Source organism: Cupressus sempervirens, chromosome 3, assembly GCF_028749045.1.
Source record: "Cupressus sempervirens isolate cs-2001-9-10 chromosome 3, ASM2874904v1, whole genome shotgun sequence".
Classification (NCBI taxonomy): Eukaryota; Viridiplantae; Streptophyta; class Pinopsida; order Cupressales; family Cupressaceae; genus Cupressus; species Cupressus sempervirens.
The window spans coordinates 1,049,745,431-1,049,887,959 of NC_143120.1; the positions used below are offsets into that span (position 1 = coordinate 1,049,745,431).

Consider the following 142,529-nt stretch of genomic DNA (forward strand, 5'->3'; position numbering starts at 1 on the left):
TAAAATGGTACTTCAGTGTATGAGCCTTCCATTGAGTGAGTTGAGTCTACATAGTGTATGAGCCTCCCGTTGAGGGAGTTGAGTCTACACAGATCCAAGCTTGGGCCTTTCGATGCCAAGTGACTCTCCATGATGTCAACCCCTACTTAGTAGCCTATTGAGTGTCTGACCAGGACCTGTACCCCTTGCATTGTCTTAGGTTCTTAGTTATAGCCATCATACTGTTTGGCATGAGTGTTAGCCATGGATGTTTTTTTGTATGTTTGTGGTTGGATCATTATCTCCATCAGCACAGTGGGTGTGGACCTAGGGGTGCTACGTGGTTGGGAGGTGTAGCTACCTCTACCACTGCTATGGAATAGTGTATAGAGACAGTCTTATATCCTAGTGCGACCATGGCTAGAGGTGCTGACTTGGTACTTCGGTTTACAAAGTATGCTTCTTTTGATTTATGCTTTCATTGGGATGTTGTTTATCATGTTTAGATGATCTTAATTTTGACGCATTCCTTATTATGATGATTAGCATGTGATAGGTGTTGTTATCTACTTGTAGGTTTATCTTCTATTGTACTACTAGCATGTTAGATTTCCTTATTCTTTTGGTTATTAGCATGTTTAGTAGTGACATCGCTATTACAATAGTATCGACAATTTGATCGATGGCTTGGGATGTTACGTGCGAGGGATGGCTAGGGCCCATGATGGTCTTATGATGCCATTGATGATTGGGAGGAACCGTGTACTTAGTTTGGTTGTTCAGTTATTATGATGTTATTTATGTACATTGCGATGATGTTTATGTTCACTGCAATGTTGCTTTCAGTATGTTCTCTTATTTCTATGATTTAGATAGATAGATGTTCCTTTTTCTTGTTCCTTGGTGTATAGTTGATTATGCACTCGAGTGTTCACTCCTTGATCTATTTGGATCCAATACTCCCCGATGTGGAGGTTCTAAACTCTATTTTTCTCTATTTTTCCCCTTTTATGTTTTCCTTAAGTGTTTTTGTGTTTCTTTGGGTGATATTTTATCAGCATGGTGTGACACAGAAATGTATCGCATGCCCATTGAAACTCTATCGTGCATCCCCTAATTCTATCGCACGCCTCTTGGAGAAATATCACACAACACTGGAAAGTATCACACCTCCTTGTGAGAAATGTTGTACAACACCCTTAAAGTGTTGCACACCTTTGGGAGAAGTATCACCCAGTCCTTGAAAGTGTCGCCCTCCTTTAGAGATGTCGCGCGATACTTTTCTATGCTGTATTAAAGTATCGCCTAGTTTCTGTAAAAACCTGTGGGAGCGGGCAACAGGCACTTTTCGGTCTGGTTTGAACTTTTTGAGAGTTGATTTGGATAACCCTTCAACCCTTTGGTGTCGCTTTTTTATTTTTGTTGTGTGTTTCAGTAGTCAATCTCTTGGGGTTTAAATATATCATTTAAGTATAAGTTGGTGTTTATTTAATTTCTTATACTTAAGATATATTTTAATATATGCAACGAATTTTTGAGTTAGGTTTCACACCTCTCGAAGATAAGATAAAGATTCTAGGAAATTTTAGGGCTTCATAAATCTAGACTTAGCCAATTTTCAAGGCTTTAGATTTCAGACTTAGCCAAATTTCATAATTCTGCATTCTACTGCAGCTTCTTGTTTTGTTGATGTGTGGTTGTTTATTTGAGCCCTCATCTTGTGCATGGTTTTTGTTGGCTTTTGTTTGCTTGTGTCAGTTTGGTAGTGGCGTTCGAAGATCTGTTGGTTGCAAGGATTGTGGTGAAGTCTTTCATTTTGATCTTTGTGATCCCTGTATGATGTTGTCCTGTGCATTCATACTTGTAAAAAATATAACTTGGCTTGTATTGATCCTTGTTCCAAGGATCTCTGGGCGGGGCATTACATTGGGTGTTATATTTTCTGCCATGAATGATGATGAAGATGGCATTTCAACCTCGCAATAGACAAATGCCAATATCCTTTTTCCAAGAGATCAAAATATTCTTAACAACTAGGTCAAAAATATGGAAAAATTGATGGAACAAGCAAAACTAGAAAGAGTAGTATTTTAGCACACTAGCACACCGGGGGCACCTGTGCAAGTGTGCCCTGTGTGTTGGAATTTACAAATGGGAAATATAAACTTTTGGGGGGGGTGAATCAGAAGTTTTAAACTTTAACCAATAAAACTTTTAACATTAATCAATACATGCATTAACATAATGGAATAACTTGTAAAGTAAATGCATTCACATAAACACTTGACACCAGATATGATTACCCAAAAACCTTCCAGATGAGAAGGTAAAATTGGGGTGGGGATGACACCCACAACTTTTTACTACTGTAGCAATAAATGTAACTTGTTAAGGTTACAAGGTTTGTGTAGAAGTTGATGAAAGCCAACTTCATAGCTCACCAAGATCACCTGCATGAAAATAACTTGTCAAAGGGAAATCAAAGAAGGAAGAGGTGGAGCTTGGAAAAACTAACAGACTGAGAGAGAAGATATTGCAAACAAAGAAAATGTATTGCTATACAATATGCCTTGAAAATGAGATGAGAAATACAATGAGAGAGCTCAGATATAAAGGCCTCAAGGAAGCTTGTAGAACAATTTGGAAGATGCTAGAAGATAAGGTTGACAACTAAGCATACATTTACAAAAGGTGGAATATCCTCAATCAAGGTGAGGAGATAAGTATGACTTAGATAGGAACAAACTCTCATGTTGTCAACAACTCATCAACTACAACTATCAAATAAATGCATTAACCCAAGTAAACTTAAGTAATAGCGTAAATAATTATTATTTACTCTAACACCCCCCCCCCCCCCCCACTTAAGTGCAACTTAGGGGAATACACTTAAGCTTACAAAAGCTAAGATGAAATGCAGAATGGGTCCTGGCAACTAGGCCATGTTAGGTACCCATGTACAATGCAAAGAAATGGAACCTCTAAAAATGGGGAAAGAGAGAAAACCACATGGGAAAAACCCTCCCCCAAAAAGAGGTAAGAAGACATAGTGAAGGACTGAAGAAGCCTCCAACTAATGGAATGTCCCAAAAAATAGGAGCAAAAAGAAGACATAAAGAGCATCACTAAAGCATGAAGAAGCCACAAACTCTGTTAGAAAGAAACTATTGATCTGAAGAACCTCCACAGAAGAAGGCATGAACTAAGAGTGTCTCTATGGTAGATGATTCATCTCACTGAAATGCATAGGTAGCTAGCCACTGCAATCACCTAGTATATAGGGTCAAATACTAAATACATACCTCACACTATCAAACCATTGAACCAAGGAAGCACTAGAACAATAGAATAACCCCCCCTTAATGCACACAGGGTGAGATGATAGGAAACAGAAAAGGTGGGCCAAAATCCTCTATAGAAAGTACCAAGAATGATGAGAGAGTTGAAAAGATACAAACACCTATAAAGGCACGGTCATTGACTTTGCATGGGGCCAATGTCATGGAAGGGACACTCACTTGACAAAGGAAGAGGGCACAAAAATGGCAACAACTAACCCCCCCATGGTGCTTTATAAAATAGTGCGAGTACAACTATCTCAAAACAACATTCATGAATCTGAAATGCAAGAGTGGCACTTTATCTTAGTGTGTTTGCATAAAGATGCTTACAAATGATATCTTCAATGATCAAAAAAGGAAAAAAGATGATACAAAAGATAGTACAGCCCCAAAAAAAGATCCCATGCCAAGAAAAAGATCCTCAGCCCTGGAACACCCAAGATATCCACCATAGAGTAAAAATGCCAAAAATATGATAGAAAGAGCATGGGGTAGAATTTGAAGGAAATGACAATATTTTTGAAAAGATAACAAAACCAACTTTCCAAAAATATAACATTTTCAAAAAAAATGGAGATGGGATGCAAAAGAAAAGCTTGATAGAGTCAAAAATAGAACATCAGACTTTGAATACAAAAATTAGCCAAAAAACTACATCAAAACCTAAAAATACCTGCACTAATGTCTCCGTCTCAAAACTAGCTTTTTGACACTTCTTTCAGATTGGACAAATACCTCTACATGCTCAAGTTATGGCCAAAAAATAGCAAGTAGGTCAAAAAGGACCTTGGAGAGCCTACAGGTGTGATGATGCAATGATGACATCATGTTGATGTTAGAAAATCATGACAAAAAAATTGACACCCTTTGAGCCATCGCAACAAAAAAAGTACCACGTGGTAGAGATATGAGTTGGCGGGGGTGACATATCAGGGGCTACGTGGTAGATCCAAACATGGCACCCGTGTCATGAGGCACCCAGAGATCATGCCAAGTGTGTTGGAATCCATGTGGGCTATAAGTGGCAGCAGGGTTGGAGGTGGGCGACAACAGCTAGCGATGGTGGCTGCAGCGGTGGTAGAGACAGTGTCGTTGCAATGGAGGTGGTGGGATGTTGGTGCCAAGGTGGTTGTGGAGCGGCAGTGTTGCAACGATAGCACATGGGCTGCATGCTGGCAAGGCCACAGTGGTGCGGTGGTGGCCACCAGGCAATGCCATGTTGGTGTGGATCTGTGTCTGAATTTTTTTTAAAATCACAATAAATGCATTTTTTGGGGTCCAAAAAATTTTGCCTCCGAAATCAACTGTGTCCAAAATGGAAAATTTCTATATGGATCTTGACTATAACAGGCCTTCTGAACTCAATGGCAATGTCCATTTAGGCCCAAAGTGCTCCAAAAAAATGCTCTTCCCCCAGATTAAAGAAAAAAATCAAAAGCAAACTAGGGTTTGTGTCTTCGAATCACGGCTTCAAAAATCTTTCAGCCAAGAAGTAGTAGGGAGGCTTTGATACCATGTAGAAGTTAATGAAAGCCAACTTCATAGCTTGCCAAGGTCACTTGCATGCAAAAAACCTGTCAGAGGAAAACCAAAGAAGGAAGAGGTGGAGCTCGGAAAAACTAAACAGACTAAGAGAGAAGATATTGCAAACAAAGAAAATGTATTGCTATACAATATGCCTTGAAAATGAGATGAGAAATACAATGAGAGAGCTTGAATATAAAGGCCTCAAGGAAGCTTTTAGAACAAGCTAGAAGATGCTAGGAGATAAGGTTGACAACTAAGCATACGTCCACAAAAGGTGGGATATCCTCGATCAAGGTGAGGAGATAAGTATGACTTAGATAGGAACAAACTCCCATGTTGTCAACAACTCATCAACCACAACTATTAAATAAATGCACTAACCTAAGCAAACTTAAGTAATAACATAAATAATAATTATTTACTCTAACAATTTGACCATTTTCATGATCTTCCTTATTAAAGGCTTACAAAGGACTGTTAAATCCTACCTTGTTAATGAATTTCACACCCTACTAGAAGTGTACCTATTTAAAAGATTTTGAACATCCACTTGGAATGTCACCCTATTAAAGGATTTCTCAATAACTGTTAAGTTAACCTTAGTCCAAAGGATTTGATTTTGTTGATTCAGTTGTTAGAAAGTACAATAGAATGTTTGATCTAACAACTTACAATCTTCTATTGCTAAATTCAGATCTCTATTCTATTCATTCTAATCCTTACTAATCTGATATGAAGATGTTGTATCATTGATCCTTTGTTCTGCTAACTAATTCTACAATTTTGTCCTTTTTCTAATCACCTTGAATGCCTTCAATTCAATTTACCCCTTTTTCCTTCTATACTTTGCTCACAATACTCTCTGTATTCTCTCACTGAATTATGGGGCTTCATCTTCTTTATAAGGATTTTTGTGACTTAGGGATAGGCATGAATCTACGGCTAAGATTTATCCTTTTTGTCACTAAATCATTCCAATTTTCTAATTGGTTTCATGTTGATTGCATGGGAAGACCAAATAGATTTGATTTTATCTTCTAAGCTTCAAGATCTATCCATGAGTTGGCATACAAACGGTTTACATAGTTGTTTGTGCCATCACAAACAACTAGGTCCATTTTGTGTTACTTGACACTTGATAATATTGATGCTCAACACTTACTGTAATTTTCTCTAGCTCGGCACCTAAACTTTCTTGGCATCTATTGTTCACTCGGCACTATCTATTTGCTTGGCACTTGAGTGACTCGGCACATGAGTGGCTTCGCACTCATTGCAACTTGACATCAATACATATTATACTTGGCATGTATTACTAGCTCAGCATGAACTTAGTAAATATCTTAAGTGTGTTGACACTCAATTTTCAATACTAATCTGCGATCAACAAAGTGAGCTTCCTTGGTAGTTTGCATGGATGTTTTATGCAATTGCACTCCCCCACATATGCAAATAGTGTACAATATGCATAGGTTGCAATTTGTTTTTACCTTGGCCAAAAAGGTGGGTTGGATGCATATGCACATATAACACACCTAGCACATCCAATAGGATGCACAAGGTGTGATGAAGGTTTTACTTTGGTGCTTTAGCAAATGCAGTACAACTTCCATTATGCGAACATGTGACAAAATAGAGATCAAAAGTGCAAATGAGTGGACTTTTGGGTTGGGGGGTCATCTATTTATAGGCACATAGGTAGGGAGCACACACCTAACACACCTTGAGAGGGTGCAAAGGTGCACCTAGTGTGCCTATGTGCCAAAGAGGGGAATGCCTTAACCAACACACGTAGCGCACCTTATCAGGGTGCACATGTATGCTTATTTCAACCCTTGGCAACTTTTTATAATTTTTGAGCTTCTTGATCTTGAATGATGTTGACAAAGTAGACTTCTAACCTAGAATTACAATAGGCATGTTCTCCAAGGTACCTAGAAAGATGCCTTGTCCTAGGTAGTGCGTTCCTTTATCCTAAAAACCAAAGAGCGAGGTCCCCAATTTCAAGTCAAAAATAGTTTGTATGTTGTGAGGCCACATCAGTAATCAAGGGCATAGTGAGCCCCTAATTAATAATATCCATAATGTACCCATGATGGGTTAATCAAGGCCATAATGTGCCCCTAATTGGGACTTATTTTGGGTCCTTTGCTTGGATCCCATTTTCGATTAGTTTTAAGGTGCAAAATTTTAGGTAGGTCGGCCTACGAGAGTGATCTAGTGGATAATTTTAGTGAAAATTGAAGTTTCTTCAAATCTCTAGATTTTTGCACCATCAAAAAGATCTCAGCATCTTGATTCCAATGCAACTTGAACGAAGCAAAAAGGAGTCCATTCGTGCAAGGTACGCTCGGTCAAAGTTTTGGTCAATAGGTAGACCAGAGGGCTAGATAAGGGGCAAAATCAAACCATCTCGAAAGTGGTCAACAATGGATTTCAAAATGAAGATCTCATCACAAGCTTTCCAACGACGTTCGTTTTGTCAAAAACGGACTTCATATGTGAAAATTATGCTTGTTTGAAGTTGGAGGCAAAAGTTTTAAATGGTGACAACATGATGATGTCATCATTTGACATGTGGCATTTACATGTCATCGGCAAGTGGATTGAAGACTTGGGTCGGTGGGGGTCGAACCCCCAACCACTCCTTTACCAAAATAAGGCACTGTCGTTGGGCCATGCAAAGTATTCATTATGTAATTGTCAAAGTTTCTATTTAAATTGTTCTTGCCACCAAGTTTAGTTTAAACAACCCGCGGATTTGAACCCCTAACCTTGTGGCGGGTGTAAAATCTATGTGGCCATTGCACCACGCATTTTTTTTAGTTATACATGGGGCATAGTTTTATTTGAGTTTGAAACAATCAAACCGCCTACTCTTTAAATAGGGCTTATTTGTTATTTTATTAATAACTAAACCCCAAAATTGTATAAATGCCAAAATGTAAAAATTTTAAAGGGGGTTATTCGAAGGGGGTGTTTTGTTTTATACCCTTAATTGGTTTTGAGCCAATTTAAGCCAATTATTTTGTATAAAAAAGGGGGTAGGATGTCATTTGGAGGCAATAGAAATTAAGGGAGACTTGGAGAGAAATTGCTCTTGGTGAAGTTTTGAAGGATTAGGGAGATTTTTCTAAGAGATTATGAGATCCATTTTCGTACTTCAAAGTATTGCTATGCTATCGAAGTACTAAAAGAAATGGTCTTCTCGGTGCATAATTGTAATTGATTTCTGGAGATTAATCGGATCGATCATACTCTATTGGAGCTGACCCGGAGACGTAGTCACGTTTGTGGCGAACTTTGAAATCAAACTTTGTTTGCACTTTCTATCTTCTTCTCTCTCTCAATTCTATTTATTTCACCTCAAGCTTTTGAGTTTGTGATGCTTAATTTCATTTATGTTAAATGCATTAAGACTTCCGCTAATTTGATTTTATTTAAGCATTCAATACTGCAAATAGTCTAGATCCGTCCATCAGATCAGAGAGTTAGTCAATTTGGAGCCCTTTATAAACCCTTCCATTTTCTCCATTTCTCATATCTCATATTCAAGTGTTCAAGCATCCACAAAGAACTCAAGCTCTCAAGTTCTCAAGCAATGAAGACATTCAAGAAGTCTCTCCATTGAAGATCAAGGATTCACATATTCAAGCTAGTGAAGGATTTTTATGCTAGACCTTCTATTTCATTCTAACATTCAAGATCTCCCTTCATACATTCAAGATCCTTTGTTACATCTTCTACATCCATCCTCATGAGATTTACATACATTTCTATAGAAAATTTAAAGTATGTACATACATAAAGGTTTTTATTTCACTTTGATGTCTTTTCTAGGGTTTTAAAGTTGACTCAAAGGCTATTACATCTACATACTTGATTGCATTCCAAACTCAAGAGCTTATTTATAAATTTACATTTCTTTTATGTTAGATCTATTACTATTACTCACTAGCATTTTATTTCAATTCAAGGTTAATTCCTAAACTGGGGTTTGATTGAGGAACACCCCCCCCACCCACACACACAAACAAAAAGAAACAAAGAAATCCTTTATTTTTCAGGTTTTGAATATCACATCAGCAAATAGGTTGTAGATTCAAATACCCTTCTGGTCATGTATCATAAATGTGAAACCAGAATCAACTTTGAACACTACAATCAATAGCATACTTTACCCCTAAAGATCTAATCACCGTTGATATCTCAACAAATAATTTTTGGGTCTTTTTTGTAGCACAATTTCCAATCTAGATAAGAGGAATGAACCATTTTGGAGGTTGTGGGAAAATGCCTCAACTGGGAGGTTGAATTAAATATCTTTGTCAATGCTAAAGATGTTAAATTAATGTTAGCTTCTCATAACCAAAAAGCATTATGGACATTCGTAAATGTTCTTATGAAAATGTTAGGGAGCTTTGAATTTAAAGAATCAGTTGCGAGAACTAGTCAAACACAATAGAGGGATATTTATTGTAATTATTGAATATAAATGGTTAATTACATATTGTCTTTGATGCTACACAAAATGACATATGTCGAGCTCACTCAGGTGATGAAGATAGTTTCATGTGTTTGTTGAGCATTCTAGAGTTTTCCAAGTTTAGAAGACAATGTCTGCCAAGTTCAGTCAGGCAACAAAGAAAAGTTCATAGAAGATTGAGGGTTAACTAAGCTCACTCAGTTAATAAAAGAAAATTCAGATGGAACCAATGTTAATCAAGCTCAATTAATTACCTAAAGAACTTCGTGAAGATGCAGTGTAAACTGAGTTCACTTGGTTAACGTTGGAAAATCATTTCTAAGTTAGTGTCTACTGAGCATGGTCGGCTTGTTGGCGTTTGAAACTACTAAGCAACAAAATACTCAATACCAGAATGATAATGCTCAAATAATCTAAAGACTAGCCAATTCCTATAATCAATTACACAAGTAGATCATCTAGACCCAACTTCAACAAAACCAAGGATGGTTTCCTACTCTTTAGGCTCTGCTAAGTGAAGGTGGGTATACCTAGCAATGATTCTAATGCAAACTGAGGTATTACAACTATCTTAGTTTCATTTTGATTGTCATCTTTTATCCTAATGCACATATAGTTTACCAATTTCTTTAATGCTTTTAAGTCCATATGCATCTCCTATAAGCAGATCTAGTCCTAATTCTCTTAGAGTTTACAAGTGTTTATGAGAATAGTAGCTACCTCTAACTCGAAAAACCAAATGTAAATGAGTGATGACTAGCATTACAACCTTGAACAAAATAGTATATGAATGATTTTGAATTTATAATAGTTTTAACATGTAGAGGAAGAATTTATTCTCAATCATCTCTTATTTATAAGACTAGTACCTTATCCATTGGGCACTAAGAATCACTTATTGGCAAGAGACCTTGTTCAATTAACTTGTAATTGAATTTATCAACTATAATCACCTATTTCCATTCTTACATGATATCCTCTTCATAAACTCATGAATTCTACTAGTTTATTGAAGCATTTGCATAATCCATTGAATTAGAAGCAACAATATAACCAATATACACCCCATCCAGAATGCATTCAATCAAATGAACATTATTCAAACGATCTCAAAACTAATACACTCATGAAAAGGAGACAAAAAATGGTGACACGGATTTGGTGTAAATACCCCTTTGTATTATCCTTTTTGCTAACTAATACAATAACCAATAGAAACTCAGTAAAGAACCCAGACAATCATATTGATTCTGCATTTCTATTTTGTCATAAAAAAGTACATGATTGAAAATAAACTCAAAACAACTACATATGACTAGACTAAATGTACTTTCTTGAAAACTGAAAACATACAAAAATTTTGGACCATCACAATGCCTTGAAAACTCACTTATATAACATGAGTTGCAACAAGCAAAGGGCAGTTATGATTGACAAGTGTCCTTTTACAACAATGAGTATAACAACTTTTTCCAAAATATCTAGACACCTTTTTACAAAAAGAAACAAAGAAAAACAATTACAAATGACAACTGGAGCATAAAATCTTCAACTTTATCCTTTTCTCTAACTGCTTCCTGTTGGTAAGGCTTTGATTTCTATGATTGCTTCCTAGACAATAACTTCTCTTTTGGTGGGCCACTCACAAGTCTTGGTTGTTGCTAACTCACCAACATATTTTTCCCATCTAGCATCAGTAATCACCTTTCCCTCTGTAGTAAACCTATTCATTTCAGTTTCAATCTTGAATAGGGTGTCAATAAGTTCATTGAAAATACACTCATCAATATTATCTTGGAAAATGGATGCCACCTATGGCAAGTCTACAATATGGTCAAAAGAACTAGACCATTCATTGAAATCCTTTACTTTTCTATTAGAATCAAGAACAGAAAGAATTAAAGAATGAAAACCACTTGTTAATACTTTCATTTTATTTTGTATGGCTGCCAATTTCCTTGTGAAAAATTGCAATAGGTCTTTCACCTTGTCCATACCCTCCTTTATAGCAATAACTTTATCTGGGAGATCTGACTTTTTGGCTAACAAGGGTATCAATCTGTCAAAGAATTACATATATGGTCCCCATTGTTGAAAAATTGGCTCAAGCCATCCAATTGCATCCTTGCATACCAGCTCTGCAGATTGTAGATTTATGAATGCATTATAAGCATCTTGAGATATTCTTTTCAAAGTGCTTATTATATGCCTTAACACATTCATCGTAACACTTTTCTTAGTTACATTGTCAGATTTAGGAGCCTCTGTTTCCACATTTACTACAGCTATTGGCACTATTACCCGTATAGGTATCTCCTATGTTTGGGCCTCTACCTTTGTAGTGTGTCTTTCTTCTTCCACCTGCCTGGGTGCATGTACTACCTCAGCTACTACCTTGAGTTTCTCCTTGAGGGATATTATTTCTGCTTCCAGACTTTGAATTTTCCCCTCCAATTCTTATATTCTATGTTTTTGTACATGACTCATTTTGAGCTCTTCTTCATACAATTTTCTAATGTCAAGACACTCATTGTACACTACAGCTAGCTTATCCTCAATTTCATCCACTTTTACCTCATTCATGAGAGCAAAGTGTTTGACCAAGCTAGAGATTTCTTTCCCAATAGTGTTCTCCAATGTCCACACAATCATGTTGCCCTATGCAGTTTCCTATATATCCATCATTTTGGGCTTTTTGGTGTCAGGGGCCACACTCCATACTACTAGGGTTTTTGTGTCTATGTTAAATCCTAACCCTCTCTTTAATCCTTTGCTGCTAGTGGCTTCATAACTAATGGCTTTGTCTTGTCTTCTCATTTGATCTAGAACAAAAGCCCTCTTAATATCCTAATATGGTATTAGAATCATACCACTCCTATGTACCAACTCCCTGGCTTCTATAGGGGTCATTGTCTCACTCTTAGGATCATAGGTTAATAATTTCTCAACTAATTCTTTGTTCTTTTCTAGATCCTCTCCTGGCATGAGACTCAATGTGAGCTCATTTTGTTTTATTTTATAGAGAAAACTTTTTAACTCTAATGATTTAATGAAATCATCATCTTCCATGAAATTTTTAGATTGAATGAGCCTGTCATCCAATCTTGATGCTATAATCTAGAGATTAATAGTGGCTTTTCTTGCCTTTGTAGCCCTTTGATGTAAATAATTTTGCCTAATATAAGCAAAATACTCACTATTTCCTAGCATCACTTGTAAAGCTCTGATTACCACCCTTTTTGGGATGTGCATTATCTTTTACCTTTTGTTTCCTTTTGGCACCCAAGCTGAAGTTGATGGCTACTCCTCTTCCAACTCAATCTTCAACTGCACATCTGGCTCAAGGGATTCTCTATTTATAGTGGCTTCCTCTCCCGCTAGCTCATGTGGCATTTGTGACATGATATAATCAAAATTATCCACCATTTTTCTCAGGTTACTAGGATATGGAACCTCTGTATAAAAACCCTTAAAATCAAGGTTGGTCCTCTTCAAAGCCTCCTCTACTTTCCTTATCTCTTCATATTTCCTTAGTAGCTCATCAGCCTCTCTTATTGCTACTATGTTGGCAATTAAATCCTCTATAGGGATTGGCTTGCTTGGAAGTAGGATGTATCCCCTAATGGCCTTGACCTCATTGGTAATGCAATTTTCAGGGTCATACATCCTATAGGGCCCAATATAAAATTTGTATAGGCCTAGGTACTCACTCAACTCCTCATATGCATTTTTTCCTATCTTCAAATCTCCCACTTTAAAGGTTCTACAAACAAAAGTATGCTTGTGCAAAGGACGGATCATTTCTTTATTCATCAATAAAAACTGCCAAAAGAACTCAATAATGGCCAATCTAGGGGGTAAATATTTAGGTAGAAGGTGAGGAGGCTGTGGGCATGCATAGACTCTCATCAATGTGTATTCTTTGAATAAAAAGATGCTTCCCCAGTTATGATCTAATTTGGTTTTCTCATCTAAAAATGAGGGCCTAAGAAAAGTCTTCAAAACATTTGGTGCCCTAAAGAAAGTATGGTCTAATTGCCTCATGATAACAAAACTGAATAAATTAAAAAACACAAGTGCATTTGAATAATGAAAGCTTTTATCCCAAATTCGAGTCCATAATTGCACAAGTAACTCACCAAATTCATCAGAGGTTTGATCAATGAAGCCCAGGCTGATGTAACCAATGTTGTGATACAAGATAAGGTGCATCAACAATGAGTAATGGTGGAACTTGAAATTCTTCATTTCTCCGTTCTTTGCACTGACAAGCTTATTGTGCATGTTGTCCATGATAAAGGCTACATAGTCATACTCCTTATGGTGGAAGGAGTCCTGTATATCACATGCCATCAAGAATAGGGAACCATAGACACAATCCTCTACACCATCACTTCCTAGAACTTTGTGTAACCCATATACTATGTTCTTGAAGTAATTCTTGAATCTGCTTAAGGGAAAAAAATCCCCCACTTTCCTTGGAATCATCCCTATCTTTTTCACATTATAAGGGATGTGGGGTAGCATGACATTGTTCACAAAATAGGTCTTGTTGCTCCCAAATTTCCTCTGCAAATCTTCAAGATCACTAGGTACATCGATCTATCCTTCCAATCCAAAAGCATCTATAAAAGAAGTTTTATCCAGTGTGCACAAAAAGCTCCCATTATGTCTTTGAAATGTTCTAGTGACTAGATTGTAGGAATTTATCAATGTTTTCAACAGGTCCACATCAACAAATACTTCTAGAAATATCAGCTTTTCCATATTTTTGTTCCATGGGTTATAGATTGGCACATTTTCTATTCTATTCTGGTAAAAATATAAAAACAAGTTGAAACCATCAATTCTAGGGCACTGTGCATCCCTAACTAGGAAATAAGGGTCTCTAAAGATGTGGTCATTTTCTAAGAAAGTGTTCAAAAACCCTAGAACAAGTTTCAACCAATCTTCAACATGCTTGTTGGGCTTCCTAACCCTCAATTTCTTCTCAATTTTGGCAATACTCTTCTTTCTTTTGCCTTCTGTTGTGACTTCTACCACATGATCCCCTTCATCTTCAACCTCAACCTCTTCTTTAGGAACCTCTTTGACCTCCTTGTTAGCCATCTTTTCTACAAATTATACTTTGGATCCTTGCACAACAACCTAGAAATCACGAGACTATGGATGCTTGAATAAAAGTTTCAGAGCAAGAACACTATTTCTTCAGAGTGGCAATATTCTGGACATTCAATCAAATATTTATGCTTTAATCATTCAGTCCACCAACTTTTTAATTAATTCTACATGCATGAGTGTTTAATACCACCTTCGTAGGCTGACAGCAAGGGATATCAACCATGAAATTTGATCCTGGTGTCCTTTTCATTGTTTTATTTTACTTGGCTATGCTAAATTTGTCCTTTTCTGAGCTGGCATGACACTTTAGCAGCTTTCTTTTCAAACTCTGGTCTTCCGCTCTTATGTTGAGTCAAGTCTTTCAATCTTTGTAACCCAAGAAACACCTTTGGCAAGCCTTTACACTCCTCTGGTGGCGCTTTAGAACATCCCAAGCGTAGAAGTTTTAGAGCTTTTTTAAACACTGCATTGAAATTTATTTTATGCCTTTATGCGACCTTTTACATCGTAGAATCTCAAGCCTTTGCAACTGACATTTTTTCTCTTACGCATCAAACATTCCTCATATGAGCGTAAAACCCTTGCCGCAACCTTCTCTTTACTTTTTATGCTCACACACACACATGTATTAGTGAAAACCTTGAAAATTTCCTTTACATTGCTTGGCTCACTTCATTACCTAGGACAATGTAACTCTTTATATTCCCATCTTCCAATCATACGCTTAAGGCTTTACTCATGGCACCGTAATGCCTCTTATATTTTCGTTATTCCTCCTTTAAGTTTGCATAAGTTACCTCATCCTCGTAACACCAGAAAGCTTTTACAGATGGCATCCTGCTCTTACATTTTTCCTTTCTCATATAAGCGTAAAGCCTTATATTCATTCCTTCACTTTTCCTTTTATGCTTATACGTTTAAAACTAACTCGTAACCATGGAGAAACGATGAAATAGCTCCTTGTTCATACACTTACCTTGCAAGCGTAGAGGCCTAATGATAAAACTTCCCTTTTTACTTATCAATGACCCAAATTTAATCTTAGAAAAACAAAAAATAACATCACCGTTGATTTTTAGCATATGCAAAATTAAGAACTTAAGTTGCCTACCACGTAGGTTGGGTCCATCTAATGTTCATGATGTGTCACCACTTGATTTGCTTGCACCAAGGCCCATCTGACAACTCAACAGGTCCCACTTTAAATGATCACTGTTATAATTTAGCTTTACAATTTTCTACAAGCTCAAAGAATGTATGCATGTAAACACAACTGAATCTCACCTTTGCTCTTACAAATTCACTTTACCTATAGAATCATAAAACATTTTGTGCATTCTTACAAACCATTCCTTTATGCCATGCTGGGGTATTATGCTCTTACACCAATCATTATAATGTAGATGCATAGATCTCAACTCAACAACTTTCCATCCCTTCACTCAACTGCTTACTCATATTCCTGTAAAGAGGCACAACACATATCCTTCAAAACCTTTTACGATCACACGCTCAACACTATATCGTATGACCAGGGATACCTCTTCAAGCTTCTTTCACTCCCCCGCTCAACTATTCACCTTAAAGCCATAAAACCACTTTCATAGCATAAAAAGCTTTTACGTTTCTTCACTCAAAGACCAAACATATGATCAAAGAGACTCTAAATGAATTGTTCTGCTATTATGAAAGACAAAAGTGTATGCCTAGAAAACAAAACTTCTTTACGCTCTTACGCTGCATTATAAAACACGACCACGAAAGCATGAGGAGGAAGGTATTTCACTCTTATGTGAAACCCTACACCATAAGAACATAAAGGGAAAGTTTTAAGTGCTTTACAAATCTTTTCAAAATTTTGAAAGGAGATCTGGGGTTTTTCACACTTAGGGTATTTTAATGGCAGTGTTGAGAGACAACAAATCAGGGCATGACTAGGGTAACCTAAAATTATGAAAATTATGAGGAATGAAACCCTAATATACAAAATACAATGACCTAACTGATTTTTCACCAAAATTTTAGACCTTTTTCTATACTGTGAAAAATCAAACCAACACAGCAAACAAGCATTTTCTTTTTTTGTCATAATGAGTGTAATATATTTGTTCGTTGGTTCTAGTTGAATGAGGAAATGGATATTAATTATTCAAAGGTGCATTCAATCTAACTTGATAATGCATAAATTATAAATATAAGGTTAAGCTGAGGATTGAATGTGTGTAAGTGAATAGAAGATTGAAAAGATGCTTAGAGGAAGTGAACTTGAAGGATAAGTAGAATATCCTTGTGGAGCTGAAAAGATACATTCGATTAGAAAGGATCAAGTATACAAGCCAGAATTGAGATATTTAATTAGTAATTCATTTGTATCATAAATTAGGGTTAGCTCCTAATAGGGTTCACTTTAGAAGAGTGAAAATCAGTAACTAGTTGCAATTGGTGGTTTTTCTCAATTTGGGTTTCCACATTAGATATTGGTGTCACTTATGTTCATGTTATTTCTTTCATGAGTATGCAACTAAGTTAAGTAAGGTTAATCACAAAATATGTCATAAAATTTGCATGTTAAGCATTTGTCGAGTTACAACATTTACTAGTGTAAACTGAGTGCCTGTGTATTTACCAAGCATCAGTATTTTTAGTGAAGTTTGTGTTTTGTGTTGACATCTAAGGGATCTAGGATTGATTTTGTAGGTAACTAATTCACCCTCCCCTCTCAGTTCTCCTCTTATATTTCCAATAGTAATATCTCCAATTGTAAATCTTCTTCTTCTTAATAGTCGAAAGGCTACAAAGAGGGCATAATACTTTTTTTAAGTCTAGATTGCAATGTGGATTAACAATTTGAGGGTTGGGCTTCCCCCTTTAGCTAAGACCCTCAAGTGTCATGTCTCAGTTTTCATTATTTTGAATTGTTCATTCAGGGAGTTTATTTTTAGAATTGTGTGTTGGGAATAGATGAATAAATAGGGATGAAAGGATTGATTATTGGCATTAAAATGAGTTTCTTTGAGACCAATATTTCATGAAATATTCTTAGTAATTTTATCTTTCCATTCTTTCATTTATTTGTACTTTCATCATAAATCTTTAATTTGTGTGTTTAATTTCTGCATTTTTCCTTTATAGTCATGGAGTTACAGTTGCAGGCTCTTTACATTAAATTGAGTTGTGTTTGTTTTTTCATGATTGTGGAATGTTGGGCACATCTTACTCTTTTCACAATTGTGGGTACCTCATGGTGATGAGAATCCATTAGTCATCCCTTTCCTATTCTTTGGTTAAGAGCATACCCATTACTTAAATATTTAAAAACATTATTCATTACACATCCACAATAAGAGAGTTGTACCTCTATAATTTAGAGAATAATTGATAATCCAATAATGATTTCTCTAGTTGCTAGTTAAATTGGGCTCTTAGAATTGAGTTAAAATTAGTCAAATTGATGAGTAATTTGAACTAACCAATATGTTCACTAACAAGTCAAATGTTGTCTTTTAATCCATTATCTTCAAAAAAGTTGTAAATCTGATTCCATGTAAATTCTCCTCATCTATCTAATCTCAAACATCTTATCTTCAATCTTGATTCATTCTCTACTCTGCTCTTGAATAGCTTGAATTTCTCAAAATTTTCATTTTCCCTCGCTAAGAATTCTACCCACATCATTTGTGTAAAATCATCAATAAAAATAATGAAGTTCCTTTCACCATAAAATGCTCTTATTCTTGTAGGACCACATAAATATGTATGCACATGCTGTAAGTTTCCTGGTGTAGTAAATATCTTTCTTAGAAAAGAGTTTTTTTTTTCTCTATTTAGCCATCACATATAACTTGCAAATCATGTTAGAGGGTTTCATAATCTTAGGTAGATCTCTTACTATATTTGTAGTATTAATTTTCACAATGTTATCAAAAATTATATGACAAAATCTCTTATGTTCTATCATCCACTTTATCAACCAAGAATGTCATCTTAGTAGGATTGAATTGAAAAACATTATCTTCAATCCATGTACACATTCTAATTAGTTTACCATACCTATCTTAAATTGGACACACTCAAATTTAATGAAGGTTTGGCACCTATTTAATGCAAGCTCCTTGTATCTTTCCTAGATTATTCCTTTTTTGTCCTTCTTCCTAGGTGGAATTGGGGTAAAACCTAATAGATCATCTCTAATCTCCTATTTTCATAGTGTTAAGCTTAAGGTAGGATATATCCTCCTAGGTCCTCCCTTCTCTCCATCTATACACTTGGAATCTACTCCTTGCATTGTAATGACTATATCTCAAAACTATGCACCAGATTCCAGGGATTTGGGACCTATTTTGGGATCCTAAAGGAATCCTAGAGGTTTTGGGACCTAGATGTCAAGGGTAAAATGTTCCCCTAATTGGGTCCTATTTTGGGTCTCCTCTCCAGGTCTTGTGTCTGGATGCATTCAAGGTGTTAATTCTTATGTAGGTCGGACTGCGAGAGTTAGTCAATTTTGAGTTTTATATAATCCCTTCCATTTTCTCCATTTCTCCTCCATGATTAAAATCCATGAGCATCCATCAATCTACATGCTCAAGAACTCAAGCATTCAAATTTTCAAGCCTTCACGTCTTTGAGCATTCATTCAAGCATTCCTCCATTGATGATCAAGAATTCAAGCAATTGAAGGAGTTTATATTCAAGATATCCTTCAATTAGTTTATGATCCTTTTTTGCATCTTCTACATCCATTCATCTTCATCTTCTTGATCCAAAGCAATCAGTGAAGTAAGCACATTGCATTCGATTCAAATCTAGCTATTGTAAGGTCAATTCATGCATTTACTTTGCATTCATGTTATTTTAATTATTTCAATTCAAGATTGATTACTAAATTGAGGTTTGACTGAGGCAAACCCCCATCAACAAAAAAGCCCCTTTTTATTGTACGTTGTGGTTATCAAATATACGAATAGGTTGCAAATATGAGTACCCTTTTCAGCTTTCTTCAAAATTGAAAAATTAGAATCAACATCGCACATAGTCAATTAGGGACAAATTGCACCCTAATGATACATTTCACCCCTGAAGATCCAGTTCACCCCTGATAGATCATTGAAAGATTTATGGATTTTTTTTGTTGTACAGTTTGAGGCCTAGATCCAATAATTTACATTCATTCTGATCAAAACAACAAACATATTCCAGAGGTGTTCCTTGCCTTCTTTATCCTTTTGACATTTCTACTTACATCTAGCTCTATATTCTTTCATTCATCTAAGGTTTTCAAGGACTTGGATACCCTATTCTCTATTCTTCCTAGACCTCATTTGCATGAGTGCTCCTTACTTAGTTAGCACTAATCTCTCTAGATCTAGTTCTCTAGAATTAGGATTGAAAGGACGCTTTTCCTTTACATATATATAATCCAATTTGACCTTTTATTTTCTACATGTGATAGCGATGCCTTTTCTTCTCTTTGAGGACTTTCTGCTTTAATAGCAATGAATTCAATTTCAGCATCACTTTCCAAGTAATTTATTGCTTTCAAATCAAGTTCATCATCTTCATCAACAAAGAAGCAATATTTTGTAATCTTAGACTCATAAGACATCTTGGATTTCACCTTCCTTTCTCTTTGAGGTCATTGATATGAAAATGACCAAATTCTTCACAAGTCCAATAAGAAAAAGACTTCTCACCTCTACATTCTTTTTTCATGAGAAATGCAAGACCTTCATCAATATTTCTTCCTTTCTCTTATTTAGTAGCCCAATCTCTAGCCCAATCTCCATATGTGCTTACACTTTTGGTTGAGGTTCTTTTGTCCAAATGTGCATTTGTTCTAAAGGAAATCTCTATTTTGGTCTAATTCTTATTTTGCTTTAATCTTTGCTCAAATGCTTGTAACTTCCTAAATAATGTTTCTCTTTAATAGAAAAAAATCCAATTCCATCATCACTTTATAAGTAATTTATTGCTTTGAAATCAAATTCATCATCTTCATCTACAAAGAATTAATATTTTGTAATCTTAGACTAGTAAGACTTCTTGGATTTCATCTTCCTTTCTCTATTAGGATATTGAAATGAAAATGATGGAAGGAGGGATTGAAGAGCTAGGGCTAGAGGCACACCTAACTATCCAATCACCTTGTTGAGTAACACAATGGAAGAAAGGAACATAGAGAACAACACCAAGGAGAGAAGGAACTTTGAAATGCTTTATTAATTCATTAAATTATTGCATACATGTCCAACTCTAAGGCCTTCTAGGTTACAACCAACAAAATACAACTTCAAAATCTATGATCCAACTTCAAATTCACTATTCCAGAAACATCTACTCTCCACTCTCTAAGTTATGCCTAACCTAAAGCTAAACATAAATACCCTTATTTATAATTGTCAAAATGCTTACAGAAGATTCTAGATCATTACATAATAGAAAGGCCAACCTTTAAAATGGTTTGCACACATTCCAATATAAGATCTGAACATTAAATTTGTGATCTAAATTAATTACATAAGTATGCTCAAACTAAGAACCAGACACAAGCAATCTTAGTCAAAGAAGGAATCAAGCATTAGTAAATATCAAGCTCACTCAGTACATGAAGGAATACTCAACCAACACTGAATAGCTTGGCCAATACTAGATAGCTATAGTAACTTGACCAACACTAGCTATAGTAACTTGACCATCACTAGCTATAGTAACTCGACCAACATTGAACAACTTGACAACAACAACTACTTGGAAATCACTAGCACTCGGCTTCATAAAGTATAATGAACAAAGATTAGCAGGATAGAAAGACAACCCAAGATGCTCTTAAATTAGACAATTGAGGTTAAAAGAAATGATTTTCCTAAATCACTGAGCTGTCACAACCTAAGTTGAATTTGACTCAAATTAAGAAATCCATGATGCATCTTCAATAGGCTTGCTTTTTCATTTTACCAAATATTTATGGTAATCCTTTCCTCATGTCCTTTTACAATTGTTTGATCCAATATCTGTTCAACCTCTTCAATCTTCTTCTCAAGATAATCATCAGGTACAATAACTTCATTGTCTGACTCATGATACTTATACAAATCAACAACATTGAATATAGGAGATATATACATGTCATCAGATAACTCAACTTCATAAACATTACCATTATCAAACTTCCTCATGGTCTTACAAGGTCCAAAGCTCTTCATTTTTAGCTTACTATATGTTCCAACAGAAAATATGCCTCTCTTCAAATGAACCATCACCTCATCACTAACTTCAAAAACATGATGTCTCCTAGACTTATCAACATTCTCCTTGTACTTTTGATTACTTTGTTTCAACTTCAACTTCACTTTCTCATGCAAAGACTTCATAAAACCAACAAATTCTTCCTCTTCAACACTTTTCTTCTCTTCACCAACATTATCCTTCAAATCTGATAGTCCTCTAGGCTACATTCTAGTAACAATCTCAAAAGGAGTTTTTCTTTTACTCCTATTCACAGGTTTATTATATGCAAATTTAGCTTGTGCCAATACCATATCCTAATTACTCGATTTAGCTCCAACTAAACATCTCAACAAATTACCTAAGCTTCTATTCAAAAACTCTTTATGTCCATCTATCTATGGATGGAATGTAGAACTAAATCTCAACTCAATACCCATCTTCTTCCACAGAGTCCTCCAAAAGTAACCAACAAACTTATTGTCTCTATCAAAAATAATACTTTTTGGTAATCCATGCAATATAAAAATCTCTTTGAAGAAAATCTTAGCAATACACACACCATCTAATGTTTTCTTGCATGTTATTAAATGTGTTATCTTTGAAAATCTATCCACAACAATAAATATGGAATCATACCCCCTTGTTGTCTTAGGTAATCCAATAACAAAATCCATACTGATGTCACTCCAAGGTTTCTCAGGAACAGAAATAGGTGTATACAATCCAATATTATAACTTACTCCTTTCACAACTTGACAAATTCTACAACTCCTTAGAAAATTCTAAACATACTTATACTTCTATAGCCAATAATACTTATCCTTAAGAAAACTCAGTGTCTTATCAATTCCAAAATGTCCAACCAAACCACCACAATGTTTTTCCTTAATCAAATTAACTCCCAAAGAACTTCTTGGTATACACAATTGAATTCCTTTGAACAACATACATTCTTGAAAGAAATACTGATCAAACTTACTCATTTGATCTTATAGATTTGGTGCTCTACACTCTCTCCACACCTTAGAAAAATTAGGGTTAGTATCATACAATTCCTTTATTTCATCAAAACCAAGAACTTCAACCTTCATCTCAGTCAACAAAGAACATCGTCTTCTTAAAGCATCACTAACTCAGTTACTAACTGCACTTTTATGCTCAATCACAAATGTGAAACTCTATAAGTACTAAACCCACTTCATATGTATCTGATTCAACTCATGTTGACTGTCCAAATACTATAAAGCTTTATGATTAGTATACAACACAAATTCCTTATAAATCAGATAATGTCTACACTTCTTCAAGACTTGAACAATAACATAAAACTCTTGACAATACACAAAATACTTCTGTTTAGCATCATTCGACTTCACACTAAAGAAAACAACAGGTTTACCTTCTTAACTCAACACAACTCCTATTTCACTGCCACTTGCCTCACATTCCACTTGAAATACCTTATTGAAATCAGGTAAAGCCAATACAGGTAACTTAGTAACCTTTTGTTTCAAAGTATCAAAACTCTTATCAGCCTCACGTGTCGACTTAAAAATATTTTTTATCTCTTCTCATTATCTCAGTCATAACATTATAAACAAAACTAAAATTCTTTATAAACTTTCTATAGAAACTAGCCAAACCATGAAATAATCTTACCTCACTCACATTCTTAGGTGTAGATCATTCCAAAATTTCTTTAACCTTCTCAGTATCCATTCTCAAACCATTAGCTTAAATCACAAATCCCAAATATGCAATTTCTTCTTGCATAAAGGAACACTTCTTCAAACTAATCAGTAGCTTCTACATTTTCAATCTTTGCAATACTTATCTAACATGCTCAAGAATGTTCTTCCTTAGTCTAACTAAATATCACAATATCATCCAAATAATCAATCAAAAAATAACCCAAAAATCTCTTGAGAACTTCATTCATCAACATCATGAAAGTACTAGGTGCATTAGTCAAACCAAAAGGCATAACCAACCATTCACACAAACCATTTTTTGTCTTGAAAGTAGTCTTCCATTCATCACCTTTTCTAATTTTGATATAATGATTGTTGGTGTAAATAAGTATTCACTATTTACACTTTATTTAAGTTTACTTAGGTTAATGCATTATTTTATTATTTATTAATTTGACACCTAGGAGTATGCATACTCATACGAGTTTTCTTATTAACAACATAGGAGTTAGCAACTCTTTTATGCACATGGCATCTACAACATAGGAGTTAGCATCTAATTTAAGCACATGGTGTCTACAAAATCTCTATATGAGATACACCTTGTCATACTTATCCTCTCACCTACAATAGAGGATAATCCACTTTTGGTGGACATGTGCTTAGTTGTCATGCTTATCTCCTAGCTCATTTTAGAGACATTCTAGATGCATCTTAGAGGCCTTTATATAAAGGCACTCCTAGTGTGTATGTACATGATAGAGATGTTCATTCTCATATTTTTATTATGATCATATTCTTTTGGTCTATTTTGTGCTTGTTCTTGAGTTTCTTGATCTTGGGTGATTTTGCCCTAAGGAAAATTCTTACATGGTATTAGAGTTGAGGGAATTTCTCTTCACACAGTGGTTGGAGACTATTTTCTTGCTTCGCCTCTTGGAGGACCTCGACTTAGATCTAGAATATCGTAGTCATTGGTAGTGCCTAGAGCTAAAGCAGACCTTGCCATTGCGTCTAGAACATTGATTCAATAAAATTTGACTATAAATTCACCTACCCTAGGCCATAGTTGAATTTGAGGCCTTTTTTTTTTTGCAAACTGACACCTAAACACCCGATTTACAAATTCGGTATGATCATTTCTTAGATCTAGAAATTTATTTTTTCAGATCGGTATTTTATTTTCTCTACATTTTTCTGCAAATTTTTGGAATATTTGTTCGGCTTACTAGGCTTGCTGAGATTTTTTTTTTTGTATGAACCAGGTGGTGAAACCCCGGCCCCCGCAGGGAATATTCGCTATAATTTTGGAATATTCCATGGCTGAATCCACACAATTGACTTTCAATTTTCTGGCAAGTGGCAATCACCCCACATTTCTGATCAAGCATAACCAAGGGCAATCTGTGCTTTGATACATGTTAGTGGATTGTTGTTTTTAAACATTATAAAACAAGTTCCCATAGTGAAAGTGGGATATTTATCCAACAACCCACCGACTACATAGATTTATGTTGAACACCTTTTCTGGCATCATGATGTAAACCTTCGTCAGTGATGCCTTTATCTGGCACCGACTGCACCGATAGACTTTTATAGTAGCCCATAATGTTCCTTGACAGCAGCAACGCAGTCAACAATCACTCATCATTACAAAATCCTTCACTAAGGAGGGAATTTCATCAAAGGATTCTCTATTGTATATATATGATGTATGTTGTCATGGGAGGTCTTGATTACTCCATGCATCTTATTTTTTCATCTCTCTTTTTGGGGGAGGGTTTTTCCCATGAGGTTTTCCCTTTTTCACTGTTTTTCAAAGAGATTTCATTGCATTTGTACATGGGAACCTAACATGGCCTCGTAGCTGGGACCCATCATGCATTTTCACCCTAGCTTTTGTGAGCTTAAGTACATTCCCCTAAGTTGCACTTGGGGGGGGGGGGGTGTTGGTGTAATAAGTATTCACTATTTACACTTTACTTAAGTTTACTTAGGTTAATGCATTATTTTATTATTTATTAGTTTGACACCTAGGAGTATGCATACTTACATGAGTTGTCTTGTTGACAACACAGGAGTTAACAACTCTTTTATGCACATGGTATCTACAATATAGGAGTTAGCATCTAATTTAAGCACATGGTGTCTATAACATCTCTATACAAGATACATCTTTTCATACTTATCCTCTCATCTACAATGGAGGATAATCCACTTCTGGTGGACGTGTGCTTAGTTGTCATGCTTATCTTCTAGCTCATTCTAGAGACATTCTAGATGCATCTTAGAGGCCTTTATATATAGGCACTCCTAGTGTGTATGTACATGATAGAGATATTCATTCTCATATTGTTATTCTAATCATACTCTTTTGGTCTATTTTGTGCTTGTGCTTGAGTTCCTTGATCTTGGGTGATTTTGCCCTAAGGCAAATTCTTACAATGATAACCACTCTTCAAATCAATCTTGGTAAAATAGTTTGCTCCACTCAAATAATCCATTATATTCTCCATCCTTAAAATAGGAAACCTATATTTCACTATGATCTTGTTAATAGCTCTAGAATCAATACACATCCTCTTTAACGCCCCACTAGGGAACCCAAAAGAGATGTAACTGCTAATGTATTGCTTTGTATATTTGTGATTTATTGCTTCCACTCTATTATCTCTTATTGTTTTAACCTCTGTAACACCCCACCAAGGAACCCAAAAGAGATTTAACTACTAATGTATTGCTTTGTATGTTTATGATTTATTGCTTCCACTATGTTATCTCTTTTTGTTTTTACCTTTAAGAAAATGTTTGGAAAAATTAGTGACATAATAGGTTAATTTATTTTGGCTTCCTTGGTGGGGTATTACATATGGTATCAGAGCCTAAGTTTCTACTTGGGAGCTCTAGGTATATTGGAATGCCACTAGATGACAACTAGTTAATTTAAATGAAACTTAAACAACTATATGTATCCATTACAACTTGAACACTTGAACTTCAAACTCGAATACTTAAACCTAGAAATAGACAAAACTGGAATAAATCTTAATTTGTTTTAAAAATATGTTCCTTGTTATTATGCTTTACAGTAGTATACCCTTATTGATTTTGTTGGCATTTCATTGTTCTTTCTTGGATATTATTGTAAGATGGTATCCAGGACTAGATTGAATGTGAGGTCATAGCTCAGGTTGTAGAAGAGGCTGTGGGCAAGGCAAAGATATTAACTTGCATGAGATTGGTCATGAGAGTCTTGTTCAGAAAGAGAAGAGGGAGAAACACAATGGGGAAAATCAAGCTAATTCAAAAGAGGTTAATTTGAGACAGATGATGAGGACTATCCTAGAACACCTACCCCCCTCCAAAGGGTGTTGATTAGGAGGACTCACATCATGTTGGGAACAAGGAGAGAGAAAGATCCAAGAGTCCTCAAGGAGATCTCTGTGGTGATAGACAAAGGTTGGCCAAGGCCACATAGATAAGGGACATACAAAAGTCCAAGATCAAACCTTTCACCAGAGTATATATTGGTTATGTTGCAAAGTAGTGGTTGATTGCCTTAGACAAATGTTTTTTAATGCAAGACTTTGATTCCAATGTCAAAACAAGGTATGTCGTCACACACCCAGAAGACTTTGTAGTTACATGGTGGAACATTGAAGAAAAAAAACTAGGTGTGGCTATGAATACTATTACCTGGGAGTTATTCCTTGAAAACTATTATGATCACTTCAAACTGGAGGAGTGGCACTAATAGAGGGTAGATGAGATTCATAATCTAAGGCAGCATAAAATGATTGTGGTGGAGTTTGATAGAAGGTTCTATGAGCTCATGCCTTATGCAGGAATCAGTGACAATTCACCATTGATGGTACAACACTTCATTTGAGGTCTAAATAACCATTTCATTGGGGGTCTAAAGGTATTCCAACCTAAACTCTTAAGGATGTGGTACGTCGAGCTATTCTTGTAGAGAAGAATCTCACTTAGGGACATGGCATTTTTGTGGGGGCACCTACAACATTAGGGGGCAAGGGCACACAAAACTAAGGTACATGGGGTAATAGGAAACCTCCTTACTCTAAGGGCAACTGGGATCAACAACAACAACAACAATAGGCACAACAATAGAAGGGATCTCATCCTCTAATACAAAGTGGTGGCAGTGGTTCCAGTTCTTGGAACTTACAAAACTCACAACACAATAGGTGAAATCAGAATAGTCATCCTATGTAGAGTAACCACTCCTTTGCTAGTAGAGACAATCATCAGTAGTCTATTGTACCTCTACCAGGGAGAGGTTTGGGTAGAGGTATAGGGTATTTCTCTTGTGGACAATTTGGGCATATTGAAGCCAGCTGCCCACAATGTACATCTCCTTATTCAGGACCTAGGTTAGCAGTACCTAAGCCTACAATTGGTAATGTTGGGAGATCACATAGAGTTTTTACAGTGATAGATCACCACTAGGTAGATCACCAGGCTACTGTAGTTGAGACTATAGGAGTGATCAGAGGTACACCCCTTTCCATCTTATTTAATTTAGGTGCTACCGATTCCTTCATATCACCTTTTATAGTTGTAAAGTGTACGCTTGAGGTAGTTAATCAAGACATACATTGGCAGGTGGAACTACCTTCAAGAGCTAAGGTTCCCACATGTTCTCTAGTGCAACAATGTGACTTGAACCTAGGAGGTTTCATTACTACATTAGACCTTCGAGTTATTCTGTAGTGCCTACCCTCGTTCACATCTTTTCTAGACTTATTGTTGCTATTATTATTAGACTTTGATGGACTAGTTTTATGTTGATGATTTAGTGGTATTGTTTTGACACTATCAGATATTATGATATGGATTCAGTTGATATATGATGAGATCATTTAGACTTTACATTTCATGTATGTATGATGATCATTATATTGTTTTCAGTTATTAGTGATGATTAGTTAGATGGTTTATTATCTCATGTATTTTATTATGGATACTTACCCCATACTTGCATGTGTATGGTGTGCGTGTTTTCTTATTGTATGACATTTTTGATGTGGTTAAGGAAGGGAGTCGTAGTCACCTGCTTAGTCGGGATCTACACGATGCACCACTTCCTACGATTGCCTGTTTAGCTTAGCATTATATATTGTATGTACATGCATGATTTTTCTGTAGGTTGCAGGTACTGGGTATCAACTTTCCTGAATTGCCAAGATGAGCATACCCTATTATACTATCTCAATGATAAGAGAAGGGAGATAAATTCTCAAGTCCAAATCCCAAACCTTAAAACTATTTGTCCTAGTGAGTTAAGACAAGCATCAGAGTTGAATACCAACCGAATGTGTCGGATAACATATTTCGTGATTTTTAACCCTTTAGACTGATTTTGTATGATTTGTTCTATGATGGGTTTTCATATTTTATCTTGGAGGTCTATGGTGAATTTTCTATTAATTAAGTCTTAATAAATAGATTCAATTAATAAATTAATTATTTGAGAAAATTAAATATCATGATCTTTGATATTTTGATTATAATTAATTAAATGAGAATTAATTGAGGAAAAAGAATTAAATAAAAGAAAATTAGTAAATTAAAATTAATAATAATTATAAAATAATAATAAAGTAATAAATAAAATAATAATAATAAAAGTTATAAAATTTAAATAGAAATTATTTAAAAAGTAAATTGGAGTTATAAGCTTGCATGGGAATTAAAGCACTTTTCTATTTCTCATGTGTCAACAACACAGGGGTTAGTGCATTAATTAAGCACATGGTGTCTACAACCCTATGACTCATCAAAAAGGTTGGAAAAGGCCCATGCTTAGTTGGTGACACCTTTCAGCTGTTTCTAGAAGCATTCTAGAGGTTTCCTGAGAGCTCTTTATATTCAGGCATTCCTAGAAGCTTAGACATAGTGTTTGGAGTGCAATTGGAGCATTGGAGGATTCGAGAGTTCTGAAGAAGGGAGCTTGCTCTGTAGGTTTTCTGAGGAAGAGCGATTTAGCATCAGAATTCGAGTAGATTCTTGTGATTTTATTTATGCTATTTCCGCATCTTTCATTTCCCTATCTTCTTCGTGTCTTCCATATGTCTTCTGAGGAATTTCCTATTGTTATTGCATGCATTCTCTATGGGTAGTTAATTTAATTGAGAATATTATAGATCTGAAAAAATACGGGGCTAGGGTTGAATTGTAGCCAAATTCATTGAAAAAAAAAATTATAGAGAAAATTTAGAGAGTAAATAATTGTAGGAAACTTATATATATATATATATATATATATATTCTTTGTGAATATATATATATATATAGTTCAGATCTGTATTTTCATATATAAATTTATATTGTATAAAACCCTGCGTATATTTGTTCACACACACACACACACACACACACACACACACACACACACACACACACACACACACACACACACACACACACACACACACACACACACATATATACATATATATATACATATATACATATATACATACATATATACATATATACATATATACATACATATATACATATATATATACATATATACATATATATACATACATATGCATATATATATATATAAATAAATAAATATATATATATATATATATATAAAACTGTTGGGCGGGTATCATATACCCCACCTACCGCAGGCTTGCGAGATCGCAGGGTACTTGCGATCCGCAATGTACCTGCGATGCGATACTTTAAATAGCCGCGTGATTTTAAATCGCGTTGAGTCATATGTGGGTTTTAGATTATATAAGGTTTAATCCGCAACGTTATTTCATATGCGATTTGAGTTTCGATTTTGTTTTAAATGCTGAAATGTTATTAATTATTAAATGCTATTAAATATATATATTTATGTATGTATATATAATTAATGATAAAGATTAATTATTAGAATAAATAATCGAAGTTTTGTTCATAGGAAATGTTTATCTTCAAACAGAGTTTATATAAATAAAATATTATTAGATCAATTAGAAAATTGAGTCTAATGGAGAAACTTTTTATTTATCAAACAAATACATGGGTTAGGTAAAATGTGAAATTTCTCCACTTGATATAGTTTGGGAAACGTAAACCAAGACTTTTGCATTTGAATTCAAAATTGAAAACTTAGCAAAACCAAAACATGTGTTTACATTGTGTATTCTTTATGCTATTGTTTTGGGTTTTGGGTTGACTAGTGTTGACCAGTATAGGACATCTACCAGAGGCTTGGGGGTTATGTGATTGTGATGTCATGATGATGTTTTAATCTCGATCTTTATAAACCCAACCATGGTTATGTGATGAAATGCTCTATGTATTGGATGTGAATATTGATTGTTACAATTGAGATTTTTTATTTATGAGACACTTGACTTGACCATTATTTTTGGTCATCGATGAGTTATCCTTGGTTATTTTTTAGTCACCATGATGGGGCTAAAATGTGGATTTATTCTTGATGATGTCATGTTGTGACATGTTTGACTCAACCATTTTTGGAGTCTTCGATCAGTATGATTGAGATATATTTTGGTTATTGAGAACCATTGGATACTTTTGGTTATTGGTGATACTTCAGTTGCCAATAGAGAGTTGTTGTGGTCATGATTTTCTATGGATGCTTGCTCATGGAGATTTGATGCTTTTATGCATATTTGATGATTGTATGGATTATCTTTTTTAATTTTGAGATTTATGATTCCATGAGCATTAGGGTAGGATATCTGCATGTAGTGACGGGAAGTGACTTGCAATGGGGGCCGGGGCCCTAAGAGGCTGCCAGGGTAACTCATTGTAAGTTGGATTAATAAGTGATAACATTCACACCTAATACTAACTAAATGAACCTAAAAAGATAAGTGTTTTGTTCTCGCCCATGCCTTGAGCGCTTGTACAAGCTAGGATGGGAGTAGTGAGACGCATGGTTGCGACCTTGCATTCCATAGTATGCCTTGTCAATATGAGAGGATACTAGTGGCCGCATGAGATCAGTATGGACCCGTGGAGTTTAGCTAACTGCCAGGGTAACTTGTACATGATAAATGCGATGACACTTTCCCGCTTGCATAGTAGGTTCCTACATGTCATTGTGTGCCTCTGGGATTAGATGTCAGTTTGTGATTGGAACCTTTGAGTTAGTATACTTTTAGGATTCCTGGACTATAGAGATTTATGCTATGATATTTTGACAACTTGTTTGGGACTTGAGATTATCTCCTTAGCACGGTGGGAGTGGACCACTTAGGTACCACGTGGTCGAGTGGTAGTGTATTTTCCACTCTTATCATTTGAGACTCATTGAGACATCGTGGCTGATGCATCCTTCGTGATGGTGGATATGTATCCTTTCATTGATGATTAGCATATGTTAGATGATGTTATCTTATGCTTATATTTGCATGTTAGATTACTTTCTACATTTGATGTTGTATATGTTAGGAGTGACATCCCTACTATGTTAATACCGATGATCTCTTCGGTGAATTGGGATGTTACGCACGGAGGGATGGCTAGGGCCCACGATGGTCTAATGATTCTATTAACGGTTGGGAAGAACCGTGCACTTAGTTTATTTTGTTTGGTCTTTATGATGGATGTATATGTCTTTTATGATGATGTACCATGTGATTATCTCTACTTTGATGTATCATGGATTGGAATAGGATGATGTACCTTATTCTACATATGTATATTCTTTGAGCTTGTCATACCCTATGACATGTACAAAGGATGATTGAGCATTTGGAAATGTAATGTTTAAACATTGGACTTATCATTATTATTTCATGTGGATGTTGTACTAGATGGATTCTTGTATGTAATTCAATGTTAAGGGATCTTTAAGGAATGTAATCTGTTATGTATGTTATGTTTACTTTCAGATGGACATTGCTATTGCTTCCATTATTGTGAATAAGTTATGTATGGTATTTACTTTCATGTAAAAAAAAAAAAAAAATGTTACCAAACTTAGTGAAACTCTAGGTTAATTCTTTGGATCCCTTGGCGGGGCATTACATATTCCCCTTGGTTCTTATGACATAGTGTTGGGTATGTACTAGCTTGGCTCTCATAGAGCTAGCATTGAGTGCAGGAATAAGACTATTCAGTGTAAGGATGACCAAGGTAAGGACTCTAAGACTGTAGGCATCCAAAGACCCATATCTCTATAGATGATCTCTGCTATGCATCTAAAGTGGTGCATCCATAAGGGTTGTCAGGTGTTTACCATTACTATAAGTGAACTTAAGGAAGAATATCCTCAAGGGAAGACCTTAGACCACCCTATCCTACAAGAGTATGTTGATTTCTTTCCCAATGAGATTCTAGGTATGCCATCTAAGAGGGACATTCATTTTTTCATTGACCTCATACCAAGAGCAGAGCCCATATCTAGAGCTCCTTATCAAATGACCACTTAGGAGTTGAGTGAATTGCACTTGCAACTATAAGACCTTTCATCTAAAGGTTGTATTAGATCGAGTGTTTCTCCATGAGAAGCACTAATGCTATTCATAAAGAAGGATGGATTGTTACACTCATGCATTGACTATAAACAATTGAAGAAGGTAACAATTAAGAATATGTATCCTTTACCGAGGATCAATGACTTGTTTGACCAGATCAAGGGTGCCAAAGTGTTACCTAGGATAGATGTACAATTAGGATACCATTAGCTATACATTCAGGATTCTTGTATACATAAGACAACCTTTCACACTCGCTATGGATGCTATGATAGTGGTTCCATTTGGTTTGACAAATGCTCCATTAGTATTAATGTGCTTGATGAATGGAATATTTTGTTCTTACCTAGACCACTTTGCACTTGTGTTCTTGGATAACATATTGATTTATTCTAGATCTTAGGAAGAACATGAGGAACATCTAAGCTTGGTCCTTCAATGCCTTAGAGACAATCAACTTTATGCCAATTCAGTGAAGTGTGACTTCTTTCTATTGAGGTATAGTACTTAGGACACATCATTTCAGGAAATGGTATGTCTGTGGCCCCTGCAAAGATCCAAGCAATGATAGATTGGCCTGCACCCACTATTATGTCTAAAATTTGTAGCTTTATGGGTTTGGCTTGATATTACCATAGATTTGTTCAGAACTTCTTCATAGTTGCATACCCCATCACTTCCCTCCAAAGAAAGGGGAATAAGTTCATTTGAATAGAGAAATGTGAGGAAGCATTCCAAAAGCTCAAGGAGCTTTTGACTAGCACATCGATTCTAGTAGTGCCTAATCTAGTGGGAGATTTTATGGTGTGTATTGATGCTTCTCTAGAAGGGATTAGAGTAGTCCCAATGCAAGATGGACAGTTGATTTCCTATGAGTCTCGCAAGCTCAAGGATCATGAGCTAAAGTATCCCATAGATGATCTTGAGCTAGCTACAATTGTTCATGCTCTAGTGAGATGGAGAAACTTCTTTTTGGGGCATCATTTTGAGTTTCATAGTGATCATTGTAGTTTGTAGTATATATTCATGCAACCTAATCTAAATGCTAGGAAGAGACATTGGATGGAGTTTCTATGCAAGTATAACTTCAAGATGAAGTATATTTAGGGGAAGGAGAATGTGGTAGTTGATACTTTGAGTCGTAGGAGACATGAGTCATTTGCATGACTCTTAGGATAGATTTGAGGAGTTGTATACTTCAAGAATTTCCTACAGATACTTGCTATTAGTAGGTGAGAATGGAGATAGATTCAGGTAGATCTTTAAAGGGCAGATTTTTAGGCTATTTCCTAGGGTCAAATGGCCTTTTCCGCTATATAGGGAGGATTTATGTACAACTATTAGATGAGCTTTGTACATTAATCCTATCTAAGGCCCATCATGCACCTTACTCGATACATCCAGGTGTCAACAAGATCCATGCAGATTTATGATGATTGTACTTTTGGACAGGGATAAAGCATGATATTGTTGATTTTGTGGCTAGATGTCTTGAGTGCTAGAGGGTTAAGGAAAAGTGCTAGCTTCTAGCAAGACCTTTACAGCCTAATCTCATTCCTTCATAGAAGTGCGATATTATTTCTATGGATTTTATTATGGGATTACCTATTACTGCTTATCGACAATGATGCTATCATGGTCACCATTGATTAATTGACTAAGGTGGCACACGTTTTACTGATGACAATGATGCTATCATGGTCACCATTGATTGATTGACTAAGGTGGCACACGTTTTACCGATGAGGTCATCCTATACATCAACTTTAGTAGCCATTGTCTTTATGTGTGATATTGTGAGATTGCATAGTATTCCTCGAAAGATCATTTCGGATAGAGAAACTATATTCACATCCGCATTTTGGATGTCCTTGCAGCATGATTTTTTAGCATAGTTGACTTTCAGCTCAGCATATCACCCAGAGATAGATGGTTAGATTGAAAGAGTGAATTAGGTTCTAGAGGATATGTTGAGGATGTGTTATGGACCAATAGACTCTTTGGGAGGATTATCTATACATAGTAGAGTTTTCTTATAATAATTGTTATTATAGTTCTATTGCGATGACACCATTTTTGGCCTTGTATGGTCATCCTTATCATACACTGTAGAGTTGGGACAATTTAGAGGATTGCATCCTATTGGGTCCTAAGATGCTTTGAGATATGGATCAACAGGTAGTGCATATCTATGAGCATGTGTCTACAACACAGGATAGATAAAAGAAGTATGTCGATGCTCACATGATGGATAAGCATTTTGCAATGGGTGTGAAATTTTTCTTAAGAGTGCATCTGCGGAAGAGTCCAATCCATTACAGAAAGGGTTCGAAGCTAGCACCTCATTTTGTGGGGCCATTTGAGATTCTTGAGAGGATAGGTCTAGTTGCCTACCATCTTGCATTATCGCTAAGCTTAACTTGTATTCATGACATTTTCCATGTTTATGTTCTTAGAAAGTATATTCCTGATGTGATGCATATTCTTGATTAGAATGCACTATAGGTGGAGGATGGGTAGCTGGCTTTGGAGTTGGTGCACATTCTTTAAAAATGAGATTTGACCCTTAGGGGTCAAACCATAGAGTAGGTAAAGGTCCAATGGAACCCTACTGAAAAGTCATTAGCTACATGGGAGGATGCATCTGGATTATAGGATTTATATCCCTACTTGTTTATAGGCTTCCAGGTGTAAGCCTAAGTCTAGGGGGGTGGATGTAGTGCCTACCCCTAGTTTACTTTTCATGTTATATTGTCAAATTCTTTTAGTCCAACTTTATGGTTATGTTTTATGATTTAGTGGTACTCGGTTACCTTATTTGGTTGTATGTTATTTCATACTTAGTATATATATTTGATGAACTAGTTGATACTCGATTATTTCATGTGTTCATGTTTATTCTTTCGATGATGATGCTCCATATGTTCATATAGTGCTTTCATTTGTTTCGTGATGATTTCATTTATATACAATTTTCTATGGTTACTTACCCAATACTCGTATGTGTATGGTGTACATGTATTTTTTACTTTATGTTTGACGTTTCTGATGTGGTTGAAGGAGGGAGTCGTAGTCACCTACTAGTCAGGATCTACATGATGCACCAGTCCTTGCCATTGCCTATTTAGTTTAGATTTATATGTATATGTACATGTTCAACTTTTATGCAGATTGTAGGTACCATACATCAACTTCCTTGAATTGTCAAGATGAGCATGCCCTATCATAGTATCTCAATGGTAAAATAGGGAGATAGTTCTTGAGTCCAAATCTTAACCCTAAGCCAATTGTCCTAGAAAATAGGACAAGTACCTGCGTTATTCACCTTTCTGAATTTTTCAAGTGACATGAATTCAAGATTTTGACCCTTTAGTTTGAATTCATACTTTGTTTTATAGATAGGTTTTCTTATTTAGATTTGTGGGTCTATTGTGTTTTTTAGTTATAATTAAATCAAATAAAGAGAATATTAAATGATTTAATTTAACAATTTTTTTATAATGAAAAATCAATTTTAAATTTTAATTAATTAATTGAAAAATTAATTAAATAGAAGAATTAAATTTAAAATATCTAATTAAAGATCCAAATTTGGTGTAAATATATTTACTTAATTTCATAATAATTAATTTAGGAGTTTCATTTTAATAATAAACTCTAAATATTATTATTATTTAAATTAGTAAATATACTTTTAAATACGTCTTCTTATTTAATAAGAGCAAGAGAGAATGAATTAAATAAAGTTTATTTTAATTAAAATGCAAAAAGTTTGCACATGAAATTAAAATAAATTAAAATAATAAAGAAAAGGCTTTGCATGTGTGTAAAACTGAAACCCTAAAAGAGAAAGCTCTTTATTAAGAAATTATAGCTTATTTCTCCACACAGAGGTTTAGAGGAGCAAATTTCAAAAAGGGTTTCAAGAGGGGGGAATTTTTGCAACTTCTGAGCGTTCATTTGGTTAGCATCAGATCGAGGTAGGAACTCTGATTAAATTATCACTGCAGATTGTTTCATATTTTCCTTCAGTCTTCTTCGTGTTTATTGTAGATCTTGTTTTAGAGCTTGATTTTGGTTAAAATCCTTGTTTGAGAAATTATTGTTCTCCATTAATAAAATGTCTATGAACAAAAATCTAATTGGAAACCCTCGTGTTGTGCATTTATGTTTGGATTATCAACATAGCTAAGGTTTATTTTTGAAATTAGATATGTATTAGATTGGTAATTTAATTTGAGAAAATTATTGGTTTTTATTTTATTTTGAAGAATATGTTGGAAAAATTCGCTCTATTTGAGAATAGTCTGTCGCTGCAAAGGCAATGTACATTACCTTAGGCAGCTTCGGCTGCACCCCAAATTTGGGGCTATGATATTTTTACAATCGCTTTCAAAATAAAATAAAATAATAATAATAATAATTTTTATTTTATTATTAAGTTATTAATTAGGATTATTAATAAAATATTATATATTATTTTATTAATAATTTAATAGTAATAATTATTCTTAATAAGTTAATAATAATAATTAATATTAATAGTTTAATAATTTTTAAAATATTTTTATCTGTAAAAGGTTGGAGCACTATTAATTTCCAAACGGTAGATTATTAAACTATTAATCTACCATTTGGAAATTAATAATTAAATAATAATTATTAATTTTAATAATATTTAATTATAAGATTTTGTCTTATTATTAAAAAAAAAAAAGAAATTTGTACATGCCTTTTTAATTAAGAGGAATTGTTTTGATAGTATTATGATTATTGTTTTAAAATGTATTTCATTTTATGTGAAAATGGGTTTCATACTAAGGTGATTTTAATGGATGGTTGGGTCATTTGAAATACTTGTGAACTCAATAACTGTATCAAATGTGACACTTTAAAAATAAAAACTTGAACCCATTAGAATTTTTTTTTTTTTTTTTTATGATTTCAAACCAAATGAACTATGAAACTACACTTGTTAATTACTTGATGAAATGTATGGTTTACTTCATGTTGGGGTTGGGTTTTAACTTAGTACATTGATCAATTTTGGATGTTTGCTAGAGGCTTGGGAGTTATTGTTTGATGATGTCATATGTAATATCATGGGTTATGTGATTTGATTTGTGAGGTTTTGATCAATGTTTATATTGAGATTTCTAGTTTCTTGTATATGATTGATGTGGTTATTGTGACTTGATGAGACTTTATGTTATGAGCTTAGGGTAGGTTATCTTTATGCATGTTGGAAAGTGGCTTGTAATGGAGGCCAAAGCCTTAAAGGCGCTGCTTGGGTAACCCATTGTAGGTTGTATTAATAAGTGATAATATTTCATTAAATGAGATTAAAATGAATTAACAAGAGTCAGTAGATTACCTTGCCCATGCCTTGAGTTCTAGTATATGCTAGGATGAGAGTGGAGAGGATGCTTAGTTGTGACCTTGCCTTGTTAGTATGTCTTGTTTGTAAAAAAGGATACTGATGTCGTATAGAGTCACTAGGGCACCAAATTCTAGAGAGGTTGCTAGGGTAACCTTAGAATTGGCTCAATCGATGACACTTGCCCACTTACATAGTAGATTTCCTATATGTCTTTTTAGCCTTTGGGATTAAATGTCACTTGTGTCTTGGTACCTTTGAGATAGGTTGCTATTAGGATTTCCTTGACTTAGATTTTGGATTATGATTATTGGATTATTATTTGTATGGGACTTGAGATTATCTCCTCAGCATGGTGGGAGTGGACCATTCAGGTTTCACAAGGTCGGGTGGTAGTGTTTCTTATACCATTGAGATCCGACAACTAGATATCATTGTTGTATGTACTTGTGCAGTTGTTCTATTCTTTTAAACTTGTGTTTATGTCCATTCATCATATTATGATGTACTATACTTGAATATTGGAGATCTTATGAGATGTTGTATCCATTTCATGATGCATATTCTTTTAACATCTCATATCCTATGACTTGTACAGAGGATGATTATGCATTTTGGTTATGCCATGTGGCATCTTATGTATTTGTAGATTATTTCATTTGAATTGTACATATGGTTATTTTATGGTGTGGATTTTGTTATGTATCAGATTTAGTTAATAAAACTTTGTATGTGATTCAATGTCATGGAACCCTTAAGAGATGTAATTGTTAATGTATTGCTTTGTATGTTTGTGAGTTATTGCTTCTGCTATGTTATCTTTTTTTGTTTTAACCTTTCACAAAAAAAGTTTGGTGAAATTTGTGACATACTAGGTTAATTTATTATGGGTTCCTTGGTAGGGCATTACATCCTACATTCTCCATTCTTCTTAGGTGCTAAGGTACAATACACAGACTCAAACTTTCTCTGATCAAACCTTTCTGCAACAACTCTTGCACTTGTCTGTTAAGTTCTTCATTTTCTGTAGGTGTTAATCTATATGGTGCTTTGTCCGATAAACTAGCTCTAGGAATGAGGTCCATGCAATGACTTATGCTTCTTACTGGCAGTAAACCATTAGGTATATCATTAGCAACAATCTTATTGTTCTCATTCAACAACCTTTCAATTTCTATTGGCACTCAGTCATCACTATTTGTTGTCACTCGGTCGCTACTACCACAACTTGGTCCCTTAGGGATTACAATAAAACACACTTGGTTCTTCTTTAGCCCTCTTTCAAATTGTTTCCCGTCGACCACACAAACTCGAACAATAGTACTATTAACCTCATCTGAACTTTCAATCCAAGGCAACAATACTTGATTTCTTCCGTTCACCCAAAGAGTATATTGATTCAATCTTCCATCATGCATAGCATATCTATCATATTGCCAAGGTCTACCCAACTGAATATGAAAACAATCCATAGGCATAAAATCACACATAAATTCATCAAAGTAATTTCCAATCTTGAACTTCACCACACATTGTTCACTTACCAGTAGCTTATGTTCATCCTTGATCCATAAAACACGATAGGGTTTAGGGTGTCTCAACCCTTGCAATTGCAACTTTGTAACCAACTCCTCTAATGCTAAATTTACTAAACTTCCACTATCAATAATCACTTTACAACATTTTCCAGCCATCTTGCATCTGGTCTTGAAAATACTGCTCCTTAGGATAGGTTCCTCATCAATTCCCTTATTACACAAAGTTCTCCATACCATAAAACTTTCTCTAGCCTTAGGTCCACTTGGTGAACCCTAAAGATCTTCTTGAATCACAACATTTTTATCACCTTATTCATTACCACCAGAATATCTATGCTTAAAGAATCTATGCCCTTGTTTTCCACATTTGAAACAATGACCATGAAAACCACCTCTAGAATAAGAATTACCTCTTCCTCGGTAAGAACTAGTACCTCCTTGATAAGAATTACCACTTTTCCATTTGGTCTTGCCTTTGTCATCATTTTTCTTCTCAAATTTGCCCTTATCTTGCACAAAATTGTTAGATTTGCCACCTTCTCCATAAGATCCACCTCTGCCTCTTTGGAATCTACCACCTCTACCTCTTTGTCTTTGTTCATGCTTCTTTGTCAAGATCTCCTCAACTTTCAAGGCATATTGATATGCTTCTTCCACACTTTCTAATTTCACAAAACTAATCTCATCTTGGATTCTAGATTTCAATTCATTTAGATACCTTGTAACTTTATTAAACTCTTCATCTATATGTCCAAATCTAATGTCTAATCCATAGAATTCCTTAGTATACTCTTTCACAATCATATCCTTTTGTCTCAATTTTTAAATTTTCCTCAACAAGCTAACTTGGTAATCAACACAAAGAAACTTATTCTTCACCCTATTCACCATTTTCAACCAAGTCTTGATCTTCTCTTTTCCTCTTCTTTGTCAATCAGTTTGCAAATGCTCCCACCATAGTGAGGCATGACCTTTCAACCTAGTGACTACAATCTTCACCTTCCTATTATTAGGAGTGCCTTCAAACTCAAAGAACTTCTCCATATTAGAGATCTAATCCAACACATTGTTGGTGTCCAATTTTTCATCATAAGGAATAACTTACACATCAGGCTTTGAATGTGCCCTAGAAAATACTCTCAACAATCTTTCCTCATCATGATCTTCCTTAGGTTATAAATTAGGGTTTGGTGCTACTACTTCATCATCACTCACATAATCAAGATGTGTTTGTCTCCTCTGGGTTGTCTCCACAAGATCTAATTTGGCTACAATTTGTCTCAACATGTCCATAATAGAAATGTCAACATTTCCTCTACTTTGAACCATATTTACAAATAGGTTCTTGCAAGATCATAACCCTGTGCAAGTTATAGGTCAAATTCGTAGATCTGCCACCCTACAAATAAATCCAACTCAGGGTTTTGCATGATCCAATCTCCATAAAGATGAACCTAGCTCTCATACCTCCTGACGCAAGGAGAGATTGAAGAGCTAGGGCCAGAGGCACACCTAACTATCCAATCACCTTGTTGAGTAACACAGCAGAAGCAAAGAACACAAAGAACAACACCAAGGAGAAAAGGAACTTCGAAATGCTTTATAAATTCATCAAATTATTGCATACATGTACCTGGTTGTAAAGCCTTCTAGGTTATGAACAAAAAATACAACTTCAAAATCTATGATCCAACTTCAAATTTGCTATTCTAGGAACATTTGTTGTCCACTCTCTAAGTTACACCTAACCTAAACCTAAACACCCTTATTTATACTTGCCAAAACAACTTAGAGAAGAGTCTAGATCATTACATAATAGAAAGGATGACCTTTAAAATTCTCTACACACATCCCAAGACAAGATTGAAGCATTAAATTCATGATCCAAATTAATTACATAAGTTGGCTTAAACCAAGAACCAATCATAGACAAACTTAGTCAAAGAAGGAACTAAGCACCAATAAATATCATGCTCACTCAACATACGAAGGAACACTCAACCAACACTGGATAGCTCGACCAATACTGGATAGTTACAACAACTCAACCAACACTGGATAGGTTGACCAATATTGCATAGTTACAGTAACTCAGCCAACACTAGATAACTCGACCAATACTATATAGCTATAGTAACTCAACCAACACTCGCTATAGTAACTTGACCAACACTAGCTACAATAACTCGACCATCACTAGCTACAGTAACTTGGTCACATTAAACAACTCGACAACAACAACAACTTGGAAACTACTTGTACTTGACTCCAATAGGCAAAATGAACAAAGATTAGCAGGATAACACGACAACCCAAGATGTTCCTGTATCAAAAAATGATCAAATTCTTCGCAAGTCCACCAAGCAAAATATTTTTGACCTCTATGTTCTATTTTCACGAGTAATGTAAGACCTTCATCAATCTTCCTTCCTTTCTCTTGATTAGTAGCCCAATCTCCACATGTGCTTTCACTTTTGGTTGAGATTCTTTTGTCTGAATGTGCATTTTTCCTAAAGGCAATCTCTATTCTGGTCTGATTCTAATTTTGCTTAGTCTCTACTCAAATGGTTGTAACTTCCTAAATAATGGTTCTCTCTTGAAGTTAGGTGTGATGGTAATGATCTCTTCCACAACTATTACCTTATTTTCACAAGTATGACAATGATTTCAAGATCTTCCATACCACTTCATCCTTTGTGCTAGCTCCATCACAACTCTCAATCCCTACAACAATCTCTATTATCCTTTGAAAATATGATATTATAGTTTCATCTTCTTGCATTTTAGCCCTATCTAGTATATCCTTCTAATTTTATAATTTAGATTTCTTTGCATACTGATCACCTTCAAAAAGAGATTCTAATCTATAACCCAAATATCATAATCAAGTTCCAAATTCTTTACCTCAACAAATTTTGATTTAGGTAGTGTAGTAATCAATGCTTCCATTACATACATTGTAAACATGGAAAGTTCATTTTGTTAAGCATTGCATGATCCCAAGTCTTTTTATTCAATCACAATTTTCTTGTCCCTTGTAACTGACCAATAGTTAATTCCCACATGTCGCCACTGAGTATTCATTTTCTCCTTTCATCTGTCATAATTCTGTCCATCAAATTTCAAAATTTCCTTCTCAAATGCCACAAATCTCCTTAAATTGTTGAACTTCATGATCAAGGACCTAATGCTCTAATAGCAATTGTTAGAAAGTAAAGCCCACCAACATAATTGAGAGGGGGCGAGGAATCAATTATGTGCTTAAATAACTTAAATTAACTTTATCAAATCCAAAACTTATAATTAATATATGTAACCACCATATAACAATCAAGCATAATAACAAGATTTGTTAATTAGGGAAAACCCTAGTGGGAATGATGCTTACAAGATGATATACTAATATAAAATTCCTTGTGAAAGGGTAAGACCTTGTTAGGAGCAAATTACATATAATTAGTACATGTGAGTCCTTATAAGGAGACTTTGAATCCCCACTAAAAGATTACAACCCTATTAGGAGCTAATAAGAAGTGAAATGAACTCACTGTCCAAATTAATTCAGAGCTGTCTTAGTAAAATAATTCTCTAGGATAACATATCCAAGGGTGAAGTAACCGATGCAACAACTTTTTTGCCAATACAACTCCTTTGAAGTTCTCAATACATCTTCATCATCATCATCTACTTTGATCACATCTAATTTGTATCCTCATCACCAATACAATTACAATTACATATAACAATGATGCCTATGACCAATGAAAACAACTTTCCTTTATATCAAGTCTTAACAACTAATTGGGTCATCCTTGATGCTTCCTCAATGTACAATGTATATAGGACCTCATTAAGATATTACAATACACGTTACATTAACAAATTCCAAAATAAGTCCAACCAAAAGGTCGACTGACAATGAATAAATCACCTGTTATCCATCAACGACCTTCACCAAGTGAAATCTAAATTTTGCTACCTTGAACGTATCATCACGAACATGTCTTCAAGCATACTTTAACCTCATTGAACTCAATTTTATCTCGCTTAATGGATACAATTCATTTACCAGTAAACTATTTCCTGCGTACAACTCTATAACCAAATTTCAAATATTCTTTTGAAACTCACATGATCCTTCAAATAACTTTCCGCAGACATAGATACAATACCTATACATATCCACAAATATGAATCTAAGCCCATAGAACTAAGTTCTACAAACTTTGGTCTCACTAACCAAATCTATCTCTACAACACTGAATATCATAACCAAAATACATACATGTTGATATCAATAACAAATGAAATCATAAATGCAACACATAAGTACTCAATCATCTCCCTAAACATATTGACAATCTCTCCCTTCAAGATTCATGCCAACATTATGCATGCCATATGCAACTTGAGGCCATAATGCCACTCAACATTCCCAATTGTAAATAGTCTCCTAAAATGATGACTATACAACCACAAATATTATTGGTCATATTAAAGGATCACATATTAGGGTCCATTTGGTTCATGGAAGGTGATACAAATTGACTTTTTCAAAATCCAAATTTGAAATTTTTTGTGTTTGTTTCAAAATTGGCAAAATGGAATCAAAATATCAGACTTCTAATTTTGTCTCAAAATCAGATTTTCTCAATTTCTACTAGCAAGTAGGAATTGAAAATCAAAACCTAATTTTGTTTTTTGAGGAGTGTAAAAACAATAGATTGGTCTACTTCTTGGAGTTTTCCTTCAACTCCAAGCTTACACATAAAAATGTGTTTTCACACTCATCTTCCTAGTGAAACAAACGGTTCAATTAAAATCTCAAAAATAGGAATGAAGATTTGCAAAAGTCTTGATTTTGCTAAATCAAGATTTGTAGAAATCTTGATTTCTACAATTCTACAAACCAAAGATAAGTTTTAGTTTTTTTTCCTTGAAGTTATAAAATAACGAATATCATAGAATTGGGTATGTTATTTAGTCGACCACTTGAACCAGACATAAATTTGATCATGTACGGATATACCTCCGACGTACACGACCAAGCCTCGTATTCTCGGAAAAAAACAAATCTGTAAAGCAGTCATCTAAATTTAGCATTGATCCACCGAATTCCAAGTGATCTTTAAAATATCAATGTCAACCCTGGATTCAAAGTACGGTTTATATTATTTATTTGTTTAGTTCCCCATTGGTCTTATAGATTGGAAAATAAAAGGCAAATCACGCATCTCTCCACAGAGAAATTGGGATTTTGAGTGGAAGTACACATTTCCAACCTAGAACACGAAGTCTTCCATCACAAAAGGGAAATCGTTTGTGTTTTATTTCAATGGTGGGGTATTTCGTAATCGACGAGAAAAAGGAAGCTGGCCAACGTCCTTGGTGGAGGGGAAGAAAAAACTATTATTGTCGGATTTATTCAAATTTGACCTAACTTCTTGGTTTACCTTCTTGCCAATTCGAGTTTGTAATTTGGAGTTAAACGCAGCGTAATTTTGAGAAGTTCTGTTTCACGCTCGGTCTTGCCTGGTTACACAGCTACTCTGCTGTTAATATTGATCAGTTACGATTGTTCTTCTGTTCTGTCTTGCCTGATCAGCGATTTCTGTTCCTTTCTCCGTCTGACTGTGGTTTGCATGCGCAAGAACGGTTGCTTTTTCTGTAATTAATTTAAATAACTTTCAGAAGACGGGAATGATTGCATATAAGCTATTATAAGAATGGCTACTTTGTGTTTGTCCGGGACGTACACCCATAATCCATCTTTAGAATTAAATTCAAGCAATTGCTTCCCAGTATTCAAATCTAACGTTACGCAAGTGAAGGCGAGCAGAAACGTAGCAGGAAACAGCTGCCATTTACATGCCAAAATTTCTGTTAAATATAAGCATGGAAGGCCAGCACTGTGTTCGAGCGATGACATTCAGGCTTCAGAAGAAGAAATAAAGGGGGCCTCGGAAGATGGTAATTTGGAATCGATAGCCAGAGATTCGAACTCCTTGCCTAGTAAGTTTTCTTTTTAAGTTTACAATAGAAACATGGTTTTGAGAGCTTTTTCTTCAAATTTTCCTGAGTGGTAAGACATTTAATGAAATAATTTATAAAAGGAAGATGCGCTTGATCATTTTTTTGGTTCTCTTCTTATTGAAATATAGTAAAATTTTCTTTTTCTTTGGAGTTGGGTTCCTGCCGAGGTTCATCTTATTGGACTTAAAAGGATGGTGTTGAATCAGTAGGAAAATTATTAAATTTTGCTCAATTTTTTCGACACGATATTTTAAAGCAGGACGTTTTGAAGCGTTTAAATCAAAGACTTTAGATATGAATACTGGGACGGAGAAGCCATTTCGATCCAGGGGAAAATGGTTTTTACATGTACCTGAGTATAATTACATATGTATATGGACTCTTTTACTTACACCTTCGAAATCAACGGAGTTGTTAATTAGGTCAACCATGGCAGGGGACGATTTGGCACATGAGATCCCCTTTTGAGCTTGCACTAAGCGATGTCTTCCATTTAACATTTATAATGTTCAAATTTAGCACCCGCATTGATCTTTTGAACAATCTCAGGGTTATTCAAACCTCCCCATTCTACTACCCGGAATACCTGTCATTGCTACAGGGCGTGGTATATTGTTTATACAAATCCTTTGCTCCATAAATATCTCAGAAGTCTTCCCGAAGACAAGTTTCACAGTGTTATATATCTATAATCTCATCAATATGGTGGTATAAATAACAGTCAACGAATGAATGGATTGTATTGATTATATAAATGAGAGTTAGTAAGGATTGAATGCTATCATAGAGAAATGAAAACATAATTTTGAATTTTAACATTAAAAAATTCTCAAAGGGAGAAACCAGCTTGATAGTGACAATTGATCATTGTTACCAAAATATTATTACAAGGTAGACAAATACAATAAGGTGTAAAATGATGTGGAATCCAATCTGCCCCTTACTTCACTTGGTTACATAAATATTATTAAGTTTGTAGCGTGAATTACAATTGGAACACTCACAGTTCTACAAAATTCAAATCTATCTCTCCTGGTACAATCCAATCCCTTGATGTCCATAAATAAGTGCTGGGATGACCTCCTTGTGCACTAGAAGGTTGCAAAGGTTGAATTATAAGGAGAAACATTGGATTGTTAGCTCAAAATTCCATTTGTCGACATCGGGATGGAACTGTCAGCTCTAGGCAGTGGTTGTTTCTGAAATTTCCAGGGTGATTATTAAACTGCTAGGACAATTATAAAATTGCTTTGGTGATTTCATCGAACATTTTTTCCAGACCATTTCTGAGATTTATGACCATTGAAAGTGATTCCTCTGATAAATTATGATTTTGCTAATCCTTTATGGATCAGATATCACTGAACATGCCCTTAAAATTTATCTTCCTATTGTAGAAATCCATCCTCAGCTTTGTGAGAAGAAATTTGTCATCAGTTCATGGGAATTATCAGTTGACCTTACAAGTCTCTTTGGCATAAAGGTTGAAAGAAGCATGCTTGTAAGGAGTGTTGTCATTGATGGCCAAAGTCTTTGGTTGGTAAACTATTTGACAACCGGTTGAAGGAGGAAGAAGATGCAAGCAAGTGGGATTACTGGTAGAAGAGCAAACCGATATGCACTTATGTGCACCACGCCAATATAGGCAGGCAAGTATGCAAGTTGGCTGATCCAGGTCATCGATGAGGCTAGTCACCATGGATGTGATGGGTGAGGAATGGGCAGTGAAACGACGGAAGCAGGCAAGGACAAAGGTTACCGTTGGTTCACAAATGGACTAGCAGGGCTATCAATCTAGGCCCTAGGCATAGAAGTCACGGGCTATCACTGAACAAAACTAGGCAATGGAATTCAAAATTTGAATTTGAAATCAAGCAGGATAATTTGGTTATGGATAGTTGGTACCCGCAAAATGTATATAAGCAATTAAAAGGAATGTGTTGCTGTTGTGGAAGAGGTTGGTTTGTCAAGGAGCAGAGAATAGAGAAAGAGAGAAGTGTGTGTAGAAGACCATACATGACCGAGACCGGAAAGTAGAGTCAGAGAATACAACTACAGGCTGTTACAGACAGCCAAGGCGAGAGGTGAGACATGAAAACTCATCAGATGAACAGGAAGATTAGTGCATCTTCGTGGATACGAAGCGAAGATCTATACAATAAGACAATGCCACACTCAATGTCAAAATACAGTAGTATGCTCTCTTAACATTACATCTATTTGTAGCTCTTAATAGGGCAAGCTTCAGTAGCAAGCTTATTGTTAAACACTCTAACAAGGTGTCTCTTAGAAGGAGATTCGTAAATCCTCTAACAAGGTAGCTTTCGTAGGCTTTTGTAGCCCTGACAGGTTATAGGCATTCTTAATGGGATGCGTTTCCAGAAGAAACACCTGTAGCTCTTAACAGGGCAACTGTTTACATGCATTATAAGGGCTAGTGGGTATATTATCCTGTGGTTTAAACCCTCTAATCAAGTGTTTCCATATATAAAAACTCTGTGTAAACTTGATGAATGCCTTTTTGTGTGAACTTACTTGTTTCCACTTTATTGCGTTTATCTTAGTTTTAGCTGTCAAGTGGCTTACATTAAATACAGTTAAAGTGGTTAAAGGAATAATCGGTTTTGAAGTAGGTATTGATTCACCCCCCCTCTTATTACCATTTAGGACCAACAATTGGTATCAGAGTTCATATCCCTGTTGCAACAAGTCTAACAACTTGAGGGAAGATCAAATGGCATCTCTAAGAAGACCATTGGAAGAAACCTTGGACAACATTGAAGAATTGAAGGACAAACTCAGGAAGTCCCTTACCAAGAGAAATAAGCTGATGAAAGACTTCAACTAAAGTCAAGAGGTCATTGAATGCTTTGAAGAGCATAGTGCTTAGGAGTGAGAAGAAGCCATCTCTGATTTGATGACTGAGAATGACCAGTGGAGGAGAACCATTGCTTAGTTGAATAAAGAGAAGGAAGAACTAACCTGAGAGGTTACTTTAGCTCAAGTTGAAAGAGATCTTGCCATCATAGCAAAGGCTGAAGGTGAAGCAACAAGAAGAAGAAAAGATGAGTGAAAGGCTAAAGAGAGCAGCCATCCAAATATGGAACAGTTCATGGAACTGATTGAGCAAGTGCTCAAGCTCACAAAAGAGCTAAAAAGCATAAATGAGTGGAATGAAAAGCTGAGAAGATTGATGAGCAATTGAAGGCTCAAAGAAGAAACAAGAGCACCAACTGATCTTGGTTACCAAGGTGACAACAAGAATGAAGGAGAGACCTTTGGAGCAAAGAACTTGAACATTAGTAGATTAGGAAGCATGTCTCCAAAAGGTAAGGGTATTGCTAAACCCACTTGTCACTTTTGTGGTAAGAAAGGGCACAAATCTAGTGTGTGCTAGTTTAAGCAAATTGTGCCTGTTTAGCAGTGTACCCATGAAGGGTACTACAACAACTGCTATCTCTATGACTATACTACACAATAGTTTATAAATCTCATTTCAGCGAGAAAATAATAGATGGATGTTGCTATTATTGCAACAAGTATGGGCATAGAGCAGAGGACTGCTGAACAAGAGCCAAAGACAATCAAAGGTCTCCCAAGGCAATGAGCCCCACTGGAAGGGATGAGTTCCACACACCGGTCTGTACGACTTGTAGAAACGAAGGTCATCCTACAACTCATTGCATACCGACATGACATGTTACATTTGTCACAAGATTGGTCATCTTGCAAGAGATTGCAGAAGTAGTGGAAGACTAGGCAATGGATCCTTGGTCAGAGAATAGATAAACAAGACCATTGAATAGTTGGAGAAGGACTTTGCCACTAAGTCGACGAAGAAGAGTGAAGTGGCTGAAGCAAAGCCAGAGGAAGTTGGCAACTTACCGATCAATGGTCAGACCTCACAAATTGACTAAGCTCACGAAGCTTAGAAGGGTTAGGTGATAAAATAAGTATTCATAAACTAGTCCCCTATTCTAAACTGGTAAAGACTACATGAAAGAAGAGGAGGTACTATTGCCAAGGAAAAGAAGCACAAGCTAGTTGATGAAAGAGTAAAAGGCGAAAAAGTAGTCGTGCAGACAGATCAAGAGCATTAATGACACGTCTTGTGGTAGATAAAATCTTTGCCGATCATTGTAACCCTAATGTTACAATATCTTGACATAAATATGAACATCGAGGATCACTTGACACTTTGCATTATCGAAATCACTTGTGCTTTCATATTGCAAAACCCTAAGAGCTTATAAGCGAACCAACAAGAGTAACGTCTGTGAAAAGAATCTTTCACAATCCTACATAGCGGTTAAGGTGAAAGCAAGCATGAAAATGGCATAAGAAATCAACAAAATCAATCTGATCGACAACCGATATGGTGACCATGCAAAGTACCGGGCAATCATAGCGAAAGGAAAAGAAGTAGAAGTCAAAATGACACTATCATCACTTCATGATGATATTTTGCTCACAGAGGATGTAAGTGCATATGTGGAGGTTCGAGTCCAAGATATAGGCGACAAAGAAATACAGGGGTTGTATAGCACATTCTGCTTAGAAGTAGCCCTGAAGGACAAGCACAAAGATCTGGAAAGCTCCTCACTAACAAATTTCTTCCACGAAGAATGGAAGATTAGTCTTGTGCAAAATCCATGAGCAATACGTGTGTTGGACAAACCATACTGGATCACAAAAGCCCTAATTGAAAGGGTTACTGGTTTCAGTACATCCAACATTGATCTATCAATGGATGTTGTATTGGCAAGACAAGTAGCTTTGTTGATCGGAGGGAAGCAAACCTAGGATGGAATGGGTTGCACAGTGAATGAGATTCAAAACCCTAAGATAAGATTTGCAGCCATGTTGTTAGGTTACAAAATGTGCCACACCAGTAGGGAAAACATCCCTAGTAACATTGCATATGGAGCAGTTCAAGCCATCCTCAACAAGTCAGAAATTGATCTATGCGGATATCTGCATACGCAGATAATGGAGAACATAGGCAAGATCATGAACGATCATAAGGATCACACCTTATAATTCAGATCTATATTCATATGCATGTTTTTCTATCTGAGAGGAGAATTTCCTAGATTCCCACACATCAAGTGGAGTGAAGACCAATCGGTCATGGCACAAATATGTGAATTGTACAGGAAATTGGAAGGCAAGGGTAATTACATGCTATGGGAGTACTTAAAGAGTTTCTAGAAGATGACTCGAAGAGAGGATACCCAGAAGCTTAATGGAAAACTTTAAAGATCAGGTTTCTTTTTTGGCAAGCACTAACAAGTGCATTATGTGTGCAGCTCAACCAAGAAATCAATTACTGACAACATTCACTTATGAAGTAAAGGAGGAAGAGGCATAACCTTACATATAATGACTAGTAACATCAGATCTTGCCAAGAAGAATAAAGCTCAACAGTCAACTCCACAGAGAGTAATTAGGAGTCAGGCAACTAGACCATTCACAACAAGACCGTTAAAGGTGATGAGCACCGAGGAAAAGGAAGAAAAGCTAGCCACTAGTCCCCCACAAACGACTCAAGCTGAGGAGGGAGAGGAATCCCCACAAGATCAACCAGAGGTAGAAGAGACCGAATTAGAAGATGATGCATTGGTAGTAGCTGTAATCATTGAGGCAACCGAGGAGGTAGAAGCAGTAGTATCAAAGGCATTGACAAAAGGTAAGAAGAAATTCAAACCGGTTCCTATTGGAGAAATTGTGAATACAACTCTTAAAAAGCATGTTTAATCTATCTTAAAGAATAGATTTTCAAGGTTTTCTAAAGAAAATAAGATAAAGGCTACAAATGCTGTACTAACCAACATGAGAGAAATTGAAAGAAAACTGTATGATATTGGGCTGTTGATACCCAAGGAATTAAGAAAATATTGAATGAGAAATTGAACATTGGATTAAAATATTATGAGAAGATGCTGTAGACTCTCTAATCAAAATGAGACCAAAATTGACTAAGCCTCAAAAGATGTTCATCATAGAAGTATACAGAGGAAGGTTCAACAATAGTAAGGATGTCATAGACATCTTGACTAGTAGAACCAACCAAGCACGGATAGGCATAGCACAACATCTAAAAGAAATGACTCCAGAAATAGACACTCATGTGAAGGGAAATTAGACTTAAGGAGACACCAAGGGACCATCTAGTTCCAAGGTCTGGGAAGCAGCTAAGCTCAAACAAGGAGAAGGAGAACCAAGCTCAAAAATTGAGAAGGTTTAAGGAGCTGAAGAAAGGAGACAGGAAGCCCCTAGTCCTCAGAAAGAGGAAGTAGTCGAAAAGGAAGAGAAACAAGACAAAATAAATGTGACTCATGGACAGTCAATTGCACTCGAGACAATTGAAGAAGAGGCCCTTGCAACTCAAATTGGAAAAGATGAACAATCGGTCGTTGCCTTGCCAATTACACAGAATGATGAGGAAATCACAAAGAACAAGTGAAGTCACCTGCAAGTATGACTCAACAACAATTTGATGAGACAATCATGACAACCACCATCAATGTTGATTCCTCACCGGAAAATGATAAAGGAGAAAAAGGAAAGGCCACCTAAAATTGTGTAGGTACTAGATGAAGAACCCCTAGAGGAAAAGTCCCTAGAAATGGAGGAAGAATTGGAACCACCACCAAAGGGAGGTAAAGAGCTTGAAAAATAAGAAGAGCAACAAGAAAAAGAATGAGGTATGGCAACAAGCCCTGACATCCGCAGCGTCAAGAGTGTCAGAAAGCACAACACATGGACAAATAAGTAGAAAGAGAGCACCGAGCTTGTCAAGAACAACAAATTCTAAAAAAAAGAGGATGTCGTACATGACAACATCTTTGTCATCATCTTCAAGCCCTAAAAATGAAGCAGAATTCTATGAGAAGGATGCTAGCTCAACAGAAGAAAAAGAGAACCTAGATGCCATCATTGCAGCAAAGAAGCTAATGATCAAAGATATGGATATAGTAGAAATAAATGAGTATAGACAACAATTGAAAAGGCAAAGAGAACTCAAGAAGCAACAACGAGCAAGGATACTAGTAGCCACATATGTTGCATATGATCCTGATACAGATCTCATCAGCCAACTCTCCACATTGGTTGACAACATTAAAGATAATCAAGAAAGTATTGAAGCACTGGTGGAAAAGAAGCGAGAAGCCAAAACGATAGGCACATTGCAAAATCTTGTAGAACAAAGCAAGACCACTCTACAGGAGGATAAGGATAAATTGAAAGAAACTTTGGAAGCCTTAGCATCGGTCATGAAGAAGACATCAGATCTAAAAAACACTCTCACTAGATCTAAAACAAAAGTTGCAGTAAGCTCAACAGGAGCTACAAGCACTAAAAGATACTTTCAATGTAGTCACTGACTCTGCAGGTGACTATTTGTCCAAAACTCAAGGGACACTAAACCTCATTCATCAAATAAAAGAAGAGCAAGAGAAAAGTTCTATTAGACTTATGGAAGTATAGTGCAAATTATCACCAATGACAGGCATCGTCGAAACACATATTGTAAATGCAGATTGTAATGTCCCCTTTCTAGCATTCATAGCATGATGTTGTCGTTAGCCTATTTCCCCACAGTCCCGTAGGCTAACTAGGACATTAAAGGGGCTTAGAGGCCATTTGGCATAGACAGTTTCAGTTGTAGGTCTTTCTGAGGGGTTCTGAGGCAACTTTGGGCATACTTACTATTTATAGTAAGTCATCTTGGACATGGCTGGACATTCAGTCACAGTGGTATGTCGATGGTAATTGTTTAAAATCGACAGGAAGACTTATTTATCATTGATAAGATTTGTTATGCATTGATAAAGCCATTTTATAAAGTTAAATTTAAATATTTAACTTTATTAATGCATAGACTATAGTTTGTGGGAAATATTTAAATTAAAAGAGTTCCCTTTATTTTTATAACACATTGGAGACATAAGGTACATAAAGGGAGTTATGTTTTATCCCACATTGAGAAAACGAAGGATTGAGCTCTTGTGAGAACACTATAAAAGAAATGGAAGAGCTTTTTTTTTGTATGCTGGGATGAAAATTAATGTTATGTTGCGGGATATCTGATTATTGGGCTTGGAGGACGGAATCCCTCTTTGCTAGCATTCTCTTCGCCGTTGGAAGACACAGTCAGGAGGATCAAGGGTGTTTTCACTTCAGGAAATACACTGGGTTTCATTTGGGGCGTTTGCATAAAGAAATTTACAAGGGTTTGAGGTGCAGATCTGAAGTTAGTTATTGCTATAGTGTCGCATGAACAGTATTTTGCTACAGTCGGCATGAACAATATTTTGCTACAGTACGGCGTGAATAGTGTTGGTATCAAGTTTACTTGTTTTTCCGGCTGATTAGAAGTTTGGAGGGCTGGCCGACTACATCTGCAAAATACTACGGCAACTAATTCCAGGTTTCTTCTGTCAAATTTTGATATTTTGCATAATAATTGTTGAATACAAGTCTGAATAGTTGTTGCAGCCTTTGAGGCAGCTGTAAGTGCACATCTACATTTAAAAATCACCCTTTATTAGCAGATTGAAAGAGTTTCCAGATTTTTCATATACTATTGAATGTGTGCCAAGTGTTTGTGAAAATGTTATGATGTGTATTATGCATTTTAATGTCACTTCATAGTTGTTCGTAAATCTACTCATTGGAAAGCAATTTATTGAGGAAATCAGCTTTATGAGTTTGCATACAAAGTGTTTGACAATATTCCTTAAGTTAAATTTCTGCAAGTCAAAGTTCAAATCAAGGGAGGATATTACAGTGGTATCAGAGCTATAAGTCCTGCCATCCTGTGGAGGTCTTATAGGAAATTTGGAACTGGCGGATAGAGGGGAAAGTGTTTGATGAAATGTCAAAACACTAAAATCAGAGCATTTATGTTTGAGCATGCGACAGGGGCCTTGTAATTTCCGCAATACCAGAGCAAGACAAAGTAGGAGTTCAGACTTGCAAAGCAAACAGTCTAGTTCATCCGTACAGGGGGGTATAGAATCTAGTCATACAAACACAGCGGAGGTATTCTTTGATCAAGATAGCAATATGGGTGACCGAGATGACAGGAATACAAGATTAGGTGGAGGCGGGAATGCCGGTCCAGAGCCTGGAGAGGAAAGATTCTTACAGTTATTAGAGACCTTGGTATAGGGTTAGCGAGTAGCAGAACAAAGGGCACAGGAACAGAATCAGAGATTGGATCTTATGATGCAGATGATGGCTCGTCAAATGGGGTTGAATGCTAACATGGGTGGAGGGAATAATCAGAATGGTAACAATCAGAATGGAAATGGTCAGGATGGGACACATAATGGAGATGAATAAGTTGGGAACAATTTCGGTCATGCACCCCAGCGAGCTAGGACAATGAGTTCAAGGCCCATGATTCCTACATGTCCTCCTAGAGCTCCAGAGCAGCTCGTACCAGAGCCCCAGATTACTGATATACAGGACCAGTTGAGGAGAGATTGGGAAGCCAGAGGGCCAGATTTTACTGCTGCAATTACCTTTAGGGAGTATATGGATGTGCGGATGAAATATATGCCACGTGGACATGACAGGAACCAGAGCTATGAGCTACGGAAGAAAGTAGGGAGACTTGAGTTACCATATTATGATGGCTCAGGAAAGTCTACAGCAAGAGCTTGGGTTCAAAAGCTTGACACATACTTTCAATTGAACCCTATGCCCGAGGAAGAAGCTATTAAGTACGCAGCAATTCATCTGGATGGGTTAGCACACGAGTGGTGGCATCATGGTATGGTCACTATGGGACATGCACACATTACCTCATATGTGGAGTTTACAGAGAGGCTGATTGAACGTTTTGATAGGAAGGATCCAGAACTCCATTTCAAGGAGTTAGCTCAGCTTAAACAGTGGGGATCATTGGAAACATACATTTTAGAGTTTTAGAAACTTGCAGTGTTAGTAACAGATGTATCTGAACGGAGGATACTAGTTCTATTTATGGATGGGTTAGCTGATCCGTTGAGAGGGTGGATTAAAGCTCTCAACCCTCCCACTTTGCAGGAAGCCATTAAAAAAGCTTGTGACATGGATTCCTCTTCATCTTCAAAAAATAAATTCTAGGCAAAGAGTTTCCCTTCAAGGAAAGATAAGGACAGGAAACCTTTTCATAAAGAGGTTCAGCCAGCTAAGGAGGAAAGTAAGAGGTTGGACAATGAGACACTTAATGATCTCAGGAAGAAGAAGCTTTGTTTTCATTGCAGGGAGCCTTGGGATTTGTCACATAAGTGTCCATTGAAAGCAAAAGCTAAGTAGATGGAGTACTTTTCAGCCGAAGAGTCAGTAGATGGAGATTCAGAGCAGTCATCTGAATCAGATGGAGATGATGATAGTTCTTCACAGGAGGAAGCACGCGGTGATAGCACGATAGCTCAGTTGTCAAGTATACAGGAGGCCATCACTTTCAGAGTTAGGGGAACCTTGGATGGACAGAGAGTTGTGGCACTCATTGATACAGGGGTGACACATAACTTCATTGATGAGAAGTTTGTGACACGCAGAGGGCTACATACAGAGGAGCATAGGGGATTTAAGGTGATGGTTACTGATGGCTTCAAAATTGAATGTACCAAGAAAATCTCCAACTTGCAGCTTCGTTTGGGAGATTATGACATGACGGGAGATTTCTTTGTGGTCAACATTGGTGATCAGGATATGGTGCTTGGGATGAACTGGATGAAGTCTCTGGTAGAGTTTACATTTAACCTTGAGAAAATGGAAATGAGGTTTGAGGCAAATGGTAAGAAGATAGTGCTCAGAGGTTTGTCAGATGGGAGACTTCGAGTGATGTCACTCAAGCGGATGCAAAGTTTCTTTAGACATGATCAGGTGCAGTGGGCAGCAGAGTTTAGAGTAATGCTTGAGATGACAGAGCAACATAAACAAGAGTATCCACCTGATGTACAAAAAATAATAACCAAACATACTAAGGTGTTTGGTGAGATACCTCCAGGGAGACCCCCGGATAGGGGAATCGAGCATGTTATTGAATTAGAGGAAAGGGCTAAGCTAGTTATCATCACACCTTACCGCCATCCGAAGAGATGTAAGGATGAAATAGAGAAGGCAATTAAGGAGTTGATTGACATGGGGCACATACGGCCAGGCAAAAGTCCTTTCGCTTCTTCAGTAGTATTGGTGAAGAAGAAGGATGGTACAATGAGGATGTGCATTGATTATAGGGAGCTAAACAAGAAGACAATCAAGAACCGATACCCTATCCTGCGCATCGATGAGCTTATTGATGAATTGCATGGTGCATGCTACTTCTCCAAGATTGATTTGAGATCCGGCTACCATCAGATACGGGTTAGAGAGGTGGATGTGGAGAAGACAGCTTTTAGATGCCACTATGGACATTTTGAGTTCTTAGTCATGCCCTTTGGGTTGACAAATGCCCCTGCCACTTTCCAGTCCTGTATGAATAGAGTGTTCAGAGATCAGTTGAGGAAGTTTGTGTTGATATTTTTTGATGATATACTGATATACAACTGTACTTGGGAGGAACATTTGAAGCATATTGATACAGTGCTTAGTATTCTAGAGAGGGAGTCATTATATGCCAAGATGAGTAAATGTGAGTTTGGGATGACAGAGTTGCTCTATCTAGGGCATATTATTAGTGCAGGAAGTGTTCGGGTTGACCCAGACAAGATCAGGGCCATTCTGGATTGGCCACCACCGAGGAACACTTCACAACTCAAGGGATTTCTTGGGCTTTGTGGGTTCTACCGCAGATTTGTGAAGGGATTTTCACAGATAGCAGCACCACTTACAGATTTGACACGGAAAGATAGTTTCAAGTGGTCAGAGAGGGCTCAGGATTGTTTTGACAGGTTTAAGGAGCTGATGAGTACATGTCCTGTTTTAGCCATTCCAGATTTCACCAGGCCTTTTGAGCTGCAGTGTGATGCCTCGGGAGAGGGCATAGGAGCTGTTCTCATGCAAGACAAACATCCCATCGCATATGAGAGTAGAAAATTACGAGGTGTGGAGAGAACCTACAGCATCTACGACAAAGAGATGCTAGCAATCATGCACGCGCTAGCTAAGTTCAGGTAGTACTTAGTGGGAAGCCGATTCATAGTAAAAACAGATCATAATAGCTTGAAACATTTCCTTGGATAGAAGGACCTTAATGACAGGCAACAGAAATGGGTGAGTAAATTACAGGCCTATGATTTCGACATAGCCTATGTCAAAGGGAAGAAAAATATTGTTGCAGATGCTTTATCTAGAAGGCCTCATTTGCTTGCTGTTGGGATAGTCATGGATGATTGGAGAGACATGATCTTGGCAGAATATGCTAAGGATAGTTGGGCATCTAGCATTATTGAGGGAGCTATTCAAGATAGTCGATACACTGTCGTAAATGATCTGATCATCTACAAGGAAAGGATTTATTTAGTACCCGGGTCTGCTATGAAGCAGAAGATTTTGAGGGCATTTCATGATTCACCAATGGCAGGACATCCCAGATTCTTTAAGACATATCAGCAGGTGAGAGAGCGCTTCACTTGGAAAGGACTCAAATCAGAGGTGCTTCAGTTTGTTAGGGAATACCCTGTGTGTCAGTAGAACAAACAGGAACATTCTTTTCCGGGTGGTTTACTACAGCCCCTACCCATACTAGAGAAGAAGTGGGATAGCATTTCCATGGATTTTATCACAGGCCTCCCCAAGGCACAGGGTCGGGATTGTATCTTTGTTGTGGTAGACAGATTGACGAAATTTGCACATTTCTTTGCAATTTCGTCTACATATTCAGCAGCACAAATAGCAAAACTATTTTTTCGAGAGATATTCAGACTACATGGGATACCACGGAGCATAGTCAGTGACAGAGACAGCAGATTTATGAGCCACTTTTGGCAGGAGTTGTTCAGGTTATGTGGAACAGAGCTCACTCCGAGTACCAGCTACCACCCCCAAACTGATGGGCAGACAGAGATAGTGAACAAATGGGTTGAGGGGTACCTACAAAACTACATTGCAGGAGAGCAGAAGGCTTGGGTGAAGTGGCTACATCTAGGGGAGTACTGCTATAATACCTCTTTCCATATGTCTATTCAAATGTCCCCTTTTATGGCACTGTACGGGTATGATGCTCCTAATTTTTTGGATTTGTTAGTTGGGGACAGCAGGGTGCCTAAGGCCAAGGATACTTTGCAGGAGTGTCAGGACATTATGCGATCCTTGAAGGAAAACTTGCAAAAGGCACAAAATCAGCAGAAGCAATATGCTGATCAGCACAGGGTTGAGAGGTCTTTTGAGGTGGGAGATATGGTGTACCTCATGTTACAACCGTATAGACAGTCCTCTCTCAAGAAGAGTGGAGCAGAGAAATTGAAACCACGCTACTATGGACCGTTCAAAGTAATCAGGAGAGTGGGCGAAGTAGCTTATGAGTTGGAGTTGCCTGCAGACAGTAAAGTGCATAATGTGTTCCATGTGTCACGCCTTAAGAAGGCATTGGGTCACAATGTGGTGCCTTCAGTAGTATTGCCACCTCTTGATGATGAGGGAAAGCTTATCTTGGTTCCCGAGGCCATACTTGACTCCAGGGAGAGGGTGCTTCGCAGGAGGACTATCAGGGAGTATCTAGTGAAGTGGAGGAACCTACCTGTCGAGGATGCTACTTGGGAAAATGAGCAGATATTGCAGCATCCAGAGCTGAAATTGCTCGAGGACAAGCAATTTTGGGAAGGGCGGACTGTAATGTCCCCTTTCTAGCATTCATAGCATGATGTTGTCGTTAGCCTATTTCCCCACAGTCCCGTAGGCTAACTAGGACATTAAAGGGGCTTAGAGGCCATTTGGCCTAGACAGTTTCAGTTGCAAGTCTTTCTGAGGGGTTCTGAGGCAACTTTGGGCATACTTACTATTTATAGTAAGTCATCTTGGACATGGCCGGACATTCAGTCACAGTGGTATGTTGATGGTAATTGTTTAAAATCGACAGGAAGACTTATTTATCATTGATAAGATTTGTTATGCATTGATAAAGCCATTTTATAAAGTTAAATTTAAATATTTAACTTTATTAATGCATAGACTATAGTTTATGGGAAATATTTAAATTAAAAGAGTTCCCTTTATTTTTATAACACATTGGAGACATAAGGTACATAAAGGGAGTTATGTTTTATCCCAAATTGAGAAAACGAAGGATTGAGCTCTTGTGAGAACACTATAAAAGAAATGGAAGAGCTTTTTTTTTGTATGCTGGGATGAAGATTAATGTTATGTTGCTAGATATCTGATTATCGGGCTTGGAGGACGGAATCCCTCTTTGCTAGCATTCTCTTCGCTGTTGGAAGACACAGTCAGGAGGATCAAGGGTGTTTTCACTTCAGGAAACACATTGGGTTTCATTTGGGGCGTTTGCATAAAGAAATTTACAAGGGTTTGAGGTGCAGATCTGAAGTTAGTTGTTGCTATAGTGCCGCATGAACAGTATTTTGCTACAGTCGGCATGAACAGTATTTTGCTACAGTACGGCGTGAACAGTGTTGGTATCAAGTTTACTTGTTTTTCCAGCTGATTAGAAGTTTGGAGGGCTGGCCGACTACATCTGCAAAATACTACGGCAACTAATTCCAGGTTTCTTCTGTCAAATTTTGATATTTTGCATAATAATTGTTGAATACAAGTCTGAATAGTTGTTGCAGCCTTTAAGGCAGCTGTAAGTGCACATCTACATTTAAAAATCACCCTTTATTAGCAGATTGAAAGAGTTTCCAGATTTTTCATATACTATTGAATGTGTGCCAAGTGTTTGTGAAAATGTTATGATGTGTATTATGCATTTTAATGTCACTTCATAGTTGTTCGTAAATCTACTCATTGGAAAGCAATTTATTGAGGAAATCAGCTTTATGAGTTTGCATACAAAGTGTTTGACAATATTCCTTAAGTTAAATTTCTGCAAGTCAAAGTTCAAATCAGGGGAGGATATTACACAGATGCACTAGTTGCCTGCGCACCAACCAACACACTGAATGAACTTGAAACATTGTTGGCAGACATCGGAGTGACACGATTGTGCTCACTAACTTGAAGGCATCATGGGATACTCATCTTGGCAATATACAAGGTCAATATAAGGATGTATTTGACAACTTGTAGACACCTCGTCTAAGTTACCATGGTTCATTCCTCCCCCCCGGACCAGCAAAAGTTCAAACTGGTTCAAAGTTCTAGTTTTGTTCAAACTTTGGTTCAGGTTGGGTGTTGTTGTTTGATTGCGGGTTTGATTGGGTTCGATTCGAAACAAGTTCAAACTTGGGAGGACCAAGCTGGGAAAATCAAACAAAGTTAGAACCCGCTTGTTTGCTAGGCCCCGCGGACAATGAAAATCACATTTTTTTGCAAAATTTAATGATATTTTGGCATCCACAACTAATGTTGCTGCTATTGCCGATCCCATTGGCCTTAGTTTAATTAATGTCAGAGAAGAAGAAGAAGAAGAATATTGAAGAACTCAAAGTATTTATAGATTTTTATTCCATTAGTTGAACAAATAATGTGAAACAATGATACTTGAACTTGATGCTATGATTTATTTTTGATGTTTTGAAACATTGATGTTGAACAATATGATGGTATGATTACTATGATTACAAGTTTATGGTGTTTTTTTTGTTTAAATGTGTTTATGCTACTATGCTACATTCTAATTTTAACTCATGCTTCATAAACATGTGCGTATATATATATATATATATATATATATATATATATATATATATATATATATATATATATATATATATATATATATATATATATATATAATTTTTACGCATTTTGGTACTAATGAACCCAAACCCCTTTCTAAAATTTTGATGAACTTGCGAACTGGTTCTCGAACTTCGAACTTGGAGCCGAACCTGAACTGATAACTTAGCACCCCTGTAGAATCCTTTGTCATTGACTCTTTGTCATTGATGACAAAAAGGGGGAGAATAGTAAGAAGAGATAATAGAAATAACAAAGAGTAAAGAAACAAGGGGAGAATAAGAAAGCTAAGAAAGCACAAAGCGGGGGAGAATAGCAAAGGAAAGGGAGAATGCAAAAAGGAGAAGATACCCACAACTAGAAAAATATACAAAGGGGGAGATCAACAAGTGTTTAGCTAGAGGAAACAAACATATGTAAACAAGAATTAGCACGAGAAGAATAAAGACAGGGGGAGACAAAACATGAAAAGGAAGCAACAAAACAATGAAGCACATAAGTAAAAACAAAGTGGAGTAAGACAAGCACATTTCTATGGGGACATCTAAAAAAATGCTAAGTCCATCTATTGGCGACATAGTCGTCATCGGTACAGGCTAAGGAATGGTAAATAATTTTACCATCAAAGGAACTTTGCAAAGCAAAAGGAGATATCTGGTAAATGATGTTTTGCCATCAATGCCAAAGGGGGTGATTGTTGACCTTACAAGTCTCTTTGGCATAAAGGTTGAAAGAAGCATGCTTGTAAGGACTGTTGTCATTGATGGCCAAAGTCTTTGATTGGTAAACTGTTTTAGAATTGGTCGAAGGAGGAAGAAGATGCAAGGAACTGGAATTACTGGTTGAAGAGCAAACCCGTATGCACTTATGTGCATCATGCCAATACAGGTAGACAAGTATGCAAGTTGGCTGATCCAAGTCATTGACGAGACTAATCACCATGGATGTGACGAGCAAGTAATGGACAGAGTGGACACGACAGAAGCTAAGAGCAAAACGATGGAAGTAGGCAATGACAAAGGCTACCATTGGTTCACAGATGGATTGACTGGGCTACTAGCCTAGGCTGCGTAGGGGTATGGGTTTCTTCTGAACAAAACCAGGCAATGGAATTTGAAACCAAATAGGATAATTTGGTTACAAGTAACTGTGCCTTGACAACAAAATGTATATAAGCAATCAAAAGAATGTGTTGCTGTTGTTGAAGAGGTTGGTTGTCAAAGAGCAGAAAATAGAGAAAGAGAGAAGTGTGTGTAGAAGACTATACACAGCTGAGACCAGAAAGCAAAGAAGTTGCAAAGTTAGAGAATATAGCTATAGACTGTTACAGACAACCAAGGGGAGATATGAGACAAGAGAACTCATTAGGCGGATGACAAAATCAGTGCATCTTCACGGATATGAAGCATAAATCTATATGGCAAAACTTATTGTTAAACCCTCTAACAAGGTGTCTCTTAGAAGGAGATTGTAAATCCTCTAACAAGGTAGCTTTTACAGGCATTTCCTGATAGGTTATAAGCGTTCCTAACAGGCTGCGTTTCCAGAAGAAGAACTTGTAGCTCCTAACAAGGCAACCCTTTACATGCATTGTAAGTGCTAGTGGGTATATTATCCCCACTGTGGTTTTCACCCGCTAACCAAGGATTTCCATGTATAAGAACTCTGTGTCAATTTGATGAATGCCTTTCTGTGTAAACTTGTTTCTACTTCACTGTGCTAATCTTTGTTTTAGTTGTCAAGTGGCTTGCATTAAATATAGTTAAAGCAGTTAAAGGAATAACCAGTTTTGAAGTAGGTACTGATTCGGCCCCCCTCTCAGTACCAGTTGGGACCAACATGTTCTATCACATGTGCATGACAACATGAACAATTATGCACTTATTTGATAAACTCTAAAGTTATCTGGGATAATTAATTTGGAACCCTTAAGTGTAATACTCTATCGAGCTTGTTCGAGACTTTTCATGTGACTTTTCGTGCCTATATAGTCCATTATATCACCATTTTCTTTGAGAGAACGATATAGGATGAAAGATGGCTTCCACTGCTTGTCAATTGATAATTGCACCAGAGTGAAGACATAAATCCTCTTCCTTTGATTGACAATCTTTTGGATCAGATTCCTGGTACCAAGAGCTTTACAAAGATTGATATTAAGCCTGGTTATTATTAAGCTTCTATTCAACCTGAAGACCAAAGATTGCTGTTCATACAAATGCCCCAACAACATTAATTGTACTCATGAAAAATGATTTTTGGCTTCTTAAAGACTGTTTTTCGGCTAAGTTACCATATTCGGTCCAGTTACCATGGAACTTGATAGTCGGTTCACCTCAAATCCAATTCAGTTCAAAGTCGGTTCCAAATCATTATTTCCTTGTATAATTTGCTGAAAATTCAGTCAAAGGGACCATAGATGACTTTTTGAACATCTGCAGCAAATTTTGACTGGTCAAAGCGCACCCAGAATGAATTTCGTGCAGTTTGGACAAATTTCAAATGCATCTCGGGGGCCGATGGAAGTGATAGGAACAAAGTTTTAACTTATCGCTCATCCATGTCAAACACAATCATTAAATTCGTTAATATTCAGCCTTTATTTGTCTAGGAATGTATTGTCTTTCTCTACAGTTTTGTCCTTGATTAAACATGCCAAGCGTTTTGCGTGACTCTGCAAGCCATCGTAGGCAATCAAAGAAGAAATGAAAAATAATGATTTAGAACAAGATGTGAGAGTGCGAATGAGGAAATCACAGGAATTACAAAGGAAGAAAGGGTATCAGAGATAAGAATGCCACAGTCCACAACAATAAGGTACGACTCCTCCGTGGCTGAGCAGGATACCCAAATCTACGACGTGAGCGAGCAAGACCAGTCCGTAATGATTTCAATTTCGATAATGATTTATTTGTGAAAAGTTACATTATACTAAAACATATTTTTTTTATTACAATATATATAAATTTTAAATAAGATAAGTTCTAGAATATTATATTTAATTAAGTATAGGATACGTAATTATATTTAAAACTTGTTCTATCAAATCTGAAATTACAAGTATTGAATTACTGTCACTTATATTAAATTAAATTATTTCAATTTCAATTTAATAAATGTGTTTTAAATAGTTAATATAATATTGTCCTATTTTAAACTAATATTGAGTTATTTTATTACATTATTTAACACTCTGAAATTATATTGTATGAAACATGCATTATATATATATTAAAAAAAAATGTTGTAAGGACGAGCCCAAAACGAACCCGAACCCAACCCCAAATTGTTTTGGACAAATGTTGAACCTGCATACAAACCGGCAATTTAGTTTTTCGGTCATGTATTATAACCAGGTTTTGGTCATAATCACACTTAAGAAGAGCATGCTCAGCATCTGCGATGAGGAGTGCAGGTACCAATGAATTACATTTTGTGAGCTAAGGCTTTGGACTGATCCTATGCAATAAAGTAGGTTGAATATCTTGGCTTAGTGTAAAACTATTGATGTTAAAACGTATGCTATCAAGATAAGACTTGAGTTATGATGGTTTTTTCTGTACCGTCAACCTCAGAAAGTTATGCTGCCTTTCTGATCTTGCCTTATTGTTGTATATATTTCTAATATTTTCATATCTTGGATGTCATTTATATGGACAAAGAAATAAAATGCCTCTGAAGAAATTAAGAAGCATCTCTATTCAGCTTCAGTGCAACCATTTAAGATTGAGTTTGGCACATCAAGTATATTTATAGGAGTTTCATCACTAATCTGCGTTATCTTGGTTGGTGAAGAAATTGTAGCTATTTGCTAAATGGAAGTACTATGAAATGGGTAATAATGTATTATGATAATCAAATAAGACCTTCATATTACGTTATTTTTGAACACTTTTAGTGATATAGTGCAATGCTAATTGTCCTAGGTACATGTATCAAGAGGAGATGGAGGAAGGTAACTTCCATAGAGTTCCATATCAGAATGCAATTCACGCTCGCGACTAAATTTCTCAGCACAGGCCTTAGTTATACCCTGTGCCTTCCCTAGGCAGAGCAATACATGTTTGATGCCATTTATTGCTAGCTTCTTTTTGGCTTTTTAATAGTTATGCTAGGAAACTGCATGATTGATGAATAAATCAACAGAGGATTGGAAGACATGAAATTTGAAGGATTTAGCTGTTTTGCCACCTCCTTTTGTGGCGTTCTTGCTTTTTGTCTTTTGCTCCTACCGGACATGGGCTAGTCATTCCCATTACTTTACATTCACTTTAATATGCATATTGGAGACATGAGACACTTCCCTTGCACAACTCTCACTCTAATCTGTTTCCTTTCCCACTGACTCTTCTGGGTTCTTCATAGGCACTACTATGAATTTAATGCAAATAATGTGTATAAATGTTGGAATGACTCTTACGTCAAAGTTTAAATGCATAACTACAGTGCATATTTGTTACATTGAAAGGATGGCAGTGAACTGATGCTTTTAGAATCCTCTATTATCTAATATTAGATGTTCTATTCTGAGTGATTGAAGTTAATCTGTATTTTGTGTGTTTTCTGTGAACATGCTTAGGACCTTTGTCAATATCAGATTTATCAGTTCCGGTGAGAGAAAGATCACAGTTACGTGTTGCATATCAGGTATAAGAGTTTAAAAAAATGTCAAGTTAGGTGGTTTTCTGAAGTGCAGTTTTAAGAAAATGTTGTTTGGTTCCTGAGGTACTAATCTGATGGAGAATTGCAGGGTCTTCCTGGAGCATTTAGTGAGGCTGCTGCTGCTAAAGCTTATCCTAAATGTGATGCAGTTCCTTGTGAACAGTTTGAAACTGTTTTTGAGGTAACCATCTTCTCTTGTTTTGATAGGGAAATGGAACTCTGGTGTTTCACATAAAAAGGCCTTCACATTATGATATTTTTTCTTTATGGCATTTTCTGTAACTTGCAAATTTGTAATTAGAAGGTGCAAATTATCACATTATTTGTAGCATAGCAAATAATCTATCTTTTCATTTTCTGTATATATTTTCTAGATAGTTTGGCTGTGCAAATTACATACTTTAAATAAAACCATATATGAAAAACAATATCGCCAGGGAGAAACACAATGGGAAGTCACCAAACCAACCTCAGACACATAAAGGCTGCAAGTCCTTACCAGAAGGGGTGTCAGTTGACTATTGTATGCAAGTAGCTGGTGGACAAACCAATTTATAAGCTACAAGTAAAAATAAGTCAGATGAACAAATTTATTCACTATTTTCCTTATCAAGTCATTGTGATATAACACAAACCATAAATAAGTGTTCTTTCTAATTTGCTACAAAACTGACACTTAGGTGTTTACATTAGTCTTCTTCCTGCATAAATGGACATTCAGGTTGGGTACTTATTGTCTATTGACATAGAGATCATAGTACTGATTCCTTGAAAGGAAATGGACATGTACATGCTTTACCTTTTAAAGCATTGACATAAAAAATATTCACTCATTTGGTAGAAACTAAGCACAGGTTCCTATTTATGAAAATATAACTAATATTTTTAATCTTTTTGTGTAGGCTGTGGAGCTCTGGCTAGTTGATAGGGCTGTCTTGCCCATTGAAAATTCGTTAGTGGGGAGTATACATCGCAATTATGACCTATTACTCCGGCATAGGTTGCATATTGTTGGTGAAGTACAATTTACAGTAAATCACTGCTTGTTAGGAGTTCCTGGAGTGAAGTTGGAGGAACTTCGACGAGTGCTTAGTCATCCACAGGCAATGAAAATATTCTGGTTCTAGATTTAGACTAATTTTATATACTGAAATTATGTTCATCCTTTTCAACTCTTTTTATTCCTGCTACATTTTTTAGGCTCTCTCACAATGTGAAAACACATTGTCAAGGTTGGGCATTATTAGGGAAGCTGTCGATGACACGGCAGCTGCAGCAAAGGTCTGTTGGTTCATGTTGTTTCTATTTTCTGTTGTTATGAGTATTGCATAATACTTGTGACTTCATTATTGATGAATTGAAGATATTCGTTTTTTTGGTCAAACTGAAAACAAAACTTGTTGGCGCCCTGCAGTTTGTTGCACTCCACAAACCTCATGATACAGGAGCAGTTGCTAGTGCGAGAGCTGCAGAAATTTATGGTTTGGACATCCTTGCAAAGGATATACAGGTGGTGGCTCTTCTATGATATTTTGCCCTGTCTAATCAGTAAAATCTTGAGACTCTGTCTGGGTCTTAACAACTGACATCATTCATTGGTATGTTAATGAGTTTTCACTGGCAGGATGTGTCTGATAACGTTAGTCGTTTTCTGATGTTGGCAAGGGAACCCATAATACCTCGAGTAGACAGGCCTTTTAAGGTAAGAATGATTCTGTAGCTTATGTAGGACTTTTTTTTTTGAAACTACATTGTTTTAGAAAATACAAATGAGGAGGCTGCATTTCCTTGAAGAAACTGTTAAACTGGGCAGTGGGAATAATTAAAATTAGAAAGCATAACCGAGTAGCCATCAGGCTTTTCTGTTTGCATCACACCTTTCTGTTTGGATTAATTTTCTTAGCATGAATATGATAATAAGTGAAGCATGCTTATGCTCATGGTTACATCTGTGCAATTGTTTTAGACAAGTATAGTGTTTACTCTAGAAGAAGGACCTGGAGTTCTTTTCAAGGCACTTGCTGTCTTTGCCATGCGAGAAATCAATCTGACAAAGGTAATTGCTTAAACATTGGAATCTCATTTTATGTTACAACAGCTTTACTTCCCTTTTTAAGGATTAGATCAATATGCTTACCATTGAGGGAAAACTGATTTCAGTAATTAATACCAGTACAATTGCAATGACTTTTGGGATCTCTTACATTAACTAGTGATTAAAATTAATAATGAAGATGAATTACATTTTATCATATTTCGTATATGAAATTTCATATTTTCCATAGTGTACATGGAATATTTTTAATTTAAAAAATTGTAAAAAATATTTTTTGAGCATATGATTTTTTTAACTATTAAATATAATAGGAGCCCATTACAATCAAATGTTTTGTATCCAAGAACTTCCTTGAGCTATTAAAGAACCTCTATCTGAAAGTGCTAAGTACTAACATCCATGATGCCCTCAGTTCTTATACAAAATTATATCATATACATATTTACGATCAGAGATTCAACAGATACAAAAAATGGAATAACTACATAACAAAATGAGTTGCCCATTCTATACAGCTTTATCTATCAGGATCTTCGTGAGCATAATCTCTAAGCTCTTTAGTGGTCCATCAAACCATTTGAAGACAGTATTTTCTTCTGCAACTGGGTTTTGGAGTGCTACACCTTCTAGGATTGCCACTGTTAATGTTATCACTGCTTCGGGTACCATTAGAACTGGTGGTGTTGCTGCTACATCTGCCTGCCTCTTCCTTCTCTGTACTTCTATGCTTGCCATGTAGTTGGTTAATCTCACCTCAAAGGGGGTCCTTTCCTCAGATCTTCTTGTCCAGGTATGTCCATGCAGAATTTCCCATGTAAAGACCCTAACCAATTCATTCTGGAGTAGTTTTTTAAATTTGTTCTTGGCAAGCTTAATGGTAACTGATACCTGCCAATCAATATCATGAACTATTTATCTTCTGAGAGACTTAGTAAGCACTCTAGCACCACCATTAAATAAATCATTATTGAATTATTCCCAGCGATCCAAATCAACCAAAAAACTTCACTTGAGAGAATAGACAAAAAGAGGTTAAGAGTCTTTCTTAAGGTAATGGACCTGTCCCACAATGACCTTTCAATAACTAAAATAAGCACCAACAAAAATACCAAATAGATTCCACACTTCTCTTGCAAACAAACATTCAAAGAAGATGTGTTTAACTAAATCAGGAAGTCTGCAGATAGGGCATATATTTAACTTCCCATCGGCGTTAAGAGCAAAGCAAAAAAAAACTCCAAATAAAACATCTTTTCTTAGTCTCAAAAGGCCTACACCAAATAACACTGAGAGTAGACTGCCATGAAGAAGGGTCAAGGTTTGTGTTCCAGGTGACAGTAAGATGGGAAATGATGTCATAGCTGTCAGCAAGAATGGAGTAAATAGTCTTAGCTTTGACTAGAGGGAGGAGAAACCCATCCGCCATAGAAAGCAGGCATATCTATTAGCAAGAGAGTCACAGGGTTGGGGAAGAGTCAAGGGGATGCAAGTTTCTCTCAAAAGAGAGTAGGTTCTCCATTAGGTTGGAGGGATACTATATCAGAGCCTCAGGTTCTTGCTATTAGCTTGTTCTTCTAGAACCTTAGTTAATGGTCATTCAGGCTTTATTTTGAGTTTTCTTAGTTTGGTCTATTTTTAGAGATTGTCTTTATTTAGACAACTTGCTTTTCACTTAATCTTTTTATAGTGTCTGTAAATTCTATTTAAGAGTCTTATTGTTACTACAATCTAATTCTATTTATAACAATTTTACTAAACTCATCACATTGCACATGCCAAGAAATCAATTGTCCTCTTCTAATGATGTCATTGAAAATCCTTATGCCTTTAGCAACCTAGCTTCTGGCCGAGCAACCTTGCAACAGTGCAAGTGGTTTATCTTTGTGATTTAAATTCCACCAGATGGACCTCTTACCACAAATTTTCTTGTTAGAGTTAATAATTTCATTTTGTGAAATGTGCTTTCTAACTACCTCCCAAGCTTTCCAAACTGATTTAAATATTACTGATCTTCCAGGTTTCAGAGAAAACTACCCAATAATTATATCGACCATTGGAAGTTCAACCCAAGATTGATTCTGCTTGGGGACAACCTTGGATATGTTGTATCTTATCAGCACTTTCCAAGGCTCATCCCCTTGCTGTGCTTCAAAAATCCTTTGAGCTGCTAAGGAGATTCCTTGAAGTCTGAGATCTTTCATTTCAAGTCCCCCTTTGCATTTACTCATCATATACTAGGCCTTTATCTCCTTTGCATGGTGTGAAAAGGCAGTCTAGTTCTTCCAGTTCTTTTGATCATTCCAGGTCTGTTAGACCCCGTACCGGTTTCTTACATCAGCGGCACTCCTCTACGAGCTCACAGAGACATACCAGAGCTTCTTTGCACTCATGGTCATATCCTTCTGTGACTGATTTCGTCTTGTCAAGAAAGGACTCCTAGTCTCTGTCTTTGTTTTGGCATCTCTCTGTGTCTCATTCCGTCTCTCTTCTTCTGTTCTTTAGTTGTTTGCTTTTTACGGACACCGTTTGGTGCTTCTGCTGTTTTCAGCTTCCTGGTTGTAACCTTCCAGTCCCATAGACCTTTGATGGTCTTTCGTTGGACATGAATACTATTATCTTATCTCATCTTTCCCTCTTATCTGCTTTTGGATGTGGTTGAACTAGCATTGACAAAATAACCATGCTGAAGAGTAGTAAATATTATGAGGACAATTTTTTGACAGGCCTGCAGCCTGCCTGCCATTGTTAAGTAATTTATTACAACTCTTTTGTTTTTTTTATCAATTATCTCCTTGATCCAGTTCCACATGTCTCTTAAATTTAGTCTTAAAAACGACATACCCAGGTATCTTACCTGATGGTCAGGCACATCCCACAAGATTGGGTACTTATTAAACTAGTTAGGGTTGGGGGGGGGGGGGGGTTGCATTCCACCCAAGCGAGATTGATTTAGGCAGGGATATTTTACTTCCTGAAGCATTACTGAAAAGTTCCGCCTCAAAATTAGCCTCTTCCATTCTTATCTGTATAACAGTGCCATCGACAAAATGGATGTTAGATAAATATTCATCTTTTGGAAGAGTGAACCTCATAATTTTTGGTGAAAGTTGATCATCTCTTAGAAGGTAGTACACGACAGCAGTCGCTAGTACAAAAATTGCAGGAGCTAGAGGGCAGCCTTGCTTGATAGATCTAGTCAATTTGAATGGTTCAAAATTAAAACCATTTTCAACCATTGCATTGGCATTCTGCATAAGTGTATTAATCATGTGACAAAAGCTTAGGGAAACCAAGTCCTTCCAACATTGCAAAGATGAAGTTCTATTCTACTGTCATAGGCCCTCTTGATCGGAATCCCTTGCCCATTTCATGACCTCCCAACACATGAAGAGGTTCTTCAGAATATATCTTCTCTTCACAAAACCAGTCTTCACGGGGTTGACAACTTTTGGCAGAATATTACCTAGTCTCTTGGCCAAAACTTTTGCAAGGATCTAATAGGAAACATTAAGCAATATGACAGGCCTTTAGTTTTTTAAGAGAGAATTATCACTATCCTTAGGAATCAGTTTGATAAGTCCAGTATTGATCTTGTCACCCAAGGGCCCTGTCTCAAAAGCTTCTTTATAGACTTCCATCAACTCCTCTCCAATCCATTTAATATTTTTTTTGTGAAACTCAACTGGCTTTCAATCAAGACTCAGGGCCTTATCATTGCTAAGAGCAAGGATAGCTTTGTTCACCTATACTAGGGTAATCTCTTTATTTATCTGTGTCGGATCCACCCCTTCAGGCTTGTTTGGGATGATGCTCTGGATCCTTGTTCTTGCCAATTTCTTTTCATCTTCATTGTCCTCTGAGGTAAAAAGGTTACCATAGAAATTTTTGAAAGCATTTAGGATCTCTGTTTGATCTTGTGATAATCCTGTCATTATCTTAGATTCTTTTAAATATGTTCCTTAGCTTCTTTGCTTTTGAGGATTGGAATTTTTTCTAGAGCATTCATCCTCATGTTCAAGCCAGTTAAGTCTGGTCCTTGTTTTTGGACCCATAATTTTAGGAAGCTGAACTCTTCTCAAGGCATATCTAGCATGACAGAGGGCATCATTGGCTTCTCTATTAGAAGGGTCAGCTTGCATAGTTCTTCTGCTTTAGATAAAATATTATACAGGTTTCTCTCCAATTTCCTCATATCCTTGGCTTTTTTCCTGCCTACTATCTGAAAGAGTCCCTTCTGGGCAACCACAGTCTGATTCTACCTATCGTTGGCATTGGGAAGAGTACTATTATTTTTGTTTAAGAATCTAATGATAACAACTGCCTGTATCACACCATCATCAAGGAGGATCCTAGTATTCAAGGGAAAGGCTTCTCTTTTATTTCTGGGAACTGAGGAGTACCTATTACAATGGTGTATTCACTAGATAATGATCCAACAGTGTATAAAGAATTATGCTTCCTCCATTGGCCTCTTTTTTTAAATCGGGAAACATCTTTACAAGCACAAAACTTGTCCAGCCTGCTATAAATCCTTTTGGTACTTTGTTGATGGTTACACCATGTATACCACAAACATTTGATTTCACTCTTCTTACTGGCCATAGGATCAAATAACCTCAGTTTATTAATCATCCTATTCCAATCAAATCTTTCTTCACCTTTCCATTCAAATTTAGACTCACTAAACTTATCTGAGGGACCTTCAATAATATTGAAATTGCTCCCAAAACCTAACATACATCCTCTAACCTTGTCTACCATTTCCACAATTCAGTCCTCCCATTGTAATCATTGGATGCGTCTATTGAACATATGCCCACCTCCTTATCCTTAACCTTGAATATCACCTAGACCACTCTGTTGCAGGGAGAGCACCCCCACTTAATGATCTGATTGCTCCATTGTGACTTATTAAAATGGCCACATCTTGTAGTAGTTAGATTTGAAGAAGAGTACATCTTTCCAAATGCATTTCAAATTGATTTCCCATGTAAATTGCACTGCATTAAGTTCTCGCAAGAGAAGCTCACCAACATTGATCTGAGATCTCAAAAACCTTTGAACCACATGTTTGTCAGGAGATTCCAGCCCCCAGATATTCCATGAGAACAATTCAGTTCCATATACCTTATGAAAGGTTCAATATCCATAGGGCCTTGGAAAGATTGCTAGCACTTGGGCAGATGACCACTTGAGCCTCTAGAAGTTGTCTTGGAGGCAAAAGACCTCCTAGGTCTACCTTTCCTCTTCTTGAGAATAAATACATGCGCTGACCCTGTCGTGGAGGTGCTATAACTTCTAGTCTCTTTTTCTTTTTGGGGTCTGATTTACTCTTGCCCTTCTCAAGTTCGACATCTTTAGAGAACTCTATCAGGCACTTCTCATAAAAGGGGCTTATATGGCACAAATGCCCTTAGTTCTACATTTTTAGGCCCCTCCAGTCCCACCACCTCAGTCCCTGCAATGCCAGTGTGTGATGTTCCCATTTTTGTGAGCATTTAAGTTTGAGGGATTAGCTTATTAATTGGCCCTCGTAATGCTAATCAGTTGGATAGAGGGCCTCAGTTGGTCAAGCCAAGTGGCCATTTTCCCACTCCAGAGATCAGGGATGTTGAGGATTGCTCTTTGTTTGAGTTAGATGGGTGCATACACTTTTTAGTAAGTGACTACTTTGGGAAAGTCAGGGTTACTATCCTTAGCAGTTCGCCTGAACAGTTCAGTAGTAACATGGGATTGTAGGCACATCAATAGAGCTCTCAGTTGGGGACTTACTATTTATAGCAAGTCGTGTTAGGGTCACAGCTATTTTGGCAGGGGCAAATTGGTGTCAGGCTCGGGCAAAGAGCAACTGAATATTGATGAATCATTTGAAGAAATTAATAAGCTATTTATTTGATTTATAATCATGAATAAAGTTTTACTTAACTAATGATTAATTAAAAGCTTATGTTATAAAGTTTGAATAAGAACCATTTAATGATATTAAATGGAGTTGACTTTGGGCACTTTAGTGTTAGAGGGAAATATAATAAATTATTATATTTTCAAACTTTGCAACAAAAGCACATATATCTTTAAGTTATGCGAGGTGTGGGCTTGAAGCTTCAAAGCTCAATGCGTATTTGGAGAATTATAAATGCCTTGAAAGGAGGAAATCAAATTATCTGATTATGCATTTGTTTTTTTGGTGAATTTGGGTGATGAGTGATGTCAAGGACAAGGGTTCTCCTCATGAAGCTGAGAGGGGACTAGGTTAGGGTTCTTGGTTGAAGACTGAGTAGAGGGGTGGAGGGGTTGCCCACCAAAGTCTTTTGATCAACACTCGATCAAGGTTTACCTTTAGGGTTAGAATCAATGACACTCTTGGTGCCTAACACCAAAAGGTTTATTATTTTTGAGTAGAGGGCAGTTTTTTCTTAAATGCCCTTACTTTCTACAAAGGAAGCAAGCATGAAGCCCTCCCATAAATTCAATTTGACATTCTATATGTTCATCACTAAGTTCAATATGAAGCTATTGTGGGAGTTCAACCCCTGGTTTAACAACAATTAGGAGTTGGACATCCATGTGGGGAAGGATAAATGCAGATTCATCCATATGCAAAACGTTGCCCATCTCCTCCAAAGTTTTAGGTATCCATTTCCAAAAAAGAGGCAAAACATTCTTAACATTTATCCACCTAGGGCATGATAATGTCACTATTTCCTCGGTGTTGGTTTTGGGAGTCCACCCAATAGCCCCAAAACATCCGTTACTGATAGTCCAAAATTCTTTCTTTAGAACCCTCTTTTGGCTATTGGCATCATTGAAGAAAATAATTAAAAGCCCCTTTTGTATAAATATCATGTGAAAGTGATAGGAAGAGTGGATACAAATTACCAACTCAAAGGAAAAGATGAGACCCGAGATTCAAATGGCTTCTCAGAAGTATGCCATTATACCGCAAACTGTGCAATTTGAAGGCTTGAATGGTTTAGAAAGTATAACATGGTGGCAGGGGATGGTGGATGATTTGTAAAAGGGCAAATACGAAGGAAAAAGGTACATTGGGTCACGCAAATGAGTATCCATCCAAGATCACGAGGAGGCTTTGAGATTGATGATCAATATCTTCGACATATAGCTGCCGGAGCGAGTTCTAGTATCTTGACACCGACATTACCATCAGTTACACAATGATTAATTTCATGAGTGTTTAGGATTCCTGGTAGAAGAGGAAGAAAGATTGAGACTAAGGCAAAGAAAATGTTGCAGGAGGATAAACAAAAGTGGATAAAGCTAGTTTTACGGACTTTGACACCATCGAAGATGGATTCTATTGCCAATAAGCCTTCAAGAGTCGTGGTAACAAGAAGAACTGCATGAGACATGGTGAGTGGCAATGTCTCTTACATTGCCCTTCTGCAAATTTTGTTGATGAATGGTATCATAAATGCTATAGTGTATGATTGGGCATCTTTATTGGCGGAGTGGATGTAGGAGTTCGTAACTCTTTAGCATAGGACATTATATGCCTCACTATGCAGTTGGGTTTTTTCTGGAGGCAACTCGTATACAAATAATAGATGAACAATTGAAGATAAAGCTACAGGACAACCTAGCATCAAGAGAGCCACCCATTTTTTATTTGTGGCATTTCGAGACAGTTGGTGTTCCAACGAGTCAAAATAGGAGATGCCAAGTAGAGTTTGAACTAGAGGGTGATGTTGACAGGTGGCTAGGAGGATACTAACAAGATGTTGGGAGACAGTGGATGTAGTGCAATGATTGAGGGGTAGACAATAGATTCGGTGGCGGCGCTAGGAATGGACATACCCACTCCTTCGAGTGGTAGGTATGTATGATTCTATTTTCCCCGCCATTCCTCTCAGACATAACCTTCTTGACACCATCTATACCTGTATGGACTACTCGCCATGTAGCTCTAGTGCAAGAATTTGGTTAGCAAAGAGTACTGGTCACCATGACAATAGCGTGTGTAGGTATGCTAGAGAGAGTTACACCACCTTTGAGAGAGTCAGAGTTGGTGGTTTTACCTTCAATAGTAGATTAGATAGCCAAGGCTAGAGAAGAGTCCATGGTTGAGAAGTTGCCAAATGTAGAGTTGCCGAGTCTTGAGATACCTATGGGAGAGGCAATAGAGCCACAGATGGAGATCTTAGGGACATAGGCTGAGAGGGTAGAATTGATTGGTGAGCCGTTGGGAAGGACACAAATATTGAGTAGGGCTATGTTGGAGGCAGAGACAATGGTAGTGAATTCATGGCTCAAGGAGTGTAATATGACATTGATAGCATCAATTGAGACGACCATTACCTTCCCACGACAAATATTACCTCCTCACAAGGTAGTGAATCTCTATGGGGAGACTCACCTATCAGGGAGATAGAGTTGGGGTAGGAGTATTTGCCGAAGAGACAGTTTGATAGAGTTGATTTAGAAGCATTCATCAGAGAGAGGCACTTTTCCCGCTTGATAGCTGACAAAAATTCTTGAATATGATTGTATATGGGAGCCTTTGAGAGTTTGATGATAGTGGCTTGGAGTAGTATAACTAGAGGAGATGGTTGTAAGAGCCAGAAGAGTCGTAGCCTTTGCTCAGTCATAGGCTCAGGATGGAGTTGTCCAGAAGTTGGAGCAGTTATTGGCTTCTGTACATGGAGGTTGTCCCTTGGGTCTAGCAGATGATTGGCTACAAAGACCTTGAGTATGTTGGAGGGTTGGGTTCTTTGAGAGAGAGGGAGAGTTAGGTGGATGCTTTGAATTGTGAGATTTGTAAGGCTTTCACTTTATGATGCTTTATGTATTTTAATGTACAGTTTTTTTGGTGTTTTCTTTGCGACTTTCTATTTCTATGGGTGGGCCATGGTCACCACATGCCAAACACCGTGTGACATCCACTGTACGGTGTTTGTCACATGACATCCACTATACCGTGTTTGTGCGCAATTGTACGATGTTTGCCGCACATTGTATAGTGTTTGCCATACGACATTCATCATACGTTGATTGCCACACAGTGGCCTCGCTTGGCTCCCATTGTAGGGTTGATACCATATGATGTCCTCTATTTTCTTTTTTCTTCCTTTTTTTCTTCTCAATTTAACTTACTTCTAGATGGGCCTTCAAGGTTGAATCGAGTCCTTCTAATGCCTTTCATGATATATCTTTAGTTTCAACCTGTTCGTTGTTTGGCAGACCTCCTTCCCATTGAGAGTCCATAACTTGATCCCCTTATTCTCCAAAACCTGTTTGACTTTATAAGAGCCCAACCATTTAACTTTAAATTTGTGTGGTTTGATTTCGTTCCATGCATTATGTTTTAGCACTAGTTGATTAGTTGAAATCTCAGCCTCATGTGCTTATCATGCCATGCCTTCCACCCCTGTTGAACCACATCCGTCACCCATTTTGCCATCATCCGACACGTCAAACTTATTGAGTATGTAAAAATGCTCTCTCAGACTCTCCATATCACCCAACTTGTTTTCAATTGCTATTTTGAGATTGGAACCATAAATTCCATTGGCACTACAACTTCTTGGCCGTACATTAGCTGGAAGAGCGTCTGACTAGTTGTCACCTTATAGGTAGTATGGTAGGTCCACAAGGCTTAAGGCAACTTTTCCTCCTAGTCCTATTCTACTCCACATGATTTGTAAATAACAAATAACAATATCTTGCTTGGCGCCTCAACTTGCCCATTGGCCCTGGGGTAGTACAAAGTTGACAAAGAATGAAAAATATTGAATCTTGTAGTCAACAAAACCTAATGGCGTGGTTCACAAAATGGCCTCCTTTGTCACTCATGAACTATATAGGAATATTGTATCTCATTATAATTTGTTCGTAGGTAAACTTGGTTGTACTTAATGTTGAATTGTTTGGCAGAGCCCTTGCTTCCATCCACTTAGTTAAATACTTGGTTGCTATCACTACATATCGACACCACTGAGCTTGACTCGCTTTAAGGGGTTCGATAAAGTCCAAGCCCCAACATTCAAAGATTTTTTGTGTATGAGAAGGGTTTAGAGGTATATAGTCACCCTTCAGTGGTTGTGGCTCTTTGACACGTATCACAACCCATGACCCTTTCTTGGCATTGTTTTACGGTGTATGCCACCTTAAATAGCAAGCAACACCTTTTGTGCCATTGTGCTAGGTTCCATGTCCACCTGTCGGTCCTTCATGTGCCTGTTTGAGAACACTTGGTACTTCTTCCTCCATAACACACCTACATAGTACCTAGTCTAGTCCTATTTTATATAGCAACCTGTTGATTAGTTGGGAAGTTATATTTCTCAGCACCAACTTCCTTCTCTCATCAGGTGACATATCCCATAGAAACTATGATGTGGACAAGTACTTCCCAATACTCTTGTACCATGTAGGCAATATTGCAATGTGGAATAAGTGTGCGTCTTGAAAGTCGTCATTAATCCCCTTCGGTGACTCTCCGGACTTGAACTGAGAGAGCTGATCTGTGATTACACAGCTCTTTCTTGACCCTACGATGATTGTGAAGGTAAATTCTTGCAGTAATAACCACCTGTTTACCCTCCCTTGGATTATTGGTTTACTCACTACGTAATTAGCACTCGGTGTTTCATGTAGAATGTGAATGGGGTCACTAGCAAGTAATGCTTGAACTTTTGGACTGCGTAGACCATCCCAAGAGCCTCCTGCTCTATCGTGCTATATTTCTTTTCCACCCTTGACAACAATCTAATCATAATGGAAAAATAAATAGGGTTGTCAAAGCCATGGTCCCCACCTAAGCTAAGGTTGCACCAATGGAGAAGTTAAAAGCATCCACATGGATGTGAAACTTTGTCCCAATTCATACATGCCAGAATTAGTGCTCCGACAAGTCTTGTTTTCAACTCTTCAAAAGTTACACCTTGTTCGGTCCTCCAAACATAGGGTTCTCCCTTGAGTGTCAATCTGTCCAAAGAGTAGGAAACTTGAGTAAAATTCTTTATAAATTATTGATAGTAGCCAATGTGGCCTAGAAATGATTTCACCCGTGTGACATTCGTGGGAGTTTACACCTCCATGATCACCCTGACCTTGTCGGGGTTTGTTTTTAGTCCCACTTTGCAAACAATATGGCTTGACAACTTTCCTTATGGTACCATGAACCTGCACTTCTTTGGGTTTAGTGCCAACCTTGCTCGTTGACACCTCTCCATGTGTTCCCAAAGGGCTGCAAGATGTGTGTCCTGCCTATTATAGATTGACTAGTTATCGAGGAAGGCTTTGAAATTTCCTATGGACATTGTCAAAAATGTGCAATTTCGTGTCCAACAACCTCTTCCATAATGGTATCCATAAATAGTATGGAGAAGAGATCCTTAAAAGCGATGACATTAAGATATGTAATATCTACACAAATTCAGATCTGATTGGCCTCCTTCAATGATATCACAATTAAGGGCACCTATTCACTCGTCTAAACCTTGATGATGATACTCGCCTCTACCAAATGCTCAATTTCCCCATCCACTCTGGTAGTTTAATTCTTTTTAGTCTGTAGAGCCTCTTTTGTACGAGTATAGTTCCAGGTACCAACAAAATGTAGTGTATGTACAACTCTAGAGGTACTCCCTTTAGGTCTTTGTGGGTCCATACAGATACATGCTAATACACCAAAAATGCCTTCAATGCTGTAGCCTTCAACACTGGATTCCAGTCGTCTCCTACCAGTATGCTGCATGGCTTTGCCTTGTCTCTCCCAGATTCATGATTTGTAGGGAGCATTCTTCATACTTGATTTGTTTCTCCGTATCAAACTTGTGGGTCGGGGTCTCATTCATACATGCCCATCCTTCCTTGTATTCCTTGCACTCTAGCACAAACAAGTCTCTCTCAAACTCTTGTTCTACCTCCTCCACCTCTAGCATATAACTGTAGAATAATTCATAATCTTCCATTTGCTGATGGAAGATACATTCATCGAATTAGTTTCATACTCCAAACACCCCTCTACTTCCAGGACACCTTTCTGCACTCCACCATTCTCTCCATCCGAATCCAACTCAGAGGAAGATGCAAGCTCTTCGCTCATCATGTGGGTTCAGAGATCTATGACAAACTTGTGTCCTTTGCTGTACATTGAGAGAGAGTGTTCCTCTTCCAGTTATGATTTACCTGTGCTGGAACAATCCACTCACTTCCTAGAATAACACTGTATCCTTTCTTCTTTAGAGGGATTGCAACAAAGTCCAGAACAAATGGTTATGTGCCTATTATGCCTTGTTGGCCATGAGTGTTTTGAGGGGTTTGATTCCATGTTGGTTGATACCCAATAGATTGATAATTGGGGGCTTCCCCAATTTCCTCCATGTCTCTTTAGGAAGTACATTCACCCTTAATCCACTGTCCATGATGGTATCAGTGAGAATGGTCTTGAGGACGCCCATCTCTACAATTGTGGGGTGTGAGCCCTTGTTTATTGCAACAACATTGAATCCATGGACCCACCAAGAGCATCCGTACATTGTGTGGTGCCGGTCAATACAAAAAAAGGTGCTTAACAATGCTATTTGTAACTGGGGCAAAGTGTGAAGGAGGTCTTGGACTTTGATTAGTACCTCCATGTGTAACATTTGCCTTAGTATATTTTGTACAGCTTTCGTTTGACCCGAAGTGGCATCCATCTCGTGTTTTCTTTTGCGCCCTCATATATTTTTTAGTCTCCTCCTTGGCCTCCGGTGCTCTCTACTTCTTAGTATGGGGGTTAGGGTATGTGGCCTACTTTGCTTGTGTCAGAGTGATTGCCAATACTTCACTCCTTTCTATGTTTAGAAGGTTGACGTTGGGTTTCGGGTAGTTGGCATCTTTATGGTCCTTAAGGCCACACTATCAGCACAACTTTTGTAGTGTGTCTTCCTTTTGACAATCTCGGGCAAAGTGACCTCGTTGGTTATGAACCTGACATTGGATCGTCCATTGTCCCTTTGCATCATATTGTACCCAACTTCTATTATTACTTTTGTTATTATTATCCCATCCTCCTTGCAGGTTGTTCCAAAATATGCTAGATGATGTGTTATTGTTCGTTGGCTGAGAGGTGCTTGTTGCTCATGTGTGAAAAATACTTGTTGGCTCCTCCTTTTCATGTTATATGGGTTGATGGAATGCCCCATAACTTGGTGGATGTCGCAAAATGCTCTTTTCAGATAAGAGCCCTTTGTGTGTCCCTTCTTTTTGCAATCGGTGCACCACAACTCTTCATAAACCTTGCTTGAACTCTCCTTCATTGCCTTGAACTCCTTCATTATTCACTCCATATCTTTTTGAAGGGTTTGTACCTTCTTACCTGGCTCCTTGTCACTGCTACTCTCTACAGATGAGTCGTCGCTACCTGAAGATGACTTGTCCTTCTTCTTCTTGGAGGCTTTATTTTCACCTTCCAGGTCCATGGCCCTGTCATAGGCGTTCGTGTAGGACATGGGGGTACTATTCTCTTTCCTTAGGGAAGGTTTCAGTCCTTCAACTAACCATCATTTCGTCAAACTATCAACTTTCTGGTTGGTCGTCTTCCCCTACAATTCTTTGAGTCTTCGGTTGTATGCTCTCATCGTCTCCTTTCCTTGCTTTGTACTATAAATTTCTGCTACAATTTCATTGCCACTCTGAAGCAAGAAAAATCCATTCTAGAGTCCTTTATCTCATGTATTTATTTACCCCATTCACCGACCATATGTTTCACAATTACGACAATACCTTTTGGGATCCTCCTTCCCTGCATCGATGAATTTTTATGCTTTTGCTTCTAGGATGACATGGTTATATTTCAGTTACTCCCTGTTGGTTGAGTTCCCTACTGTATCTATAAATTTCTGCTACAATTTCATTGTCGCCTTGAAACAAGCGAAATTCATTCTAGAATTCTTTATCCGATGTATTTATTTACCCCATTCACCGACCAAATTGTTTCACAATTACGACAATACCTTTTGGGATCCTCCTTCCCTGCATCGATGAATTTTTACGCTTTTGCTTCTAGGACGACATGGTTATATTTTAGTTCCTTTGTGTTGGTTGAGTTCCCTACTGTATCATTCTCTCTTGACTTGCCCACTGTAACGAACGATTTTTCATATAAAAAACAGAGAATTTATATAAAGATTTTCCAACATTCATTGAGTAGATAATTGAAATCCTTTTCATAACTGAAAACTGAAATAACCATAACCATATCAATGATCATCTGAAATAACTAGATTCATGATTAACTGAACATAATTGTATTTATGATCAACTGAAATAATTAGATTAACAATTGACCGAAAATAATTGTATTAATCATCAACTAAAAATAACTAAGTTATCGATTAACTATCTTTTCTACATACAAGTAAGTAAATGCTTATCAAGAAAAGAATAAAAGAAACATACAAGTATCATCTAGAGGGTCTTTAGCTGGTTGTGCAAGCCTCAGCTTTTGGTAAGAGGAGAAGCATTGACATAGGCTTAACCTCCCAACCTCGAACCATACTTATCCCCACACAATGTATTGAATTAGAAAGGCCCTCCCTACCTCGGGATTAGAATTGGGATGTTCTTAGTCTAGCCATCTGAGCATCTTGGTGTTTAGAATGTCTGCATAGTTATGAAACAAACATGTCTACATAACTGGCACCATTGACATCAAGTGATCATTAGATGGCAAACATGCCTCTAAACTACCCTGGCCAAGGATTTCTGATGGGTTCAATGACCCGATCACCACCGCTCGACTTGACAACAGGTTACATTATTAGGGACAAGCTTGTTAAGTAAGATTTAATTTGATTTGAAGTATCAAGTCTGATTTCACTTTCTTTATCCTTGTAGGATTTCATCTCACCTCTTCACCTTTTCCATGGCTAAATAGCTAGTGAGTCCTAGGTGTTCGGATTTTGGAGCAACCGACTCTCATTGACTCCTGAATATTATAAACTTTCAGCAGTTCACAATCAGTGATTACATGTTTATATTCTTTAAAAGAAAGAAAATTGCATAAATAATTATCATCTGATTCCAACGTTTATTGGCAAAAATAGTTTATGATTCCATGCTATATAGACACCTCACTATATTGAAATGCAACTCCCTAGAGTTATTCAGATATAAAGAAAATGATATACAGCTGCAGCTATGAGAATCGATTTGTAAAAAATATTGGAGTAACATTTATTGGAATGATAGTCACATGACCTTTATGAATTCGGAACTGTTTGAGGTTTGCAAATTGAATTGTATTCAACTCCTTTTCAGTTGCTTGCAGACGTCACCACAGTGTGTATACGACAAAGTATAGAATGGCGCTGCTATGAACAAGGTTTTAATGGTATTGCAGGTATCTGATAGGTTTGTAGCAGAATAACGACTGGGGAAAATGAACTGGAATAAGCAAGGAAAGAATGCGATTTAAAAAAAAGAGAAATCAGTAATGAGGTTCTCGTGTCTTTGTCTCACTCAACTCAAGATATAAAAAGGTCTAAGGAGACTCTTTGGCTTTTGTAACTTGAAGAATATGTGTCAATTTTATATGCCAAGTGTTTAATCGGTTATAAGCAAGGAAAGAATAAAGATGGAAAAAGAGTCGGAAGGGTATAATTCGAATATTATTATAATTTATATTTATATACGTTCATGTAAATATATTAGTGAGGTGACATCATTTTATTATAAGAAAATAATATAATGGTACCACTTCATTTTTATATCTATATGTACGTACATATATATATATATATTATTATAATATGGTGAAGGATCATTTAAAATCCTTTGAGGTACGTTTTATATTGTAATTAAATAATTTTATGTTTCTTAAATTATTTATTTAATAGCTCATGCGGGTCCCATAGATGTATCTTGTGTTCAAGTCATTAGGTCCTTACCAAAGAAGTTAAGGTCATAACTCAATCCTGTTGACTGGACTAAGCAAGTATCTCATTCCAATGATCCCGTTTACGATGCTTCCCCCCTTCATCTTCTTTTGCAATCACCCGTGAAACACTTCCACCATAATAAGAGTTCCATAATAATTTTCATATAAACATTTAAAAGACTTCAAATTATTAACCATAATTCCAAAATCAAGCAATTGCTAAACATCAGATAGAAAATAATGGTTAACGACTATCTTTATTAATAGTTAATACAACAGATATAAATAACTACCTACTTCACATGATCATGAAAGAAAAATTTGTTAAATCCAACGGCTATGAGCAATTTTAAAATTAGGTCAAAATTTGGGATGTAACACCCACATATTGCAACACCAACTTGGTTACCTTCTACCAACCCTTCTTCTGGTAGTCCTTCAACAAGTGTCCTCAATTTTTTCTCATGTTTTGCTTGTTGTTGGAGTATTAAGGCCCTTTGAATGGCCTCATAATCATCTGTGTTTTCTTCTATTTCGATCTTTATTCAAGAGGTTTAGCATTAATTATTGCATTGCCTTATGTTTGGTTTCATCTCGTTCCTCTTCTTCCCTCTGGCTGATTTGTTCTCCTCGTAAGCTTGGAGGATTTGTTGGCATTAGTTTTCATGACTAGCCTCTTTAGGACAATTTTGGAGAGCAAAAAAAGTTTATGTCAACAATCGAGGGAGATGGCACATTAACCAATCCAGTGTAAGATTCACTCTGAGGGCACTCCACATAGCACTTTTTGACACCTCTTCTTGTGCAGCTTCCCTCCTTACACGAGTTTTGATTGATGCCTGCAAGAATGCTGCAAAGTTTGAGGTCAGTGCCTGTTCACCTTCAAAAAGTTCTTGGTATTTGACCTCTTGCTCCCGATTGCTACTCACACTATCATCTATTGGCTGGCCCATTATTTTTCCTCCACCGTCAACACTCCATCACTTCCCTAGTTTGTATCGACAATGACGCCAAATGTTTGGCCCCATGCGGTAATAGGTTTAGTGCATATAATAATAATATGAAATGTAAAAGATCTTGATATGTTAGAGAACACCCAGTGCTTTTGTAGTAATTCGTCAATTATTTACATTGTATGACATCAATATGACATAACAGTAACAACAACTCCAATGAGGACATCTTATTCCATCTGAGAGAAGTACATATATAGACCCAAGAGGTGCGTGGTGAATTATCACAACCTGTAACTGCTTATCCCTAGGTTACACTAGCAACATTAACAATATTGACGATGCCTTAACAATAATTAACACTCCAACTAATGCTCTAGGATATGAGCATTTTGTTGAGGTCCTCCCTAGTTGATTTTATTATCAAACAACCTTTTTCGGTAGTGCTTGTTCATAGATCCCTTTCACCACAATAATGCCATGTGATTTTCTTTAGATTTTTTGATGCTTCCTCATTATTGCCTTGTCCTTTCTTATGTGACAATTTGCTTTGCCAATGTCTTTGGTTGTGAATTCCTATTTCACATGCTTTGTTTCATCGTCACTATAGAACTGGTTCTTCCACTTATCTTGGGAAGGGCTTATAATATAATTCTCCAAACTCCAAGTTGACACTTATTGTGGTGATAGTTAGGGTCTTAAAAAAAGTTCATAAGCATGTGGTAATCTTTCAAGAAGTTTGTCGCTATGTCTTTACTGATTACGACAATAGATAGTTTCGATTATCTCTGTTTAGTATCTAATGGTTATCTATTGTAATCTCCTGTAAATATTAGAATAGAATTTTTCTATTGTTTACAATTATTTCCTAAGGAAACATTGCTTAGTCTCTTGTATAAATTGATCTCTTGATCACTGTTAATATCAAGCAAATATTTTCTAATTACTTCATAATATGGTATCAAAGCCAATACAAATTTTTTCGTAAATAATTATAATTTCTTGGTTGAAATTATTTGCGTTTTATTTTCGAAATTATTTTCATGCATATTTACTTCCAAAACCTCTGGTTTGAGTCTTGACTAGGGTTTTCTGCCAAATAATTCTGCCATTTTATCTTTAACTCCGTGATTTTTTCTGGTTTGCAAACTAGTGTGATTGAATCCTTTGAAAATCGAGGGTATTCTTTGTTGTTCACGTGGAGGTCTGTTGGCCACCATTTCTTTGCAGCTCATGCCCAAATTTTTATGCCACTTGCGTCCAAATTTCTTTGAAAATTGTTCGTTTGTTTTGTGGTTCATTTTTTCCATTTTTATTAAAAAAGTGCTCATTTTTTGTCTATTTGGAGGTGTCTAGGCTATTTACAAACCTTTGCTATTTATTTGCGCTCAGATTCTCCAATTTTCTCTACAAATCTGCCATTTTTCTAAGCTTTTTGAAGCTTTTTCACAGCCAAGGTTGTTTTTGTTCAAAACACTAATTTTTCAGTACCAAATTTGAAATATTATTATATAATCTTGGTGGGTTTTTCAAGAGCTCATCTGGGTTCTCCAATTTTTTTGGGTGCCTCAATTTTCGTTTTTCATTTTTTGAGTCAGCGGATCCAAAATTCGACAACATATTCTTTCTGGGTTTCGAGCTCTCTTCTCGGTACCTCTTGACTTTTTTTGGGTCCTCTTTTTTTTCCTCGAACTACGTGCCTTCACAGATTTTCACATTTTTCCACTGATAATGGCATCTTTGATAAATATTCGGCATCTTTGATAAATATTCTACTCGAGGGAAATTAAAAGTTCAACAGTTGCAATTATGGCATGTGGAAATAGCGGATGCTAACCATCTTCGAATATCACGATAGCGATAAGGTGGTTCTGAATACTACAACTCGACCTACTCAAGCTGGTCCTAATCTAAGCAATTCTGTTCGCAGCCTAGAGCGAACAGTGCGGAGCACATGAGCAGACAGAATCTGCCTTTTATGCCTTTTGATAGCTTTGTGGTCTGGATAGATTAACCATTATGGGAGGGTATGATGAAAATAAATAGTTTCTATTATCTCTGTTTAGTATCTAATGGTTATCTATTGTAATCTCCTTAAAATATTAGAATGTTTCTAATATTTAGTTTCCTGTTTTTAGAATAGAACATTTCTATTATTAAGCAGACAAAATCTGCCTTTTACGCATTTTGATAGCTTTGTGCTCTGGATAGATTAACCATTAAGGGAGGATATTATGATAATAAATAGTTTGTATTATCTCTATTTAGTATCTAATGGTTATCTATTGTAATCCCTTAAAAATATTAAAATGTTTCTAATATTTAGTTTCCTGTTTCTAGAATATAATTTTTCTATTCTTTACAATTGTTTCCTAAGGAAACATCGCTCAGTCTCTTGTATAAATTGATCTCTTGGTCACTGCTAATATCAAGCAAATATTTTCCAATTACTTCATAATACTACTATCTTCTAATCTATGGCTAATAACTAATCTCGCATGCCCTTGATGTTTAGTAAATGGAGCAAGGACGCTTTCCCATCTACCATGAAAAAAAATAGCATATTATATGGGAAGAATGCTATGCCTTGTTTTGAAGTCTCATGCAACTCTGCTAAATACTTAAATTATTTGGCTGAAGTTGTCTCAAATTTGACTTCTGGAAGCATTTCGTCTATAGTAGAGAGCGTAGTCAGCATTTTTAATCTTTATTGAGGACAATTTTTTCGGGCCATCTATTCTGGAAAATAGTCAGCATATGTTGCTTCATGTATTGTAGTATGGAAAAAATAATTTCTAGCTGCCTTCCAAACTGATGTTTAGTAACAACGCCAAATTAAAATGTTCTTCCCTCAACCTATGTAAGACAAATAATCAATGCTTCCTTGATAATGTTGCTGTAAATTGTTTTTAGTAGAAACTTGTTCCCTAGTTGCATCTGCCAATTTTTTTGTCATTTGCAGCAGAAAATTTTTGCAAAAAATTCAAAACCCTAGATTTGCAGTAGAAACCCTTGTTACAATGCCAAAAACTAGCACTTTGTTTTCAATCCGAATATGTGAATATGTGATTTAAACACTTAATGTTTTTTTTCTTCAAGAGAAAAATTCATGATTAAAACCTTATACAACCATGTGACCTCCACGTAACCTAATTGGTATGATTTGATTGAAAAAATCTTGTGGGATTTTTACTTTTAAACTAGTATGGTTTTTATCATAAACCGATTTGTGACTTTGCCTAAAAAATAAACTGCACGAATTTACTTGTTGAATACACTGAATTTTCATTAGAAAAGTTCGCAATTCTCAATGGTAAATACTTGCATGAATTCGGAAATGGATGTGATTCTGTAAAATTTGTTGTAGGAATTCTTGTGGCTCTTTACTATGCTAGTGATGATCTTTTGATCCATCTCTACCAAGAGCAGTCCTTAGTTCTTCACACTTCCATACTTTTTGAAGCTCTAGCTGATCGTTGATATCATATTACAAAAGAATAGAACTCATAAAGAGTACCAAAATGTTCATTAGCTAAATGAGAAGCAAGAGCTTTTTTATATATGTTTAATATCACAATGAAGAGTACAAGCCTCTCTAAGAATTCTGGATTAAAACGAATAGACTAACAAAGCATACAGAATATTCTAAAATCTCCGAATTTATTAAAATCCTACCATTAAAAGCTAGTTGACCATTACTAAATAATAATTACTTTGTGATATTGCTATCAGGATTTAATTGTGTGATTTTGAGTCAAACTCATTGACCCATGTTTCATGAGTAGTGATTCAACATGAATCCATCTCTTATGAGAATAAATGGAACGCTTAGCAGTCATTGGATCTAGGTGATGCTCACAAGGGTGAAGCACCGGGGGACTTCCTGGGAGGTCACCCATCCCAATACTACTCCAGCTTGGGCACGCTTTACTACAGAGTTTCTTCCATGGTTAAACCCAAAGCTTGCAAGTGGGACTTCCTGGGAGGTCACCATCCCAGTACTACTCCAGCCTGTGTGTGCTTAACTACAGAGTTCCCTCCATGGTTAAACCCGAAGCTTTCAACTGGATGGGTGACCTCCCGAGAAGTCCTAGTGCTTTACCCTTGTGAGCATCACCTAGATCCAATGAGTGCTAAGTGTTCCATTTATTCTCATGAGAGATGGATTCATGTTGAAGCACTACTCATGAAACATGGGTCAATGAGTTTAACTCAAAATCACATAGTTAAATTTTAATAGCAATATCACAATTTGACTTGCTGTGGAAATTATCTCCTACTTATCAATAATTACTTAAACAAATATCACATGATTTTTACACATAAAAAGCAGGTAGTATCATGCCTTGATAATGCTTTCTTCAGAGAAGTTTATGTTGTACTATAAATGTTGTTGCTTCAGCTGGATAGATTTAACCATGAGATACATTGCTATGACTCATTATTATTATTAATAATCATTAGACAATTAATGTGTTTGTGTGTGTATGTAAATACGTATATGTGTGTCTATATATATATATATAATCTTATACTAACTATTGTCTAATTATTAATTTTAAGTTAATGAATAAAAATATCCCTTGAAGGGACATGGCTTTTCTTGTCTTAAACCAAAAATAATATGAAAGTGCTATTACATTTGTAGTGGTCCTCGGAAAAACAACAAGAGCAGGCTGCAAATGCATTAAAAAGATAAGGAAGTACAGTTAAAAAGAGTACACCATTCAGAGCAATCAGAACCCAAACAAGAATTGCATCTCTTCCTCTACTACCTTATTTGCAAATATACGTATCAGGGTGATTGACCAAGAATTTTGAGAGCGACAAATATATATGGCAGCAACTGTGATCATAAGTAGCAACTGATTTCATATGATATGAAAGCCACAATCCTATAGTGACTTCAAATAGACAAAGGCCCGATAAAAGAGAAAAACGACATGTCTGCAGGTTATAGAAGCTCAAACGCTTCAAAGCCTTCTGGAGAAATGCAAGATGAAGACTGTTTTGGCTGTATGTAGGAAAATTAAGAGGGCTGGTGAATCCATTTGCAGAAGGGATCATATAGCGCTCAATGTTAGAGGGGTGCGATGTTTATGAGGACATTCAAAACTTAGAAAGAGAAGCTTAAATGATCAGTCATGCACAACGTAACTAACCTCTTCAAATGGATACCCACATTCGAAGGAATGGCATGCCAAGTGGTTGTTAGCATTATCATGATGTCTCTAGAGCCAGTTAGGGAAGACAGTGTTCTTACATCGGAAATAATGATATACAAAAGAAAGCAATAAATTTGAATGTCTCTCTGGGAGACCTCAGGTATTACCAAGGAAGTGCATTAGATATTAAAAATCTGTTCAACAATGGTATTACTAAGGGAGTGCATTGTTTCTGCAGGAGGTGGTGACGGCATGCAGTGGAATATTTGGCAAGGGAGTGTATTCGGGCAATGCAGGGGATTTACTGGTGGACAAGAGAAGTAAAGTGAGCTACAACACATATGGAGTCCATAATCACGAGTTTCTTGTGCCAACAATATGGAATCCTTCTACTCTTCAGTATGGCCTATAATGATTTGGAAGGGAACAATATGTGTGACCGCATAAGGAGGAATGAAAACATATGATACAGTTTCTGCACAAATTGATATCTGCAAGGGATGATGTAAGAGTTATTCACCTCGATGTACTCATCAACGGGCAAGACCTAGCAACCGATAATAAGAATTTGAATAGGGTGAATCCTACTGATTCGACCCCCTTATTACAAGCAAGTCTATTTAAGTCAGTGGATTACCAAGTGCTGTTTGATTAATTTGCATTATACTTTATACACTTACATACCACATAAGGGGTGGTACAATGAGAAAAATAATATACAATAAAGGATACCATCCTATACTGAGCAAACGATAAGGTCAAACCCATTAAAGGTAACCCGACATATACATTACTGTCTCGCCAAACTGGATGCCCCATGGGTATATTCTGGGGGTAAACTAAGATAATAATGCCAAGGTTGTATGGGATCAGCAGGCTACGTAACCTACATTTATATGGTGAAGACTAAGGTAATGGACAATGGGGCTCATAAGGTATGAAATATTCTAATTTTAACTTTGACTTTATGAAAATGATATAATATGTTTATATGTAAAAGAATATTTATATAATTGCATATACACATTAAATTTATAAGAATGTAAATTTAATAATTGATGTTATAATTTAATAATTGATGTTATAAATCAAATGGTACTAGCAAGATTAAATATTGAATTGTAGAATGAGCTATCCAAAGAGCGAGATAACTTGCATATGTTGTAATAACCCTGTTCGGTTATAGCTTTAACAACATCACTTATTCAGACGTTTGACATTTTGTCAAACACTAGGCAAGCAAGCTATAATACTGAATTTCCAGAGTGTAATTAATAAGAACTAAATTGGTACCCCAGAAAGACCATAAGCATTAATTCATTTAATTCCATTCCCCCACAAGAATTACAAACTGAAATAGAATACCAATACCATAATGAATGACAATGATCAATTCAACATTCACTGATTATTGCTCAGAATGTGTTTGCAGATAACATTCTATTTATTTAATTAAAAGGAACATTGCACCTCAAAATGTTTGAACAATGACTTCCAGCTGTGAATATTAGGGGCTTCTAAGCCCGAGCCCATACAAGGATGCGAACAATAGATAAAATTGCAGTTGACAGTTTGCTGCAAGTTGCTGCTAAGAAGTTTAGGAAAACTACAGGCAGTTTGGATGCCAATCAACAGCAAATTTAGACGGCAAGACACACAGATATTTCTGCCCAATAATCAGAGATTAAACCCTTTGGCTTGACGCCAAAAACAAAAGATGTATGCTCCAGAACTAGGCAATAATAGATGCCAATAATATGCAGAAATATGGCACCCACATACAAGTTTAGCAGGCGCCCAGTTACATATATCAGTAATGTTAAACACAAGAAGTTTGCTTCAGAAATAACTCTTCAACGCTGATACCTGGAGATAATAATGTAAATGCTAGAAAGGAGCTGAGCAATGCCAAAGCCCAACACAAATGGATTCAAACCCTATCAACTTCAGAATTCCAACCACCATGATAATGAATTCCTACTTCTCATAAACAATATGCCACAGTAGAGAAGTAACAATTGCAATACTTCAACTGTAATTGCACAGATAAATTAAGGAGAATCAATCTCCTGGCAAGATCACCAAACCCTTATACCTCAGCAAGGGCAAAAGAAAAAACAATTTAGAAATTCTTCATAGGCAACAAAAGCAAATAATTAATTAGATGCTTTTCTCATCAAATGGGCTCATATTTATAACATTCAAATGATACAAGTTTCCCAAGTGAACTTCGTAACATTAAAATAAAATAAAGTGCCATTATAATATAATTACTAATTGCTTTTGGCTCCCAAAAATGACCTTCTCCACCATAACATGATATTCTGACACACAAGGCCACTGTTTCTTGTGCCCATGATTTTAAAATTTTCGGGCTGGTTCCAACGGGATATGATAATGACGTGACCAACATAAAAAACCAACAAAAATAGGAACCTCAACATATTTATATAAATAATAATAATAATTCACTTCCGAAAACAACTGTAGAAGCACTAGGATAGAAATTTGACAACACCAGAGTGATCCTGATGAAGAAAGACGATGAATGAACCTGATGGGGTGACTTACCATAGATAGATGCTCTTCGGAAGATTCTTGGAGCCCAATCCATAAGCCTGAAATAAAAATTGAGAGTATCACTCAACCTTATAACTCAACTGAGTTCATTAGAAGCAACAAATTGTCTTACTATAAATAGTAAGTCCCTCAAATGGAGCCAAAACACACCATAGGTTGCTAGAAAGCCTAGAATCCCACAATTAAGATGCTCAAATCCCATTGTTAGCTCACGAGGGTCGCGATGGTGAACTGACCAAGCCAACTGTAGGAACTTGCTAAAAATGGGGACATGATAGTCCTCCCTCCCCAAGATTGCTTGTCCCCAAGCAATTTTAAAGGAAAATGAGCATCACAGTCCACCTGGATCCCAAGGGTAGAACTATGTACTATCCTTGTTGTGTACAAGCAACTCTTGTAGCATCAACACCCAAATAACATACATCAACATCAAAATCATCTGAAAATTGACTCTAGGCACTGATGAAGGCAACAACGCATCGGAACTCAATCCAACTGAAATACCAACTATGTCCACACCTGAGTCCCCATCAAATTGATACTCATAACCAACTACATCGTGGAGACGATAATGAGCATAAGTACCTGAATCACTATCATCAACTCCAAGCTCAGATAAACTGCCCTGGGTGTGTGGATATTGCAAGTGGTCTAACTTATAGTTGTCAATCCCATTTGCAAAAGATGGTGCTATCCCATCCCATAATGGATGGTATGGAATTGGAGCCAACCCACACTGATGTGAGACTAAATCCTCTACCTATGTGTTAAAAGAGAAGTGATGAGCACTCCTCACATTGTAATGCCGATAAAAATTGCCAATCTTTACGAAGGGCTCATCAATATCAAATTGGGAATCAGGAGACGATTTCGATCTCTAATCATGAAATCCTTGTGGGGAAGCATGGTAGATAGAGTCTCTACAATCTTCCCCACCAACCTTCAAATAACACAAGATCCTCGGATGAGAGTACCCTCAGGTACTCTGTATGAATCCTCCTGTACAAAGAGATTCCATGAAAGACTGTGCAATAAAAATTATATGTGGAAGCATCAACCTGCTCCCCTGCTACCCACAACTGATCCCTATGAAAACGTGGCACAACAAGAATCACACTGCAGTCCTCAACTGATGCTCTCATCTCCTCCGTACCTACTGCACCCATATCCTGGGTGGATGTGATTGCCACATCATCACATCCCTTGTCCCCGACTGTGGAAGCAAACTCACCACCAACCACAATATGCAACTGAACAGGTTTTGGGGCTGGTGTCGATTGTACCTCATTCAACTTTGATTGTGATGCTTAAAGAGGCAACTAAGTACACTGAAGAGAGTCCACAATCACCTCAAGCTCTTGGGTGAGCTTAGCCACCTCTTTCTCTAACAACGTCTCATAACAAGGGCTGCCCCACTCCAGAAGGTAGTCCTTGTCAGCAACTAACTGCAAATAGTTATGCTTCAAGATCCTGACAACCTCTCGAAGCGCATGAATCTTTGCTAGAGAAAGAGTACTATCACTATGCTCATCTGACATAGGAGCACCCCAACCCTATGCGCCTAGCATCTGACGAATCACATCACAATGCTTAAAAGTTGAAGAGATGTCACCATCACTCACATTCAGCTGGATGGCCACATGATGCCTCTGTAATCCTTGACTCTTATGCAAGCTCTTTGTCTTGCTAATTGCACTATTATAGAAAATTGAATTAGATTTGCTCACTACTAGATCGCTCACCACATGTGTGCTATCCTCCTCGCACACATCTGCAACTTAGATACAACTACTCGGTATTCAATTGACACCGACTTTGAAGAAGCAGAAGCCCACATAGTATTGCACTCTTTGCATGACTCTACTTCACCCTCAACAGAAAGTCCTTGTATATCTTGATCCTAGGACTTGTCCAAAACCTCCTCAGAGTCATCACCCAATATCTGACAAGGAATATCATACCCGGTGCAACTCATAGCATCCTCAAATGGATCATTAGAGGCGTCCATACTATCTGTATCCCCATCACCTGAGAGAGCCTCAATTGCTCACCTGGTTCTGCATACATGACTCTATACTAGGCTGTGAATCAATAACATTGGAGCGTAAACCAACATCTACTGACTCCCTTGTAACACCAAAATCACCAACAACACAATTGGGTGACTCCACACATGCATCAGTCCGGCTTGAGGAAGCAGTTGCCCTCCTGCACTAGAGAAACACTACGACAATTGACATATAAATCTCCAATAGCAATCTCCTCCTCAAGAGAGCGAAAACAATCAGCAATAACTACTTCCCCAATAGCACTTGCGCCATTCGCACCAACAACTCTGGAATCATCAACCTGCTGAAGCTCACTGCTGCTACCCACCAATGACACTAACACAACCGCATGTCACTGTGTGTAACATCCATCATAAGAACTATAGATAGGAATAGTTGGTGCCAAACTAAACATAGGTACATCTGCCTCCTTAATGCCAACTAGAGACAACTCAAGCCTTCTTCCATGCATCCTCGGTGCCGGTCTCCTAAAAGTGGAAACCATATACCTTGCTGCCTTATCAACTTTCTCTAGGTTCGACAAGCTCTCCGCCAACCTCTGGTGATGAAGCTTAAGTTTCTCCATACTCTCTTGCAAAGCCTTCATTTTCCTGCTAACTTCCTCATTGCTTCATTGGTTTCCAGAACTACTAGTCCTCCTATGTCTGTCCATGGCTAGAAAATGCTAGAGTGCTGGTCACTACAAATACAACAGATCTGAATTAATAAATATTTTCCTACCACAGAGGATGGCAGGAAACCGCTCTGATACCACTGTAATAACCCTCTTTGGTTATAGCTTTAACAACACTTATTCAGAGATTTGACATTTTGTCAAACACTAGGCAAGCAAGCTATAATACTGATTTTCCAGAGTTTAATTAATAAGAGCACAATTGGCACCTCAGAAAGACCATAAGCATTAATTCATTTAATTCCATTCGTCCACGAGAACTACAGACTAAAATAGAATACCAATACCATAATGAATAACAATGATCAATTCAACACACTGATTATTGTTCAGAATGTGTTTGCAGATTACATTCTATTAATCTAAATTAAAGGAACATTGCACCTGGAAATTTTCAAACAATGACTTCCAGCTGTGAATATCAGGGGCTTCTATTACAGCCCGAGCCCATACAACAATGTCAACAATAGATAAAATTGCAGCTGACAGTCTGCTGGAAGTAGCTGCTTAGAAATTTAGGCAAACTACAGGTAATTTGGATGCCAATCAGCAGCAAATTCAAATGCCAAGGCAGGGATATTTCTGCCCAATATTAAGAGATTAAATCCCTTCAGCTTGACGCCAAAAACAGAAGCTGTATGCTCCAAAACTAGGTAATAATAGACGCCAATAATATGCAGAAATATGGCACCCACATAAAAGTTTAGCAGCCTCCCAGTCACATATATCAGTAACCTTAAAAACAAGGAGTTTGCTTCAGAAATAACCCCCACAATGCTGATACCTGGAGATAATAATGCAAACACTAGAAAAGAGCCGAGCAATTCCAAAGCTCAACACAAATGGATTCAAACCCTATCAGCTTCAGAATTCCAACCACCATAATAATGAACTCCTACTTCTCATAAACAGAATGCCACAGTAGAGAAGTAACAATTGCAATACCTCAGCTGTTATTGCACAGATAAATCAAGGAGAATCGGTCTCCAGGCAAGATCACCAAACCCTTATACCTCAGCAAGGGCAGAGGAAAAAACAATTCACAAATTCTTCAAAGGCAACAAACACAAATAATTAATTGGATGCCTTTCTCATCAAATGGTCCATATTTATAACCTTCAAACAGCACAGGTTTTCCAAATAAACTCCACAATATTAAAATATAATAAAGTGCCATTATAATATAATTATTAATTGCTTTTGGCTCCCAAAAATGACCTTTTCCACCTTAACATAATATTCTTGTGCTCATGATTTAAGACTTTTTGACCCAGTTCCAACAAGCAATGATACTGAGTTGACTAACATACAAAACCAACATAAATAACAACCTCAACATATTTAGATGAATAATAATAATAATTCACCCATCTTTGGAAAACAACTATAGAAGCAACAGAATTGAAATCTTACAACAATAGAGTGATCCTGATGAAGAAAGACGATGAATGAACTTGATGGCATGACTTACTATAAATAGACGCTCCCTCTAAGATTCTTGGAGCGCAAACCAGAAGCCCAAAATAAAAACTAAGAGCATTACTCAACTCTTCTAACTCAACTGAGCTTATTGGAACCAACAATTTTACTTGCTATAATTAGTAAGTCCATCAAATGGAGCCAAAACACACCATAGGCTACTGGAAAACCTATAACCCCACGACTGAGTCCCTCAAATCCCACTGTCAACTCAGGAGGGTTGCATGGTGAACTGACTAAGCCAACTGCAAGAACCTGCTACAAATGGGGACATTACATATGCCTAGATAAGTATTAGGCATTTGACATATATGGAGACAGTTTATGATTTAATGTATATGAGATAAGTATTTATTATTATTGAGTATTATATTTATTTACTCGTGTATTTCTTACGTACTATAAGAGCTATTTGCCTTGATCTGTTTCCTTTGAAAATGTTATTACAGAAAAAGGGAAAATTGATATCAGCTTTAAAGATATCAAAGGTAGTCTGTTGCTTCTTCAAAGGTAAAGGAGTTCAAAAGTTACACATTCGTCTGAAGGAGCGAAAAGAGGAAATGTTTTAGTTGATCTTTGAAGATCTTTGGTGATATCAAATTCAAAGGGAGTATGACACTTCATCAAAATCAACTTTGGTTGAGGAACCCAGATGATTGGTTTTTAGAGGGAGTTTAAAAGTCCTTGTGTTTGACTGTTTGATCTTAATGGGCTTATCACCTGTGTACATCATGAGGAAGTGACGACTTCCAAATTATTCACTTATATTTGCTGAATTTATTGAAAGGCTATGTACTTCGGGGACACGTCCTCGACCAAAAAACCCACGTTTCTGAGACGGGGATGTCTTGGGGACAGGGGAAGGGTAGGGGACGTCCCCCAGTCGTCCCCAAAATTTGCAAATCACCAGGGGACGTCTCCGAAACTTGGGGACTTCTGGGAAAGAAAAGGCCGTCCCCAGTATGGAAAGGGGACGCCCATAAGTCCCTTGATTGTACCGGGGACCACTAGTTGTTCTTGTTTTTGTGAAGCTTAATTTTTTTTTACAAACAAAAAACTTTATTTTGTTTGACCTTACTTGGTCCTCCAGTGGGCTCTGCCTCTCCAAATGCCCTTAAAGGTCAAAAAAGACCACATTGTGGTTGTTTTGTCATTTGTTTGATTTTTCTTGTAAAGTTGGAGTGTGTTGCAACTGGCTAGGGTTTTTGTTTTGCAAGAAGAGGTGAGTTTTTTGCTTCCAAGAGCTTGAGCAGCAGTCTACTTCATTTTTCTATATTTTGTTTTCTATGTTGAACTTGAACATGATGATGACATTTTATGACAGCCTTCTAGCCTTTGGGCATATTTATATATCCAGATTTTTATGATATTGTTCACTACTAAACTTCTATTCAAATATTTTTGTTCACATATTGATATGTATATTGACAATTAAGTACTGAAATTGGTTATTATTTCTTAGATGGCATTCAAATGGTGTATGCTAAGGTTCTATAATGTTTAAGTGACATACTTTGTGCTTAGTTTCATATGAATGACATGTATATTTGCAATTTTCAGTGTATATTTTAAAATTTCCCTATATATATAGCCGTCCCCCCTGACCCCAAAATTGCCAAAAAAAATTTGCCATCCTGAAAACCCGTCCCACCGTCCCCTGCTGTCCCTGTCTAGGAAACTCGGGGTAACATAGTTGAAAGGTGACGATCTTACGATAAGCTAATTTTCTATTATGATGGATATCTTACGATGTCTATGCAGATCATGATAGATTATACTTTGCATGGTGGATGTTTATATGGTATACATTATGAGAATGTGTGTGCACATACCTTTTGAACATTTTGAGTACATGGTGAATGTTATGCAAATTGATGTTTTGGAAGACCATTACACAGAGTACTTGGTGAATATCATGTGACTTGATGTTCTAGAGGGCCATTACTCATAGTACTTGGTGAACATCTTGCATCTCGACATTCTGGAAGGCCATTACTCAAAGAGTATTTGGTGAATATCATGTCTTGATATTCTGGGAGACCAATACTCATGATCTCAGATGTGATATCAATTGAGTATTTGGTGAATATTGAATGATGATATTTTGGGAGACCAATACTCATGATATTAGATGTGATATCAAACCTTTTTGAGTACTTGGTGAATATTGAATGACGATATTCTGAGAGACAAATACTCATGATATCAAATGTGATATCAAAATTTTTGAGTACTTGGTGAATATCATGTGTCAATATTCTGGGAGACCAATACTCATGATATCAGATGTGATATCAAAACTTATTTGCATACTTCGTGAATATGATGTGTTGATATTCTGGAAGACCAATACTCATGCTATCGAATGTGATATCAAATGGTGGAAATCTTCTAAGATATTAAATGCGATATCCTTATAATTGTTATTTGTAATATTACGTTGAAGTAATATTTATTCTTGTGTTTATCGTCCCTAACTAAGAGGGAGTGTTAGTTAATGTTGTAGGTCCAGTTGGATTAATTTAACCATGAGATACATTGGTATGACTGATTATTATGATTAATAATCATTAGACAATTAATGTGTTTGTGTGCGTATGTATATATGATGTGTGTCTATAATAATATATAATCTTATACTAACTATTGTCTAATTATTAATCTTAATTTAATGAATAGACGTGTCCCTTGAAGGAACATGTCCCTTCTTGTCTTAAACCATGGATAAATGCAAGAGGCTGCTGCACTTGAAAAACAAATATCAAAAATAATATGCCAGTGCTATTACATTTGCAGTGGTCCTCGGAAAAATAGCAGTTACTACACGCATCTTTACATGAGGTGGTGATTCTAGTTTACGTGATATCTTCTTGTTTTCTCTACTATTGTGAACTGCCAACAAGTGTTTTCAAATAGTTTGTATATGTTTTTTTTTTGAGAGAGCGACTAGATTTCACCCTTAGAATTCATTGCTTGTTTTAAAAGATGTTCCATTTTGATTGTTACATATATATTCTCTTGCCTGAGTTATTTCTATGTTGTTATGCACATTGTGTTGCACATATGCTTATTGGTACATCTCATTGCAAGAATATTTGAGACCCTGCAAACTGCACAATCTTGGTTATGTCCTGATTTCTTGACTGCTCTTCCATATCCAATATCATTTCCTGCTGCTTGTAAATACTCATGTTGGTTGTTATTTATACTATATGAGCTGGTTTTCATATACCTTTTTATATTTGTGCACGTGTTTTCATTCTAGTGGTAAATGTCCCTTGTACCATCCCCAAAAATAAGGGGACCTTCCCAGCCATACCTGAAACTCATATTGTCATTTCCAGAAATTGGATTGCATAATGTTAAGGAGTTTCATATAAATTTAAATAGACAAACCATAAATTCTTTCAATCATTTCTACTTGTAGTAATAGTGTGAGTTGACTATAGAGTATCAAGTAATATGTGTGGGTGTCGGACAGAAAACGTTAGGCTTCAAAAAGCCAGACTAAATGCATGTGTGGAGATCCTTTTGGAATTTGTAAGAGATGTATTCTCAAATAACAATATAGGAGACTGTAAAAAGTAGTCCTAGTTTAGCAGTATGGTTGTAATTTTATTGTGATGATGGTCAGGGTTTAAATCCTGCTGGATTCGTTTCCACTCACCCAGATTATACAGTGATAATTTAATTGATCCAAACCAGATCCTTTACGCATGTCATATGTGGCCCAAATGGGGTCCTCTAAGTTTGACTGTGATGATTGGTCCTGCCGGCTGATGTGTGTTTTAGTTTTCCTTTTATCCAATCCTCTTTATGAACTTATTCAAAACTGTCCCGCGCTTCTGATGTTTTTCAATTATTTGAATAATTTCAATTATTTCTTGAAAAATTATTTATTTCTTTGCCTATTGGCCGTTTCTTTAACAGTCGGTGTGGAGTTTAATTTTTTTCTTTTTCTCTTAGGCACATTTTTTCTTTCTTTCTAAAGTTAAGACATTGGAAAAAGAAAATTTGGAAAAGTTATGAAAGTCTGGAAACATCTTATTTCAGTCATGCAAGGAGACAAACCCAATCACATGTAACTGTTTGTTTTGAAAATGTTCAAAAATATGAACAAATCTTATTCAAATTGAATGTAAATAGGTACATAAGAAAGATTTGCCCACCCAGATAATGATATGCCATAATTAAGCATCCGTTAGATGCAATATACTTTTTGAATTCCAAAAAATTGAACAGATCTTATTCAAATTAGATGCAAATAGGTACGTAAGAAAGACTTGCCAACCCAGATAATGATATGCCATAATTAAGCATTTGTTAGATACAATATACTTTTTGAATAAGACCAATCATTTTACTAAATTTAATTTATTAATTTATATTTCTATAGTTTTAGTTCTTGTATGTATTTTATAAATTAAGAAAATTATTTATTCTTTTATTCGTTTATACTGTCAAATAGTCAATACAATATTTCTTTTTTCTTTTAAGAAAGCTATCTGTTTCTTTCTAAAGAAGAAATTAGAAAAAGAAAATCAGGAAAAATATGTGAAGTCTGGAAACATCTTATCTTCATTAGTGCAAGGACAAACAAACCTAACTGCATGTAACCATTTGTTTTAAAAATCTCAAAAAATCTTAACAGTGCTTATTAAAATTAAATGCAAGTAGGCAAATAAGAAAGAGTCCTATAATTTTATGGGCTCAACTATTGCCTAAAGCCCCTATGCTGGGCGCCCCCTTATCCACCCAAATAATGAAATGCCATAATTTTTTGTAGATAGCCTTCATTTCACAGGCTTAAATCATAAGGATGCAGCTGCACATCTGGTAGACCAAAGCACCCCATTCATCATTTTTTCTATGCATAGGCCACCACCAAACCTCATAGCATTGGATGACATTGTTACCAAGATTTGTGGATTAGTTCCTCACTGAGAATGTCCATGCCCAGACTCAAATCAGCGAGTGTCAACTTCTCTCCACCACTATACATGCAAGCAAGATACTTATGATCAAATTTACTCTTGTGCAGCTTCTCTGCTGCTGCCATGATATAGTACATGCATTCTTTCATATCTGCAGTGAAGTTTACTTTAATTTTTAATTTTTCATGTTTGTTTCCTTCTCCAAAAAAAAGAAAGTTTAATAAGGAGAGAACTGCATATCTATGCTATAAAGTTTACTTTTTAATCTATGTTCTCTTCTCAAAGACAGAGAGGACTACATATTTATGTTATAGAGTTTACTTTTTTTGTGTTTTCATTTAAAAAAAGCAATGACGGAGAGAGCTTTGCATTTATTTTAGAAGTAAATTGAGCATTCCTCAACTTTTGCTATGGAGTAGATCCCATCAATCTTTTTTTTGAGAGAAACTAGTTCAGGAAATAATAAATATGCAGACTATTTAAATACATAGCACGGTCTCTTTTGAAATAAATAAAAAGCTCTAGACAGTACTTGAGTGGTAGGCCTTATTAGAGGAAGGCTATTTCAAGATGGAAAAAGGAAGACATGGTTGCTTTTGTCACATATCTAAGTTTTCTACCACGAGGGATGCTGCTACAATTGCTACAAAACATCACTGTGCATATTTGTTGCAAGTACCAGCTGCCATGTTATTGCGGCTAGAACTGGGATTAGTAAAATTCTATATGTGCTGATGCTGCTTCTTCCATCACAATGAGCCTTCAACTAGATTCAGCTCTTTGATCAAAGGCTTCCATTTAACAATTGCATTGGCACGAGCTGGATGACTGCGTTGATTATTAATATGATATCTTATTTGAGTTTTCAAGAGAACCTTCTATGGAGTACATCCTAATTTAAATCTTGTAGGTTATTATTCTCAAGTACCAAATGAGACATTTTGATAGCACTGTTGGTGAATGCTTTGCTGTATGGACAACTGGCTGGTTAACTGAACAATTTTGTTGCTTGTAACTTTGGAAGCAGCCAAGAATTATAATACCTTATATCATTCAAAGTGATGTTGCTCCTTATTTCAGATTGAGAGCCGTCCCCAAAGAAAACGGCCATTACGTGTAATGGATGGTTGCAACAATGGCTCTGCCAAGTCAGTATAATATTTTCACTAGTTTCCAAGTTTCTTTCAAATATTATTCTCAAATAAGGGGAACTAATTAGTTCTTTGTTCGTATGTTGCTTGGTTTTTTCTGTTGTACACTATTATAAATAACATTAAGAACCTAAATTAATCAAAATTATTTATGAGTTGGAATCATATTTTAATTGTGTTATATGTACATATTTTCATCGTGCAGGTATTTTGATTATCTTTTCTATGTTGATTTTGAGGCTTCAATGGCTGATGCACGGGCACAAAATGCTCTTGGGCACCTACAGGTATTTATATCTGTTTTTTTTTCTGACATAAACAGGTTGGAGGATTGAAAATATCACATATGTAAGTAGTGTGCCGAATATAAATGAAAATAAAATTAGAAATGTTCTAAAAAAGTGCATTCCACGTTTTAGCATATTTTATCCACCCGTCAGCATTCTTCAGCATAATAATTGGATTGCCACAAGATGAGTTCTGAAGGTATTTCAATTACTAGTATGTTTTTACCTTTTGCTTGTGTCAAGTAGGCATTTGTCTGAAATTTGAAAAGGACGTCTTTATAATTGCTCTGAACTGGGATAAGGACTATCTGCATTTATGGAATGCACATTGTGTTTGAGATCAGTGGCCTGCTTCATTAATTGTTCTTACGATTTGAATCTGAATTTCTAATGCATTTATTGCAAAAGTAAAATTTCCAGTTGTTGCTGCTGGATTCATATGTGCTTATTTTGGAAAACATTTGTTGTATTCTAAACAACGTCAACCTGTTCCCTGATTCAGTAATTTACTGAACTACCATGACACACGGGGGAGAGGACCCAGCAGTTGAGCACCCTAACTTCACGCTTCCTAAAGTTCCACGTGGAAATTTAAAATCACCAGCATTTTTTTACAGCAGCTTACTTGGCGAGTCCCCTACTGATACCTAAGGTCCAAGGGCCACATCATCAAATATGATGCCACATCAGCATGCTTTTTGCTAAGGGGTCCAAAACAGCCCCAAAACAGTGAAACCAATTGCAGTGCATTAGGGACCCCCATAGTTGTGCAGCTGATGTGGCATCACAACATTGGTCATTTTTAGTAAAAGGGACACATTTCATTTAATTATGGGTAGTAATCATTAGAAAAAACAACTTTAATGTGACAACTATTGGTACAATGTTGTAAAAAATATTGAATATTATATCAAGTATGGATACTAAGTTAACAACTCGTGTCACAACCATTGAAACATGTTCAAGTGCTGGGTTCTGTCCCCTATCCCACATTCAAACTTCAAAAGAATGTTTTGGGTTGCTATGCGTTACCTAAATCTATTTTCACCTCAACATATATCTGTAAACAAACTCATAATATGTTGTAATGTGCAGGAATTTGCAACATTTATGAGAGTACTTGGAAGCTACCCTATGGATGTAAGCTCGACCGATTGACTAGCTACAGAGTTGACTCTGGAGGAATTGGGCAGGGTGTTATTTTCTCAATTGAATGTACAAATACAGTGTAACTAACCTAAAACTGAAGTGGGTAAGTTATCTGTGCAAATGATGAATAAATTATATTTGCACATTTGACCATATTTGTTTAGTTGTACTCAGAGAGGTATACAATATTCGCAATTACTTCTTGCAATGTTATTATATATTCTTTGTTGGGACATTAAATTTGCCTTAAGATGGGTAAAAACAGTTCTTTAAGACTGTTGAGAAGAAACTTGTACAATTGGTTTAACCTAGAATAATGTTGAGTACACTTCATTATTATCTATTTTATTTGTATATTATTCTAACTTTGTATGGTTTGATGACAATAACTGCATGGTCCTATGCAGGAACTTTTTAAGCACATATAATATGGCATCTTCTCCTTTCCTCCAATGGTGGATGAGTCTCTATGAATTAGAATTTCATTATGCAGCCATTGCTTGATTTGTAATCTGGGGCAGCTATGCCATAATTTGACACTAGTAATATGAATTCGTTTTGAAAAGCATCCAGATATCTTCCTCAAGATCAATTTACATGTGGATATTTAGCTTCTGGAAATGGAAACGCTAAGAGTACTTCTTAAAATGTGGAAAGAGAATGCAAAAACATACATAATTGCAACTTGTCTTAATAGTAGAGAAACTCTTAGTGGGCAGAAAACTTTGGAAAGAATTAGCTGGGCTTTCATGCTACTATCTGCAATGCACGTGTTTTGATATTAGCTCATGAGCTTTACAAAGTTCTACTGTTCATAGTGTTCGCACGCCTCCACACACTTTGTAGAAAACAAAATACGTATGTTTACTAGCCAACATGGCATCTTATAGCTCCCATCGTTTTGGCAATGACTCCCACGACAACAATTTATGACAAACATATTATAATAGCATTCTCCAATATCATAGATTGGAAAAGAAACACTTCTATTTTGTCTTGCCTTCTCAGCTTGACTTAGCATCCTTTGTCTTTCATTGCCATTGCCTCTTCTTATTGTTAATAGCCTTTTAACATTAACATCCATCCATGGAAGTGATCAATTGTTTGCCCTTAATTAGGTTAGATGGATGGACCAATGCCACTTGATTAGGTAATTAACCAATCTTAGCCCTAGGGTATGAAAACTGTTAACCAGCCATGAAAAATGACTATGCCAAGACATTAGATTTGTCGTGCACTTAGGGAGGTTTAGTGATTGCCCAAGCAAAAGGTGTTTGGATTGTGATGTTTAATTACAATCGTGATGCATTATTTTATGTATTTCCAACAATCTTCAAACGAATACTTGGAAACCCTTATTGTTGAGAGATTATTATAATATTATTATTGTTCTTTTTGATTTGGAAAGTTAGTTGTAATGTCGTTCATGGAGATAATCTAATATATTTGTATTTATTAAATTCAAATTATTCTTCTCCTTGTTGATTTGGAATGTTAATTGTAATGGCATTCATGAAGATAATGGAATTTAGTGGTGGTTACAAAGCTATTAATATTTGTATCTAATCCAATTCAAACTATTTATTATATATATGTAAATTTCAAAGATTAGTAATGTTTAATCAGTCATTGCATAAATAAATGTTCTTCTATGTCTTGTATTAATTTCATTCAAAAACTTCTTTCCATTTAAGATATGGACACTATTTAATATGTTAGTTTCTCAATGTAGTTGTAGATAATTTGTAATCAACATTCAAATAAAGGTTTGTAAGATTCACACTCATATTTTTGAAATAATAAATATCAATGAATCATTTTACTATTGCATATATATGAATCTCTTTGTTTTATTATAACTAGAGTTCATACTCCATTGACATTGCCTCTTCCTATAGCTATTAGCCTTTTTGCATTAACATCCATATAAAAATTCTCTCTTGCTTGAGCTGCGATAGGAATTTTTTTCAAAACCTAGACTCCTCACATTGCATTCTTTCCGACTACGAATACAAGGTTGGCAATGAAGGCTCCATTGACATAGGTTCTTTTGAAGAGGACTTGATTGATTTGGAGTGGGATGTTCTGATCATGGCTGCTACTGTCAGTAGACTTTGCTCAAATCTCAATCTCAACACTTTTTGATTTGGGCCTTTTTGTAGGCATAATGGAAGCTACTCCACCTCTAGATGATTTGAGGGTGGATGCTATTTCTAGCAACAATGGTAACGGTTCTACTAGTGTGGTGCTCACTAGGCACCTTTCTAAGATATTTGGTGTTGGATCTACTAAGATGGTGAATGAGAGGGTTCATCCAAGGCTTCTCTCTATTGTTGTTGGACAAGGTATACTCATGTAGCCAAATTAGTAGTTAGTTGCTATTGTTGTTCCCTCAAAGGAGAAACCTTGACCCCTTGCTTGTGCCAAAACATCCCTTGTGATGGTGTGGATGTGGTGGATAATGTGGATTTCTACCAATGATACGAGTTGGTTTGGTGATTGTTGGTTTTTGGACTTTTATTCTATATCTTCATTGTTGGGTGGTGGATTCTTGAAGATTCTTAGTCTTAAGAAATGTTGAGCTTTTCCTTTTGCAAAGGTTTTTATTATTATTGTTTTCTTCTCAATATTGTGTTTTTATGTCGAGAAAGCTATAGGTTTGGAGGACTCAATCTCTCGGCCAAGCTCTGGATAGTCTCTTTTAATTCTCATTGGGAACTACTTAGCGTACATCATGTGTGTGTTGTTGCTTTAAGGTTGACAAGGTTGTGGTTGCTATTAACCTTCACTCACATTTTGGTTGTCATTGACATTTCCATGCCTCTTTAGGGGGATGCAGTTCCTATGGTAGGATATAGACCACAGACTCAATGCTGGATTATGAGGGCCTCCTCTTTTGATGTTGGTGATGCTTCTCTATTGGTCATTTGCCTTCAAATTGTTCTCTCTTGCAGTGTCAATACATTGCTACTATTGGTAGTGAGTTAATTTCCCTTGGGGGGTTCACGACATGGTTTAACTGCCTCCTGTGGCTTTATAAGGCTATTGGTTGTAATGGACATTAACATGCCAATATTTTGGTGCAATGACAACCTTGACCATTCTAACAAGAGGTATTAGAGCTTGGTCACAAGTTTGAACCGATGCATGGCAGAATGAGTGACGCTTGGAGGGGGGTTGTAGGCAGTGGGACGGTGTCCCTCGTGGAGTTCGCGACATGGCTTAACTGCCTTTTGTGGTTCTGTAAGACTATTGGTTGTATCGAGCATTGATAAGGCAAATTTTTGGTGTAATGAAAGCCCTAACCATTCTAACAACTACTTGCTTGAATGATGCTAATGATGAACATTTGACTAACTTGACTTTTGATTCTTCCCTTGACCACACAATACATATAAAGGATGATTTGGATGAAGCTCATGCGGCAAATCTGGGCTCTACAGTTTGTGTGGAACCTATTCTTGTTTCCAATGTAGCCCCCCCATCACATGGACCATTCCTCATTTGCTGTTCTTGCTATGCTCAAATCTTTGGTTGATAATATACAACTTTCTCAACACTTTACCCCTTGTGTGACAATATTTCAATTAAGGTTTTACCATTTGCTATCCCTTGTGGTGGAGATCGTAGTGATAATATTACTTGGACAATTGTTTGATAACATACCTCTCATTCTCCTTCCCATGATTTTAGTGAACTGTATACCCACTCTCAAGTGGACTACTAGCTCTATGACCTTTCCTTGTAATAGCCAACACCTTTATTGTTAGTGTGTTGTTGATCTCTATTGACAACTATGGGTTGTGGTTGCATAAGGGTTAGCATCCTTGTTTTGTTGTTGATTTTGATAAAAATATATCTACACATAAATAAACAATGCTTGTGGTCAATAAAAGGTCACTTATCTTTAGGGTAGATGGGTGAACCTATGGTGCTTGACTAGCTACTCGATCAAGTGTAGCCCTTGGGTATGAAAATTTTTAACTAGCCATTATATTTTTCATGCACTTAGGAAGCTAAATGATTTCCTCAACAAGAAATGTTACCATAGTGTGATGTTTAATGACAACCTTAAGATATTATTTTATGCATCTCCAACAATCTTGGAGTGGTACCTAGATGCTAATATTGACGTGTGATTACTAATTTATTATTAGTTTCTCGTTGCTAACTTGAAATGTTAGATGTAATGATATTCGTGAAGGTAGTGGAGTTTTCACAAAACTATTTATACATGTATCCATTATATATGTGCGTGTGTGTGTGTGGGGGCGGGGGTGTGGGTGTGGGTGTGGGTGGGGGAAATATATAATTTTTATACAATTTTTGAATAAGAAATGTTCTCATAATGCAATGCTAGAATTTAGGTTGAAAGCATTTATCTATTTAGAAATGAACACAATTCAATAAACAAACAAACAAAGGAACTCTTTTATGGACCACAATATCTAGCAATTTGTGTATGGGTCTAAAGATGATTTGTAACAATATGGAACTACCCTTACCCCTTGGGGGAGACACCTAACCATGCTACAAATGTGGTGTACATGTCAATGTAGGGATTTATTTCCTAGATGATTATTTATTTTCCAATTCCTCAGATTTCTAATCTTTCAACTAAGATTGTTTAGGATTGATAAACTAAGCAATAAGTGTGGATAGGTGAAACTGTCAATATCTTTCATAGGAGCTACAATTGCCTTTTTTAGGGTATTGGATGGTCTCTTCCCAATAGTTGTACTTTCTACCTCTCCCTTATCTAACTATTTCCTATATATTTAATCTTAGCTAGTCTTATTTCATTCTATTGCATTATAATTTCATTTTGTAGATTTTTCTTTTTCATTCTCTTAAAGCTATTTTGCTTCTTTATTCCTATTCATTTTCACTCATCTTTTTTTGTTATCCATCTTTTAAGAATATAACGTGGTATTAGAGTTATTTTAGTGCAAGGATATATATAGTCTCTCTATTTGAGAGATTTTGTGGGGTGGTAATAAATTTTATGTAGGTTTCCTAAAAACCTAATAGGCCCTTCTCTTGCATTTTCATATAAACTTGAGAATTATATTAGTTTGAAGGAAAATTTAAATCTCTAGGGCTTTTTGTGCAAATATTATGCAAAAATAGGCATTTGAAATATATTGGTAATTGGATGGCTTTTTAGCTATTCCATAGCATTTAGAAGGCTCAAGAAAGGCACATTTAACATTCCTTTTACTAAAAAATTAAAAAAATTAAAAAAATAATTTATGGATATTTTTTGTAGCCCCCAAAATTTATGTAGGCATCTTTTTTATTTTGTAGATAGTGAACAAATCAAATAAAAAATGTTAGCTAAGAAACGTTGCATGCCTATTTTCTTGCTCACTGAAAGTTGAATATAATTCATTTTATCATCTTCTAGTTGTCGGTTTTAAAGAAAGTTCTCAAGATTCCTTTCGAAGCCCAACAATATAAATTTGGTTTTTGTTATCTTATTCATTAAATGAATAGATTTCATAGAAATCAAATCAAAAGTTGATATTTTTTTGTTAGGAGAAAGTATGTTCCAATAGAACAAATTTAGTTTTTCAAAATTCACAACTTTTGCCTCGAGTAGTAAATATCAACAAATAAGATATTGTTAGAAAGATAAAGATGAGAAGCTCCCATCCATGTTGGGCTTGATCGGTTTTTATTTTTCATTCCTTTCTAATATTGCATGTTGAACTTGGTGCTACATAGAGCTACATAACTATTTACCTTTGTAGATTCTATGTTGCATTTTTTGCCATTGTGGGTCTTCCCTTCTTTGAATTTGGGAAAAGGTTGTAACCAGACTATGAAATAAAGCCAATATAAAATATTTTTGGGAGGAGGGACATGCACGAGGGGTTGATTTATGATAGTAGTCAAATTGTCTTCTCTTTCTTTTAACACTTATTTTTGCATTTCTACATCATGGATTAAATAATAGTTTTCATTTGTACAACTATTTTAGTAGAATAAGAATGACAATATGCTTGAGAAAAAATGCTTTACATAGGATAACCATGGAATTGGAGACTAAATCTCCCACGGATGAAGAAAAGCCTAAGTGGTTTAATAGGTATGATCAAACATATGGAACTTTGTCTTTATCTATTCTACTCATACTCCTAATGAAATTTGGGTAAAGTTAAAGCCTCTATTTTGACTTCAAGATTTAATGTTGGGTCATATGTTGGAAAATGAACTTGCAAGTCTAAGTTTAGACAATTTTAACATAACATAAAATTTTCTCACAAAATTGAAACCATAAAGGCTATAGTTATGTGGAACCAAAAAGAATGATGAAGTATTGATTCTTAGCATTCTCTTTAATGTTAGTTCTGAATCCTTAGTATCTTTTATGCTATTAAGAATGCACTTGGTATTGGATTTACCATACTATTCTAAGATGATTCTACTATTTTTTTCACACAAAAGTAAGATAAACTAATCCAAACCAGAACTCTAAAATCCTCTAAATCATATAACCTAGTTGCCAACCAATGATCAAAAGATGAAAATATGATAGAGTAAAAAAAAAAATCCTCTAAGTAACTTCCAATCTTAATCTACATACTTCTATTTTTATCCCTAACCATTTCTATTTCCTAACCTCTATTTATAGCTCCTTTCAACCCATAATTCACACCACTTATCAAATGCGCCACCTTCAACCATTTTCTTTATCCCACACATGTAGAAAAATCTTGCATTTCTTTCTATTAATCTCTCTCAAATTTTAGATTTTTGTTCACTTGGTTTCCAAGCTCTCTAATCTGTAATGTCTTTAATGTCACAATCCGATCTATTAGACTTGTGTCATTTTATTATGTAGGATATCTTTGCGACATTATGCGACCTTTGTTGACTTGATTGGGTACTTTCCATCTCAAGTCGTTATGTTTGAGTTAGACATGTTAGTCATTATATGTGATTGATTACAACTTAACTTTGATTTTTTGTCATGATTATATTTGATCCTATGATGATGATCTAACATTTATGCCATGATTTTATTATGATGATGGTTATTTTGAACTATGTATTATGCAAATGATAAATATTGTAGTAGAAATTGCTGCAATTTAATTATGATTATGATTTATGGCCTAACCTAGAGATGGGATCTCAAGTAGATTGAGATGTTTTTGTAGGCATGATTGATGTCAAGGGTGTGGTTGAGGTAGAGGAGGTTATCTCTTCAGTAAGGATTGATTGAAAAGGTTTAGTTGTGTGCACACACCACTCATATCTACATGTTCTTTTTTTAAAATAAAATTTTGTTAATGATGATCATTAATTTAAGCGTGTGCTAATGAATTTATGAAATAATATAATATAAATAGTTCCTTTCTTATTCTATATTATTTATAAACATTAAATGAAATAAATAGAAGTAAATAATTATGTTAGATATTTAATAAAATAAATAACACTTTTACTTTATAATTTATTTAATATTAGAAATATAAAAATATATTATTAAAGCTTTGTTTTTCTTTCTTTAAATATCTTGAAGATTATTAATATTTAGTTATGGAATTATAGCACGAGATAAGTAAACATTGGAAAAAGAGAAAATGAAAAGAAAAACTTAAGTTTTCCTTCAAAACAATTAGAAGGGGCCTAAAATTAGAAGGTTGAAATTAAAGTAATAGTGAGATAAGGAAGACAAATTTTTTATTATACAAAGAGTCTTTCTTAGGGTTGACGACATGGAAGCCACAGATATAAGAGTTTAAACACAAGCATAAGAAGGGAATGAGATGATAGAAACAGATACACGATTTGAAAAAGATAAAATGCATCACAACCAAGAGTTGGAGGGAGAAGAAGCAAATCTGGAAATGAGGAGGGTCAACCATTTTCTAAGTTAGACATCCAAGTTCCTTATTCACATATCAGCTAGGTTTGTTTGATATGTGATTCAAAACTACTTATTTTAAGAAACAAGATAACATAGAAAATTTAGAATTAGGGATCTTCTCTGTAATTATCTTTTTCATTTTATGGATATTCAAGTTTGATAGTTAATGTAACAAAAAATGTAACTCATTATCCCCAAATTGCCTAGTTCTATTTTTAAGCTTTCACTTTACCATAGTCACGTGAGCTTCAAGCTGAGCTTGGAAATGGTAAAATGTCTTTCTTTGTGTGTGTGTGTGTGTAAGTTTCTTTTAAAGCTAAAGTAAAATCAGTACTTGCAAGCAACAATTTGTTATAATTATAATCAAATATAATAGTTCACAGGAAGCTAAAGTTGCACGAGGTTTGATATGTGCTTATTCTATAGTTTCATTAGTATTATGATTGTGCTGAAGTATTGCCCATGTACAACATTTATTCCGTTAATTGATTTTTTTTTTTGAACTAAAATAAAATTAATAATCATTTAAATAATTTATCCAAATCTACTTTTTATCAATTCAAAAGGGATCTAAAAAATCTAAATGTCATTATGACATTTTATCAATTCTATAGTTTTTTTTTGGGTCAAATTTATTGACTCAAAAAATATAGAGTTGAATCTTGATAGCAATATCAAATTTTGACTTGAAAAATATTTCTTACTTATCAATTCGATAGCCAAATTTATACTTTATTGATTTTTCATTACTCATTGTAACTAAGATGATCTAACACACTAAAAACTATAATCCTACCATTTTAATGGAATAATCCCTAAATACCCTAACACCTTAAATAATCATTTCTTTCCCCCAAAAGACTAGATTCTCATGGTGGCTCAAATCCAAGATATGAAGAACATTGTGTAGATGGAAGGCCCTAAGGGCAGGACTACTTGGGTGGATTCCTATAAAGAGCTCTTACAATAGGTGGGGCCCTTTTGCTTGTTATGATACTTTACATGTTGATTATGCTACTCTGATACTTTTGGTGTGAGGCTTTGCCTCCAGTTTATACTTTGCGATGTAATTTTTTTTATCTCCTTATGCTTAATACAAAAAATCCAATTAAATATAATAATGAAGTTCATTTAAATTATATGTTCAATTTTAAATTTAATGTCCCAAAAACTAGTTTGTCTGTCATACTTATTTGTTTCAACTATCTAATCAACATATATAGTCTAGATATAAATAATGTGTTCTCTTTATAGATGCGATTTCTTTTGCACCCTTACATATAATTAGAATTTAAAATCAATTAGGGAAAGAACACTAGTTGTTGTTATAGGTAACTTTGCACATTCATAGATTTTAAATGGTACATAGTTTTGATCATTTTTTTTTGGGTTATCTTTGTATGTGACTTAAATAATTATTTTCTTACTTATCCATAGTAAAGACAAACACACTAAGATATGTTATCCTCACAAGGGTCACATAAATGGTTATTTAGAAGTGTTGTTCAATACCTACTTAAAGGTGTCTCAATAATCATACACCACAACCACATCTAAAACTGCCAATACTTACATATAATTATCCCTATACATTATAGATCTCATTAAAGTTACACAATTGTCATCACTAAAATATTACTCACAAACAAGCTACTATTGAGGGATCTATAATTTATTGAAATGTCAATAGTGCATGGCTAGCTACTAACTTTTTTCATATTTGAATCTAATATAATTTTCCTAAGTGAGAATACTATGAGAGAGGAAAAACTAATCCGCTAATGTCATACTAATTTGAGATTCTTTTATTGCTCAAAGAGTATTGTAACAAAATTACAACTCCTCACAAACTTCCTACAAGTTTGCGCATGAGGTGAGAACATCATGATTGCATAATGTTTTAATTTTTTCTGTTACATTTAAATCATGAAAGCTCAATACATTTAAAAAATTAAATAGTAAATGTTTAACACAATTTTAAAATGTAGAATTTATTATACATTAAGCTAATGTATAAGTTGTGTAATTATAAAATTACTAATGATTTTAAAATCTGTAATGATGGTACTTCTCTTTTACTTTGATTCAAACTTTTCATAATATTTACTTTATTGTACACTTTGTTGCATTCTTGCCACCTAAAAAATATGATTTAGGAGATGAAATTATTTAAAATAAAAAATAAAAATCATAAGTAATATGTAAGAAAACAATGTTTTTTTTTTTTGTTGGTGTACCTTAGCAACTAACTTATATATGTAATCATTTAACTTAAGGTTATTTATTAAAGATTTGCTATTATTAACTATTTACAATTAAATTATAGGTAATGTAGCAAAAAAAGTGACTCATTATCCCCAAATTGCCTAGTTTTATTTTTAAGCTTTCACTTTACCATAGTCGCATGAGCTTCAAGCTTAGTTTGGAAATGGTAGAATACCTTTCTTTAAGTGTGTGTGTGGGCACGTGCGCGCGTGCATGTGTGTTTCTTTTAAAGCTAATTCAATTATAATTTAAAGCTAAAGTAAAATTATTACTTGCAAGAAACAATTTGTTATAATAATAATCAAATGTAATAGTTCACAGGAAGCTAAAGTTGCATGAGGTTTGATATGTGCTTATTCTATAGTTTCACGAGTATTATGATTGTGTTGAATTTTTGCCGATGGAAAACATTTATTCCGTTAATTGATTATCATTTAAATAATTTATCCAAATTACTTTCTATCAATTTAAAAGGGATCTAAAAAAATCTAAATGTTATTATCACATTTTATCAATTCTATAAATTTTTTGAGTCAATTTTATTGACTCATAAAATATAGAGTTGAATCTTCATAGCAATATCAAGTTTTGACTTGAAAAATATTTCTTACTTATCAATTCAATAGTCAAATTTATGCTTTATGGATTTTTCATTACTCATTGTAACTAAGATGATCTAACACACTAAAAACTAAAATCCTATAATTTTAATGGAATAATCCCTAAATACCCTAATACCTTCAATAATCATTTTTTTTTCCTTCAAAAGACTAGATTCTCGTGCTAGCTCAAATCCAAGATAAGAAGAACATTTTGTGGATGGATGGCTCTAAGGTTTAGACTACTTGGGTGGATTCCTATAAAGAGCTCTTACAATAGTTGGGGCCCTTTTTCTTGTTATGATACTTTACATGTCGATTATGCTACTCTGATACTTTCGGTGTGAGGCTTTGCCTCTTGTTTATACTTTGTGATGTAATTTTTTCTGATCTCCTTATGCTTAATACAAAAAATCCAATTAAATATAATAATAAAGTTTATTGAAATTATATGTTCAATTTTAAATTTAATCTCCCAAAAACTAGTTTGTCTATCATACTTATTTTTTTCAACTATCTAATCAACATATACAATCTATATAAATGACATGTTCTCTTTATAGATATGATTTCTCTTGCACCCTTATACATAATTAGAATTTAAAATCAATCAGGGAAATAACACTAGTCGTCATTATAGGTAACTTTGCATATTCATAGATTTTAAATGGTACATACCTTTGATCAATTTTTATGGGTCATCTTTGTATTTGACTTAAAATTTCCACCACCGAATGAGTCATTGTTGCAATTGTTGTAATCTCATTTCATTGTGAATTACAAAGAATACTTTAGAGGTCCAAACCTATGAATGAGACAGGAGGTATTAGACCTCACTAGTACATCCTATGAATGAGACAAGAGATATTAGACCTCACTAGTACATGTGGGGGTACTTTTCCACGTTAATTTTTGACGAAAGGTCAATTTGGCTTGTCAAATTCATTTAAATTTTTTTTGATCTCGATAACATCAAAATTTTGACGATAGTTAAGTTTGGTGTCAACATTTTTGATGTTGTTAGGGATATAAACAAAAAGAAGAAAAGTGAAACTTCATTTCATATCATGCGGCAAAGTACAGCAGGAGGCTTTAGGCGTGACCAATGAAGATTATTTTAGTGCCATCAAGGTAAGGTTGATGGATTCATTTTCATTATCTGTGTCCTCTTCTGTTTGGAACTTGTTTTTAAGGTAAGGACTCATCCTCTTCCATTTGCTTGCTTAATTTCAATGTAAGGGTTGAAGGTATTTTTCATTTTTGTTATAAGGGTTCAAGGTAATTTTTGTTTGTAATTTCAGGGTAAGGATTCAAGGTAAATTTTACTTTGGCCATTGATTATGGTGATTCAGACATTGTTCATGTTGCCCAATTTCTTGATGGATTCTGTAAAGACCTAGCCATCTAAGATTTTTAAGTGTTTAGTGAACCAAAAAGGTGCCTCGATTGTGATAATAAAATGGATCAATGCCTTCATGGTCTAAAAACAAAGCCATATTCTTTGCACAAGACTCTCACTGGTTGCCATGTAATGTTATTATTGTCACTGGTTCCCATGACTCCGTTACTTTGGCGAAGACTGAAATTTTAGAAAACATAAAGAATTAAAAATGCAAATCAAGAGCATAATAATCAAATTAAGAGCAATACTAAATGTGCAAAGATGATAAACCTAGGATACAAGACCATAGAAATGTCTGAAATACACTTGATATTGAGATACAATTGATATTGGTTTTACAGGTGCACTTGGACTTGGACATCTTACACCTTTTAATATTCATATGTGACTTTCTTTTGCATCTTCAATATATCCAAAAGTTTTAATTGATTGAACCTAATAGATTGCAGAGATTAGTTCTAATTTGGATGCTTCCTCAATTATGCATTGAACCACAAGAGTACCGTCATCCTCTTTATCCTTTTCATATCTAGCTGTTAGAAATGGAAAAAGAAATATGTAAAAAAGCAATACCAGGAAAGAATCTAAGCGAGTTAATGCATGAAAAGATATTACCATAAGATAGGAGAGAGAACGCTTCAAGATCCAACACCATGAGACAAGATATTTGAAAAGGGGAAAGCAAAGAAAACCCCTTGTGACATTATGAATGAGGCATGAAAAGCCTGAGAGAGAGAGAGAGAGAGAGAGAGAGAGAGAGAGAGAGAGAGAGAGAGAGAGAGAGAGAGAGAGCAATCACTCATACAATAATTGAGAAGAGGAAGAAACCTCATTAGAAATGAGAGAGGAGGGTCATCTCTTAAATAGAGATGAGAGAGAGGAGTTAGAATGTAACTCCCATGTCTATGAATGCCACCATTCATAAGTGTGTGAGGCCAAGTGTGAGATTCCTCTTAAGGAGGAATAATCTAAATTACAAATTACAATAAATATTTGTCCTCACATATTCCACTAGAGGAAAAAATAAGATGAAGTGAAAAAGGACAAAAAAGAAATATATTAGGATACCTTGGCTTATATCCTAATATATTATAACAATAAAGAAAGGAGGTCTAACCTTGGTTTATAAACACACCAAGGAAAGATTACAACTTCTAACACTAGCATTACTTTGTTTCCAAAATTGTCTTGGTCTGTCTCCATTCTTCTCTCTATTTCAATTTGGTTATTGTGTTTCCATCTTCCATTAATGAGCCCTCTTCATGATAAATATTTGTATTGGGAATCACAAAGATGGATTTTTTTTTGGATATTGATTTATTTTAGAATCTTCAAGGATGTTTTCTGTTTAGGAATTTGTAATGGATGTATTTTAAGTTCTCTTGCTCACATTAATAAAGTAAGGAAGAAAATTGTGTTGTTATGGGTTTTGATGTTGATGTCACCATTATTTAAAACAACTTTTAGCCCTAAAACTCATTAATTTCATCTATTTCCTCCATAAGATGCATATCTGATCATTTGCTTGAATCAAGTTTGAAAGTCCTCTTGGCATTCTGCTATAACATCTTTAGATTTACAATTATGAGCTATAACTGATGGGATAAATCTAATCTTAATTTCTACCAATTCTAACTTCAAATTTTACTATTTTGCATTAAAATAATTGCATGCTATTTCATACATCATTCTGGTCTAAGCCCCAATCCATCCTCCTTGTGACTTAAGATATGGTGTATTTTCAATAGAAGCAACAATGTGATCATTCAATGCTATAACTTTTATTTATACTATTTTCAATCATTTCAAAATCTCTACAAAATTTAGTTCCAACAATAAGCACATCCATATCTACAAAGACAAATTTTCAATTTATAAGTAGTTTAGGAACAACTCCTTGTATAATATGTTAAGCAAGTCCTTCAATAATTGAAAATCTTCCAACACCAGGCTGACCAGTAATAATGAATTTACTTATGTTCTTTTTGAAAGAATCTTTCCAAAGCTCCATACTCTTTCTCAAGATTATGGGCAGTATTTCTTTATGAGATAAAGTGACATCAATGAGCTATAACTGATGGGAGAAATCTAATCTTAATTTCTACCAATTCTAACTCCAAATTTTGTAGTTTTGCATTAGAATAATTACACGCTATTTCATATATCATTTTGGTCTAAGCCCTAGTCCATCCTCCTTGTGACTTGAGATTTGCTGTATTTTCAATAGAATCAACAACGTGATCATTCAATGCTATAACTTTTCTTTATACTATTTTTAATCATTTCAAAATCTCTATAGAATTTAGTTCCAACAATAAGCGCATCCATATCTGTAGAGACAAATTTTCAATTTATAAGTAGTTTAGGAACAACTCCTTGTATAATACGTTAAGCAAGTCCTTCAACAATTGAAAATTTTCCAACACCAGGCTCACCAGTAATAATGAATTTATTTATGTTCTTTTTGAAAGAATCTTTCCAAAGCTCCATATTCTTTCTCAAGATTCTGGACAGTATTTCTTTATGAGATAAATTGACATCAATGATTGCCAATTTTCAAGTTTCCAACATCATAAATGGAGAAACTGACTTTTGAAAAAAAAAAGTTGGGCTCCATCTTGCCTCAGATTATTCCATTGAATCATACACAAATTGGTGAATGTATCTTCCCAGTCATTGTGAAAGATGAATAGTCTCTTCCCAAGTTTCTCATATCACTTGCCTCCATTATTGCTCTGACTTGACAGATTCCTTATTGCACGTGCATAACGTTTAGACCAAAATTAAAATCATGTTTGTTGTTCAGATAAAAGGTAATCATATATCTCCTTCGATAACAAACAATCATAAATAAGAGTAGGCCGTATATAATTTCTCAAACCATGAATGATAATGTGAAGGTAATTGCTACTTTCTATCATGAACATAGAAATTACAAAGCAATAACCATCAAATTCCATATTTGTTCATGATGCTTGGTGCTTACTATCATTAATGTCTATGCCTTCCAACATTCATTTTCTTACATATTTGATTTTCCTCCATGATTCCTTTGTATGATTCCAATATTTTAGTTCCTAAAATTTCATTTGAAAGTAAAGTTAGTCAAATGAGGTGATAAAATTGCAAATGCAGATATATGTATGTATGTATATATGTATGTATGTATGTGTATATATGTATGTATATGTATGTATGTATGTATGTATGTATGTATGTATGTATGTATGCATATGTTATGGTGGGATGAAGACCGAATCAACAAGAGTAAGGATTTTCCCAACCAAAGGATTGCTATTTCATTCCAATTCTGTACAATACTATTCCAACCCTAGACTAGGTTGAAGATAATCAATTTATAGGTCACAACTCTTGACCTTACAACTTCATCCTTCCATGTTTGATCAAAATAATGATCTGACTACTACACTTCCTGATTGCAAGAAAAACTGCAAAAAGTTTAATGACTACTTTTATTGCATTTTTTGCAAATTTTACAACTTTTACACAAATTCCAAATAAAAGACTCCACATGCCTTCAAAACTATACCACAAAATGCAAAAAAATTTAAAACATAAAAATGGATATTTTTGGTTAACTCACAATGTTTGATCAATCATTGACCAACCTTTGACTTGCTTATAACCTTATTACAACATGTAAACAACTTGTGTAAATGCATATTTGAGATTGTCTAAACTACCTTGTGTCAACTTGGATGCTTATTGATCACCTTATATACTATCCTACCTAGTGTTTGACCACTTTATTTAGGACCTAGTACCCTGGCACCAAGATCTAGGATTTCATTGCCATGCCCTTTTGATCGATGTATATGTATGTATGTATATGTATAAATATGTGTATATGTATGTATGTATGTATGTATGTATGTATGTATAAAGAATAAAACTCACTCAACAAGTAGTATGAACACAAGCTTTTAACATAACTATATAAGGAATGAGTTAGGGTGTATATAAGTCAATTGGTCTAGTTACTGATTAGTAGGGTTGATTACAAATTCTTGTAGAACTGTCATCAGATTAGGTATAACAAAATGAACAATTAGCTATTCCCAACTAACATTAACTTAACTAGTCTATTTAGACCCATTGATTATTGTCGCAAGCTTTAAAATATAACTATATAAGGAGTGAGTTAGGACGTATATAGGTTAATCTTACATTAACTGTAAACTACAACACAAAGGTTGCACTAGGTTATTACAAGATTTTAATTATAGAAACCTGCCTGGTATTTTTCCATTTAATAGTCATCTAAATTAATTTATAAGCATAGTATCAAAATGACTGTAACAATTGTGTCTTTTTTTATATGTTCACTCAACTAGGTAAGTACCAAGTGAAAGATATGAATATATATATATTGAGCCCTTGATTGATGAGTTTTTGGAGTTATAGAATGGGGTCACAATGTATGACATCTCTAGAACAATTGGTGAAAGGCAATTTCAATTCCGTGCAATGCTTGTATGGACTATACATGATGCCCTTGGACTAACACATTTTCCTGGTATGTAAAACTATTAATGCATATTTTTTTTTCCATGTCTACGTTTTGTGTGATAATTGTAAATATGAATCTTATACTACACATGTCATCCAATTATACACGATCTTGTAGGTCTTCAAATAGGGAAAATTTGCATGTTCAATTTCTGGTCCAAAGATGAAATCTCACCATTCAAAAAGTTTAGGAAAGTAGGTGTTTAATGAGCATAGACACTTTCTCCACAAAAGTAATTAGTATCAAATTTTTGAAAAATATCTATTCAATGGGAAAGAAGAGACACCATCAAAGCCACAAAGAATGAAACCTCACATTTGGAAGTTTGAATACAATAGAATGAATAATCGAGGTAATGTCATTCCATTTGATGCAGGTTCTCACATGAAATTTAAATTTGGATATTTTCTTTTGTTTACTAATTGATGTTCATGAAGGTCGTCAAGGCATCAATGAGAAACTTCCAAAGGGACTTAAAAGCTATCCTAAACAATTTAGTAGGTTGTCATACTACGAGCACCTCCCAATCATGCATTTGTTTGATGCTATGCATATTGGAAAGAATGTAATAGAGACACTACGGAAATATTGAATGGAAGGCATGACAAAGAAAAAATGGTTAAAATTTGCAATGACATTGATGAATCCAATCATGCATTGAAGTTTTTCGTTAAATCAAATAGAGATGGAAACCATATTAATATGAGCACCATTCCTTGGTTATTAATGCATCAACAAACTGATATCATATATGAAGCCATAAAAAAAACTAAATTTCCCACAGGATTTTTTGCAAACATAAGCAGTCTCATATCAAAGAAAGGTGATTTTGGGTTAGGGTTGAAAACACATGATTGACATACCTTCGTCAAGGTAAGTCATGTTCTTCTCTATTTACAATAAATTTGTAAAACATCATGTACTTTTGATTGTTTTATTTTATAATTTATTGAAAAGATTATTTTATTATTACTACAGTATGTTCTACCTCTATGTATAGGTATGTGTCTCATAAAATTTAGTCACATTTTTTTTCAAGAACGTTGATTTACTATTTTTGCTTGCAACAACAGTTAACATGTTGATTCATGGTCAACTCTTCACAAGGAGAAATGGTTATGATTCAAACCCATAAGATAACTATCAAGACAACCAAGAAACAATTAACACCTTCCCTAATCCCCATATAGTGAGAGTCATACAATTAATGTATTCTTCATTATGAATTTGCACAATATTTACTGTCTAATAGTGAGCAGTGAGGGCTTTTTCCATTACATGCTATTTATAAGAAGATTAGTGCATTGTCCTAAAAGAAACTTGCCATGATGAACATATGCAAATACAATGTGAGGAGGTCAGCGAAAACTTTATTGTGACGCATTTTCTGCCACAACTACAAATCATTTTGAGGGAATTGCATTCTCATGTTTTGTCTTTGTCTTTTCAATGTACTATCAGCTCATCCCAATGTGAAGTGATGGAAGTCATTAACATACTTATTTTCACTAGTACATTTGAGGTCTTTTTTTGACCATTATTGGTCAAAATTTTGACCCAATTTTTGACCAAATCTCAACCAAGTTTGGGTCCAAAATTTTTTGGTCAAAATTTTGATCAACCTGCTGGTTGGTCAAAATTTTGACCAATATGTTGGTCGAAACCTTTCAAAAATGTTGGGACAGGTTCTGCCAAGCATTGGTCAAAATTTTGACCAAGCATTGGTCGAAAACTATCAAGTATTGGTCAAAATTTTGACTAATGATTGGTCAAAAACAACCATGCATTGGTCAAAATTTTGACCAATCCTTGGTAGAAAATTGCTAGGCATTGGTCAAAATTTTGACCAATGCTTGGTCGATTTTTTTTTGAGGCCCACACTTGTTGAGGTCCACTTCAGCAATGGCCCTTCCTGTGAAATTGTTCTGTAAAAACTTTCTAATGAGATAATGTGTTATGAGCTCTTCATCAATGGGATGGAACATGAATCCAAGAGGTAGTTGTGCATCACCCATATCATGACTATAACTAAAGTTAAGAGCCTCTGTTATTGAATTCTCTTAACTTTAGTTACAGTCATGATATGGATGATGCACAACTGCCTCTTGGATTCACATTCCATCCCACTAATGAAGAGCTCATAACATATTATCTCATTAGAAAGGTTTTACACAACAATTTCATAGGAAGGGCCATTGCTGAAGTGGACCTCAACAAGTGTGAGCCTCAGGGAGGTTTCAATTCCCTCCTTTATTATTCACTATGTATATAATTCCACACACCCATTTGATCTCGAATGATGATATGTACTGAATGCTAAGTGTCTATGCTGATCAGTGATCCAAAATGATCCATTTCATGCTTTCATCTATACACAATGTCTTTCTAGTTTCTTTCTACTCGCATGCCCATTTCATTTCATATGATCATCTAAAAATTGTGTCACTCTAAGCTCTAGTCAAGTGTTTCCTCTTGATTGATCATCTCATAACTGTTGAATGAGAGCTTTGGTATAAGTTATAGGCATCCATCAAAGAAGAAAGGATTTTCTCAGACGATGTAGATGAAGTAGTAGCATTTGCCTCGGGAGATATGCTTGCAAAATGGAAGCATAGATAAGTCATGTGAACTATTTGACAAGATGCCTGAACGTAATGTGGTCATCAAAAGCCATGGTTGTTGGATATGCACAAAATAGATATATTGAGAGAATATATTTGTTTAAGTTGCAATTTCCCTGGTAGACATGCATGCAAAATGTGGAATCATAGATAAGGCATTTGAACTATTTTATTGACTACCTCCATGAAATGTCGTCTAAGAAAAGCTCTCCATGTTCTCTACACCCCACAAGTAAATCTACTCTAATAAAAGAGATAATAAAAAACTAGTTCACTTTGCATTTGTAACCTTGGGTAGGCTCTTAGCAACATGCTCGCATTGAACCTTTGACATAAAGGAGAAATAGACAAGCTCATAACCCTCAGGAAGGCTTTCTTAGATAAGAAGTTTCCAAGAAAACACAAATCCTCACTAAAAATGCTGTTGCAATTTTCTTGTTTAAATCCAAAAAAAGTTGTATTATCTTGGGCAGAGGAGACTACTGTTGTTTGTGGTTAAGGATCCTTTAGGTCAGTAGAATCACATGCAAACTAGAAATGACATTGCAGTAAGCAAATTGTAATAAGAGCTAGGAGATTGCCTAGTGATTAGGGCTTGAGATTGGACACTGCATGAAGCATTTGTAGGCATTTGAGTTTGAAGCATCACCAACACAAAATCAAATTGAAAAGGAAACTTGGCAAATAAAACTAAATAAAAATAGTCCTCTTGAGTAATAATGAATCTCATATTTAATTTGCATAAAATAGGAAGGACAGGAAAATTTTCAATAGTTTTCTTCAAATCTTAAATTACACCAAACAAATTTGCATAAAATGCCAAGAAGCCCCACTGCTTTAATATCAACATTTTCTCAACAAAAACCTAGAAAAGCTTACCTCTGCATTCCTTATTCATGATTCTAATGATGCAAAGTAGTCTTGTTGTTGGCAGGTATAAACTAAAGTTTGAAGGATACAATGTTGAAGCAGCTTCAAAAAGATCGTCCGAAGGACATGATATGCTCAGGCTGAAGGAGCTTTGAGATTCATTACCACAGTCGGGAATGGGCTCATATTCAATCTTCTAAAGATTGAAGATGAGCCCATTCCTGAGTGTAGTAATGAATCTATAACCTTGACACCCATCTCTTTGTAGACTTGCACACAGGCTTCAGAATACTGATGACAGAATTCATTTGTCCATACCATTGGAGCAAAAATACTACTATAGAATCCAAAAAAGTTAGGCCAAACAGGTAGATTACAGAATCATGAAATTGTGAACCATTACACACACACAAGAAGAACAATACCTTGAAGCACTACTAATCAAATCTTCATTAATAGGTGGGAAACTTAAAAAAATCAAGCATGTCGACTCTAAGAGGTCCTAATTAAAGAGGGTTGTTGAACTACATCTTGAGTGAGCCAAAGCAATAAATATATTATACTGAGAATATCCAACATTTTCATATAGAGTAGCTGCAACACCAACTTCCATATCAAACACATGAATAAACTATTCAAATGCTAAAAAGTATATGACCTCATCTCTATGGTAATCATATTATGGTTTTGCTATTGTTTGGAGGACAATAAGACTAAGTCAATGTTAACATATTATAAAGTTGCTTTAGGAACAATGTACAAATTTTACAATTTATACAACTATACCTCAAAAACCTATTCATATGTCTTTTGTTAGTTGGTGATATGGAAAAATGAAGTAGTTCAAATTAATAGTAAATAATGGAATCATATTCACAGTAACCATCCACAACACATGGGTTCAAAATAACAAATAGTTTAGATTATTGGCAATTTAGGCAAGAACATCCTTTTATTTGTATCCAAACATGATGGGTGAAGTAACGAAACATACCTTGAGTAACAGGGTCACTAACTTGACCACACAAACTAGGTACAATAAGAAGGGTTAGTGAACCCATGTCATTCCTTTCCATATACATTCATTACCTGTAAACTTGTATATACATTATACACACTTGAGGTGAAGCATCAAATCCGATAATTGAAATCACAACCAAACTATCATAATATTGTGAATAGGTGATTGAATTCTAGAAGGCACATATCCATCCTACAATTACATCATATCAGAATGAACTTAATATAACTTTTAATCCTATGGTAGAAATATCAGAGCAGGGTAAGAGTTAACACTTGGGTGGGCACGACATTACATATTTTGCCAACATCAACATGCTCTTTGTGACCACATCTTATGACAATGTTTTGAAATGTATTTGTTGATCATAACTAAAGCTCTTAAATCAAAGAGATTTTTTTTCCTTGCCCAGTTGCATAAAAATAGTCAAGCAGGAAGAGCATTTGAGGGTCAAATTCTACATAACTTGACGCTATGAAGGAGATGCTAATAAAATATTTTTTTCACGTCAAAGCATATCAAAGGTGTGAAAGGAACACGATTAGAAAAATTGTGTTAGGCAATGGCAATATGATTTTTAACAAAAAAGGAATTAAAAAGATCTTTATCACAAGTCAAGCAAGACCTTGTTGTTCAAGCTTCTCTCCTTTAACGACATTCCTAATATCATCACTAAAGAAATTAAAAATATTATATTGTCAAATGGTCACCACGAAGGAGCTTAGGGATTTCATTTTGAACATGGCTATAAGACAAGACACCTGAACCTGATGAGATCTCAGACTCTTTCAGCCATTAGTTTTTTGAACTCATTGTGGCTGACCTCCAACTGGTTGAAGATGTTCACAAAGTGGTATGCTCATTGAAGCCATCAATTCCGCCTTAGCATTGGTACCTAAAGAAGAGAACACTCTCGCCTTCAATAGGTTCACGTCTATTTCTCTTTGCAATTCATCTGACAAATTCATAACTAAAATCCTAGCCAAGAAAATAAAAAAGATTTAAGTTTTAACATCCTTGAGGAGCAAGGATGATTCATTCTAGGTAAGTAAATGTATGAAAATATTGTTATTTTTGCACTGGATACCAACACCAAGGTGACTAAGAAAATGATTTCCATTGAACTTGACATGGCAAATGCCTTTAACAAAATTGATCTTAACTTCTTGATGCAAGTCTTGCAAGCTTTTGGGTACCCTTTTTTAATCATGAAATGAATCTTTGATGCATCATTGGCCCTTGGGTGGGTCTAATTATCAAAAAATCTCCAGCTCAATTTCTTAAGGCCACTGAAAGTTTAGGTCAAGGCTGGTTAGTCATTCCCTACCTATATATCATTTTAGAAGAAGCTTTTTGTATGTGCATATCAGCTTCAACGAGAGCTTCAATTGGTATTAGAATCAAGGTTATCAATGAGATTAGAAAGATTATTGATGCTCACTTCGCTAATAACACCATTTTGTAAGAATGTCAATAACTTCAATGTTAGCCAACTAAAGAGTTGTCTTGATAGTTTCTACTTTCACTTTGAATCATGTCATTGATGCTGACAAATGCAAATTTTACACTATAAGTATAAATCCCTCTCTTCTACTAATAACAAAGCTTTTCTAGATTCCTCAATTTGTGCACAATGATGTTAATCTCTTTTAATAGTTGAGTGTTCCTATTAACTTCAATTTGTAAAGCTCTAACTGCTGACTTAACTCTTGGAAAATTTTTGGCATGCACATTCAAAGCTTCAACAATCGGAAGCTAAATCTCACAGGTAGATTGGTTTGATAAAATCAGTCATCTCTAGCCTTTCTCTATCAACTCGTGTCATATTGTGCTGCCATTCTAATTCTTCAGTTTTCAGATAGAAAATAACATTTTATGGAAAGAGTGTAATCAGATCTATGAGAAGAAACTTCATTTTGTTAGCTGAAGATAAAATTACTAAAGAAAAGTTGCAAGGTGGTTTGGGAATTAGATCTCACTCACAATGAGTACTACCCCAAGGACTAAGCTTGTTTGGACATAATATTAAGTTCTGGCTAAATTGATAATCTTTTTTTGTTTAAATTTATTTACTACTAATCCGAGCATTCCATTTATCTATCCCAATTCCCAACCTTAAAGTAGATGGTCATTTAGCTCTTCCCACTCATATTTATTGTGCTCAGGTGGTTGTGTACCTAATTACTATTAATTCTTTAGAAATAGACTTTCCCAACTCTTGCAATGCAGTCACCCATGCAAGGGAAACTTTGGACTTCTAATCCTGCATCATATCCTAAGGATGGATCTCATACACAGTGCTATCCAAGAACATTTTTCACAATGTTATGAACCATGGAAACTAAATATCTTTAAAAGTAGGCATTGTATGACTGGAAAACAAAATAGCCAAAAGGATATTGAGAATAAAATTTGGCACGAAGTGCAAGCTTTTTCAGTCTTCGTTGTTCTTCTGCAGACTTCAAATTTTTACTGTCCTCCAAGCTATCATTAGCTTCATCTCCATATTTCTCTCTCGTCTCCAGATCTTCAAAATCTCCATAGGCAGAGTCATCATCTTCATCACTCTCATCCATTGCTTCACCTTTAAAATAGTGAAAAAGTGTGGCAATAATGCCTATCAAATTGATTTTCCTTGTGATCTTAATTTATCACCCATCTTTAATGTATTTGACTAATTGATTTTCCTTGTGACCTCAAGGAAGAGTTGGGGAAAAACATTCCACCAAAGCCAAAACCGGTTGTGGAAGCCATCCTAGATAAAAGGATCAGCGAGCAAACCAAAAGGGGGACTTATTTTGAATATCTTGTACAATGGAAGGGACAACCAATAGTAGATGCAACATGGATATCAGCAAAGGACCTTAAGGCAGATGGTTTTGATCCCTCACTTCACACTGTATATGAGCAATATGTTAGCAAGTAATACTAATCTATTAAAAGAACAAAAGCATTAACTAGCATAAAAGACATAACATATATGAGAGACAAAGTGAAACCCTCATATGAGAATATGAGCCATGGAATGGCTCTCCCAATGAGGATGGTCACTTGATTTAGGGATGAGTCTATTTGATAGGATTTGGGATGTATGCTCAAGCTTCAAACTAGCTTCAATGGAGATTTTTGGTGTGGATGCATGCAAAAGTATGGATTTGGCTTCAAAATGGCATTATAACTTTACTTGATGGATTGTGATGAAATGGCTTGGGAGGGGATTCAATTTATAGGCTAAGGGCTTGAGGGTTGGAGGGTTAAGATGGAAGGAAAGATGAAAGCTTAAGGAGGGCTAGGATGCACTCAAAGGGGAGCACATGGATTGTGCTTGTTTAGCACCAATCAAGGAGTGACACATGTCACAGGGTGAGTGGATGGAGGAAAGGGGAAGGATGAGTCAACAAAGGAGGTTCAAAGGATAATATCTTCATAAAGACCCTTCATTATGGCTTGTAAGAGCTTGTAAGAGTCTTTATGGCTTTTGTAAGAGCATTCATTGTTAAGTGGTTGGGATATTTTGGAGGGAGTTGAGATTGTTGACTTTCCTTGGCTTAGGAAAGTCTTAAGCTTTCTTAGGGAATGTGACAAAATTAGGGGGTGGATTAGGCTTGGGTTTAGGATTAGATTAGGGATGTTAGAGATATGCAAGTGGATGGCATTCATGAGGGTGGGTGAGTTAGTGGCTAAGCTAGGTTAGTATGGGTGGATGGGGTGCTTTAGGCTAAAAAGAGGGTTTAGGGATAAGTTAGGGGTTATTAGATTTGGGGGCTTTATTTATCAAATAGATTTATTTGATAAATGAGGATTTTGGAATTAGATAGAAGAATAGGATTTAATTGATAAATGATAGGTTATTTGATTTATTAATTAGGACTATAGATGATTAATTAAATTAATCAGCTAGGGGATGGCAAAGGATTAATTAAATAGAAATTTAATTAATGATGCCTTTAGAGATAACTAAATAGGATTACCGAAGCGATGTAATCAAATTTAGGTGTCTACACACACCACTCCAGAGACTGGAGTTTCTTTTATGCAGGGGAGAATGGTGTAAAGCACCTAATCTATTGTTTTGTTTTATGCAATGTCATAAGGCCTAGGATTAATAAAGGCCAACCACCATTGTAATAGACACAAGACCCCAGGTAACAATATGAACTTGGGCATCAATTGGTCCTAGGGTGGAGTTAGATTTATACCTTTTTTTCTAGGTTGTTTTAGGGGTCTAGAGTCTTAGAATAAACATTTGGAAGGTTTAGAACTTGTTTTGTTTGGAGGGTAGTTAAAATATCAAAAGGAAATGCAAAAGTTGCAAAGTTGCATTAGCAACTTTTTGCAAAAGTAATAACTCTTAATAGAAACCACTCCCAAACAGCTACAACTGCCATGGGGTGGTTCTACCTGCTTTGTACAAGCCTATAAAGGCTCTAAACATCCATTGGATGAAGATAACCATTGTACTTGCTTTGAAATTAATAAAATCTGCTATTTATGGGCATTTTTTACTATTTTTTTCGTACTGTACAAACTCTTGAAGGTTGTACGGTGGCTGTTTTGCATTGAAAAGTTGCAGGTTGAATTTTATGAAGTTTTGGCACTGGTTTCAAGGAGAGATCTGATTTCATTTGCAAGTTATATATTTTTCTTCCTTGCTGCCTATGAAACCCTCAAAACAAGGGTTTTGGCCAAAGGAATGGCCCTAGTTTGAATTCCCACAATTGGAATTTTCTCCAATTTGGTATGGAGCAAACTAGGGCATTGTATTATCAAATGTCAAAATCCCGGAGGCAGGAGATTGTAGCAAGCATTTTTAAGAGCAGACCCTAGGTCTAATAAGACCCATGTATTAGGACTTGTTTTTGCAATTTGATAAGTTAGAGTGATAAAAGGAACTTGGGACTTGGTGTGGAGGCAAGGCATCTTAAATTTGATTAGGAGGATGCACTGAAGTTGAAGAATTGATCCATGTACCCATATTTTTAGCCTTTTCATTGTAGACCAAGCCTAAAGTTGCTAATTAGGCCTGTGTGTAAGATTAAGGTTAGGGTATGCTGGAGTGGAGTTAGGTTTTGAAACTTTGGAGTCTTTTGGCACTTTGAAAAGGGTGTTTGAATTTGTCTTTTGCTTGCCTGGTCCTTTGTAAACATTTTGAGTTATTGGTGGAAAATAGTGCTAAGAAACCTAATTGCTTGTTTGGTTGGTTGCATCAGTTTGCTTGGTAAGTGGTTGGCAGGGTTTCCAACCTTTGTTGCACCTTGTTTTGGTCATATAGGAATGATTAAATTAACTGTCCTAATCCTATTTGGAATGATATATGCTTTAATATCACAAATAAGGAAGATCTATTTGTGGATTATGTGTCAAAGATTTCCTAAAATGTTGCAGGACCAAGTACATGATGTTACACATTCTATTATACTTCTTTTTCTACTTGGAATCTTTGATTCAGAGCAAATACTCAAGCATTTACAGGACATTACATACAACAACCATATAAATCAAAGTCTTCCTAAGAAAGTAGCACTATGAAAAGTATATGAAAGCTTTTTGTATAACATCAGCTACATGTGTCGTATAACATTTTAATTAGTCATTGCAATAAATGTAAACAAGAAAAGATCATTTTTCGTAAGGATTTGATACCTCTAAGAACATATCAGATCCAAAAGATGGATATGTGCAAGTTACTTGTTTTGTGACTAGCAATCATATAGAATTTGAAAGCCTAGCAAACAACCCAATCATAATATATCTACACACTACTACAAAAAGCACATTTATAACAAAATAAATGCAACATATCTGATTCATAAAAATGTACCACACCTATTCCTTAAAGTAGGCAACAACACGTTCTATGCACATTTCAAGGCTTTCACCATTTGGGGAGGAATGTCATAACTGTGACACCATTCATGAACTTTCTCCTTTCCATATCTATCAGCTATTTCCTATTTGTTGAGGCCTTACAATTCTCCATACATGCATTACAGTAAACATTTATGGAGTAATCATTATAAAGTTATATTATACATAGTTTGAAACTATTAATATCCAAGAATTATTAGCATTAAGCTTTTACATGTGCTCATTGAGTTGCCAAGTTGTTATGATTGGAATAGAGTGTTTTTGAGTATCTTTACTGAATATCCTACTCCATGCCTTGGCCTGCTCACTCTCATTATGTATTATTATTGGTACCTGCATCACATAGAATTCAACTTCAAGCTTTAGTCCTATTTAACAAGTCATTATATTAATGTTGACATCCAAACCTAATCACTCATATTATAGATGTACTACTGAAACCACAAAAATAAATTTGAATTTAAGAACTAGAACAACATCGTAAACACCTCAGCCTACCTAGGATAGTCATTTCACAACTGCCTCCAGAGAAATGAATCTAATATTTTTCTCAATGAATAAAACTCCATCTATGCATTTGTCAACTCTTGCTGGATACAGAATTTAAATTTCCTGAGAATTGATACTGAACTCAAGTAATAACCATTTAAACACCTACCCTTGCATATATAGAGAAGCAAAGTAGTTAATGTTGGCATAAACATAAAGTAAAGATTTGACTAAAAAACCTTTTTCCTGTGGTACTAATTCATCGCAAGCATAGTAGTCATTTGAGCCCGAACCAATGCAGAAGTAAATATTAGATCAACTAGAATGTTGCTAATCCTTTTTCTAGCATCAACAGCTTCTTCTACTCCTTTTTGAGTCAGGGGTACATCCACACACCCAGTGAATAAATTTTTCTCATTCCATAATGACTCCCTGTGATGGATCAAAATCAAGGCTGCTTCAGCTGCAACATAAAAGATGACAGAAAATTGTATTATAGATAATAATGTATTTTCCTTATAGGTCAAATTTGGTGTAGGGCACCTAACCTAGGAGGTAGGGGAACAAGTACCAAGGAAGCAGGGGAACAAGTTGCAGGACACCTTGCCACTCCAAGAAAGGGAGGATTCAAGTAGATTAGGAAGTTTTAACAAGGTTTGGTCCATACTTTAATAAGTTGGTCTTTTTTTGATAATGTTTTGTAATAAGGCACATGTAAGGCCCATGAGCACTTTGGTGTGGTTATAAACCAAGTGGCTGCATGCGACCAAAAGGCCTTAGAATAGGGAATTAAGAGTCTACATAGGCCTTGTGGGATGTAGAGGAACTTGTTTGGTTCATAACATTTGCCGATTTGCAAAAAATGCAAAAATTGCATAAAGTTGCTGACAACTTTAAAAAAAGTGCTGATTGGTATTAGCAAAAAGTGGTTGTTTGTTTGTTTTATGGTTGGGCACACTTATATGGTTGTTCCAATGGTCATATAGACCTTCATATATGTCATATGTGATCTCATTTGGTAGGAGGAGATCAGATTGTATTGAGGCTTGGGGAAAAAGCAATAAAAACTTCAATTTTTTGGAAATTTACTAGTAATTGCTCAGTTGTTACGATTGTACGAATCCATACAGAATTTTTGTGATTTCTAAGTGTATGAAATAGTTGTAGGGGTGTGTTAGGAAACTTTTGGTTTTGGTTTGACTCAATAAGGAGTTGTGGTTTAAAAGTTGTCTGCATTTTAGTAGCAAGGGGTTTGAAAAGCCTTGTTTTCTAGGCCCTTCCACAAATACATCCATAACTTGCATTCCCACTAGTGGAAAGCTCTAAAAATGAGGGATATGCAAGTTAAGGGTCCTATCTCGATGATTCCAAAATTTGGAGGCATGGTGAGAAGGGTAAGTATTTTTTCAAGCCGGCCCTAGGTCAAGCAAGCCCATGTGCTTGACTAGTTTTTGCAAGTTAAATGGTGACAGTCATGGTTGCAGGCACCTTTGATCAGTTTAAGTGCTGAAATTGGGTGTATTTAGTGTGTTGGAGATTTCATTAAGTGTTTGGGGTCTTGGGAACCCACCTTTCCCATTCTTCCTTGAAGCCCTAGCCTAACTTGATCAACTAGGCCTAGGTACCAAGAAGTAGTTTGGAGGGTGCTGGAGCAAGACTTGCCCAAAAGCTTTTGGATTCTTAGTAGGTGCCAAGAAGGGTGTTTGAACCTATGAAGAAGTCCCTATTCTGTTAAGTGATATTGGGAGAAAAGTGCAAAGAAGCTAATCAGAAGGCTATAAGGTTTGTAGGCCTAGAGGTGCCAAGGTGTATGGTGAGTTTGGTGGAACCAAACAAATTGATGATTTTGGGTTGGAACAATATGTCCATGATTGTCTCCATTTCTGGTGATAGTTGGTGAGGCTTTTGAAATAGGATTGCCTTGTTTGGTTTGTGGTTGAGTATACTCGGTGTGGGTAAGAGGACTTGTGAGAAGTCCTAGAATCCTAAGTTGGATTGTGACAACCATTTATTGGCTTGTGGAAGGTAGTTGCTGCATTACTCTGCATCAAATTCCTAATCTTTTTAAACCATCATGCATTCACCTTAGTGTGTTGCTTTCTAATCTGAACCTTAAAATAAGGATCCAAACACATTTATTGAAGCTACAACTATGAAATTTTTAATTACCAATAAAAATCAATTGAAATAGCCTAATAAAATTTCCTAGACTTAGATGTTATGAGCTAGAGCAATAAATGAAATGCTATGAGTATCATTACTAGTTCTACATGGAGCAATAGCCTAGCACATATCTTATGTCAAGTGAAATTATTGTCCTGATAGCTTCTAGATTTGACTGCGTGGTCAATTTCTTCATCATAGTTCATTGGAAACTGTGCATGGTCTTGTGGCAAGAGAAATATAGTGGTAGACTTTGGAAAAGGATGGAATAATGTGTGCATCACTACACCTTTGTTGAATGCAATATTAGCTAGCTTCCTGGAGAGCTTGGTTCTTAACTTTTCAAGCTATTTGGATTTGAAGCAAATTTTCCTCCCATGAAGGGTTTCAATTGAATTCATGAAAGAAAATGGAAATCCATAATGTTAAGAAAGCAAATGAAAGTAGATTTCCCTCCCATAATGGTCATTTAAGTCACCTAATGCATAGTTCAGAATATCATTATTGACAACTATTGCTGAGGGAAAAAAAAAAGGGTAAATATATAAAGGGAACAAAATGATCAAATATCAAACATTGTAGGTAGCAACACATAAATCCCATATCACATTTGCATTGTATGTTATGGGCAGCAGTAGTTGTGGATCATTTTAGACCTACGACATGCAAAGTGTCCATTTTATGTTAGTTTGAGCTTCACTTGGTTTCAAGAATACTATAATATTCTCTACTTAACAAGGACAACCACATGAAGGTGGAAGCTCATCTGGCCTCACCCTCCTCCCCCTAACATCAATCTAAAGTATCCATTATCATTTAATTACGTACTTCATTCATTCATTCATCCATTTATGAACTATAACATTCAATCAATACAATCACATAACATTCATTAATATGATATAAAATTCATTAATACACAATACTAATCAAAACTTCATTAACACATAACAATATTCATTAACATAAAATAAAAATCTGTATTAATACGCATCATTCATACATAATTACTTAAAACAAAGTTCTTTCATTATCCAACAAGGTTTATCAAAGAAGATTTTTAAAAAATCATTTCTTTTTTTTGTTTTTCTGAGCTCTCTTAAGAAAAGTGCTCATAGGAGCACCCATATCTGCATCATTCTCCTCCTCTTCTGGCACGTGAAATGTCAAATTATGATGGCTCCTTCTCTTTGGAGGAGCAGGAGGTCGCTGCACTAAAGGGGGCTCTGTTGCAAGAACAAGTGAATGGGATAAATTGACATACTCTTTTTCTTTTTCTAACTGTTACAAGTTTTTAATTAAGTATGAGTACAACATAAAATGCATTTTTCTTACCTGACAATGCCACATCATGTACATTAACATTTTGATCTGCCACTATGTCAACATGTTGAACACTTGGAACATGGTCCACTCCTTCAGCATGATGTTCAACATGCTCTGAAATATTCAAAAAAAGGATACACGTCAAATTCCAATTGAAGATGTTAAATTGTATTCATAATTGCATAATTAATTTCCAATAGAAAATTAATACCTCCACCACTATAATGCACATCATGGCCTTCATCACGAGCAGGTTCTGTGGTAGGATATGAAGGCTGCAGTAAAATGTTATGCACATTGTTATGTAGTCAATTTATGTTTAAAACTAATACCAAAAAATAATCTTTTCAACTATTTAATTTCATTTACTTTTCATCTGACCAATTTACTTGTGAGATATCATTTGGTGCACTGGATTCTTGGGCAAGGCTTATAGATTCTTCACATAGGCGTGCAACCACAACTTTATAGCCTTCCTTCAAGGCAATTTTTCTATCTTCATTTGTGAACTCCACATTGAAATCTGTGCCCTATGTTTTTTGCTTGATAATGTTAGTTTTCCATGTATGGTTTCATTAAAAAAAACTGTTTGCAACATTATATTAAAAAAAATAAAAAAAATTCATTGCTCTACTTACAAGTCGAGATTGGAGATTAATATAGCCACCAGAGCCAAGTTTGTGTTGGCCAACCTTTTCAACTCTCACTTTTGTAGCCATGGATGTGTCCTACAATCTATGAACAATTTAAAATATCTTAGATTATATATTTACAAATATCAATAATTAGTGCATGATTACAATGTACTTAATACTATAATGACATACCTCTTTTTGCCCTGTGCTACTTCATTATCTCTATCTTCACATAGCCTTTTCTCCTTTGCATCTTCTATTATTTCATTCCACTCCATCGGTGGAATCATAAGAGGATGGTCATACTTTAGGTTATCCTTAAGAGCCCTTCTATATTGATCCCTCATATCTTTATATGCTTTGCTGCTCTTTTTAGAAGTATGCTAGTGTCAAAAAATGTTTTTCCCAAATTTCTCGTCAATAGATGCAATCAGCTAATTTTTTAATTCCAAAGCTTGTAAATTCCACCTTTTTAAAAATAAATAGATTATTAGATCAATAACTTTAATATATTACAATAAATAGAAGAAAAAAAAAATTATGTAGCAATGATATGAAACTATGTACCTTTTACATATGGTGGCTCCAAATAGTTTCAATGTCATATGAAAAAGATGTTCAAAGAAAGCATTATTACCTACAAAAACATAAAGGATTTATCAGTCCAAAATGAGTAATGTAAAAGTAAACTAAATTTACACTTTAAATAATATTAATTTTAAAGCACTTGGAAGCTTTCGTTCTTTTAATGGAAACATAGTTTTCTTATTTAGCAACAATGTCCCTTCATACGAACTAGTACTAATGACACAAACTACTCTAGGAAATGGATCAGCTTCAGTAGTACTGCCTCTGTTGGTCTATCAACTGAAACATCATAACAATTAAATGACAATTTTAATACTTCTCTCTATTGGTCTACCTACCTGCCTATGTCCATGTCTCTCTATGTGTGAGTATATATATGTATGTATGTATGTATGTGTGGTGTGTGTATGCATGTGTTTGTGTGTATGCAAGCTTTTGTAGACATCATTTAAGGACTGATATGCTACTTCATTGTTCATCAACTTGTAGAAAGACATTACAAAATATAACACATTACAAAATATAGCAAAACAAGGTTTTACCAATTCTAGTGGGCATAGACGATGATGTTTGCATGGTCCTTGTTGTTGACAATGCAACAGACAATAGTGGACCGCCAACCAAAGGAGGAGTCCGCACTTTATCATGAGCCAAAGAATAGAATATTGTTAGCAAAGACATTTGCAATGGATAAAGATCAAATGGGATACTAGCAAGAAACGTCCACAAAAAAAGAGGTAAGTGTTATAATGTTGATCAAAGCAAACAAAGTGTTACTTACACGAAGGTACTGCACAACAACCCTAACGATGTTCACCATGTGATGTCACAACTGGCACATATGTCTATACAAGAATACATAAAATTAGAGATCATGATCCATAAGATACTATAAAATATTAATATCTATTGAACTTCTATTACTGCTTTAGTCAAATTATTGCTTACCTTCAAAGATTGGATTCTATGATCCAATTCTATTCTCAGTGCCTCTTTCTCCTCACTTCTATCACCCTTGATGATAATGTTAACAAGTTCATTAGTGTATCTTTGTGTAATTTGTTGGGTGATGAGTATAGGGTCAGTACTAAGGCCAATGTCATGTAGATATGATGCCCGTATTTCAAATTGCATTTGATCAACAATCATTGTAGCTTTTTCCTATCATTTGTGACATCAAATATTCATATACTTTCATCAAAATAACTCCAAAGCCATAAAGAAAAGAACATAATAATATGAAATTTCTTTCTATATTAACATTAAAATTTACATTAATTAATGTTTACCTCTATTGAAGGTGTTTGAGATGGTGCATCCATATCACCTTGTGAAAAAAAATTAGTAAGTCTTAGAAATCAGCAGCGAAATTAAAGTAATAGACTTACCAAAAAAAAATATTAATTATAAAGTAGATTGTATATGTAAATCATTTGTCTTAACTTAAAAATTTAGTGTAACTAATGTTTATATCTAAAAAAATATTTGACATGTTCTACTTAATGTTTATATGTGCACATATGGTTTGGAAAGAAATATTTGGTCATACAAGACCCCATCATAGTTGACATTGATCCTACCTAGACATTTCATTGATCATCATGATCTTCATCCATGTCATCATCATCATCATCATCACTATCATTGTACTTGTCACTTTGATCGTCGTCATCACCACCACCATCTTCATCACCATCATCATCCTCTTGATCACTATCATCATCATGACCATCATTGCCATGATCATCACCATCTTCATCACCGTGATCATGATCGTCATCAGAATCATCATCATCATTATCACCATTATCATTAGCATGACCAAAATAATCACCATCTTCTTCTTCTTCATCACTGGGTAACTGTCGTTCCTGATAATCATTTACTTCCTCTTATGCTTCTTCAATATCTTCTTCTTCGATCACATTATAATTTATCGACCTTCCTCTTGGGTCATATCTAACAAAAAATGACCAACCTAGTTTGTGTGGAACACCAAAGTAAAACACTTGCTCGCATTGGCTTGGCAGAACATAGGGCTCATCTCTGACTGGCTCAAATGACCTTGTATTAATCATAGTAAATCCACTATCGTATTCAATAATAGTCCTATCAAGATCATTTTGATTCAGTCGTAACCTAAACCATTTGACAAAAAATAGAACTATTTTGACTGAATTAAAGTCGCACTCAAGTATATCATCCAAAATGCCATAGTATCAATTTTCAGATTGTTGAGGATGTATGTTAGTTCTAGATGAAATATTGGTGATCGCGAAGACAACACTTATCCTGGAATCATGCGTTTTCTTTGTTTCATGTAACTTTTTTGTGCAAAATTTATAGCCATGGTAGTACATAGCTTTGTGGTGTTTGACCTGCAATTATTTAAACATGTCAAGAATCTTCTCATTGATCTGCGAGTTGATATTAAACTTATGTCTCATGATTAGTAATCTTATGCATACCTTTGTATCTCTTAAGCCATATATTAGATCAAGTACCATTGGCGTAACATTAGGATCTCCATTACGATGAGCTTCTTTAACCAACGATGCAACACCATCCCATGTTAATGAGCGACCATTTTCTTGAAATTGTTCAATCCATACTGTCATCCAATCAAGATTTTTTGCAATATACAAGTGTAGTGCATCCCACTCATGACCAACTATAAAGAAGACAATTACACCATTTAGAAACAACTTATATATATTGATGATGGATAAAAAATTGTTAAATTACAAAAAAAAACTTATAATTACCTCTCACCCTCTTCAATCTACCTTTCCCCGTCAAGTACTCCCCTTTGAATTTGTCATTACAATTGGGATCCCAAATGCGATCTACATGGATACCTGCTGCAAACTTTGGAAGATATTCACTGATATACACCATAGTCTGGTATATCATATATCCCTCTATCATAGAACTCTTAGGATGTGCTCTTTGTCGAACCAAGCCCTTCATAAATTTCAAGTGCCTCTCAACCATCCACATTGATCTAGCTTGTACAGGTCCACACAATTCAATCTCCTCAACTTGATGTATGAGGTAGTGTTCTTGAGCATTGAAAAATGTTGGAGGTAAACACTTTTGCATTTCACACATAAGCTATGGAATTTTTCTCTTCCAATATTTTATATCTTTTTTTATCAATTTCTTTAGATGATAACCACCTAAAAGAGATTCAACATGCAAAAACACATAAAGGAGATTTCAAATAAAATTATACAATAGATTTCAGATAAAAAGCTACAAATCTATGAAAAAACACTTCTAACGTCATGTATTTTTCAAGATCATATATAAGTTGTTTAATATTGTTGTCAAACTGTTGTAGCAGGGATAGAGGTAGGATGAACTACAATCATTAAAAAATAATAATTTTAATATATTATTAAATAATGCAATTGGTACTACATTCAATCTTACAAATATACTATAAATAGAAAACATGACTTACCTTGAGGAAGGTATGCCAATCATGTGTTTTCAACCCTGGCCCAAAATCACCTTTCTTTGATAGAAGAGTGCTTATATTTGCAACAAATCCTGTTGAAAATTTTGTTTTTTCGATAACTTCTTTTAATGCATCACTTTGTTGCTTCGTTAATAACTAAGGAAGGGCACTTGTATTTATGCAGTCTCCATTGCTATTTGATTCAATGAAAACTTTTAGTGCATGATTGGATTCATGAATGTCAGTACAAATTTTAGCAATTTGTTCTCATCATGCCTTCCATCTAACATTTTTCATAGTGTCTCTCTTACATTCTTTCCAATATGCATAGCATCAAACAAATGCATGATTGGGAGATCTTTGTAGTATGGTAACCTACTAAATTGAGTAGGATAACTTTTCATTCCTCTAGGAAGTTGGTCATTGATGCCTTGATGACTTTCACGAGAATCAATTACAACATTAATAAATATAAGACAATATCAAAATACAAATTGTAAACTTTAGATGAAAAATTGGATATTACCTTGACGATTTTGTCGATCGTATTTCAACTTCCATAAATGAGGTGTCATTCTTCATGGCCTTGATGATGTCTCTTCTTTCCCATTGAAAAGATGTTTTTTGGCAATTCGATACCTATGATTATTATGGATAAAGTGTCTAAACTCATCAAACACCTGCTTTCCTAAACTTCTCGAATGATGACATTTCATCTTCGGACCACAAAATTGACATGCAAATTTTCTCTTTTTCTGAAGACCTAAAAGATCATGTATAATTGGATCATGTACAATTATCATGCACAACTTAAGCATTCAATAGTAATGTGTAAGCACTATAACAGACAAAAAATATGTGATCTTAACAATATAACATACCACAAAAATGAGTTAGCCCAGGGGCATCATGTATTGTCCATACAAGTATTGCATGGAATTGAAATTGTCGATGTCCTATCGGTCTAGAGATGTCATACATAGTGATGCCATTCCATAATTTCAACAACTCGTCAATTAGCGGCTCAATATACACGTTCATATCTTTAACTTGGTATTTACCTAACAATTGAATGAACATAAACATTACGTAATTATTATAACCATTTTCATGCACTATTTATAAATTAATTTAGATAACTATAAAATAAAAAAATACCTGGCACAATCATTTACAACATTATGTGCTCCCTCTTTATGGAAATCCAAGGAGAAATGTTATTGTTAATAACAAAAATAGGCCATATTGAGTAAACAGATCTCATATCTACATATGGATTGACACTGTTTGCTGCTAATGAAAGTTTCAGATTACGAGGTTCTTCTTTAAAGTGTGACCATGTTTCTTCTACCTCTTTAAATGTAGAACCATCGGTAGACATTCACATAATGTCATTCTGACTTCTATTGCATGCATGGTAATCCATAAATTGTGCCAAGCTAGCACACCAGAATAACCATTGAAGATGTGGAATAATGGGAATGTATCGAAGAACCTTGTGAGGTACTTTTTTTGTTATTTGATCTGATCGATATCTACTAACATGACAATCAGGGCATTCTATTGCAAATTCATGTTGTTTATGATATAGAATGTGATAATTGGGACATGCATGTATTGTCTGATACTTCATTCCAATTTGATCCATAATGTTAGATAATTCTCGGTATGAATGAGGCAAAATGTTTGATGGTGGTAACAAAAACTCACTAATCAACCTACAAAAACAAATATGCATTGTTAATATAATGAATAGTAATTGTATGCTAACATTGAAGATGACAAAAATGACATACCTTAGCATACGTGACATTTCTATATTGGATATACTATTCATAACCTTTAAGTTCACCAACAACACTATAGCTGATAGTAGAGTTGTTTGGGAGCCTTTGTATAAGGGCTCGTGTGCCTTCTCAAGTAAAGGTATATCAAGACCAACTTCATCATTATCATGAGATTTTCTAGTACTATCATTGTGAGCCTCTTCATCACCTGCCCCAATACCATCTTCTTCAATCATGTCCTCTAGCACACTATCATCTTCTTCCATAGGAGTGTTATCCTTAGCTTGGATATTCACACCTCCATGTTCCTCCAGTAGGAAATCCACATTTAGCAATGGACGAAAAATGTGGCCTCCTTCAACATGACCATATTCCCTACAATGACT

General features: G+C 35.6%; 1 protein-coding gene across 2 annotated transcripts; it reads left to right on the plus strand.

Annotated features, from left to right (window-relative positions):
- The first annotated feature begins 44,875 nt into the window (after window positions 1–44,875).
- On the plus strand, window positions 44,876–106,043 carry LOC149570336 (arogenate dehydratase 2-like). Of its 2 annotated transcripts, XR_016362922.1 has the most exons (12): window positions 44,876–45,778; window positions 66,175–66,242; window positions 66,346–66,438; window positions 67,160–67,360; window positions 67,458–67,538; window positions 67,672–67,767; window positions 67,882–67,959; window positions 68,224–68,313; window positions 103,130–103,197; window positions 103,406–103,487; window positions 104,583–104,739; window positions 105,044–106,043. XR_016362922.1 is itself a non-coding variant. In XM_089822973.1 (11 exons), exons 1-11 carry the CDS (start codon window positions 45,493–45,495, stop codon window positions 104,643–104,645), a joined length of 1,206 nt encoding a protein of 401 aa, XP_089679099.1. In that variant the 5' UTR covers window positions 44,876–45,492; the 3' UTR covers window positions 104,646–105,001. The 2 variants fall into 2 exon arrangements, 1 of the variants encoding a protein (XP_089679099.1); XM_089822973.1 differs by lacking the exon at window positions 105,044–106,043 and having other exon boundaries at window positions 104,583–105,001.
- The last annotated feature ends 36,486 nt before the right edge of the window (window positions 106,044–142,529 follow it).

Coding starts and splice junctions, on each gene's coding strand:
- LOC149570336 (XM_089822973.1), top strand. CDS start 45,493: ATGGCTACTTTGTGTTTGTCCGGGACGTACACCCATAATCCATCTTTA. Junction 67,361..67,457: donor GAGTGCTTAGTCATCCACAG/GCAATGAAAATA, acceptor TACATTTTTTAG/GCTCTCTCACAATGTGAAAA. Junction 103,488..104,582: donor ATGCTCTTGGGCACCTACAG/GTATTTATATCT, acceptor TGTAATGTGCAG/GAATTTGCAACATTTATGAG.